This window comes from Mercenaria mercenaria, chromosome 18 (genome assembly GCF_021730395.1).
Source record: "Mercenaria mercenaria strain notata chromosome 18, MADL_Memer_1, whole genome shotgun sequence".
NCBI classification, from domain to species: domain Eukaryota; kingdom Metazoa; phylum Mollusca; class Bivalvia; order Venerida; family Veneridae; genus Mercenaria; species Mercenaria mercenaria.
Genome location: NC_069378.1, coordinates 36,417,486 through 36,522,353, shown reverse-complemented (window position 1 = coordinate 36,522,353; position 104,868 = coordinate 36,417,486). Strand labels below are relative to the sequence as shown.

At 35.7% G+C, this 104,868-nt stretch overlaps 2 protein-coding genes and 1 long non-coding RNA gene across 6 annotated transcripts; 1 reads left to right on the top strand and 2 right to left on the bottom strand.

Moving 5' to 3' along the window:
• Positions 1 to 22,728: 22,728 nt before the first annotated feature.
• On the top strand, positions 22,729 to 97,752 carry LOC123539125 (nuclear receptor subfamily 1 group D member 1-like). 4 transcript variants are annotated; one of them, XM_045323608.2, is made up of 8 exons: positions 22,731 to 22,986; positions 58,224 to 58,292; positions 80,429 to 80,512; positions 84,329 to 84,429; positions 93,606 to 93,750; positions 93,991 to 94,181; positions 94,679 to 95,051; positions 95,661 to 97,752. In XM_045323608.2, the coding sequence occupies exons 3-8, from the start codon at positions 80,452 to 80,454 to the stop codon at positions 95,873 to 95,875; spliced, it is 1,086 nt and encodes a 361-aa protein (XP_045179543.2). In that variant the 5' UTR covers positions 22,731 to 22,986; positions 58,224 to 58,292; positions 80,429 to 80,451; the 3' UTR covers positions 95,876 to 97,752. The 4 variants fall into 4 exon arrangements, with proteins under 4 accessions (XP_045179546.2, XP_045179545.2, XP_045179543.2 ...); XM_045323611.2 differs by lacking the exon at positions 84,329 to 84,429 and having other exon boundaries at positions 22,729 to 22,986; XM_045323607.2 differs by lacking the exon at positions 58,224 to 58,292 and having other exon boundaries at positions 22,732 to 22,986.
• On the bottom strand, positions 25,189 to 59,443 carry LOC128550422 (uncharacterized). The gene is made up of 2 exons (XM_053529386.1): positions 59,411 to 59,443; positions 25,189 to 26,304 (listed from the first exon to the last, which is right to left on the bottom strand). Exon 2 carries the CDS (start codon positions 26,229 to 26,231, stop codon positions 25,797 to 25,799), a length of 435 nt encoding a protein of 144 aa, XP_053385361.1. The 5' UTR covers positions 26,232 to 26,304; positions 59,411 to 59,443; the 3' UTR covers positions 25,189 to 25,796.
• LOC123539126 (uncharacterized) lies at positions 68,127 to 70,194 on the bottom strand. Its single transcript, XR_006683909.2, has 2 exons — positions 70,085 to 70,194; positions 68,127 to 68,303 (listed from the first exon to the last, which is right to left on the bottom strand). It is a non-coding gene; the product is annotated as an uncharacterized LOC123539126 (long non-coding RNA).
• Positions 97,753 to 104,868: the final 7,116 nt, after the last annotated feature.

The window sequence follows — 104,868 nt, the reverse complement described above, 5'->3', positions numbered from 1 at the left end:
TTATTTAGATTAAAGATTTGAACTGTCTGAGGATTGACACTGTTGTACTCTAAACGAAATACAACAAAACTTATTATTTCTTAGTTCGATTCTTTCAAACCAAATCATTCGGAGAAGTAACAACAAACACTGTGATGTATTGAGTAGGTACGGTCTCGTATTGTGTATTATACTTTAACAATATTTCTTTACAATTATACCTGTAGCGGTGTCACTATATCGTTAAAAAACAAAGTTTTGTGTAAAAAGTTTCCAGTCTGTTAAAAACTAGATCTAATCATGTGTCAACATTTTCAATGTTTATTCCAAATGTATTACATAATGATAAGCACAGTTCAAGTATCGAAATTGTAGAATGACAACTCTCCTTATATAGTCCAACATAAACAATTCATCATTTGTTTTCCTAGTTCTTGTAAACGGCCACTTCAATCATTTGTAAAAATGACTATTAATAAACTTTGATAATGTAACAGTTGACCTTTTTACAATCGACACCGTTTACTTTCAAATACAGGTTGCAATATAGACTTACACAGTCTGTTGAGATTAAACATTTCCCATTTAATTCATTTTTTTTTAAATATATATCAAATTTCCTGTAGCTCCCTTTTACTGTGGCTTATCTCAACAGACTTATAAAATGCGATTTCGGCTTACATAACCTCGTTGAGGATTCATCAGTGTCCTAACTGTACAAAGATTTATTGCCCAATGAACAAGTCAGTGTTATGCCATTACCACTGACCACAAGGTAATAAATGAGGCTTAAAACTCCAGCCAGATGTTGAGCTGAGAGAAAATAAACCCTGCTGCTCCATAAACAAGATACAAGTTTTATGTATTAAACTAGATTGTGTTTCCTTAAGAAATGTGCAAAAATGGAGAATAAAATGTGTAGGTAATTCATATATAAGTTTGCAATTTTATTAACAAGATCAACATGAAAGTTTATTTACATAATTCCTATCATTGTTTCTGAAACATTTATTTTGGAATTTGACTGCCTAAGATAGTAAGGTAACTAAAATGGAATTTAAAACACCGACCAAACAGGTATCAAGAATCCAGTTGACACCTACAAATATTTGTTGCAACATATTAAAAGCATACCTCCAGATCGTTCAACAAATTTTTTTTTTTTTAGATATCTTGAAATAAAAGCTAAATTTCTTAAGAAGGCTTTAAAACTTAATTACTGACAAACTTTATGTTACGGAAACGCATGAAAATTTGCTGCTTTTACTACTTCTTGCGATGAAAATCGAAAAGCGTTTGTCACGCTTTTACTCCAGGTAAACTGTCTCCATTATAAATATCTATATTTTGAAGTCATTATTCACTACTTCAGGTATAGCGACGTTGGTTACGTTGACATGAAAATTTATTTATTGCCGCGGCGTTCCGGGGTTCGATTCCCAACGCGGTCATCTTTATTTTTTCTTGATTTGGAACTTTTAAATATTTTAGAAACAAAAATTCATATTCTAGTATTCATAATATGACCAAGCTTCAGTTTGAAAGAAAGATTATTTTTTTAGCCAAATCTGGAGGGCATGTTGCTTTAATGTTTGAAAGTAACAATAGATCTAACTGTATGAAAAACTTATGAAAATTTAAAAGAAGACATGATCAATTGTGTATACAGTTTTATTGTAACAAGAGCTACAAGTCATTTTAGAAAGTTATGTTTATTGGGAAAAACCCACTAGCCATTAAACATAAAATATGTTTTGAAAGATGATGAACGATTTCCGTCAAAGAAATTTGGATATAATATAATAAAATATTTGAAAATATTTATATATAATTGAGCCGTGCCATAGGAAAACCAACATAGTTGGTTTGCGGGCAGCATGGATCCAGATCTAGACCAGCCTGCGCATCCGCACAGTCTGGTCAGGATCCATGCTGTTCGCTAACAGTTTCTTCAATTCCATTAGGCTTTAAAAGCGAACAGCATGGATCCTGACCAGACTGCGCGGATGCTGGTCGTAAACCACTATGTTGGTTTTCTCATGGTACGGCTCAATTATATGATTAATAAAATGTTTGCAGTCGTGGGGGGGGGGGGGGGGGGGGGTGAGAGAGATAATGGAATGAACATTAATAATTGACATGGTGCCTATTTTTAACAGACAATTAATAATCATACCAAGTAGCCTACTTCTTAAATATTTTCATCTGCATCCTATATTTTTACTGTGAGGCAATAGATTCACAGTAGGTTTTGTGTTAACTTAACCGCTGAATGTTGCGAAAATGTTCTTTGTACAAATATTTCTACATTGAAAAATTTACTAATTATACATTATATATAATTCAGTTACATTGTTCTCTTTAAAACATCTAGATTTACATCAGGAAAAATAAGCATTATACAAATTTTTATGCTTTGTGTATTTTTAACACTTTAGATGTTAACAGACCGGAAGTACCATTTTCATCATTATTTAAAAACCGACACCAAGAATACTTTGAGCGTTTGGAAAAAATAGACAGTATAACTATACTAACTTGAAAAAATGTAGCTTATTACAGTTTTTAATCAGTGCAAGAAAAATGAAACTAGAAATATATATTTACGGTTTTCACATTTTTATCTCGTCTTGTAAAGATTGAAAAAAAAGTTTTTTGAATATTAAAGGTGAGGTAAGTGTATGACATTCTGTGGATATTTGCATTTTTCGTACTTTTTTGTATAAAATGGTAGGGGTATGCTACTTCCGTACTTGATATTTGTTTTACATTACATCAGTTGAATAATTATTGTACAAATGGTTATAAAATGTAAGAAGAAATGTTTAGTTTCTTTCAAAATTTGAAAATTAGAGAACTTGTAGTGTATTGACTTGTGTTTTTGTTTTCAATTCAAAAAAGAATTGACCAATTATGTAGCAGTATTATGTCAGTATATCAGCATGTAATATATCATACTTTTCATCTTTACTTTTCTGGTTGGAAACACGCCCTTTATAATATCATTGTTTTACTTCTAAATAAAATATTCAATGATATGAGTTATAATTATATACTTACAATTTCTTGATGCAATGAGCTTCAAATTAATAAAAAGTGAACCAAGTAGATTCTCTTCTTTGTAAGTTCAGATACAATATTTCTATAATGTCCCAATATGCTCTCAGGACTGCTATTGCTTCTTCCATATTACATACAAAATCTTCATGAAAAAGTTAAAATCACATCCTTTAAACCACCTTATCATTAAATAGGCTTAATTTAGCTATGATCGAAAAACAGTTCTGTACATATGACATATAAAATTCAGATTAATATGATTTTCTGAAGTTGCCAACTACATGTACAAGTCTATATATATTAGAATTATTGTTGGTCAGTTTTCAAGCCCTATGTTACATTTTGTTACTTAGCACCCTGGTGCACAGCATGTCTTCATTTTGTATCTAAACAGAATCATAATTGATGTAATACATTGCACCATGCCGTTGACAGAGACCACTAAAGTCTAATTAACAACAATCTGCAATCAGATATGAAATTACAGGGACTATGGATAAGAAAATATTTTTTGTGATTTATAAGCAGATATTAATCTACCTCTAATATAAATTAATAAAAAGTCTTAGAAGGTATATTGAATAAATTGTTTTTAATTCATTCACAAAATGATTTGAAGGTATCTTGAAAAAATATTTCAAAATGTTTTTTTTCTTTCAATTTCAAATCTCTTCCCTCATTTTTTTCTTATCAAGGATTCAAACAACTCATAAACAGAGTTAAATTGATTACTATTTTGATAAATACATTTTCTATATATTTCAAATTTAAATTTTATTTTAAAATACACTTTCTGGGATCTTTTACAATTAGTGAAAATTGATCCCTCTCTGGCTTATTCACCAAGTCATAAAAGCAAAGCACCTGTTTATTGAACCTTGGGGCAGTCGGCCAAAAGGTTACATTACATCATGAACATGTCGCAATGATTTCTAATGAGATAGTGATTATCAGCGGGTATGAAATTTGTCCGGCTCAGGATTCGCATTTGTCCAGTCGTTAGAGACAGAGGCTAAGAGATATTGTAAATTTTATGAGAAAGGGGTATCAGAGAGGATTTTATGGCCAAGTGCTTTACGGGTAATAAACTCTAACGACTGATGCCAGTCTAGTTGCAATATAGCCCCAAGATAATTTTATGACTGATATCTTTCAACGCCCCTGGGCTTATCAAGAATACATACAATACTCCAACACCACTCATTGAGTACACTCAAATAAATTGCCTAACGGTAGGAAAGATACCATTTGTATTCATAAAGGTGAGTGACAGTCGAGCCAACTCGCAAGAGTGAGCGACTGTTGAGGGAGGTCCTGGGGACCCTTGAGTGTTTCTCAAGGTCTCATAATGTTAGTTTAGATGATAAATTTTCAATATCTAATTAATTTGAACGTAAGATAACAGTGTCATGTTAAAGCGGATGTTCATATTTGTGCAAGTCATTTTGGAAAAATATAATATGTTCTTTTTTAGCTCGACTATTCGAAGAATAGTCTAGCTATTCTACTCACCCTGGCGTCGGCGTCGGCGTCACACCTTGGTTAAGTTTTTGCATGCAAGTACATACAGCCATCAATTAAAGGCATATAGCTTTGAAACTTATTTTATCTTTTTCTAGGTCAATTACCAACCTCTCTGGGTCAAGTCCAATAACTCTGACATGTATTTTGAGCAAATTATGCCCCCTTTTGGACTTAGAAAATTTTGGTTAAAGTTTTACATGCAAGTTACTATCTCCAAAACTAATGCAGATATTGAATTGAAACTTCACATGTGTCTTCGGGGTTATAAAACTAGTTGATAGCACAAGTCCCACAACTCTGATTTTATTTTGGCCAAATTTTGCCCCCTTTTGGACTTAGAAAATTCTGGGTTAAAGTTTTGCGTTTCAAGTACAACAGCTATTTCTAAAAGGCATATAGATTTGAAACTTATTTTTTTCTTTTTCTAGATCAATTACCAACCCTCACTGGATCAAGACCCATTACTCTGAATGTATTTTTAGCAAAATTTTGCCCCCTTTTAGACTTAGAAATTTGGTTAAAGTTTTACATGCAAGTTACTATCTCCAAAATAATGCAGAATTGATTTGAAACTTTTCATGTGTCTTCGGGGTTATAAATCTAGTTTGATAGCAGCAAGTCCCATTTAAATCTGACCTTCATTTTGGCCAAATTATGCCCCTTTTGGACTTAGAAAATTCTGGTTAAAGTTTTGCGTGCAAGTACATACAGCTATTTCTAAAAGGGATACAGATTTGAAACTTATTTTTCTTTTTCTAGATCAATTACCAACCTCACTGGGTCAAGTTCCATAACTCTGACATGTTTTTGAGCAAATTATGCCCCCTTTTAGACTTAGAAAAATTTTTGGTAAATTTTACATGCAAATTATTATCCCAAAACTAATGCAGATATTGATTTGAAACTTTACATGTGTCTTCGGGGTTTTAAAATAGTTGATAGCAGCAAGTCCCATAAACTCTGGGCCTTCATTTTGGCCAAATTATGTCCCCTTTTTGGGCTTAGCAAATTCTGGTTAAAGTTTTGCGTGCAAGTACATACAGCTATTAACTAAAAGGCAATAGATTTGAAAATTATTTTTTCTTTTCTAGATCAATTACCAACCTCACTGGTCAAGTTCCCTAAACTCTGGCATGTATTTTGGGCAAATTATGCCCCTTTTGGACTTTGAAAATTTGGTTTTAAAGTTTTACATGCAAGTTTCTATCTCCAAAACTAATGCAGATATTGAATTGAAACTTCACATGTGCCTTCGGGGTTATGAAACTAGTTGATAGCAGCAAGTCCCATAACTGATATGCATTTTGGTCAAATTATTCCCCCTTTTGAACTTAAAACTCTTTTGATATTTAACCTTTTTAGGTAATATTTTCCTGCTTCTGGGACAATATTTCGAATAGTCGAGCTTGGCTGTCTTACGGACAGCTCTTGTTAATACATGTTGTTGAGAACGATGAAAACACAAAAAAGGCCCAGCAAATCAAAAGACTGTTTGAATATACAATTACGAAACCTAGCCTAACGGGGCTCATCAGTCACTCCCAGAAACACACGACGTAGTAATAAATATTTACATTTTACTAGCTTAGATATCCGTTAATTTATATTGAAATATATACAATCCGTCAAATTAAATGTCATGAAGAACCTATCATTATTAAATCTCATTGTTTAAATGACAACGGAAACATTTACTTATACAAAAAAATATGGGGCCGCGACATGAGAAAACCAAATAGTGCGTCTGTAGTCTGGTCAGGATCTAGCTGTTCGCTTTCAACGCCAAATTGAAATTTTAGAGCAACTATTAGCGAACAGTAAGAATCATGAGCAGAGTGCACCGATGCGCAGGTTGATCTGGATTCATACTGGTCGCAAACGCACTATTTTGGTTTTCTCATGGTGCGGCTCAATTATGTTTTTAACTAATACGTATTTCCTTTCCTACATGGTAAAAAGCTACATATGATGAGATGTAATCCGAATGTCGGTAAAATACAATGTGATGAGGTCACTACTAGTATAATTATGCGTCAATCTGGGTCTGGTGTTTAAATACTACATGTATTTCGATTTTTCAAAGTTCGACGCCCAGATTTGTCGAAGTTGGACAAGATATGATAGGAAAACTATAGTTATGATTTTAAACTTTCAAAAGCACATGTGACTCTGATTAACTGCATATTGTCAAATGGTACTGTCGTTAAATTCTAGTATTTGTGACAGGCAATTTAACGGTAAATAAAGTCTATCCAAGATCGCCTTTTACAATTCAAATTCTACTATCACAATTTTAAATGAAATTAAAGATAAAATACTTTTACCGATATTTTCTCTCAAACGAGTCCACTTTTGAGACACTTAAGTTCTGTATATATACGCGTAATGTGTAAAATATTAAAACAAAGGATTGTCATCGATTGAAATTTCGTTGGAAAAGTCTTCCATATCAAAAATTATACATTTTTCATAGAAATCCGTCAAATTATTACTGCAAAACAGAAACCATGTAGTATGTGATGTCATGAACATTTTAGTCAAACGGAAAAAAATAGATGTAAAATAAGCTGTTAGTCTAACTCGTCGCCCTAAGTCAATGCTGACTTCTGCTTTATTGCAATAATGTGCCCGTGTGATTTCTAAACTAGGAATTGTATCCATCCATCATGTGACTATCCCGTAGTCAAGTGGTTAGTCGCTAAATTGAAATCACTGTAATCTCTGATTTGGTCAATTGGGTGGGTGGGGAGGGCATGGGTTCGAGCCTTGCTACCCATCCTATTTTCTTTATCTGAGAAATTTGGACGTTTCTTGCAGAAGTTCTTCCCCTGTACCACGGCTATATTTCAGTTAATTCAAGCCAATATTTGGTAGAATCTCAACTCACAGAACTGTTTATTGCCGTTATAGCTTGAGTAACGTATTTAAACAGGGAGTTTATGTTAAATTAAATATTTTACATTTTTGACATGAAAGTGATGCCAATCGGGCTATGATTTGCTATTGTAAACTTAGATCTCTGACCAAGTGGTAAAAACACTGTGTAATTTTACATGTATAAACTTATGCGCTGACTTAATTTGCATTTTGTAGTGAGGCTATAATGGATTAATGATTGTTATCATCGGTGACAGAAAAATTAAGTACTTTTAGATAATGCGACACTAATCGGGACAGTTTTACGTAATTGTAATCGGTCACAGATTGTAAAAAATGTTTGATTTGAAACTGATTCTGAGATACGGCTTAAACTGTAATATCATCAAGTTTTAAAAACCACAAATACATTGTATGACTGACAATTTATGTGTTGTTAAGACAAGTTAATGGGAAAACCCACATAACTTGACTCGCGACTTAAAATGACGGTTACAAAATTAGCCACTCACGATAAGAAAATCGATATCAGTCAGTGACTACAAGTGTATGATGCAAACACTGAAACGGCGAGCTATTCTGAAATTGGCAGTATATCTATCTCCATTGATCAAGTGTATATTTATTTCAAAATGCATCATGTTAAATATATCAACCCTTGTGTTTTCAGGTGGAAAAACGATGAACAAGGCAACCTTTTCGATGAAAACTTTTACAAAAAATATTTAAAAATACTTCTATGCTTTTAATGCCTCGAGTATTTTGTTGTTTGAAAGCAAAGATATACTGCTTTATAGGCCCGTTTACACTATGTTGTTAACCCACTACATGTTGACACAATACATGTTCAAATGCAGGGTTTTCCCTCGGGTTTTTTATTTGGGAGTCCATGGACTCCCATGGCTGCTTATTTAAGGGTACCTAATGATTTTTGTGGGTCCACAAATTATTGATCTTGAAAATGGACATTATTACTAAAAAAAATTTATCCTAAAACCGAATGAACTTGTATCTTTTTAATTTAGATAGCAGCTGATTCAGTATTTCGGAATGGTATCTTTCAAAATGGCATGAGCTTCTCAATTCAGACTGATAACAAAAGGTGTGACAGTCTTTTTGTTATGATCAAATAGCCAGTAATTACCGGCAATTAAGTGTCAACTCGTGTCAATTATGTTGTTCACAGTTTGATCTTAGTTAAAGATAATACTCGATCCTTAATTAGTATCATATATTTGTGATTTAGTAAGATTTTTTCATCAAAATACTTTAAATTTATATGAAATTAATTTTGTTTAATAGAAAAATAAACCATTCGATCTTTTACGGAACGTAACGGCAATCTTAGATTTTAGCGGTGTCAGTTAGCGCGGAGAGTAGTTTCCCTTTACCAAAATGGCGAACATCGGTAACAAAACTTGTTTTGAAGTTGGAAAATCGTCTATACCTGTGTATAATGAGCACCCACGATTCGGGGATGGTCCCGGTGGTAAAAAACTGCGCATTTTACATGGGTATCTGCGCAAAGGAAGCTTCAGTGCAAAGGAGTTTCGTGACCCAATTTTGCGGGTCCAGTGGACGCAGAGGCACTACAAAATGCGAGTCCAAAGCAGTCAAAGCGCGTCAGGGATGCAGAAAACCTGCGTACGGGAAAAGGATAAAAACCTAACTTTGAGTTGATAAAAACCGAACTCAGTTTACATGAGGAATGGATAAAAACCTAACTTACACGAAATTGCGTGACGGACAAACACCTAACTGACTAGTATTCTATAGAAATGAATGAGTTGACATGTACATGGTGTGGTTATTGTAAACATTACTTTATAAGCGGTATTGTCGGTTTAAGTTCCGTGGACAAGTGAAAAATGTTAGGATAAAAATGTTCATTAATTAATTTGTCATTAATTTTACAAGATATTATATGTATGCCCACTACAGTCAAATATTTTTTCATAATTTTAATATTATGCAAATAGCAATGTTTGGAAAAATCTGGATAAACCCTCGAAAATAACTCAGTATAAAAGTCAAAATTATTATATTTATATAAGAAATTATTTAATACCACCGATGTTCGAAGTTCTGTAGTCCCCAACCCTCTCTCCCCCCTCTCTTTCTCTCTCTCTCCCCCTCCCTTTCTCTCTCTCTCTCTCACACACACACACACACACACACACACGCACACGCACACGCACACACACACACACACACACACACACACACACACTGTTTCAAAGAATTGTGTTTGTTTCAAATCTTGTATATCGTATAGTGTAAGAGATTTTTATAGAGGTGCTAATGGAATATTTTTGAAATCGTTTAAATGGGATTAGATTTATGATTAATTATTAAATATGATATTTTTCAGACGGTAAATAGGGAAGAAAAGTGTGTGTGTGGTGTGGTGTGGTGTGGTGTGGTGGGGTGGGGGAGTGATGCATGGACTGACGGGACAGGGGTGTGGGTATCCTTACATTTTTCACTTGTCCACGGAACTTCAAAATCCACTTGTCCATAGTCAAGTTTCACTTGCTCTAATTTGTAATATCAAACCTTCATGAAAGCGCAAATAGACTGGAGATCGAGTTCTTTATTTAGGACAATGAAAAGAAAAGCATATCACAGTAACTGTGGTAAAAAATAAGCTGTTGAAATATTTGCCTTTTAACGTTTATAAAAGTCTGAAATTGCGTAAGCAGTGTTCGGGATATCTTTTGAGGTCATGCCTGAAACACTGTCCACGCAATGGTGCAAAGCCAGATGAATTCAAAGAAAGACTCTTAAAACGTTCCGACTTGGTTTAGTCATACTTGCGATCTCTGTGTGCTTTTGATTTTAATTTGGCTGACTACTGGCTCAAATATTTCCTTTGACAGTGACTTATTGTCTCAGCAGTTGGAATTCTACTTACAAACTTGTCATAATACTTTTTTTAAGTTGTTTACGTTTCTGATGTCTTTAAATGTCCTTTTAGTTCTCTGTGTTTTCCTTTTTTAGTTTTAGTTACAGAATGCTATATGCTGATGATGCAAATATTTTTCTTCAGCTACTTTAAGTAGTTCTTATGTTCCCTTTGGCATGTATATGATTTCTTCTTTTATGTTTTTTTTTAAATGCATGTTGTAAAATGTGACTCTTCTTATTTTTGTGTAGTGTCAGCTAATCTTTTTCTATGTTGCTTTAATCCGTATGTGGTAAATTACTTTTTCCTTTTATCTGCTAGTACCCATGTGCTATTTTGTTTTAATGCGCTGTAACATGTATGTGATAATTTGTGATTTGTTTCTTATCTACTTAGAGCCAGATGCTTTATTTGCTTTAATGTGCTTTAACATATTTGCATTTTATTACAGCTGATTTACTTATGTCGGGCTTATTTACATGTGTTTGGCGGAAAATAGCTTTAAGCTAGTGTTATATGTTTATACTTATCCGACGTTAAATAAATCTTCTTGTATCTAAATCTTCTCTGATATTTTATCATAGTCACCTAGTTACAGTGTGCGCGAGACCTAGTCAAAGAACCCATTATCTTTATCACCTCCATACACTTGAAGCAACACACAATCTAAATGATATTTTATGTTTTCTCATTTTATAACTGAAAAAGTATGCTTGTCCACGGACACACAGAATGAAAAATGCACTTGTCCGCCGGCAAAAAATAATAATCACGAGTCGGATAAGTTGGACATAGGAATCCCACATCCCTGCAGGGGCGGGTAGATCAAAGAACTTCGAGCATCAACAGTCCATAAAAAAGCACAGACGAACAGCCGTTTTCGTTTGGTTAGGTGTTTATCCATTCTAAGTTCGTATTTATCCAGCACTGTTTCCTATACCAGTTAGGAATTATTCGCAAATTTAAACCCACCTCATAATCAATACAATTTTTAAGCTATAAAAATCAATTTCAAACTTTGATACTGTTAAACATTGTCAAAGAGATATTTATGGAACTAATACATTTAATAAGTAAGGTCTTACTGCAGTTTCTGGTACTTTAAAACAGTTAGAAACATAAAACATGTTCATTTTGAAGACTTTTTGAGTACATTTTAATGAATTCCAGCCACATAAAGTGACATTTCGATTGAAATATTTAGTACACAAAACATGTTATCAATACAGGATATTATGACTATCAAAAGTTTTAAGCTAACATTGCATACTCACATAAAAACATGAAAAAAGACAAGGAAATTAACTACATACAGCGTCTTTCTGTCAGCCATGTTTGCACTGAGTTAGGGTCGCTGAACAGAGTTAGGATTATCCGGGTACATGGCGTGAAATCTCAATATATACATACCCTTGAACATCAAAAACTATAAATTTTGCATCATAAGGTCATCCAAATTGATTTATGGTCCTTCGGAATGACCTTCTCAAAAAACAGAATTCACTCAATGTATACCCTTGAAGCTGGAACACCAAAAACTATAAATTTTGCGTCATAAGGTCATGCCAAATTGATTTAAGCCTAGACAGTCTATGGTTCTTCGGAATGACCTTATCAAAATATAGGGCCTAGTACGGTGTTCCGTTTGGACAATCGTCACTTTTTATTTAATACTAAACCGCGATGCACGATGGTACAATGACGAAAACGCGATGGCACGATGATGAAACAACGATGGTACGATGGTCAAAACGCGATGGCCGAATAAAAAAACGCAAATGGTACGAGGGTTTAAATGTCGATAAAAATATCGCGTTTTCTTTCGCGAACTATCGCTTTTTAAAAACATCGAACCATCGTGCCATCGCTTTTTCCCCAAATCGTACCATGGGCGTTTTCACCATCTTGCCATTGCGTTTTTACCACGTGCCATCGCGTTTTTCCCCGCGTACCATCGGTTTTCCCATCGAACCATCGCTTTTTAAAACCACGAACCACCGCTTTTTCCCACCACCCTTTTCCATGGGCCTTTCCCCCGGGGGCCCAAGCGCAAGGGTACAGAAATATGTGTCAGTGAAAACAGCTTTAATACAATCTCATTTTCACATTGCACTATGTCCCTTTTAAAACCCTAACAAGAATAAGCTGAGTTTAAATTTAATACCGTGACCTTTTAACCCCCAGCTTTTTTTTTATTTTAGGGCATACTTTAAAAAAAACCAAAGGACGTGGCCTTAAAGTTTTTTACATTTTTAAATTTGAACTGGGGCACTGAAAATTTTGTAAAACATTTTGAAAAACACGGGAAACAAAAGGGGAAAATTTTTTTCTAAACAAAAATTTCTAAATGGAAAAAATTTTTCTCCCCAAAAAATTACATTGAGATACATTCACCCATTTTGCCCAAAATACAAGTGCAGGGGGCTAGCATTTCAAACCCGGAAGGGGGATAGTACGATTTTTGAAAAGCAAGGGTTTCGATGGTGAAAAACCGCGATGGTACATGGGGGGAAACCCACGATGGTCGAGGGATGATGACGCGATGGCACGATGGTGAAAACGCGATGGTACGAGGGTAAAAAACGCAAATGGTAGGGAAAAAAAAACCCCCCGGAGGTCCCGATGGGAAAACCGAGGGTACGATGATGAAAACGCGATATTACATCAATTTCCCCCATCGAAACCATTGCACCATCGCGATTTCATAAACGTCCCAATCGCTTTTTTCCCCAAAATCGTACCATCTTTGTTTCATCATCGTGCAAAAGCGCCATCGCGTTTTCGTCATCGTACCATCGTCCCATCGCGGTTTAGTTTTAAATAAAATGTCACGTTTGTTCAAACGGAACACCGTGGGCCTGGGCCTAGGGAGAAAAAAAATAGAATTCACTAAAATGAAATACACTTGAAGCTGGAACCCCAAAAAACTAAAAATTTTTTGCTTCAAAGGTCATGCCAAATTGTTTTTCGGAATGACTTTTTTAAAAAATTTTCAATTTTGGGAAAAAAAAATTAAAATTCACCACTCGCATGTAAAGCTACAGGGAATGTAAAAGCAAATTTTGGGGAAAAAAGGCCCACCCTTTTTTTTAAATTTTTCGGGTTTAGGGGAGCGCCGACCCTATTTTTGCCCAAAAAAAAACAAAATAAAAAAAAAAGTAAATTTTTCAGTATTTTTTTTTCATTTTCCCCGCCGACCGCCAAAAATTGCTGCTCCCCAAAAAAAAAAAGTTTAACTGTAAGGTAGTTTTTTTTAAAATCAAGCCCGGGCAGACCCCAGGGAAAAAATTGGGGCCTGAAATGAATGAAAAAATGTGTAAAATTAAAAATGGGAAAAATAACAATTTAAAACAGAAAATTTAAATTTTTGGGAATAAGTTTCCCAGAAAATAACAAGAAATTGAAAAAAAATTTTGGAAACCCTGATAAAAAAATTACAGCACTAAAGCCAAAAATTAGGAAATAATCACTACAAAAAATCCCTTTTTACAATTAACGCGTCCAGTTTTTAAAATCTGGGTATCACATGTACGAGATTTTTTGTCTGTTATTAAAATTTGGAAAACCCTAAATTTCATGGGGGACGGTAAAAAAAAACCACAATTGAAAAAAAGGAAAAAACCAAAAAAATGGCAAAAGGGAAGAAAAAAAGGGGAGTATAAATTTGCTAAACCCCCAATTTTTTTTACTTTAAAAAGTTTTGGGGGGTTAAAAAGAAAAAATAACAATCCCAAAATTTTTCTGTATTTCTTTTCAAAACAAAGGGCAATTTCAATTAAAATGACCCCTGCCCCGGGCAAATGCTTGAAAAAAGATCCCATGGGGAAAAAAAAATTCAAACTACTTATAGTCAAAATAATTGGACAGCCCCAGTTTAAATGGTTTTTTTAATATTTTTTTGACGGGAAATTTCTAATCCTAGTGGAGATTTCCCCAATATGAAAAAAAAAAACCAAAATTTCATAGGATCGCATAAAATTAGTTTGAAAAAAATTCTGGGCCAGGTACTGTAGGCCCCAAACCCTCAAAAGATAATTGTAAAACAATAAAAACCCTCTAAATGAGTCCTGTTAACTTAAAAAGTATTAGGGAAAAAAAATCTGTAAAAGACCTTTAAAATTATTTTTGGGACAAAACATTCAGACACAAAAGGCCCACATTTTCCCTTTTGACGTGAGGAACACATAATGTTTTAAACCAGAAAATAAATTTTTTCGGCCCTCTAACTTCTAGTCCAAGCCCATGGGGTGAAAAAAGAACATACAAAAACACAAAAAATACATATCCTTGGTGATTTTAAAAAATGACATTAACCCATACAAGTAAAACATAAAAAAAAACAATATAGGGAGACGATAGAAAAAACCATTTCAGAATATTTAAATTTGTGAGTGTGAATGAAAATTTAAAGCTTCCCAAATTTTTTTCGTTTTCTTTTGGAAAATTAACCCTTTGTATTTCACATTAAAAATATTTTTGTATGATACATATTTGGAAAAAAAATATTTTTTAAACCAAACAAAATACTATTTTAAGTTTGGAGGTTTGACCCGGATATAACCCTTTTCCCAAATTTGTCGTGAATTTAATTGCCCCACGAAAAATGGGGTATCTGGAAATTTCTAGTTATTTTTTTTTTGAAGGTCTTTAGAAGATGATGGGTGGGTGTTAAAACCCTTAGAACCCCGTTTTTGGAAAGGGTTTTCCCCAGTTCTTTTAAATACAAACCGGCTCCCCGGGTCAGGGTTTTTTTCTTTATAAAAACTGAAAATATTTTTTAAGTAAAGTTTAAGCCTCTAAAATACCCCAAAATTTTTATCTGATGGCAAAACCCATACCTTTGTTTTTGGGGTCAGGGGAAAAAAAAATTTCATTTTTAGAAAAAACCTTCGGGAGTTCCTCCACGCTAAAACTGTTTAATGATAAAAAATATGACAGAACAAACTTTGGGGAAAGGGAACCCAGCCCTATTTTTAAATCTTTTTAGTAAAACGTTCCCGTTTTTTTAAAATTGCGTTAGTTTTCAAAAAAAACCGATGGGGGATTCCTCTTAAAATGATGTTGTTTAACGCATCTTCATTTGCTTTAAAAAATTTATCCCACTATCAAATAATTTTGTAAATTTAGTCATTATCACTGATTTGTGATCAAAAAAATGAGGGGCATATCTGATAGATTTTTTGCTGGAAGTATGTGTTTCATATACCTATGATGAATTTAAATTAATGACAATCATTGCAAAACAAAGTTATAAAATAATACTCAAAGGAGAGTAAAAATTTCTTGGAAAGTTACATTGAAATTTTAATCTTTTCTTCGCTAAAAATTAAATTTAAAAAATGCAAAAAACTCAACATTTAACCCGAAATTATTCCCCCAAAAAACTTTCTAAAATTTTGAAAGTTATTAAAACCAAAAGATGTTGATTGGGGTTCTACCCTAAAACTGTTTTCAGCGTTTTTGCAAGGTCCTAAAGAACGATCGTAAAAAAGGGCAGAAAAAGGCGTAGTCCCAATCGGCATGTTTTAAATCTCTGGGCCTTTTGGGCCCCCGGGCCCGGGCCCCAGAGCCCCAAATTTTCCCATAGGGCCCGGGGCCCGGGCAGGGCCCTAAGGGTTTCAATTTTTTTAAGGGAAAGTGATTTCTACAGCATCAAAAAACTGACTTTTGAATTGTTAAAATTTAAAATCTGTTTTATGAGTTTCAAAACATTAATTTAAAACTTTTACATTTTTATTCCCACTCAGCAAAATTTTAAAACCTGGGGGGGGGGGGGTAAGCATTTTAGTTAACAAAACTATTAAAATCTAAATTTTAAAGGGGATGCCTGGGTAAAATGTTATGTCTGTTTCAGGGGATCCCACCTCAAATTTACTCTTGAATGGGGGCCTTGGGTTTTATCCCAAAATTTAATAAACCCATCAAATGTAATTTTTTTTCTATTAGGATTATTTTTGTATTGTCCGAAACTATTTAACGTCACCTTTAAAAATTTTTTCCGTATGCCCTTTCCCTATTAAAAAAAATTTTCTGTGGCCCAAACTGGGAAATTTAAAAAAGTAAATATTGAAAACCCAAAAAAATTTTAACATTTCTTTATCACCAGGTCGTATATGCAGATTATAGTTGTGCTGACAAAACGTTCAGCTACCAATCTCGGGGATGTGAGTTGGAGACGCCTGTTTGACCATTTTCATCTGTAAACTTAGAATGCAGGAAAACTCACACTTACCGTGATTTATTGAAAGAAATACACAAGTTTTTGACATTCTTCTACGTACAATTTATTACCAAGCGTGTTAGATATATTTGATAAAATGTTGTAAGAATAAAAACAGTATCGATAAAATGACATTATATCGAATTAATGAAAACAGTCTGAATTGAAATCGAACCCATGGTAACGTGCGTGAAAGCCGGAGAACTTATCACTACGCCACTGTGCAGTTGGTAAACTATGCAGGTTATTTTGGTAAATTTAGATATTTATAGGTTACAGATATGGTATAAAATAAAAAAAACGCCCGAAAATATTGGTGAAGATTAATGAGTGCCACCTGTCAATACTTACGGAAAACAACTGTTATCCCCGTTCTGGGATCTGGGATGATATGATATGGGGAAGTGATAAATAAATTTTGTAGTTTGGGTTATATACTAGACTAGCTCCTAGACTATGATATATCTTTTTACAATTTTATGATTGAATGTAGTGAACTGAGCCAGTCTATATCCTATGTCCAATATCATAATTTCAACATCAGTCCTGTGTGAAAATCTCTAAAATAGACTGGCTTTTGTCTCTATGAAATTGAATTTGTCACAAAGGGAGAAATATAGAAATACAGTTATTATCAGTCTAGTGGCTAGTCTAGGTTATATACATACTGAATATTTTTTGTAAGACTGCATATTATTCTAAGTATGTGAAAAAAATCCTACAAAGTTTTATAAAACAGGCTCAAGAGCATATTTTAGCATTTAAATATATCAATTAGAAATAACATAAACACAGTGATAAATATTTTTGTAATATATAACATAACAACATATTACATACTAAAATTATTTACATGCATATACTAAACAAAAATAAAGATTAGGTTGCTTCACATATCAACCACTACTTCCCTTTTCATAATTTGCAATAACAAATAAGTTCGTCATTGGCAATGAAGATGGACCACAAAGATGAAAAGAATCTGAATGGCAGTTATTGGGGATGTGTTGTGGACGAAGTCTTGATGAGTAAGAAATAATACCGAGAAACACAGTCAAGTAAAACTAAAAACTGTCAAAGTAAAAATATAGTACAGGACTCATCTCAAAAAAGCTTAATAACTGCAACAAAGATGGGAGGGAGTTGTGAAGGGACACTTAGAGACTGAAAACCATTACTTTCTTCTGGATAGACAGGTGAACAGACAAATGCCGGTGTAATGAAGTATTTCGACCCCCATAGAATAACGACCCCCCGGTCATTATTCTATAGAAAATGTGACTCCTTTCCTGTAAAATATTGACTCCCCTTATAAAAAACTGACTCCCTTTGAAAACTCTATAGAATAACGACCCCCCGGTCATTATTCTATAGAAAAATGACCCCTCCAAGTAAAATACTGACTCCCTAAAGATGACTCCCTTCGAATCTCATAGAATAACGACCCCGGTTATTATTCTATAGAAAAAGTGACTCCTTCCATGTAAAATACTCACTGCCGAAATTACTACATTCGAACTCTCATACAATATCGATTCCCGGACATTATTCTATCTAAAAAAGTTACGTACTCTTTCCGTGTAAAACACCGGCTCCTAAAAAGACTCGACGATAATGTCTATTAAAAAGTGATCCCCACCAAACCTAACGGACAATTTTACCAGATCTACAACTCTAATACCCTCCATTGCCAATAGTTAACATTTTGATTGTACTACTACTACTGGTGCCGCTACTTCTATTGCTATTACTACATGTACTTCTTCTTCTTCTTCTACTACTACTACTATACTTCTACTACTACTACACTACTACTACTACAACTGCTACACTGATACTACTAACGCTTCACTAATACGTCTTGTACATCTACCTCTTCTTCTCCTGCTGCTGTTGTTGCTGTCACTTATTCCTCTGCTGCTGCTGCTGCTGCTGCTACTGCAACTGCCACTACTTCTACTACTACTACTACTACTTTCTATTGTTGCCGCTACCGTACTTTACTGCCACTGCTAAGTATTGCAACTTCTATTAATACTAAGTTCTATGCTAGCAGGGCATGTTCTAATCTCTGGCCTGACCTGGCCTGACCTGGCCCGACCTGGCCTGGCCTGGCCTGGCCCGATGAGCCCATTTTTCGACTGGGCCGGGCCAGGCCAGGCCATAGATTTCAATTTTGTAAAAGGTGAAAGTGATTTCTATAGCATCTTTAAAATCTGACTTTTGGAACTTATTAATTGGGGAATAAGTTTGGATATTTCAGACATTATATAAATACATTTTGAATTCCCACTCTGTAAAATTATACACCTGGGAATAAGCCTGTAGCTAATATAACTATTAAGTCTAATTTAAAGGTGATGCCTGATTAATTGTTATGACTATTATCAGGGGATCTCCACCTCAATGGACTCTTGACTGGCGGCTTGGTTTTCCCCCAATTGAATAACCTAACTAATTTTATTATTTTGTCTATAATAGTATTGAGGATTATTTAGTATTGTCCGAAATTATTGAACTACACATGAAGATATTCCGTATGCGTCCGTAAATAAATTTTCGGTGCCCAAACATAAATAAAAATACAAATATTGAAAACCAAATAAAATACAAACATTTCTTTACCGCCAGGTCGTACATGCAGATATAGTTGTGCTGACAAAACGTTCGGCTACCAATCTCGAGTTCGAGACACCTGTTGGACCATTTTCATTATCTTTTTTTTTTAAATTTCATCTGTAAACTTAGCATGCAGGAAAATTGTCACTTATCGTGATTTATTGTTCATTTATTGAAAGAAATACACAAGTATTTGCCATTCTTCTACATACAAGTTATTACCATAAAATGTTGTAAGAATAAAAACAGTATCAATAAAATGACATTATATTGATTTAATGAAAACAATCTGAATTGAAATCGAACCCACGGTAACATGCGTGAAAGTCGGAGAACTTATCACTATGCCACTGTGCCATTAGTAACTATGCATGTTATTTTGGTCAATTTAGATATTTTCAGGTTACAATATGTGTAAAATAAGAAAACGCCCGAAAATATGCGAAGATTAATGAGTGGCACCTGTCAATACTAACGGACAACAACTTTCAATTTATAAAATAATGCTGTCTCCGTTCTAGGATCTGGGATAGTATGATGCAGGGAAGCGATAAATAAATTTTGGAGTTTAGGTTATACAAATACTGAATATTTTTGTAATACTGTTTTTATATTGGTCTAAGTATGTGAAAAAAATCCTACAGTTTTGTGAAACAGGCTCAAGAGCATCTTTTAGCGTTAAATATATCACTTAGAAATAACATAAACACAATGCACCATTATTTTTTGTGCAAGAATTATATCAACAATCTAAAATGCCAACACCCTGGCAATGAGTTAGAGGTCCCACAATGAATATTATTTTCATTACTCTTCCATAAATTGGACATCAGCTTAATTAAACCAAACACACATTAAAAGTTCAACTGAACAGTTAAGAGGTCAGCTAAGGATAGTAGGGACACAACCTGTAATTACAATTCCCAAAGAGATGCATTCACTGCATGCAAATATTCAGTTATATTGCAGCAGGTAAACTTATCAATGAAATTAGCCATTAGTTTTAAAACCAAGTGTTAAAGTTGACTTTAAATAATTTAATCACAGCAAAAAAATGGGTAGTTATCATTTAGTTACACCATTTTCTTCAGTGCAAATCTGTATTTCAAATAAGATGAATGATGGCTAATTAATGATTCTCCAGAGGATTGGTTTCTCATTTTGTTTGACCTGCAGCAAGTAAACAATACAGGTTAATACTGCCTGCTACTGTAATTGTATATTTAGATTTTATGGCATTCATTTCTCTATGTACAATAAAATCTGGCCTGGCCTGGCCTGGCCCGGCCCAGTCGAAAATTGGGCTCATCGGGCCAGGCAAGGCCAGGCCAGGCCAGGCCGGACCAGGCCAGGCCAGAGATTAGAACATGCCTGCCAGCAGTTTCTTGTGCAGTTTTCTTCTGAAGAATTACTTCATACACCAAGATACAGCGTCTAGAAATAGAATCCCTTTTCCCGTTGCGGAATGCTCTGATTTCTGTGTCAAGTGATGGTATCTGGGGCTAATGGTCAAACGGACGGACGGACGGACGGACAGGGCAAATCTATATGCCACCCTCCCCCGAGTGGGGGCATAAAATGCAGCAATTAGGCCTTAGATACATGAGTTATCACTAAATTTGACCAAATGACCGGGGGTCGTTTTTTTATGGGAGTCAATATTCTTCGTGAGGTTCAGTTTACTTCACTTGGGGGAGTCATAGTACTATGATCTGGAGGTCATAATACTATGACCAGGGGTCACTTTTTCTATAGAATAATGACCGGGGGATCATTATTCTATGGGGTCGAAATACTTCATTACACCGGCGCCGGTTGTAGGGTGGGGTAGGGTTTCAGCTCTGTAATAGCTCTCATGACTTTATCACAGGAAGTGGAAAGAAAACTTAGATGCTAATTAATTTTTTGTGTAAGAAAACTATCAAATAATCTAAAATGCCAAAACAATGACCACATATAAGAGGTCTCATAGTGAATATCATTTTTATTACTCATCCATAATTGAACATCAGCTTGAATAAACCAAACACACATTAAAAGTTCAACTGAACCGTTTAGGGGTTAGCTAAGGATAGTAGGGACACAACCCGTAATTACAATTCCTAAGGAGATGCATTCACTGCATGCAAATATTCAGCTATATTGCAGCAGGTAAACTTATTAATGAAATTATCCATTAGTTTTAAAATCAAGTGTTATAGTTGACTTTAAATAATTTAGTTTAAGAAAAAAAACCTGTAGTTATCATTTAGTTACACCATTTTCTTCAGTGCAAATTCCTATTTCAAATAAGATGAATGATGGCTAATTAATGATTCTCCAGAGGACTAGTTTCTCATTCTGTTTGACCTGCAGCAAGTAAACAATACAGGTTAATACTGCCTGCTACTGTAATTGTATATTTAGATTTTATGCCATTCATTTCTATATGTACAATAAAATCTAGCCTGGCCTGGCCCGGCCCAGTCGAAAATTTGGCTCATCGGGCCAAGCCAGGCCGGGCCAGGCCAGGCCAGGCCAGGCCAGAGATTAGAACATGCCGTCCGAATCCTGTTTATATTATTATCATAACAGTACACATGTACATTTAATATTTGTTGTAAAGTCTATGCTCCCAGTATTTTAAAACTTGTTTTTGAATAGCATTGATTTTGTAACTCGAAATTTCAAGTTAATAAGTCGTGATTTCGACTTAGTACCGCAAATTTGACTGTTCGCCCGTCTATCGAAGATCGAAAATGTTAACGAAGGCAACTTCTCTCTGCACGTCATTTAATTGACTATAGTAAACATGTAGCAAGGGATGGTGGCCTCTGGTGCATTTTTGGGTCTGAATTTGCAGAAAATATTATTCCTTCGCCCAAAATAGTTTGGTGCAACTTTGATGTGTATAGGTCACTCCTCAGCCAACTGGGGGTGGGGTGGGTTAGGGTAGGGACCCTCTGCGCGCCGGTCCTGGATCCGGGCCTGTTAATTAGATAAACTCTGAAGAGTGGTTCTTTTTTGCACCTTTGCATTACCCGTGGAATTAAACCTGTCAGTTATGCAATTACCAACAAACCCTGCTGCCTATACTAACATTTGTAAAACTGAATAAATCAATGATTATGAATATGTATTTACACGCGGCCATTCTGGTGTAAAATGTCTTCTCGTACTAGAATAAAAAGCGTCACATCCAAGTTTAGCTTATCGTTATTCTTTAGTTGAAATTTTATTTCGTTATCTATTGTGAGAAATATCTGAATATATATATATATATATAGATCTACATTTTCCATATTGCAAGGTATAAGATACAAGATTTTGGAACAAGTAGTCCTAAAGTACATCACAGGTAAAAACAATGCTGCATAGTCGCTCAATATAGAAAATTAAAGAACATAGCGGACGTATTTTTAACAAAAAATACTTTTGTCAATAAGACTACAGAATAATAAGAGTCTGGAAGTCAATAACCTCCGCAAAATGAACTGTATGTTAGCAGACGATATTTTTACAAGCTGTTTCAGCACGCATGCGCGATCGCCTCGCCGCAGAAAGGCGGTGAATGACCGCGTTTAAGGTCGCTTTGACACAGGCGACCCAGTTCAAATCGACCTGTCTTTTTACGCTAGGTTCTCTGCGCTATGTAAAAGATATATTGAGTTTTGTACGGGAACCAGGCAGTACGTTCCGTCTGTCCGTTAATAGTACATATTGTCATAATAATAGTGTATATACATAAGTGAACAAAAGTAAAAGTTAAAGAGCAGCAGTTTTATTGATATTAAAGGATATATATCACTCTCAGACATGTAAGGTAAGAAAATTTTCTTTACTTATTGAAAGCGGGTACTGTTAGTGATACTGCAACTAATAAGCATTTCTACCGTACCGTACAGTTTCAGCTTATAAAGTTTTTTTTTTCTTCAAAGATATAATTGTTTAACGTGCTGCTTTAGTGGCATGGCGGGATGGACAAGGTTAGGCTATTTGAAATTATACATTATTTACCCTTATTTATTTATTTTTTGCTATTCATTTACAGTTTGAATTCGTGTTTGTTTTGATCGTACTTAAGAATAAAAACTTATAAGTCATTCTAGATATTTTTACCTATAGTATGGTTTTGGATCACTTATGTACTTTCATTACCAAGATTTTTTGTGTTAATTTCATTTGTATTCATTATCATTATTTTCAGTTTTATTATCATTATTTTCCTTATTATTATCATTATTATTATTATCATCATTATTATTCTTGTTGTTCTGTTTCTGTTCTGTTCTTATTATTGTTTTATTACTATTAGGCCTATTTATTCATTTATTTATTTATTTATTCATTTATTTATATTATATTATATTACTTATTTATTTAGGAATTATAATGATTAAATATTTTCTTCTAATTATTTTTATTATCATCATGATATCATTATTATAAATTATAAATGCTTCTGTCTTTATTAGCCTATTTTTATAAATTACATTTTATGTTTTTTACCGATCCTATTCTGTCGTTCATTTCGCATGAATTCTCATTCCTTTTATTTACATTATATCTTCTTTCCATTTGTAAAAAAACAACTTATATTTTAAATTTAACACATTTTGTTGCATTTAACAATAAAATCAGCTTCCAGGCCATTCTGTTTACCAGACAGAACAGCCGCGACGTTATCTTAGGAACGTTCTCCCTGACTATACGCGGACGTCGTCAAAACAGCAGCCCGTTATCACTAAGCAGCGTTGTCGTTATTTTAGCGCCTTTTCTTTTGCTGTTCATACAAAATGAAGTCATAGTTTTCAGTTGAAAACAATAATGCGAATGTAAATATATCTTGATGATAGAAATATCCTTCCTTTTGTTTTTCTTGTTCTTATACATTACCGTTAATGATAGGCCTAATAATATTGTTTTAATCATTTTAATTAATCTTTTATGAACATTATTTTTAATGATTATAAATATGATTATTCTTATTGCTATTATTTTATCATTATTCTTATTGTTATTATTGTCATCAGCAACTTATTATTCACATTTTTACAGTATTACTTTAATTATTCTGTAATAATTATCATTGTCATCCTTATCATCACGATCATCATCATCATCAATTTAGTAGAGTTATTTTTCTTCTTTTTTATATACTTTGCAAATGCAGTTGTATTTCATTACTGAATATTTACTCATTTCCCTTCAATAATGTAGGTTATGTTATAATAGCAACATATTCTGATAATGTCTCCTGTCAGATGAACAGGTACAGATATTCCTACATAGAATTTTCCTCTCCAGATTTTAAAGCTAAAATTCCCAGTTAAAAGCTTGAAAATTGTCACACCTTGAAATGAAAATAGGGCAGTACTGAAAATGCATTATATTGATATGTAGTTAGTTTCTGCACATTCTGATGTATTTTTTTCTATAATGCAGAATTTGATTAAATCCAATTTTTTCAAAACTTTGGAATATAATTTAGGAAATAAAAAAAACTAATATGGAAAAATTTGGACCTCTTACACATTTTCGTAATGATCGTCTATGGGAAAATCACAATTTTGATTTCTACAATGTGGATTTTAATGAAACACGTTACAGTCGTGAATGAACATATGGAAAGTTATTTATCCGAATATGATATGGTGAAATAAAACGTATAATTATGTTCATCTGCATGGATAATATATTTGCACGTAATTAAAGATATCCGCACATTACACGCTGATTTGAAGACAGTGTTTGGAATTATTTAACGTGTCAAATGTTTTAATATCATTTTTTATCTTCAGAAAGATAGTAACGTAGCCGTTTTAATAAATCAACCCACGGGTTGCCATTAATTCATCAAACGATTTCCTTTTTTTTCGTATGCCGAGTCCAGGCTTTATTAAATGGTTTTAAAAAATCAACTCACGGGTTGCCATTAATTCATCAAACGTTGCCGAGTCCAGCTTTATTGAATCGTTTTAATAAATCAATTCACGGGTTGCCACTAATTCATAAAATGGTTTTCCTTTTCGTATGTCGAGTCCATGCTTTATTAAATGGTTTTAATAAATCAACTCACGGGTTGCCATTAATTCATCAAACGATTTCCTTTTTTTTTCGTATGCCGAGTCCAGGCTTTATTAAATGGTTTTAATAAATCAACTGACGGGTTGCCATTAATTCATAAAACGATTTTCTTTTTCGTATGCCGAGTCCAGTCTTTATTCTGAGTTCTAATGTGAATAGCAATGCTTAAATCATCAATGATTATTGTAAAGGACCCGGTTGAGATATATAGAAAAAAGATGAACGGGATCACGCGCATGTTGTCACGGAAAACAGTACTTAATAGTATATCTGAAAGCTATAAGGTCTTCTTTAAATTAAATTAATTCATAATTTATTAAGCAAATGCTGTAGAAGTATAGAATTTACGATAAAAATGGAGAAAAATCACATTTATAATAGCAAACAGACAACAGCTGTCCTGTCTCTCTTATTAAAAGTCTTTGCTATTAATGTTCATTGTGGTCAGCTTTCATCAAGAAAAACACTTTCTCTGAGAAGTGGATCTTTTCAACTTTTTTTTTTATTCCAACTGCATGATGTGCAGTGCAGTCTCTCTTTCTTACATCAGCAGGTAATAGTTACTGCACAGAATATTTCCAGTTTCAGACAAAAGATATAGTATAATTTACGCCATGTATTGAACTGCTGGTCAGCATGTAAGTTCCACAACTTGTAATCTTTATAACCCAGCTTCCTTTCAGTAATCTGTCCATTGATACCATGGTCTTGAAATATGACACAGCTTCCTTTCAGTAATCTGCCCATTGATACCATGGTCTTGAACCAGCTTCCTTTCAGTAATCTGCCCATTGATACCGTGGTTTTGAACCAGCTTCCTTTCAGTAATCTGTCCATTGATACCGTGGTCTTGAACCAGCTTCCTTTCAGTAATCTGTCCATTGATACCTTGGTCTTGAACCAGCTTCCTTTCAGTAATCTGTCCATTGATACCGTGGTCTTGAACCAGCTTCCTTTCAGTAATCTGTTCATTGATACCATGGTCTTGAAGGAATAATACAAAGCTAATCTGTAACCAGGGTAATCTGACTTGAATAACCTTCATATTTTCCATCTGAAATGAAACTTTATTTTAAGGGAGATAATTTACCAGCTTTAGATGAAATATTTTATCAGTTTTTTATTTAGTGATGCCGTAGCCAATATCTCATCATTTACACAATTTCAGTTATTTGACCAGACATCACAAAGGTTTACACAGATTAGTAATACTTTCAATCACACTTTTAGAATGAATTAAATTTTGTATTATATTTACACTTGCATAAAAGTACTGACTTTTCCTTTTGAATATTATACACCACGAGATATATGAATATCGACCGAGGCGCCAGCTGAGGTCTATATTCATATTTCGAGGGCTGAACATTTTTCATATCACCCTCTCAGGAATGCAATATTTATTTTATTATACCGAAATGACATAAAGGTAAAAACATTTATTGGAAGATCAACATAATGATTTAAATGATTTATCTAACGTTGAAAGGTAATTACTAATATAACTAATAATGAAGACAGAATTAAGGAGTCTTTACTTATTAGCACTCGTAATACTTTTTTGACAGATTAAGTCGGGACGTTTGCATATCGCTGACCCCTATATTTATGCGCATATTTCAACATTGCGACAATCCTGAAATCGCTAGCGGTAACATTCGAAAAAAGGCGATAACTTTATTATTTCTAAACGAAACATACAAGTGTGAACACTTATTTTCTTAGTTAGATCATTTCCAACCTGATGGTGATAGTTTCGATTCAATATTTGATAAAAAAGTTGTTTTGGAAATTTTTGGCCCGTAGAACAAATCATTCATTTAAAAAAGAAAACTCGGCCGGGTTCACACATGAAAGAAATTTAATGCTAAAGTATATAAGCGCCGCGTCTGAAAACTAAGTATCAGTCTCTCTGCGGGAGATATGAAAAAATAATATCACATGCGCAGAAAAAACAAAATAGTGCTGTTGCGCATGTGATATGAAATTTATGGATTATATCACCTGCGCAGAAACTAAAAATAACGATTTTGCGCATGAGATATAAAATTACTGGGAATATGATATATTATTCAAGTTAAACTAGTGGGAAATTTGCATTGGATATTTATGTGAGGTATAATAAACATTTTTGTTATAGTTGTAATATTTCTGTTACACGGACTGTACTGCTGTTATACATATTATAATTTCTGTTGTTGTTTTTTTCATTCTTTTACAATGTTTATATTTCAGTTGCAATGCCAGTATTTTTGTTACACTGGCAACATTTTTGTTACATATTTTACATTTCTGTGACGCAAACTACATTTCTTTTACAATGACCTTGTTTCACTTGTAATGGCTGTATTTCTGTTACACTGGCTACGGTAGGATGACTTCGGCCAAGAAAGTCCACTATTTCTATGGGTAACCCGGACAAGGCATGTTATACCGAAATGTTCGTAAAAGTTTGTAGATTCTGAAAGTGCCGGTGTAACATTAAATACTGACCCCGTTGAAAATGGACCCCATGGATCAAAATTTAATGTTGAAATGTTGGCGGGGTCAATTCTCAACGTTGAAAAATGACCTTTTGATCAGACTTTAATGTTGATATGTTGGCGGATTCAATTCTCAACGTTGAAAAAGGACCTTTTGATCAAAATTTAATGTTGAAATGTTGCCGGTGTCAATTCTCAACGCCGGCATGAATTGGCATAAATGGTGGCGAGGTGAGAAATCCAAGATGGCGTCCATGATGGCCGCCATAAAATGAAAAAGGTGTTTTTTTGTAAAAAAAATAAGGTTTTCTTCATTCACTTTTGATGAAATAAACTGCTGGTATGCATTGTGTTGTAGAATTGTTGAAACACACATTTCATGAATTGTAAAACATTTAAATTTTTACATTCAAAGGTAAAAAAATATGTCAAAAGGTCAAATTCCTGCTAAATATACAAATTTTACCCATTCATTATCACTAATTTGTAGTTTTGAAAATTAGGACATATAAGTCCTTCTGAAAGAATTCAAAGAACGGCACAAAAGGATTATCTGATACAAAGACTGACAATTATTGATGTTTTACAGTAAGACTGTTCTAAAAGGTACTCATACTAATTTGACTTTATATGTGCATTACAAGCAGGTAAACAGAAAAGTACTTGAAGAAGTTGATACATATAGATACATGTGTCTAATTTTATCCCTCAAGTTATGCAGGTATGAAAAACAAATGTTATGATCAGTTTCTAGTTCTATTTTATGTTTTGTATTTCCCCAAGGATAGGATTTTTTTTATCCATTATGAGGTCAGAACATCAGAATAGCTGCATATTTGGTTCATTGACGGTAATTGTTTTAAATTCTGTATATTACTTACATTTGTTATAATGGACACGGATAATGTTGTAATATCCATAGACAGGTTATCAATGCTATTCAATGATTTGCATACAAAAATAGAGTATATTTTTGCATAACTTGAAATATATGCACCTTGATAGAACATTATAAAACGTTTTTGAAACGTTTCCACAATGTCTATGAAATAATTAAAAGTCTAATAAATCTGTTTTACAGAGCTGAAAAAAATAAACATCGTCATAGTTTAAAAAAAACAAACAAAAAAAAACGTAAGAAAGATGCCATTTCAAACCTCTTGTTGAATAGTTGACAACCTATCCCAAAAGGTCGTATGGTCACATTTTATACAACGGTGTCCCTTTTTAGTGTGGTGAGAAATGTTTAGTGGGAAGACTCTAAGTTTGCTGGGGTTACAATTTCTCAGTGATCATTTCTAACGATCAATGTGGAAGGATCACATCTCTGAGTACTTTTCACAGAACATTGATCATCAAGTAGTGTTCACGGCACTGTGAGTACTACTTACTGGGTAGTGCTCACGGTACTGTACTGTGTGTATTGCTCATCGGGTAGTGTTCACGCCACCGTGAGTACTGCTCACTGAGTAGTGTTTACGGCACTGTGAATACTGCTCACTGAGAAGTGTTCACGGCACCTTGAGTACTGCTCACTGAGTAGTGTTCACACTGCCGTAAGTACTGCTCACTGAGTAGTGTTCACGCCACCGTGGGTAATACTCAATGAGTAGTGTTCACGGTACCGTGAGTACTGCTCACTGAGTAGTGTTCACTGCTCACTGAGAAGTGTTCACGGCACCGTGAGTACTGCTCACTGAGTAGTGTTCACACTGCCGTGAGTACTGCTCACTGAGTAGTGTTCACGCCACCGTGGGTAATACTCATTCTAACACGATTCGCAGCAATTGCTATATAAACATATAGCAAAATCGCCTATACATGAATCTACGATAAAATATGGTTGGCTGTTACATTTTACACCCCCTTCTCCCTTATGATTGTGGCATAAGAGATTCTACTTCAGTTCCATTACATACAAATTATTTCAGGGCCAAACGAATGAAAACAGCATTTCAAAATCATAACTATGAAAAATGTCATACTTACTTAAGTGTAGGACCATAAAACACGTTTTGTTCTCTACAAGCGAATTCAATTAGCTTAATTACGATTCAGCAGTGACGTCATAAATGTATGACATAAAGTATGACGTCTTACTGATGTGACGTCATAAAGTTTAGCTCGTAATTCGTAACACTGGGTCAAACTCGCCTGATTTAATGATTCTCTTCATAATCAATTTGTGGGCTGTTAGATTACTTATTCATAAATACTTCTCAAAATTCTGATAACAAAGAAACAAATATCTATACGTTCCATTGGCTATGTAACGCCTTCTAACCGTGGGGTGGGGGGGTAAATTGTAACAGCATATGACCCGAATGACGTATTATGCTGTAAATGTAGTACTGTAAAATGCAAATTATTTGCGTTGTTAGAATCGAAATAATAAATATGTTCTAATAATTTTATCAATTAATAAAACATGGGCAGTCGTTTGGATGCGAATAATTAAATCACTCGTGCTACGCACTCGTGATTTAATTATTACGCATCCAAACTCCTGCCTATATTTTATTAACTGATAAAATATAGGAACAGATTTATTATTTCTTAAATGAGTAGTGTTCACGGTACCGTGAGTACTGCTCACTGAGTAGTGTTCACGGCACGGTGAGTACTGCTCACTGAATATGGGTTCACGGCGCCGTGAGTACTGCTCACTGAGTCGTGTTCACGGCACCGTGAGTACTGCTCACTGCGTATTCACTCGTTTTATAGAATCCGATCCGATTCAATTTCCTATTAAACAAAGAAGGCAGAAAACGGTGAATTATTATGCAACAAATCACTGTTCTGACGTCACAATTATTACGTCATGGCGTCAAACGGCATAGCGGCGCGCTGGAAAAGAAACCGATTGAAAACGGGCAAATATTTAATGCATGTCATCAAGGATGTACTTAAAAATCCTTGATAACGTGTTAGAATCGAAATAATATATCTCATTTAGATCTAGTGATTAGCTCTTGAATAAATCATTGTTTGTCGTTCAGATGCGCCCTCGTGATATAATTCCTTCGCATCTGAACTCCAAGCAATGATTTATTCAACAACAAATCACTGGATGAGATATATTATTTCTTAAGTACATCCTTGATGACATGCATTAAATATTTGCCCGTTTTCAATCGGTTTCTTTTCCAGCGCGCCGCTATACCGTTTGATGCCATGACGTAATAATTGTGACGTCAGAACAGTGATATGTTGTATAATAATTCACTGTTTTCTGCCTTCTTTGTTTAATAGGAAATTGAATCGGATCGTGTTAGAATTCTTAATTAATAACGTTGTGCTGTAAAAGTTGAAGATTTTTGTAAGATAACAAAAAAAAATGATGAATTAGTTGTTTTGATCTGTGCTCGTCCACTGAGTAGTGTTCACGGCGCCGTGAGTACTGCTCACTGAGTCGTGTTCACGGCACCGTGAGTACTGCTCACTGAGTAGTGTTCACACTGCAGTGAGTACTGCTCACTGAGAAGTGTTCAACCGTAAGTACTGCTCACTGAGTGGTATTCACACTGCCGTGAGTACTGCTCACTGAGAAGTGTTCACGGCACCGTGAGTACTGCTCACTGAGTAGTGTTCACGCCACCGTGGGTAATACTCAATGAGTAGTGTTCACGGTACCGTGAGTACTGCTCACTGAGTAGTGTTCACGGCACGGTGAGTACTGCTCACTGAATAGTGTTCACGGCACCGTGAGTACTGCTCACTGAGTAGTGTTCACGGCACGGTGAGTACTCCTCACTGAATAGTGTTCACGGCACCGTGAGTACTGCTCACTGAGTCGTGTTCACGGCAATGTGAGTACTGCTCACTGAGTCGTGTTCACGGCACCGTGAGTACTGCTCACTGAGTATTCACTCGTTTTATAGAAAATGAGTTGAAGTAGTTAAATAAATAAAATGATAGCGCTCCGTATTCTACTATGTTATTAATAACGTTGTGCTGTAAAAGTTGAAAGAATATTCAGATATTGGTAAGATAACAACAAAAAAATGATGAATTAGTTGTTTTGATCAGTATATATTAAATGATTGTAAAACTTTCATATAACAGTCATCGGTTATTCTTCCTACTTCAATCAAAATTACTCTTCATTATTTTTTTACTGTCACTGTTACAGGGTGGTTTTCAGTAAACTGGAGGTCTTTATTAAACTCAATCTAGTACATTTTTCCAGCGTTTTTTTAGTTTTGGGGAAGTTGGAAGAGCACATTAGGAGGAGGAAACTCGCATAACTGGCCCCTGACCCTCAAAATAGCCCCCAAAACATTGCACGTTTTCTGAAACAGCCTAACGGTTTAGTGAAATGTGCAAATTAAAACAAGTATCTCGCGTGAGACAGTAATATTGACCATATTCCGATATATACAGTCTCAGATCCACCTCCGTTGATAGTTTTCTCCTGAAGATAAGTAAATCAGTCAGTCAGTCAGTCAGTCAGTCACTATATCCAACAATTGTACACGTGTACAATCCAATAGTGGGTGCACATTAGTTATCAAATAATTTAGTTAAAATCATAAACGTCAACTCGGTTATCAGTACTTTGGTGAAGTTCAGATTTTACGAAAGGTTATGGGTTTGAGCTGTTGGTGTTTTATAGACATACAGAATGGCTCGAAATAATGGCGGATTCAAATAATCCTCAGTTTTTTTTTTGTTTTTGTTTTTCTCTGTAGGGCTACCCTTATTTTCTTTGCATTTTTTCCCGGTTGTCTATGCTTGACATGTAGGTAGCATTTTCATAATGAAATAATAACATGACAGAATTTGTCATGGATACTTAGATCATATGCCACCACTACAATTTGGGGTCTCATTTTTAGCTAATTTGCAGTTTGTGTTTGACTGAAAGTATTTTTCTTGCATCAAACATGACCCCCATTTTTCTTTTGATTTTTATTCAGCACTGACGATATTCTTTAAGAAAATGTAAGTTGCAGACATTTAAAATGGGTCCTGATGTGTGCTGAAGCTAGTAAGTCAATTTTATATAGAATAAAAAGGAACAGCTATTTAGTGTGTTGAAGCCTCATACTAGCTATTGTGATATGTCCATCGTCCGTCATTAACATTTCTAGAGGTTAGCAATTTTATCCAATCCTAATTAAACTTTGACAGAATCTTATCCTCAATAAATCTCAAACGGAATTCATAACTGGGTCATCTGGGAGCAATAACCGTTCAATAGGTCAACTAATAGGATTCTCGAGGCCACATTTTTACATAATTTTTATTTTATGTGTTACTGTACATTATTCGTATGCTTAAAAGCATGGCAATGTTAAATGCCATACATGTATTCAAAAGATAATCTGGTGAAAAAAAAAAAGAACTTTTCACACGCGCTCCTTACCTTCAACCATAGAGTCTACTTCAACCATGATTAAGTTATTTTGTATAGCCTCCAGTTTGACATCAAAGTTCAAACAGTTTAAAACATTTAATTACTATAACAAAATAATATAGCACCCCTTTCATGCGCATGTACATGTTCTAAAGATATCATTTTATACATACCTTGAGTATGATATAAAACTTATTTTTTACACTACATTTAGTTTCGCCACAGAGTGTTTTAAGTTCACCGAGTCATTTCAAAGTTTTACTTTTTCTTATTAACAATTACTAAGGAATGAAAGAAATTATAAATTTAAAATACATATACAGATCTGAAGACATGCCTTTCTACATAAAAGAATAATTTAACGGTTTTATATTTGACCTTCAGTGTAAATATAATACAGTTATAAACCCTTGAGCTGTCAGTACTATGTAACACAACAAATTGACCGCGGTCATGACATCCATATCAGTCACATGTCATTGACCGTCGCGCTATTGGAAAGTGGTCAGAATATACATCTTAGTTATTTACTTACAGAGCGACTGTATCATTATTTTTAAAAAATCAAGGGACTAAAGAAAGGTATGTAAATATTAGAAGAATAAAACTTTACATGTCAGTTTTTATGTAAATTAGTTTGAACTAACATAATTTTAGAAAATATAATTTGAACACTTGATCAAATGTCGAACCTTGACTGGCCGAAACAAGCGAACCTGCATAGTATTGCAACTTCTAATACCAATTTGGTATACTCTTATCTGTGTGGCCTTGTAAAAAAAATAGACTCAAACTAGGCCAGACCAGATATTAGAACATGCCATTTTCTACGTGAAGAGTTATACTACTCTTCAACCTTGATTAAATGCACGTTTACTTTATTCTGTTATTACTTGATAGCTATTCTTCATCATTATACAAGGGCGACAACTCATACACCAATATTTCTTGAATTAAGATAGTTAAGTATAAAAATCCAAAGGGATTGATGATATCAATTAATAAGAAGCAACGTTTCGACTTTGTATCGCCTTTATCATGTATAAATGTTCTAAGGTTAAAGTTTTGGTGCACTTTCACTCTCTCTCAGTTATTACTGTATGGATTTGATTTACCAAATGTCACATTCTTTTACATTAGGGACCATGTTCATTGACCAATCTTCATGAAACATAAAGAGAATGTATATAAGATCACATACAATGCGATAATCCGCACGATTCCTATTAACAACAGAGTTTCGTGGCTTTAATTAGTCAAAATCACTATTTTTACATTGTTTACAATTTAGAGACTTTATTTTTTAGCAATATTGATTGCATTTGTACAAAATGTACATTTCCTCAAAGTGATATATCGATACTGGGAAACACTTAATTTATTCAATAAATTCTGCTGTTTTTCACTATTTATTCACTATTAAGGATACATAATATTGAAACTTGCAATGGAATTCATGTCAGCGAAAAAGGGTCATTCTGGCTTTCGTGTTGAAGAAAACATATTGAGATTCTACATAATACAGTAGAAAATTATCTAAGGGGAACACTTAACGAAACCTTTATCTCGGGACTAAACAATAGAAGTGAGGTTAGATTAGCTACTAGACTGATAATAATATATTTCTACATTTTTCCTTTTTTTTTTTTTTGATGAATTTAATTTCATACAGACAAAAGCCAGTCTATTTTAGAGATTTTCACAGAGGAATGATGTTGAAATTATCAGTCTAGTACGATCCGAAATGCTCTCAGAGGGATGATTGGCACCTACGGCTATTAGATTACCCGTGGATAATTTTGTACATGGCAGCCTGGAAAACCTGGGATGGGCTCGTGGGATGGGCTCATGGGATGGGATGGGATGGGCTGAAGGTCATGGGATCGTGGGCCCAAGGTCAGAGAAATATATAGTGAGAAACATGAATTAAAAGTTCAACTGGGCAATTAAGAGGTCAGCTAAGGATAACAGGGACACAGTCTGTAATTACAATTCCCAGAGTGAGACTCACACTGTATTGGCTGCCAAGAAGGGAAACAAAGAAAGAAAATACCAACACTTAGTCTTCTAACTTGTTAGAATGTACCTCTACGGTTCCAATATAAGTGATGAAAAATTTATGGACTGTTTTTTTATCATAAGTAAAGCAAAAGAGCAATTATTTTGAACAAAATATGACCATTTATTGTCCATTTGGTGTTAATATAAACATCATTTTTTATTATATTTAAAGCAAAAAAAAAAAAAAAAAAAGCAATTAACTTGGATAAAATATAATCATTTATTGTCCACTTGGTGTTAATGTAAACATCAAAATCTATTACCAATAAATTGAAAAGTGTCATATGTTTGAGAATCCCCCTTTTCATATGTTATAATATGTCTAATATATTAAATTCATTTCTGTCATCTTTTTATTCTGAAATTTGTCAATTATTGTTTTCTTTTCAGTAACTTTTTTTCAGAACTGATTTATCATAAGTTCCATTTCATATTTTCTCTCAAAATGAATTTTCTTCAAACATTAATGTTGTAGGTTCATTCTCTTACTTGGGTTAGGGGTCAACTGCTGAATTCATCATTTTTCTCCCTGTGACATATATACATGTAATTCTACCCTTTATCTTCATAATTCTTCATTATACCAAATTGTTTTGTTTTGATATTCAACTTCTTCTGCTATAATAATAAGTCTACTTTTATTTCATAAAGGTATCAGTTATAAATACACATGCAAGAAGTATATATTTTTAAATTTTCATAATATTACTTTAAAATTATTACTGTTCTACGTGTTTTTTTTTTTTCATAATATTACTTTAAAATTATTACTGTTTTATTAAGTGTACTATTGACTGAATCAAGAGAATTAACAATAATAATGATAACAATATACTGTTATTAGCCTACAGAATAAGACATTAACCCATTTTGTTACTCTCGGCCAGATCTTATTGACAGTATGGCATGAATTCCCAGGAGTATCATTTATTTTATAGAGAACTGTTCACCTTAAGAAACCTTCGAGAATCTGAGGAAATTTCAGGGCCAAATAAGTTCAGCCCATGTCCTCGAGCCCATCCCATCCCATCCCACGAGCCCATCCCATGAGCCCATCCCAGGTTTTCCAGGATCCCTTTGTACATCATGCTAGTGGTCAAGTGTTATGCTGCTGGTCATAAATCTGTTTACCTAACTGATTTTAATGGTGATGACTGAAGAACCATTCTCATCTAAAATAAACCATTTTGCTTCTTTGAAATCTTGATGGGTCTCTTGCAAATATTTTTATTAACAATAATATGTTTATTTTACTTAAAGGATTATTATAAACTGAGGCAATCTGTAGAGAAGAGTTTTTCCACTAGATTTTGTAAAAAACAAGAACCAACAAACTGTTGTACCATGCTTTTGTACATAACTTGTGCATATCTTGAAATGAAATATGTTTCAAAATATACTCTCGTCATTCACAAAATAACTTATTTGACTGGGGATATAAATTGACTGAATTTGCTAGTTCTTTCTACTTGCTAAGAAAAATAAGAACGAATTAAAGTTAAAGTTATTTTAACATTGTTCAGTACAATATGTAAATATATAGAACATTAAAAAGGATTTAGTTACTAGCACCTGTGATCTCGGCAGGCATACGTATGTTTTTGACAACACAGAAAATGACGTTGAACGACCTACAGCTTTTTTCCGGAAGTAAAGAAAATGAAAGTAAACAGCGAAAGTCGTATTTGCATTGGTCTATAGAACAGAACAGAACAGAACTTTATTGAAGAAGCACAGATTACAAATTAACATTTTGCAATAACATGTGCGCAAAACATATATACAAGAAATTCACAAGCGGGTATTGGTATTGGTGATATATACATTTTATGTTTGTGGGGAAAGTGGTTAATCTTTTTCTTTTGTTTTGTCTAAATTTAATATATTGCAGAAATACATAAAACGGACGACAAGAGTGCTTGTAGTTTGTATATACGGGCAGGTGCAGTAATCGCCGATTGTCACAGCCATTTATGTTTGTTTGTTTTTCTTAATAAAAACAACATTAACAACTACAAAAACATATAACAATGGATTATACATAGATAGATACTGTAACTATAAATTTAAACTTATGAACGGACATAGACGAGTATATACTGTTACAGTACCTTTAAAATGGACTGAGGTGAATACTGTAGCTTTAAATTTTAAAATTGTGAACGGACATTGATGAATACTGTAACTATAAAACGGCCATAGATGAATACTAAAACTAAAATATTAAAGTTGTGAAAAGGCGTAGATGAATAGTCTGTAAATATAGAATTAAACTTGTAAACGGGCATACTTGAATACTGGAGCTATAAATTAAAACACGTGAACGGACATAGATGAGTACTGTATCTATAAACCGAACAAAGATGAATTCTGAAATTAAAAACATTAAAGCTGTACTGTAACTCTAAATTTAAAATTGTGAACGGGCATAGATTAATACTATAACTGTAAATTTATACTTGTGAACGGACCTAGATGAATACTGTAAGTATAAAACGAACATAGATGAATACTGAAACAAAGAAAAGAAAAGAAAGTTGTGAACGGACATAGATCAATACTGTAACTATATATTTAAACTTATGAACAGGCCTAGATAAATACTGTAATAAGAAGGACATAGATAAATACTGAAACAAAGAAAAAAGCTGTGAACGGACATAGTTGAATACTGTAATTATAAATTCAACCGTATGAACAGACATAGATAAATGCTGTAACTATAAAACGGGCATAGATTAATACTTCAGCTTGAAAAAAAAAATATATATATATAAAGTAAATTAGTGAACGGGCATATTAAATGAATACTGTCATGATAAATTCAAACTTGTGGACGGCTAAAGGCATTCATGATAAACCGAACGTATTTAGCAAGATTCGTCAGCTGTTTCGGATTTCTAGTGGCAAGTAGTTCCTTGAATTTCGGGATATTAGGTCTTGTATAGAATTTTCTAGGGATAAGTTTAGTTCGCTTTTCTTTAAAGAATGGGCATACAAGTAAGTAATGAAATTCGTCTCCCAAGTCATTTAAAGGGCACAGAACACATTTACGCTCCTCGTGTGGAATAAATAACTGGCTCCACCGGCCTGTTTCAGGCTATTGGAAATCTATGGTTGCCTGTACGGAAATGCATAATTGGACGTCTAAGGGAATTCGGAAGTAAAGTAAAATATTCCTCAAAGGATATGCTATCTTTAAAACAACTATACATTTTTCCCTTATTTGAAGTTTCAAGTTTCGAAGACCAGGCCTGTATGTATTGATCAATCAAAGTACGTTTAACCTGTTTATGTATAGTTTTACAACTTAGTGAGTGCTGGTTCAACCATAAGTGAGAATTTCCAGTTGAGTCAAGGATTTGTTTAATGAAAGCAGCCCATTTAAAGGTATGAGTTGACTGTATCATATGTAGATAACAATTATAGGAGTATTTAGTGTTTTGGGACAGAATTAACTTGTTCCAGAAGTTGACCGTTCGGGATTTAATGATTATTTCGATGGGGTAGCGTCCAAGTTCAGCATACAACATATATCTAGGGGTACTTTTTCTGGTCTTAGTAATTTTGCGTAAAAAATTGGTGTGGACTTGCTCTACCATATCCAAATTTTCAAAACCCCATATATCACTCCCGTACGTTAGAATAGGGAGGACTGTGTGGTCGAATAACTTCAAGTGTAAATCGATAGGAAGGTCAAGGTTATTGATCCTCATATATAACAAGTTCATGGCTTTATTTGCCTGTGAAACTACGTGTTTTCTACAAGAAGTGAAGGGCGTTATTCCCGTGAAAATCAATTATGATGCCGTTGTCATCTCGAATGAGGACAGATTCTAGGTCATTAAGGTATAGAGAAAAGAGAACAGGCGAGAGATTCTCACCCTGTCTCACCCCGGTGAAGCTAGAGAAGAAGGCAGATGTTTGACCATTAACATTGACGCATGATTTAATGTCAGAATACATATTACGGATAACGTTAAGGATTTTGCCTGATATGCCAGTTTCATACAATTTATTCCAAAGTCCAACACGCCACAATGAATCGAAGGCAACTGAAAAATCTATAAAGGAGCACATCAACTTTTTCTTCTCTGACCTTAATTTTTCAATAAGGAAATAAAGGGTGAATATATGGTCACTAGTAGAGTACCCGGATCTAAATCCGGCCTGATTATCATTTAAAAGATGGTTATCATTCAGAAATTCATTTATACGGTTGTTAAGGACCGCTGTAAAAACTTTTCCGAGACAACTAAGTATTGTGATAGGCCTATTATTCGTGGGGTTTAGCGGGGACCCTTTATTTTTAAAAATGGGCTAAATACATCCAATTAACCAAGAGTCTGGTAGGACACCCGAATCCAGAATAGTATTAAAAAGAGAAACATAAAAAGGGACCATGACCGTTCGTGTACTTTTCAAGTACTCATTATTTATATTATCAATTTGGGATGCAGCTTTACCATTATTTAGCTTAGAAATAACTTTTAAAATTTCCGTCTCTGAAATTTTCCTATTTAAGGCATTATCGTTTTCAATAAACGATGGTGGCTCATTCAAATTACAACCGTCATCAGGTTGGAAGGAATTAACATGTTTAAAATAATCATAAAATTCAGAAACGCTCGGCATTTTTTTCCGCTTCCCTATGAGACAGGCTACTTAAATATCTCCAATAATCCTTAGGTTTATGCGAACTCATTGCACGCAATTTTCGTTCATTATTATACCTGTGTTTATTTATAAAAAACATTCATGGTCTGTTTATAGTGCTTACTGGCGGATTTTAACCTGGATTTATTGAGGTCGTTTTTATGAAGTTGGTAAGTTTTCCATGCTTTATTGTAATTATTTCTTGCCCGCCGACATTGAGGCCCAAACCAGGGTTTAGAGGAAAGGTTGTTTATCTCATTGTTTTGTGTTGGGGTAAAGTATTTACCACGTGTAAATGTCAATTCGGCAGATTGGGCAAAGATTTGTGACATTTTTTCGGTAACCTTGTTAACATGCTGTTTAATATTGGAATTTTCTACGGGTGAGTTAAGTAAACAACTTAACTCTTGTAGACACGCGGGGTTTAGGTTTTGAACAAAGTCGCTTTGCTTACTGTCAATCCATTTTGGGTGTCTCTTAGGGGTATGGGACTGTGATGATGGGTCCTGAGACACTTGCGGTTTTCTGGGCGGGGTGGTAATGGTCAGGTCCATGGTTAAAATTCGGTGGCCGTCAGAGAATAAAGTATCAAGCTCAACTACATCAAAATCTCTGATGTACTGTAAACGATTTGCTGAAGAGATAGAATAATCTATTACAGAATGATCTCGAAATGTTAACATGCCACGAGATTTATCTTTACCTACCCTTCCATTCAAAATAAAAAGGTTATTATTTTTACATATTTCAAGTAACTTGCGTCCAGTATTGTTAACTTTACTACACTGTGATATCCTGTCGCGAGAAATATTTAAATCCATTAGCTTATGAATTTGGTTAAAAGAGTATATCGTTTCCTCATCAAAATCAAGGAAATTTGATAAAAAATCATCTAATTCAATATAATCTGGGAGATTAGATGTATGACCATTTGCATCTCCCGTCAACATAAGAAAATCATAGTTACTACATTTCGATGCAATATCGTCAGGGGTCACGCGCAGGGTTCACCCCGTCTAAATGAGAGTGGACTTCTTTTTTTTTTTTCTTTTTTTTTTTTTGGCTAATGGTGGAGTCAATTTTCAGCACTTTCTAACGATTTCTAGGCTTTAGCACAACATGTCAGCTTTTCATCTACGAAAAAAATATTTGAACTCATTTAAACTCTGAATAAACACAAATCCCATGGGGGTCCGTAACGGAACAATGGTATATGGAGATTTTTGGAACTTTGTCAAATCGTTCAAAAGGTCTTTTTTGATGTTGTCTGAAAGTGTCAGTATATTTCCGTATTTGAGAGCTGCAGACCTAGACATTTCATAAATAGTTTCAAAATGAATTACGTTTAATAAATGTTGATTCTACGGAAGCGTGAAAGGGCCATCAGACGCTAATACGTTTTATTACGTTACAAGCGCGGCAAGGATATGAGCAAAGACAAAGTTTTGCTGAGCTTACCGTGAGGTAATTTTCTGCTAAAAGTAATCAGGTACTTTTGACAATTATACTTACATTACCAGGGGCCAACTCACGTGTTTTTTTTTTTGTTTTTTTTTTTTTTTTTTTTTTGGTAACACACGCTGGAAAAATATCTCGATTAAGGAGACATTAAATTTTGTTTGCTTATATCTTTTTTCATTACTTGACGGGTTTGATAAGATAAAAAATGAGATTTATATTATCAGATGTTGTCAAATACGTATTTCGATAGTTTGATAATCATTCCGCGTAAGTGTAATGAATTAAATCTTTTGAATATGGATATATTTATACTAAATGTCAAATTATTCAATCTGATGTTTAGTTCAAAACTGACCTTTTCCACAAAGGTCATTTACCTGTTAGTAAGGATTTTCTATTAACAAAACGTATCAATAAAACGGCTAATCCTGTAATCACATGCAGTCTGCCTATAGTTAAATATAAAAATATTCTGATTATAGTTTGAGCGGAAATAACTGGAGATCGACCATGTTTTTAGTTTAAATTGACATATGTATATAATAAAATAAGTACCTGATTTTCTAACAATTACCTTTACACACTTCAGTGGACGGATCGAAAACTGTCAATCATTACAGACTGTCCAGTCGGGACTGTCAAATACGATTGACCTAGATTTTTATCCAATTCTTCAGTATGCACAATAGACCACGTGCGTTTTGTTTGTGATACCGCTTATGAGCACTTGGCCTTGGTATGAATAGAATAACAACAGAGGGAGGAGTTAGATGAAATTTATCGACAAAAACTGGAACTGTCCATTGTTGTTTTAAGTCGCGGTTCCATACAAACTGACAGACTGTACAATGAAAACTTCAATGACAAACCATATCTGCCAAAATGCCAGCGAATGTGACCAAACCTTTATACTTAGTATCTAATCACAATATGAACACAAAACGGAAAAATGATTTTAACGTTAAAACGTGCAATCACGGTTAATGGAATATAACATAGCCTGATGAATCAAATTTTTGTTTAATCTGTACCAGCATTCATGTACTTGTAATGTTTATAAAGTCGTGTCATTCTGACCCGGTCATGAAGAATGATAAATATAGGTTTATTGTGTAAATTCACCGGTCGTTCACCCTTGCCATGTACTACATAATGTGATCTCGATCGCTGTCTTCAGTAATTACGTACCAGTGTACTCGGTGATAATGAATAAAAAACGTAAAGGTCATTTGATCAGTTGATTGTTGACTGAAGTATATTAGGACCCGGGTTTCTTTTTAGGTTAACGAGTTTTGAGCTCATCTGAACTTGGTTCACGGTGAGCTACTGATATAGGTGGATGGTCCGGTGTCCGGCGTGCATCGTCCTGCGTCAGCATATTTACTAAAACAAATTCTTTGAAACTAGTCGTTAGATTTATACCAAACTTGGTCGGTAGCATCCTGGCTTGAACCTCTATCAAGTTTTTTTTTTTCAAATGGTTCATCTTGGCACCTTTTAGGTGCCGCTAGAGCTAAAAATACGCCCCACCCCTCCAACATTTAAAGACCCACCACGACCTAGTGACCTACTTTCTTCATCCACAAAAACTTCATGAAAATCATTTTATAATACAAGTAATATACAGCTATTCTACCTGTTTTCAGGCGGACAATATAGGCCCTTCGGCCTTCCTGAATAAATGTGTTTTGACAACTTCATCTGTAAACTTATTCAGTCGATCTCTTTTTAGCACAGTTTCAAAAATATAGATGAATAACTGTCTTACACAGTAGAAACAAAATGTGAATGTAATTTAACTAAATACACTGATTTCTGTACATATTGCTACAGTAATTCAATAAAATGTCAAGACATTATACACATTGCCTTGGCCTAATATATGTCACTGTCAGTTTGAAACTAAATACTTGTATATCTCATATTTTTCATGCAAATCATGTATAATTACCATCATGGAAATACAAAAGAATACAGTTATTTTGTGATGAGTCTTTAAACGACTTCTTGTGAACCACTTAATGGATCTTTATCAAACTTAGTCATTATCATCGTTATAAAGTATCATTTAAAGTTTGTTCAAATAGGGACATTTGGCCCCTTTTAGGGGTCGTTAGAACTGAATATAGTCTGTAGTATCATTATAAGGTCCCTCTCCAAATTTTGTTCAAATAGGAGCTGTCGGCCACTTTTAGGGGCCGCGAGGACTAAAACTAAATATACATTCAGTCAATTTTTTTTTCTCATGAACTGCTTGTTGGGTCTTTATCAAACTTCGTTTGTAGCATCATTATAAGGTCCTCTCCAAATTTTGTTCAAGCGGGAGCACTTTGATAGAAAGTATGTGCCCCAATTTTTGCGGGTGTACGTCGTTTGTATTGTTTATGTTAACGTCATTTCTGTGATTCCATATAGCGTTATTTATCTTATGTATTTGTTAGCCAGAAGAATTGCAGAATATGTAATCTAAGACTTATGCATGCGACTTGATAAAGGCCTTGGACCGAAACGTTGTCGCAAAGGGTGATAATAATAGCTATGAAAAACAATCCCTATGGATATTTATTAAACACAAATGGGGATGATTGGCACATTTTAGGGGCAACTAGAACGAAACACAGAAATACCTCTAAACGACCTCGACCTTGATAGCGTCTCTCAAACTTGTTCAGATGGGGGCACTTGGCTCCTTTTAGGGGCCTACCTAATAAAGAAAAACCTACCATGAACCGCTTGATGGATTTTTATCAAACTTGGTCTGTAGCGTCATCTTAAGGGCCTTTCCAAACTTTGTTCAAATTGTTTGCTTAGTCTCTTTAAGGGGACACCAGAGCTAAAAATAGAGAAAAAAAAACAACTTCTTCTCTTGAAAAATTTTCTAATGGTAATACATTTTTGGCTGTTACAGGAAAAATATAGAAAAAAAAAACAACATTTAAATATCTGATATTTTAATGAATTTCTTTGAGGATGTTCACCAGACTTGGTGAGAAGCAGTGTCAGATGATCAAGGTCCACTTAGGCACATTAGGTCCTATTGTTCATCACTGCTAGCATTATCTACACAATATCTCCATTCGCGGTGAAAGATGTGCAGATTCTAATTTATTAATAACTGGCACCTGCTGGCAAAGTCAAAAATGGGTGTAATGTTTGTTACAAATCTGACCATATGTCGCGCCTCTTTTCGCTATATAGTTTTATAGTAATTAATTTGCATCATTTATTGTTAACACTGTATAGAGGTCACAAAAACTAGGTCACTAGGTCTAATAATTTAAAATAAAAACGTTGTTTTACATTTTCTTCCTGATCTTCATAAAACTGTATAAGATTGTTTTACTTTATATGGCATCTAGAAAGGTTTGTAAATAAAGTTGCGGAGAGGTCAAAAGGTCAATACATAGAAGAACTTTTTAACACTCCAGAGGCTGATCATCATTAATTTGACTCAGTGAAATTTATGGGAAGTTCAAAACTGAATAACCAGGTCCAATTATAGAAAATCCTTTGAGTTGGTTAATCAGATTCAGGCGTGTTAGATTTTCACTTGAGCTATTTTTAAAATTTGATTTTTACTATTATGGCATCAGATTCAATTTAATAAATATACTTCGCATAAGGAATAATATGAATATATATTTACATCGGCCCTATTCTTTTCCATTGAAAATTATGACGTTCATTTCGTATGAACAGCAAAAGGAAAGGCGCAAAATTTACGTCATCCCTGCTTAGTGATAACCGACCGCTGTTTTGACGACGTCCGCGTATAGTCAGGGAGAACGTTCCTTAAATGACGTCGCAGTTATTCCGTGTGTTGAACAGAATGGCCGGGAGGCTGATTTTAATGTTAAATGCCACAAAATATGTGCAATTTATAATATTATCTTGTTTACAAATGGAAAGGAAATATAATGTAAATATAAGAAATTAAACTATTTTTTAGTTTTTAGAATAGGATCGGCAAATCAAACATGAATCACTAGCGCGATTCATGGATTTGCCGATCCTATTCTGTTGTTCATTTCGCATGAACACCGAAAAAAATCATTTCATTTCTTAAATGAACTATTGCATTACTTGACAATGATATATTTAATTGTGCACTTGGTCCCTTATATGGGCTGCTAGAGCTAAAGTAGAAATACTTTTAAAACACTTCTCATGAACTGTTTCATGAATCTTCACAAAACCTGGTCTGTAGCATCATTTCAATGTTTTTTAAAAGTGGATACGGGGCGATTAGAGCTAAAAGCAGAAAAGTGTTTAAACAATTTCTTCTCATGAACAACTTGATGGATCTCCGTCAATCTTGGTATGTTTGTTTGTTTGTTTGTTTTGGGTTTAACGCCGTTTTTCAACAGTATTTCAGTCATGTAACGGCGGGCAGTTAACCAAACTAGTGTTCCTGGATTCTGTACCAGTACAAACCTGTTCTCCGCAAGTAACTGCCAACTTCTCCACATGAATTATCAGAGGTGGAGGACGAATGATTTCAGACACAATGTCTTTTATCAAATCGTCATGGAGAACATACGCCCCACCCGGGGATCGAACTCGCGACCCCGCGATCCGTAGACCAACGATCTCCCTACTGAGCTAAGCGGGCGGGCTTATCTTGGTATGTAGAATCATTGCAAGTTTGTTTATATGAAGGCACTTGACCTGTTTTTTTTTTTTTTTTTTTTTTTTTTGTATGCTAAACACAGATATTATACGATGATAAAATTCAACAACAGCTCGAGAATATTTATCTTTTATCAACGTTTCGGCGCTTACGCCTTCATCAGGATAAATACATATTCTAACACGATCTGCAGCAATTGGTATATAAACATATAGCAAAATCGCCTATACATGAATCTACGATAAAATATGGTTGGCTGTTACATTTCACCCCCTATGATTGTGAAATAAGAGATTCTTCTTCAGTTACATTACATACAAATTATTTCAAGGCCAAACAGTTGAAAACAACATCTCAAAAACGTAAATATGATAAAATGTCATATTGACTTATGTGTAGGACCGTAAAACACGTTTTGATCTCTACAAGCGAATTCAGTTAGCTTAATTAAGATTCAGCGGTGACGTCATAAATGTATGACATAAAGTATGACGTCATAATGGTGTGACGTCATATAAAGTTAAGCTCGTAACTTGTAACACAGGGTCAACTCGCTTTATTTGACGATTCTCTTCATAATTAGTTTGCGAGCTGTTAGATTACTAAATTATAAATACTTCTCAAAATTCTGATAAAAAGGAAACAAATATCTATACGTTACATTGGCTTTGTAACTTTTTCTAACCATAGGGGGTAAATTGTAACAGCATATGACCCGAATGACGTATTACGCTGAAAATGTAGTACTGTAAAATGCGAATTATTTGCGTTGTTAGAATCGAAATAATAAATATGTTCCAATAATTTTATCAATTAATAAAACATGGGCAGTCGTTTGGATGCGGATAATTAAATCACTCGTGCTGCGCACTCGTGATTTAATTATTACGCATCCAAACTCCTGCCCATATTTTATTAACTGATAAAATATAGGAACAGATTTATTATTTCTTAAATAAAACAACGCACGTGACGTCATGAAGTTTAACGTTACGTTGAATGGCAGAAAAGCGTATATATAGTGTTTTTAAGTACATTTGTATACTTAAATTAATAGTAAGTACACTTAATGCATGTCACATGTGAATAACAGATAACAGATATAAAAAACATAGATAGGAAAAGAACTTTTTTTAAACACATATTACCATTCATGATTCAGTGTGTTTTATGTTAATTCAATGTCACATATTCAAGGTCAGGTGAGCGAATTAGGGCCACTGTGGCACAATTGTTACACTTTTGACTTATGTATTGATTCATTTAACTGTCTTTAGTGACAAGGATGTGGAATAATCGAGCGTTGCTGTCCTTCGACAGCTCTTGTCTTAAAGCCCATTTTCTCATTATATAAGTAAAAGCCAGAGTAACCGACAACCATATTTTCAGCGTTGAAATCCTCTATACTTCAGGGTTTGGCATTCGCGAAATTCGAAAAAAAGCCGGGAGAGGGCTTCAGTACCCCGCTCTTACAGAACATTTTGTAGAAATAAAGTGACCATTTTACTGAAAATAGTTATCAAAAATATTGGCAAAAAATGGAAAATGATAAGCAGGATTTAACGTCAAAATATGAAGATCATTTTAGACGATATTTTCTGCTCACTAGCTTACAAAACGTTGAATGACATAACTATCAGTAGTATTATAATAAGCTGAAGTGTAGCAGAGACCAGACGACAAACCCGCTGTCTCTTACTTTAATAGACAAGATTTTTTGCTTCTTCTCCATTTCTCAACACATCAGACTCATTGTACCTTAAACGTCTAGACAAAGGGGTCCGGCACATGAGCGGAACTCAATCCACTCACGTGCCGGACCCCTTTGGGTCTAGATAGTTATGATGTTTGAGCAATTTTTATTGAAAAATAGGTGAACTTTATCAAACATAAAGTTGAATTTACAAGAGGTAACTCGTACAGTTTTTGTAGGGTAAATATAGCCATTACCTTTTAGGTCTAAAAAGGCAGGTAATGCATATATTTTTCATGGGAATACTTTATTACATATCAATGTCAAAAGAGGGGTAAATATATCGCTAAACTCCCCCAAATCCCCCTTCTGTGTCCCTGATCATCCATTTTTTGGCTGGCTATGCCCCTGTTGGCTTACTTTATCTTTAAGATATCAATCATATAATTTTTAGTATATGTACATTAATAGCAGGTTTGAACTTTTTGCTACACTGGCATCAGTCATTAGAGTCCTTTAAAATAAATTTCTATGCCATAAAATCTTATGAGAAAATAACAGTGTCAGTATGAAGAAAGAAATAAACTTTATTTCAGATTACTTGATGTCAACAGACATTGCAAGTCTACCTTTTTTGCTTACAAAAATGTATAATGTCGGTGGTCAAAATTAAGAACTCAAATTTCTGAAGGTCAGGCTGCTTTTTAGCCCACCATCATCAGATGGTGCGCTATTCAAATCACTCTGCGTCCGTGGTCCGTCCGTCCGTTAACAATTTCTCGTTATCGCATCTCATCAGAAACCACTGGGGGATTTTGACCAAACTTCGTCAGAATGATGTATTGGTACCCTAGTTATGTACCTCTGAAAATCAGACTGGTTCAACAATTTTTGAGTGAGTTATGGCCCTTTGTTTATTTTTATAATTTACATAGATTTATATAGGGAAAAATTTTGAAAATCTTCTTGTCCAAAACCACAGAGTCTAGGGCTTTGATATTTGGTATGAAGCATCATCTAGTGGTCCTCTACCAAGATGATTCAAATTATATCCCTGGGGTCAAATGTGGCCGCGCCCCGGGGTCACATAGTTTATACAGACTTATATAGGAAAAACTTTGAAAAATCTCTTGTCCAAAACCACAGGGCCCAGGGCTTTGATATTTTGCACGTGACATCATCTAGTGGTCTTCTATTAAGATTGTTCAAATTATCCCCCAAGGGTCAAATATGGCCCCGCCCTGGGGGTCACATGGTTTATATAGACTTGTATACCGAAATGAACTTTGACCTTGAAATTGATCTTGTGACCTACTTTCACATTTCTCAAGCTACAGCTTTCAAATTTAGACTACATGCATGGACCACATGCACAGTGATGTGTACTGAAATGAAATTTGACCTTGATTTTGATCTTGGGCTAGTCTTGAAATTTGGAACAATCAAAAATGGCTCAATGGTGGGCGCCAAGATCACTCTGTGATCTCTTGTTATCTAAAACTTTATTCTCAAAAAGACTTGAATTTCATAGCCACGAGAGAAAATGTAGGATGTGGATGTGGTAGGATGTGGTGTTCATAGGTGAAAGATATTTTGTTCTTACATGTATAACAAACAAATTTTCTTCTTTTTTTTTCTCATCTTTTGACGAAATTTACCCATTTTATAGTTTCACTCTAATATTTCGATAATTCACTGTAAAACATGTAATAAAAATCTGTATCATGCTTATTATTTTTTTTTTAATAACAACAATGTTTTGAAAAAGAAATCAAACAGAAAAGGCCTGAAAAATGACTTTCAAACAGAACAAATGAAAATTCTGTCTTCCAAGGAGAGTCCAAGCCCTCCGTTGGTCGTCCCCGGCATGCGACAAAATATGGAGTGGAGTCTTGGTGTGGAGTAATGGAGTGGAGTCTGCAGAGTGGAGTCTGCAGAGAGATTTTGTAGTGGCCTTGGAGTGAAAAATTGGAGTGAGAATTTGGGGTCAAAATCATATTTTTTTTTTCATATCAGATATACTGATTACACAATGAAGGTCATAAAAAAAGAGAAGTGATGGAACGAGATTGTTGTTGGAAATACCGCAACTACTGATAATTATGATGATGATGATGATAGTTTTAGCTGCGTTATTTGAGGATGATGTTTATGAAAAGTATGCTGATATTACATTTGCTTTTATATTATTTAATGCTGATGATGAAAATGCAGCTGATGATGTTAATAGCACTGATGACGATGATATTGATATTTTGTTGAATTGAAAAAGGGAGGGAATTTTAAGAATGACATGTAGTAATGCCTCTTCTTGATAATGACTGGTGATGATGATAGTGATGGTGATGGCGATGATGATGATGATGATTTTGATGACATGATGTTTTTAGATGATGTTGATTTTTTATGATGATGTTGATAGCGATGAAGATGTTGTCAGTGAAATGAGAATGGCATACATATGATAATGATGATGATTTATATTGTTGTCATTGATGAAAATTATTGATGTTTGTGATGATGAAAGTGTAATTAAAACATTTGTTTTGAAGTGATAAATTAACTGTAATAACTGTATATTGTTTTAAATTTTAAATCATCATCATTATCATCACTAACATCAGAAAAATCCTCATAGTCTTTTTAGCAATATTGAACTGGAAACCTCATGATTGAAACTTTTTTATTTTTTGAATTATTTTAATATCAGGTTTGAATTTCTCAACCTCCCAAAAATCTTGCCAATTTGGACGCATGAAAACATTAACCTTGTTTATTCGACGCCGCCAGGAGGCGGTGTCGAGTATATGGGATACACTTTTATGGTATGAAGGTATTAAATGCATCCGCTGCTATTTTCTATATAAAATTAACAACTTATATCATATTTTTATCAAGATTTCTAGCCTTTCACTTCCTGCGAGACTACCCTTGTCTTGAAGGTCTGTCTTTAGGCAATCAAAATATACCAAAAAAATATGGGGTTGACCATAATGCAGTGAAACCATGGTCACGTGACTGAGACACGTGATGAAAACGTTAATATTGCGTAGGTAGACATCAGGAAATACCTACTTTCACTTTCGTTTTACAAGGCAGCTTCCAATCATCTTCTGAAGCATATAACGTAGCTTAAAATCATCTGCGGACATTCCTTTTTACAATCAAGCACAAATAAAGCTTATATCTGGCATGAAAATGGCCTTTACTAGGCGGGAAAATTGCACTATATATTGATATGGACTACATTCGAGTGGACCACGGAGGCATATCCGGCTAATTGCCCCCTTCATGCCTATAAGAAATATCAAAGTTTTCAAAATCGTTCTGTTGCAGTCAATTATTGTACGTAAGTCAATTGTCAACAATTTTGCCAACTTTCAGTTTGAAAGAATGGCTACTGTTGGAATTACGCCCCATTCAGACAGACAGTCCACACCTGCAAAAAACGTGTCAGGGTCATAGATAATACCAATTTTTCATTAAATATAGTATCATACGGCCTTACTTATCTTATTTCTATTATTTGTTTGCAAGAAACAGCTAGAAGTACACGAAAAATAATCGATTTCTGTCCTTCTTACCTAAAATGGTGACGCTGATGCAAAACTGAGATGTGGGGAATCACCTTAAAAATCAGAATTTTGCCTACTTTCCGAAAAAATCTCAAATTTGCCCAAAATATGCAAATAATATGCCATGTTTGTCTTAAATTGGTGCTTATTGCTCAATTCTGATCAGAAAATACCAGTTTTACATCGGTTGAAGCAATTTTCACGAAGTGCGAATTTTTCATTTTAGGTATGAAGGTATTAAATGCATCCGCTGCTATTTTCTATATAAAATTAACAACTTATATCATATTTTTATCAAGATTTCTAGCCTTTCACTTCCTGCGAGACTACCCTTGTCTTGAAGGTCTGTCTTTAGGCAATCAAAATATACCAAAAAAATATGGGGTTGACCATAATGCAGTGAAACCATGTTCACGTGACTGAGACACGTGATGAAAACGTTAATATTGCGTAGGTAGACATCAGGAAATACCTACTTTCACTTTCGTTTTACAAGGCAGCTTCCAATCATCTTCTGAAGCATATAACGTAGCTTAAAATCATCTGCGGACATTCCTTTTTACAATCAAGCACAAATAAAGCTTATATTACAAGGCACTTCCAATCATCTCTGAAGCTATAACGTAGCTTAAATATCTGCGGACATCCTTTTACAATCAAGCACAAATAAGCTTATATCTGGCATGAAAATGGCCTTTATGCGGAAAATTGCATATATATTGATATGGACTACATTCGAGTGGACCACGGAGGCATATCCGGCTAATTGCCCCCTTCATGCCTATTTTGGACCCTGTAAAGATGGTAATGAATAGTTTCGGAATGATAAACTGAACACAGTGAATAGTTTGTAAAAGGACCCTCAATATTGCACGATAGATTTTAGTGTATAAACAAAAAAATGGCAAAAAGAAAACATAAGAAATGTATGTAATGCAACTTATTATGTGATATAAAACAATGTTATCTGTCTTTCCTCTCCTTATTTGTAGAGCAGAAAATATTTTTTTATTTACAATTTCGTCAAAATGTTGATCCGATTTATTGATAAGGGAGGTTACTCTGTAAGTAAAGTTTTCTATTTCTGACCTTAGCATGACCTACTTACCTTACCTATCTAATTTTCTATAAATAGAACGCACCGCAGATATACCATACTGCAACGCGTGAATTGCGGACAAGGGAGCGTTCATGCATTTTACAATAACCTTTCAGTAAACTTCGAAGAGACTTAGTATTAAAAAAATAAAAATACAGAAAATTACACTTTGCCTGCATAAAATTCCTTGAAAAAACGTATTAACAAATTAAATAAAGGAATCAATAAGCATATATATGTTAACTTATTTTTAATCTTTTGTCTTATTTTCTTTATTGATTACAGTGATGTAATGTCAGAATGCGCACATTTTTGCAGATTCATTTTACAGTTGTATATTTATATAATTGTTATGGTTACCTTAACTTTGAAGCATAGAGTTTCCCAATTGTGACCACATGTACAACTGGTCAGAATATTTCTAAATATTTTTTAACTCATCTTGTTTCTAACCTTTGACTTTTTTTTTTTGCTTATGTGTCATATACTTATTGTTTACAGATATTCACTGTCAACTAAGGTGTGCGATAAATGGCCATCATTTGGATGAATTTGTCAGTGACAAGTTAATACTTCTTTAAAATGTGGTTTGATCGAAATATCTAAAGCCATGGGATCATAACTTATCAAAGCATCAGTGACTTTCAAATAGATATCCTTGTTGAATTTATATTTTCATTAATTTTATATGACTAGTCAGTTGCTCTGGTTGTACTATATCTTGTTACTTGTTTCTTTTTTATTTTACTTTTATTGGCAGTGGATTATTATGCTTGCTAAATTTCTTGTTATATTAGATTTGAATCAAGTTTACCGTTGGTAAAAAAAAATGAATTCTATGATATTCCAAAAGTATATTAGAAAGATTCATGACATTTGCTTTGTGAATAGGGGCAATTTAGAGATTATTCATGTTATATCATTCTTTTCTTGGCTCAATGGTGGGCGCCGAGATCACTCTGTGATCTCTTGTTACTCTTGTCCGCGCTCTAAGTCGAACAGTTCTCATCCTGTCTTCACCAAACTTGAACAAATTGTGTTTGATCATAAGTCCTCGGCCAAGTCCGATAACTAGCCAAATCGGCCCAGACACTTCGGAATTGTAGCTCTTGAATTACCGAAAATCGGCCTTTTTACTCTTGTCCGCGCTCTAAATCGAACAGTTCTCATCCGATCTTCACCAAACTTGAACCAAATGTTTTTGACCATAACTCCTCGGCCAAGTTCATTAACTAGCCACATAGCCCGAGGTACTTCAGAATTATGGCCCTTGAATTATCCAAAATCAGCCTTTTTACTCTTCAAAGGAATATTTGTAGTGAGTAAACAGTATATAAAGACTGACTTACTATTTAGATGATTAGGCAGTTGTGGGAGACATGCGCTTTTCTCAAAAGCAGCTCTATGTCATCATCATTATCATCATCATTATCACCACCATCAGTCACCACTATCATCACAACCAGCACAACAATCATTATCATCTACAACGTTATCATCACCACAACTATCATCATCACCACCACTGTTATCACAGTCATAACGACAATCATCATCACCACCACTATTATCACAATCATAACGACAAATATCATCATTACAAACACTATCATCACCAGCAGCACCACCACCATCAAGATCATCATCACCACCACTATCATCATCATCAACATTATCGTCTTCACCACCACCACCATCATCATCATCATCGTCATTATCACCACCAACAACACATAATCATCGTTATTATTATCATCTTTATCATCATCATCGTCGTCGTCGTCGTCGTCATCAGCTGTCATTACATCATGTTATAGTGATGTTTTTGCTGATGAATAAATAAAAAAAACAGTTTTGGTCAGAAGATAACGGTTTGTTGTTGTTATTGTTGTTGATGATGATGACTATGGTGATGTTGGTGTTTCTATTTTCATTAATGATAATGGTGATGATTGAAATTTAGACATTTCTTTTCCATGTTTTTTAGGATATCAATGATGACGATAATGACGACGGTAACATAACAGGTGATATACATTTTCATCTAGTTTGTGTTCAGACCCTGTGTTTTGTTCACAGGAGATAACTCCAGAGGCTATTCACATTTTGTATAATAATGTCCTTTACTTCTCGAAACACTGGTAGATAATCAGAGCCAAGAAAGATCGGTCACAATATATGAAAATTTTTTTTTTTTAAATTAAAAAGATTATCTAGTCGATAGCAAGACTAATTTTCATCCTAAAGACACAAAGAACAATCAATAGTTTTTGTTTTAAACATTAATATATATGATAAATCATCATCATTCCCATTATCAAAAGTATAACTACCAGTCTCACATAATATTAAATTTGATTCTTCATATCAACAATCACCATTCTTATTATTGTTTGCAACAGCAACATATAGATCTAGATCTGTTGATCATTATTGTATTTCGTCTTATAATACCAATAATACCATTGCTTTTAATCTTGATAACTTTTCAAACCATATTTAACTCGACTCCAAAAATCTCACTCCAAAGTTCACTCGATATTTTGTTGTATGCCACCGTCCCCGTAGACTAGCTCCTAGACTATGATATACCTTTTTACATTTTTATGATAGAATGTAGTGAACTGAGCCAGTCTATATCCTATGTCCAACATCATTCCTCTGTGAAAATCTCTAAAATAGACTGGCTTTTGTCTCTTATGAAATTGAATTAGACAAAAAAGGGGAAAATGTAGAAATATCTTTATTATCAGTCTAGTGGCTAGTCTACCTTTCCCGTAATATAATACAAAAGTTACGTTGGGACCAAACTACTGACTCCAAACTCAGCAGATGAAAGCTATGAAAACTATTACTGTTTGCAACAGCAGCAGCAACATATAGATCTAGTTCTATTAATCATTATTGTATTTCGTCTTATAATACCAATAATAAATCTACCATTGCTTTTAATCTTGATAACTTTTCAAACCATATTTAATTTGACTCCAAAAATCTCACTCCAAAGTTGGACTAGATCTCACTCCAGACTCCACTCCAAGACTCCATTCCATATTTTGTTGTATGCCACCGTCCCCGTAATATAATACAAAAGTTAAGTTGTGGCCAAACTACTGAGATGAAAGCTATGAAAACTATTTGACCACAGGTAACGCAAAAATAATAATCCAACGGACGTATAAAATATCTTGACATGCATTTATTTATTGAAATGATAGCAGGCTTAAATCATCTACTAAATGGTTATTCTCAGCTTGGATTGACTTGAAATATCAGGTAATTGAAATAATATTACTCATATAGGGCCTACAGTATGTTTCTATACATTTCATACCTAATATACCGAAGATTACATCGGAGTGCGTCATGTAAACAAAATAGGTCAGGTTAAAGTTATAATTAGTAACAATACTAGGAAAAGAAATCATTCTTCCTGGAATGAAATTTAAACCAAGGTCATTAAGTAATGTACATTTTTATGGGCGGGTAGGCGATTAAATTTCAGATCGGGTAAAACAAAATTAATAGAGGATATCATATGAGTGTAGTCTAGTGTTGAATAAAACCATATAGATCTAATTTAAAGCGTATTTTGCGAGCCATACATTATAAGCTCACCTGAGCACAAAGTGCTCGGGGTGAAATATTGTGGGCGTCAGTCCGTCCGTCCACACTTTCCTTTAAACAACATCTCCTAAACCACCAGACCAATTTTGATGAAACGTCAGAGGGATGTTCCTTTGATGCAACCGAAAGGAAAGAACTTTTAAAAGTCTTGTCAAAAACCACAGGTCATAGAGTTTTGATATTTGGTATGTTATAGATCTATCTACCAAGATTGTTCAAATTATCCCCCAAGGTTCAAATATGGCCACGCCCTCGGGGTCACATGGTTTATATAGTCAAAATAATTCGACGTTCAGATTGTTTTATATTTGTCATGTCAAAACTTCGAAAGACCAAAATAATGGAGGATAAATCACTGTAAACAGTCATGTATCGCTTGCGCTTATTGCGTGTATGCACTATGCAGTAAATGTTACTGTGTACAGTACATGTATACATAGGTTTTGTTTGTTTGTTTGTTTGTTTTGGGTTTAACGCCGTTTTTCAACAGTATTTCAGTCATGTAACGGCGGGCAGTTAACCTAACCAGTGTTCCTGGATTCTGTACCAGTACAAACCTGTTCTCCGCAAGTAACTGCCAACTTCCCCACATGAATCAGAGGTGGAGGACTAATGATATCAGACACAATGTCGTTTATGAAATAGTCACGGAGAACATACGCCCCGCCCGAGGATCGAACTCGCGACCCCGAGATCCGTAGACCAACGCTCTTACCTATTGAGCTAAGCGGGCGGGCTATGCATAGGTTTAAATCACTAGAAAATTTCGTAATTTTGGAAATTATTTGATATTTTTTTACATAAATCAATGAGGTATTGAATCCCCTTTTGATACATGTAAGTTTTATTTGAATTTATGGCCAGTTCGTGACATAATCGGCATTTAAACCTACAGCATGTAAAGCGCTGGCAGCGATGAAAACTTTATCAGGAATTTCCTCCGCTATTTTGGTTTTTCGAGTGAGATAGAGTGAGATAAATAACGATCGCGTCAAATTTGTTGGACTAATGGTTTATAGACTTATATATAGGGAAACAAACTTTGAAAATCTTCTTGTCCAAAACCACAGGGCCTATTGCTTTGATATTTGGTATAACGTAGCATCATCTAGTGGGCCTTTAAGAAGATTTTTTCAAATTATCCCCCTAGGGTCAAATATGGCCCGCCCTTGGGGTCAAATGATTTATATAGGGAAAACTTTGAAAATCATGGCCTAGGGCTTTGATATTTGGTATGTAGCATCGTGTAGTAGTCCTTTACCAAGATTGTTCAAATTATTCCCTTTGGGTTAAAACTGCCCCCGCCCCCGGTGGAGGGGGAGTGGGGGGGGGGGGGGGGGGCACATGTTTTAAATAGACTTGAATAGGGAAAAAAACTTTTAAAAATCTTGTCTTAACACATAAGGCTCGGAGCTTAGATATTTAGTATGTGGCATGATCTAGTGGTTCTCTACCAAGATTGTTCAAATTATGATCTTGGGGTCAATATAATTATGCCACGGCTAGGGGGTCCCCTGTGTTTCACATTGACTTATATAGGAAAAAAATCTGTAAAAGTCTTCTTGTCCAGAACCATAAGGCACAGATCTCAGATATTTTGTATTTGATATTTTCTAGTGGTCAACTATCAAGTTTATTCAAATCATGACCCTGGGGTCAAAATTGACTGCGCCCCGTGGTCAGCAGTTCTTACATTCGGAAAACTTTAAAAATAATCTTTTTTTCTGAATCCATAAGGCCCAGAGCTTAGATATTTGGTAAGTGGCATGCCCAAGTGGTTCTCTACCAAGACTGTTCAAATCATGACCCTTGGGTCAATATAGACCACGCCCGGACGGTCCCTTGTTTCATACAAACTTATTTGTTGTTGAAGCAATGGCAAAAGATTTGGACCATAAGTATAATGTTTGATACAAATTTCAATACTCATCTTGAATGGTCTTAATTATGACCTACTGACCTACCTTTTCGTTTTTGAAGTTACAGCATAGAAATTTGGACCACATGTATAATTTTTGATACAGATTTCAGTACTCGTCTTGAATACACTCATAGACATTTATAATCGGTCACCTACATTATTTTCATAGATTTTGTTAAGATTACGCTGAAAATAAAACAATAGTATACCACGCATGGTTGATTTAAACCATTTTAATGGAAACTTACCCTCATGAATAAATAGCATATGGAACAAAGGTGATTGAGAAAATTTCAGCCGCGTAATTTAAATGGTATCCAAGTTATCGCAAGTACAACAGAGACCGATTATAAAAGTGTGTGTGTAGTCTTAATCATGACCTACTGACCTCCTTTCTTGTTTTTGCAGGTAATGCAAAGAGATTTTTATTTTGAAGCTTCAGCAAAGAATTTGTTCAAGCAAGCAACTTAAACTCAGGTGAGCGATATAGGGCCACTACGGCCCTCTTGTTCAACAAAGGCAGTATAGAGCCACCAGGGGCGTAGATCTAGCTGGAGCTTCTAGAATGTGTATTCAAAATATCTTGAAGGGTCCGGGGTATACCCCCAACCCCAGGAATTATTTTGTTATCTGTATACAATCTAGAGGCATTCCCATAATATTGGACCATTAATAAAAAAATACCAAAAGTAGATTACAGAAAAAAACATTGATGTAGAATTTACGCTACAAACTATAAAGTAGGCCTACCCCGTATGCTTTTGAATTTTTTTAAAATTTTAACGTCTATATTCCAGGGTGCATGTACCACGTGACTTTTTCGCTAATCTGGGGTGCCAAAAACATGGCGGATTCCTCGATAAAAGTGACATTTTCTTAAATAGCTTTTAACCAACTTGTTCAAATAAAGGGAAACATGGATGAGTGCCGTCGTACATAAAAATCCAACACTCGGCTACAAGTTTTTTGTTTCAAAGTCCGTTCGTTTTCTCTTAAAGTGCAACCGTGCAACTGAAGTGAACAAAGTTGATGATGTTAAGACGGGGGACATTTTCGTAAATTCAATAAATTAACCTTTTAAAAGACCGAAAAAGACTACTTTGCGACACATATATTTGTATGAATATTCTCGCGACATATACACCAGTAGTATAGGGTTCGGGTTGGGGTCACGACTGCGCATGCGTGAGAATGACGTCATGCGCGGCGGCCATTTTGAATTTTATTCTTAGAATGACATCATCTTCCTATTTTAAGGATGACTTCACTCTGCTATTTATATCTCCCAGAAGTATATAGAGCTGACTTATATACCTATCTAGGGCGTGTTCGCGCACATTGAGGGTCAGGTGCTCAGCCCTAGACGGGGAGATATCATGAAAACAAAATATTTCAAGAAAATCAAATAAATATTAATTATATTTGAACATATAGATTTATCTACAACCTAAATGAATAAATACATTGTATGGTAAACAAAGAACTAATTAATGATAATTTAAAGCAAAATATTTATTATATTTTTAATTAAAACCATTAATCTTTATTTAAAATAGCTACGTTAGAAGTAACGTTAACTGGAAATAAAGTATTACATTTTTGTCAACGATGTTTCCTCCTTGGCGTCCACTGACGAAATGACTCCAATCATAAGCGTATTTTCCCTAAATGCGCATGCTCGGACCTATTTTTCATAATGACTTCATAAGCCATATTTAGATAAGGTCATGAGTGAATCAAACGTGATCATGGTCAGAATGTCTAGCGTGTGTTGATTTAAGGCCGGATAGGCGGACAATAAAAAGTAAACATGCCAAAGTTAATCCCTTTAAAGTCGCCACAAAGTCTGGCGTGTATTTATTTAAGAGCGGATGCGTGAACAATAGCCTATTCAACTGTCAAATTTAATCCCTTTAAAGTCGCCGTAGTGTCTGGCTTATGTTGACTTATGGACGGATGCATTAACAATAGCCTATTGATCTGTCAAAGTTAATCCGTGTATTGAGTACGGGAAGGGAGGGCGACATCAGGCCTGGGTCACATATGGACCGAAGCGCCTCTTTCATACCATCAATGATATGATGTTAAAGAATATTTTTCTTAAACAATTGCCAACATTTTTTATGACCATCCAGAGTTTTAGAACCAGTAAAGGACTTTTTAAGAAAGTTGCTAAGATCATCAAAATAAGACGTTTTAGGGTCCATTTTTACATTTTGGGTATCTGACATTTTTGAAAAGCCCAAAGAGTGCACTTTACCATAAACTAGGTGCCAACAGGAAATGAGGTCATTAAAATTTCCAAGTCATCGTACAGACTCGGGACCGGTACCGTTAGAAAGATCTTTTCGAGTAGGTTCAGAAAATATGTACAATTACGTGTCTATCTCTATCCGTTTTCCAGATATTGAGGTTTAAACCAGAATCATTCATCCGGAAACACCCGGCTTCATGCCTTTATTATTAAAGATAACCTAGGCATGTTGGGTATCTAACCGAAGGTCTCGACTAGTACTATAAGTTGGTACACTCAAACCGGAAGTGAAATCAATCACGCGTAAAATTCACATTTTCTGCACGTCCCTAGACTCGAACCTACACAAGCACAAGCACACGCGTACACACGAGAACACACATACACATACACGCACACGCACATACACACACAGAAACACACACACACACGCACACGCGCAATCACACACACACAAGCACACCCACACGCGCATACATGCATGCACGCACACACGTACGCGCCATTAAACAATATATGTAACATCATCAAAATATTCAAAATTATCAAAATTTTTCGGGCCTATTACCCTAGTACACAGATTGTGTCTGCAACTTCATTAACAGGTATCAAAATAATATCTTCCTTTGTAACTTTACATTTGTCATCTTTAGTTATTACAACAACATCATAGTCTCCGAAATTGAACATGCCAGTTCCACTACGGTGTAGATACTCCAACACATCACACAATATTTCATATATATATAATTTAGAACATCCAGAATTTTGAATTAACAGAGTATACACTTCAATGTAATCGTACAAGTCTATGCATGAAATTCAACCTTCAGCGGATTTTAAGTATTAATATTTTTTGACTTGAGATCGGCTTAAGATAATGTATGAAAGAGAACTGGCCAATGTTGACACTAATACTTTGACTGTAAAAGCGGATTAAATTCCGGTCAATTTTATGACTTTTAGGAGAAACTTATAAAAACGAGTATTTTGTGTTATAAAACTTTTATAGTCCTTTAGGATACTGTCTTAAGTACAGATAGGTTCTAGAAAGCCTATTTCGACCATTCTAGGAAATCGTCAAGAGTTTCAATGAACAGAACATTGAACAATCAGTTTTCCCCATTTCGTGACACACTTTCTATTCATCAATTCTGAGATGTTAATTTCATGTGATAGAATTCATAAAAATCTTTCATTTACATCCCCCATTCTCGATTCGATTTTCAACCGTTTACGCGTTATGACGTAACAGCGATTTTTAAACCTTCTTTCTTAAACTTTGCAATAAACTCTTGAAACAGATAGCATTGGAAAGATCTCGTCGCATAGGTTCAGAAAATGTATAGTTATTTACCTCTATCTAGATCCGTTCTCAAGATATTGGCGTTTAAAGATTTAAGTGACGTCACGTTTTGAGCGGTAAATTCAAATTTCGCAACCAAAATTTTCAAAATGTAATTTCTCCTCTATTTGTGGACCGATTTTAATGATCTTGGTGTCAAACCAAAACGCTTGACGAGAACTAAGTGTTGGTAGCATACAACCGGAAATGAAATCACTCATGCGTAAAATATCGATTTTCTCCTTTATTACTCAACCGACTATACCCGTGTTTGGTATCCTACGAAAGGTTTTGACTAATACTATTCCATTGTTTGCACTAAAAGAATATGGGGTCACTCACGCGTAAAACGCGTCAAAGTAAGCTTACCTGATCCTTACACTTTGAGATCAAAAGTGACAATGAACGAATTCACAGGGTCATTTAGAACTGCTAGAAACGCTTATTGCGAAACATGATATCAATTTGTGAAGCGATGTTGGAGAAATAAAATACAATAAACGAATATGTTGTTTTATTTGTGTACACTACAACACCTACTGACGCTTCTTCTTTTCTTTCAAATCAAATTCAAACGTATGGGTTATAAATAACAAAAACATATTGTTCTTTTAATCTTTTATTGCCAAAGCTTGTATCACTAATACAGGTTACATGTATCAACTAAAATAAGACAAAATAAAGTCATCATTCAACTTCTTGCAATACACATCAAACGGTTTTACAATGTCCTTCATTTTTCGTCCAGAACATCGGTTCATAATGTAATATACGCAATATAGCCCGCATATGTTTGAATCTGTATCCTGTATTTGACTGAAGTTCATCCAGTAACGCTTCTTTAACACTTGCTCAAAATGAACTTTGTAGTGCTCTGGTCTATTACCTAGTGAATCGAAAAATTCGTCGTGTCCCCTTTTTGGAAAATAAAAGGCCACCCAATGTTTTCCTGATCCCTGGCTCGTGTCTGTATTTGAGATGACGTATTGTCCTCTACGTATCTGAAGTTGATCCGCAGCACATATTGTCACAGGGTACTCTTTTAACATTTCCTCGAGTTCATAGTTATTCATTTTAAAATGTATAGGTGTTCCAATCCATAGTATCTTGGGTCATATTTTGGCGATATTTCTTACGTCGTGGGCTGTCTAAATCACGACTCATAGGTGTGTCCAATGTATTCCTATGTCGCTTTAGATCACTATGCTTTCGTGACCGTCTTATTTCCGACCTAGCAATATCAACCGCTTGGGCTACGGGTGTCACAAGTTTTACTACGGGGAGATCTTCCCCTTTTTGTTCTTGTGCTTCTCTTTCTTGTTTCTCTTTTAGTTCAGCCATTTTTCTAAGATGAGCACCGCTACCCACGATGTAACGGCCCATATGATCAGGATACACATATCCGTCCCTCAAGTCTTTGAAGTGTTGTATCCATTTTTCCGGGTCCGGTTTATCCGGTACCCATTTTTCTTGTTTATAATCGTATACCTCTATGGTACCCATTTTGCATGATGAAAAGTTAAAGCACGCCAATCCTTCTTAAAACGTTCATTCATCACCATCCGATTCTTCATCGTCATCACTTTCTTTATTATCATCCATTAAATATTCTTCTTTGCTTTTATGATCGGGCCACAACTCATCAAATAGGTCTTTTCTAAGGGCAATGGCTTGCCGAACAGATTCTTTGACAGTCATGCCATGCTGACTTCTTAGTTTCTTAGCCGACTGTAGAATCTGCTGCTGAGTAGGGTCGTTTTGTAGCTCATAAAAGTCAATTAGAAATCGGGCATAATTTTGTCTCAGTCTCTTTCTTAATTGAGGCAATTCATCATTAGCAGTGCGACGGTACGCTTCTTTAAAAGAGAGCCCTTGTTCTGTATAGTTGTTAACTTTAACTTTAAATTGTTCTTTAATAGATTGTCTGAGAGGATCCTGAAAACGCTTATCCCATATCTCACGGTGTGATCGCTGTTCTATAATTTCAACTCTTCTACGTTTACCTGGAGGTCCCTTGATCAAAGATCGTTTCTTTACAAAAGTATCATTATTTCTATTTTCTGTTTCATCATCACTATCATCATCATCATGGTCACCAGAATCTTCCTTCTCATCTTCAACCTTGTCATCATTTTTATCAGATAAGTATCCTTCACCATTGAAATAGTCTTCTTGTTTATATTCATCATCTGTTCGTTTTCTCTTTTCTGGAGTGTTTGCCTCGAAAATGTTTTCACGTAAACGGTGTTGTTCTTGGGTGCTGGATTTTAAGTCTATTACCAAATAACCGTGAGGTCTTGATGTCGCTCGTTCAAACCGTTTCATAAAGATGTTACTAGACGAAGGATATATTCTTCTTGCCAATGTAGCCACTTGCTGTCTATCAATAGGATTATTAAATAGCACCAGATACTGCGTATTCAAAGCGATATCTCTGCAGGCTTTACCTTGAGGAAACAAATTTTGGGTGAGATAAACGACAGATATGTTCCTGTGGTGACTGCCCTTCGTAAAGAGATCAGCAATTCTTTGGTCGCATTTAGCTTCAGTCATCAGGTCGTCAAAGACCAGCAGGTTCCTTTGACTAACATTTATATATTGGGAATCATTCAAGTAGTCTGGAATACCGTGTACAAATTCGACACCGGGGATTTCACGCTGAAGTTCATCATACAATGGTTGCCATTGTCCAAAACACCATATGATACGCTGAGGCTGAGGTCTTACAAGATTTGATGATAGCAGTTTTCTTGTCCATTCAGTTTTTCCACTACCACTTGGTCCTGAAACGACCATAGAAAATGGATGTTGAAACGCCGTTTCTCTTGAGATGTCCCATGTTTGTAATGGCGGTGAAAAACTGTCAGTTGCTTCGTCATTTCCGTGGACATAACGTTGATGTCTCCGCATGTTGTCAATCCGAGAGAAAGACTGATGGCAAACAGGACACTGATGCATTTGTGAAACCGATGTAAGTATCTTTTATCAAAAAGACACTGCTTTATTCTGTTTGCCATTCTTACGCTTTCTTGGGGCAGAGGAGAAAGAAGAGGAGGAGGAGGTGGAGGTGGAGGAGGAGGAGGAGGAGTGGAGGAGGAGGAGGAGGAGGAGGAGGAGGAGAGGAGGAGGAGGAGGAGGAGGAGGAGTGGAGGAGGAGTGGAGGAGGAGGAGGAGGAGTGGAGGAGGAGGAGGAGGAGTAGGAGTAGGAGATGTGGAGGAGGAGTTGTTGGTATATACAGTAACTCGTAACACCTTCAATCATGGTTAAATTTACTTTACGACTTATATATGACGTGTGATCCCTGAGTGATCAATCAGAATGCGTCATATCATTAGCCAATCAGAGCATTGCTATAAGTTATACTGACTAATCAGAACGTTGCTTTGGCTCTATTTATTTTACTTTACCCTGTGAATTCGTTCATTGTCAATTTTGATCTCAAAGTGTAAGGATCAGGTAAGCTTACTTTGACGCATTTTACGCGTGAGTGACCCCATATTCTTTTAGTGCAAACAATGGAATTGTACTAGTCAAAACCTTTCGTAGGATACCAAACACGGGTATAGTCGGTTGAGTAATAAAGGAGAAAATCGATATTTTACGCATGAGTGATTTCATTTCCGGTTGTATGCTACCAACACTTAGTTCTCGTCAAGCGTTTTGGTTTGACACCAAGATCATTAAAATCGGTCCACAAATAGAGGAGAAATTACATTTTGAAAATTTTGGTTGCGAAATTTGAATTTACCGCTCAAAACGTGACGTCACTTAAATCTTTAAACGCCAATATCTTGAGAACGGATCGAGATAGAGGTAAATAACTATACATTTTCTGAACCTATGCGACGAGATCTTTCCAATGCTATCTGTTTCAAGAGTTTATTGCAAAGTTTAAGAAAGAAGGTTTAAAAATCGCTGTTACGTCATAACGCGTAAACGGTTGAAAATCGAATCGAGAATGGGGGATGTAAATGAAAGATTTTTATGAATTCTATCACATGAAATTAACATCTCAGAATTGATGAATAGAAAGTGTGTCACGAAATGGGGAAAACTGATTGTTCAATGTTCTGTTCATTGAAACTCTTGACGATTTCCTAGAATGGTCGAAATAGGCTTTCTAGAACCTATCTGTACTTAAGACAGTATCCTAAAGGACTATAAAAGTTTTATAACACAAAATACTCGTTTTTTATAAGTTTCTCCTAAAAGTCATAAAATTGACCGGAATTTAATCCGCTTTTACAGTCAAAGTATTAGTGTCAACATTGGCCAGTTCTCTTTCATACATTATCTTAAGCCGATCTCAAGTCAAAAAATATTAATACTTAAAATCCGCTGAAGGTTGAATTTCATGCATAGACTTGTACGATTATATTGAAGTGTATACTCTGTTAATTCAAAATTCTGGATGTTCTAAATTATATATATATGAAATATTGTGTGATGTGTTGGAGTATCTACACCGTAGTGGAACTGGCATGTTCAATTTCGGAGACTATGATGTTGTTGTAATAACTAAAGATGACAAATGTAAAGTTACAAAGGAAGATATTATTTTGATACCTGTTAATGAAGTTGCAGACACAATCTGTGTACTAGGGTAATAGGCACGAAAAATTTTGATAATTTTGAATATTTTGATGATGTTACATATATTGTTTAATGGCGCGTACGTGTGTGCGTGCATGCATGTATGCGCGTGTGGGTGTGCTTGTGTGTGTGTGATTGCGCGTGTGCGTGTGTGTGTGTGTTTCTGTGTGTGTATGTGCGTGTGCGTGTATGTGTATGTGTGTTCTCGTGTGTACGCGTGTGCTTGTGCTTGTGCTTGTGTAGGTTCGAGTCTAGGGACGTGCAGAAAATGTGAATTTTACGCGTGATTGATTTCACTTCCGGTTTGAGTGTACCAACTTATAGTACTAGTCGAGACCTTCGGTTAGATACCCAACATGCCTATGTTATCTTTAATAATAAAGGCATGAAGCCGGGTGTTTCCGGATGAATGATTCTGGTTTAAACCTCAATATCTGGAAAACGGATAGAGATAGACACGTAATTGTACATATTTTCTGAACCTACTCGAAAAGATCTTTCTAACGGTACCGGTCCCGAGTCTGTACGATGACTTGGAAATTTTAATGACCTCATTTCCTGTTGGCACCTAGTTTATGGTAAAGTGCACTCTTTGGGCTTTTCAAAAATGTCAGATACCCAAAATGTAAAAATGGACCCTAAAACGTCTTATTTTGATGATCTTAGCAACTTTCTTAAAAAGTCCTTTACTGGTTCTAAAACTCTGGATGGTCATAAAAAATGTTGGCAATTGTTTAAGAAAAATATTCTTTAACATCATATCATTGATGGTATGAAAGAGGCGCTTCGGTCCATATGTGACCCAGGCCTGATGTCGCCTCCCTTCCCGTACTCAATACACGGATTAACTTTGACAGATCAATAGGCTATTGTTAATGCATCCGTCCATAAGTCAACATAAGCCAGACACTACGGCGACTTTAAAGGGATTAAATTTGACAGTTGAATAGGCTATTGTTCACGCATCCGCTCTTAAATAAATACACGCCAGACTTTGTGGCGACTTTAAAGGGATTAACTTTGGCATGTTTACTTTTTATTGTCCGCCTATCCGGCCTTAAATCAACACACGCTAGACATTCTGACCATGATCACGTTTGATTCACTCATGACCTTATCTAAATATAGCTTATGAAGTCATTATGAAAAATAGGTCCGAGCATGCGCATTTAGGGAAAATACGCTTATGATTGGAGTCATTTCGTCAGTGGACGCCAAGGAGGAAACATCGTTGACAAAAATGTAATACTTTATTTCCAGTTAACGTTACTTCTAACGTAGCTATTTTAAATAAAGATTAATGGTTTTAATTAAAAATATAATAAATATTTTGCTTTAAATTATCATTAATTAGTTCTTTGTTTACCATACAATGTATTTATTCATTTAGGTTGTAGATAAATCTATATGTTCAAATATAATTAATATTTATTTGATTTTCTTGAAATATTTTGTTTTCATGATATCTCCCCGTCTAGGGCTGAGCACCTGACCCTCAATGTGCGCGAACACGCCCTAGATAGGTATATAAGTCAGCTCTATATACTTCTGGGAGATATAAATAGCAGAGTGAAGTCATCCTTAAAATAGGAAGATGATGTCATTCTAAAAATAAAATTCAAAATGGCCGCCGCGCATGACGTCATTCTCACGCATGTGCAGTCGTGACCCCAAACCGACCCCTATACTACTTACACCTTAAGAAATTACAAAATAAGAGCCTTACATAGCTTCCGGGGCCAGATTTATGAAATTGCTAAGCAGGGGTCCGGTTTTGTTAATGCTAAGACGGGGGCATGATTCAACGATTTGGTAATGGAAGTCTTTGGTATTTTATTTACCCGCTTCGTTAAAGTTTTTCCATGTTGATACTGCTCATTATAGAATAATCCCGTTATATGTATGTTAAAATTAAAATAGTCATGACAAATGAAAGCTTTCTACCGACTTTAAACTGCATATTTTACCTAAAGTGAAATGCTTAATTTGACTGATTTAATGAAAAATGCACCAACTTTCACTCTGTGGTGTTGGCCCGGTACAATTTCTCCTTCTTTGCTGTATAGTAAAACAAACACTTTTGGAAATGGATTCAGCGGCGAATTTCACAACAAAAAGTTTACAGCATTGAGAGCTCTGTATTTCTGATCGTATTCAATAAATAATAAAGGAACACTATCATCAACAATGAACTTCTTTGCTACATATCAAAGTACACAGTCACTCTTTATGATTTCCAACCCACATCTGTCATGGCCGCCAGTCTGGAATAGCTTTCCGCACAGAAATGTAGTCCTGAAAAAAAAAACACGAACAAAACAACTGTTAAAGACATCAGAAATGACACAAAATGTTTAACAAGTCAAAGTAGAGATGGCTTCAAATTGGGAACTTCAAATTTCAAAGAACTGCTTCCTAGGATACAACGACCTGGAAGTACTTCAATACCTGGGTGACACCCTATGTGTCAAGTTGACGCTTCTTAACAATATTACTACATTTCCAAGTCGGCTTTGGAAAAGTCTGTTTTTTATCGCATTCGTTTTGTCTTCATTGTTTAAGTTAATTGGTTTCTTTGGTTTAACTTTCGATAACTCTAGATGAAACAGGTCTCTAATTATTAAGAATGTGAACCGTTCTTGCTTTTGCTTTGCTTCTGAAAATGGTTTAGAATCTGCACAGCAATGTTAATTTCAAAATTTGTCTTTTTAGATCTTGTGTGCTATTTTTACGGCTTTTATTGGAATATATATCTAAACTGCAGTTTGAAATGAAATAAATTATCATACTTTCAAAGTCTTAATAATGTTATTTAGATACATGCATTGAATTATCAGAGTATGTGCCGGTAATTTCTTCACATGTGTTGTGAAATCATAGTAAATGTTCGAAGGTTAAAGTTTAAAGAATTTTTTAAACCATTGAATAACCACAGAAGAAAACATAATTCAGAGCAAATATTTATCATAAAACACATTGCAAATTTAATAGACGCAGTGATCATCTTGATACTTAATCATACTATCAAGAGGTCAAGTTCTAAGATCTCTCTCACATACGACCGTGATTCGAAGCCCGAAACCGACCATGTCTCTTATGAAAGAAAGTGGACATTTTCTTTAAGAAGATTTGAATATGGTGCCGGTTCTTCCCAGGAACGATGGTTCGATAAACTGACCACAATACAATTGGCATTAAATTTCATAAAATGAATAAAGACTAATAAGTTAAAGGTAAAATCATTTATGAATGCGTGCAAAACGTTGACACTATTTAGTTTCTTAGTAAGTTGTTGCAAAGCTAATAGCACTGAAAAAGAATTAAAGCCAATTTCAGTCCCTTTCGATCTACAAAAAAAGATGAGAATCGGTTTCAAGCGTATACATCGCAGACCGATTCTTCGTTCAAACGACTTGAGACATTTACAGGCTCAATAAAATGATATTCTGTGGGCTGTGTAGGCTATTGGATACAAAAACATATATTTTTACCAACAATATCATCGAAACAAAAACGTGCCTAGCAATAAACTAACATTTTTGGTAACAATAATTGCAAACATTTGGTTACCATCAAGGCAGTCGGGTACAATCATTCCAGGTTGTAATGCCTCAATTCACATTCAAGAATAAAAGAACTCTTATCAACAAGAATTTTTCTTAAATGCATTTTTGTCACAGAATTTTCGTTTGAACTCATTTATTAATATACTAAATGCACTTCAGTTGAAATTAATGAAGAACAATAATTAATAAAAAAAATAAAGGGGAAAAGCGCTACCTTTCCGACCAAAAGTAAATCATAAATGACCATATTTTGAAATTCGAAATGATTTTCAAATTTACTTTGATTGAGAAGTTGGGCACCAGATCATACTAAGGGTCATTGAAACATAGGACCAAAATATCCACCCTTTACGGTCTCCTGTAAACCACGGCAGTATCAGCTGTGAAAAATGTAAAGTAATCCAAATTATAGTCAAACCAATTTCTAGAAGTAAGAAGAGATGGACAAAATGTGCAATGCTTAAAATATGCCGATGTGAGATCATAATATAATAATGTTATTAGTCTCACCGGAAAAGACCGCTCGCCGCAGTTATACATGTAAGGTCCAAGATTTCTGTGGCCTTTTTCGTGGCACAGAAGGCTTTTTTTTTGGAATTATAAGCCCTTCCGCATTCGTGGCACACAAATGTCTGAAATGTAAATACGCTTTAGTACTACAATGATAATAATAATTCATATTTTTAAACCAAAAAGGGCATTCTGAACAAAATGTCTTAAAATAAGGTATCAGAAAATAACATATACATTCCGATTTCTTTTGACAACTTACTATTGCTAATGTCAGATGCGCAAATGTATTTTATTCAGCCTAAAAAATTAAAGTTAACGCGGCTGGAACAGAATTCAATATAAACTGATGCTTTTTCAAAAACTTAACAGTATTCTTTACATGGTTACTATAAAATTATCTAGACATGACACTTTAATCGCGTTAGAAATGTAGTACATAAAGTGAAAGTTGATGCATTTTCAATTAAATCAGTCAAATTAAGTACTAAGTAGTTCACTTTAGGTAAAATTTTACAGTTTACAGTCGGCGAAAAGCTTTCATTTGTCATAACAATTTGAAATTTACCAGACATATAGCTAGATTTTTCTTAAAGTATGCAGTATAAACATGGGAAAAAAACTTAAATGAAGCAGGTTAATGAAATACAAGACTTCCAATTACATATCTTTTAATCACGCCCCCGTCTTAGCATCAAGAAAAACGGACCCCTGCTTAGCAATTTGATAAATCTTGACTCGGAAGCTATTGAAGGCTCTTAATTTGTAATTTCTTCAAGTGTATACGTCAAGACAACACTCGTACAAATATCCGTGTCGCAAAGTAGTCTTTTATGGCCTTTTAAAGGGTTTATCTATAGAATTTGCGAAATGTCCCCCGTCTTAACATCCTCAAATTTGTTCACTTCAGATGCGCGGTTGCACTTTTAGAGAAAACGAGCGGACTTTGAAACAAAAAACTTGTAGCCGAGTGTTGGATTTTCATATGAGACGGCACTCATCTATGTTTCTTTTTATTTGAACAAGTTGGTGAAAAGCTATTTAAGAAAATGTTACCTTTATCGAGGAATCCGCCATGTTTTTGGCACCCCAGATTAGCGAAAAAGTCACGTGGTACATGCACCCTGTATTCGTGACTTTGCTAGAGCTATATAATTCTACCAGCATGTTTGTAACACAAATGGCTGTTAACTTACTTTGGACGCCTCGTCGAACACCGCTCCGCCAAACATCGTTATGGCACACCGCCGAACGTCGACCCACAAAATGGGGCTTCGTCGAATTTTGCTCCACAAAACGTTGATCCGTAAAACGTCGTCTTTTTATTCAAATCGCTCTGCGTCCTTGGTCCGTCCGTCATTCCGTCCGTCCGTCCGTTAACAATTTCTCGTTATCGCATCTCCTCAGAAACTACTAGGGGGAATTTGACCAAACTTTGTCAGAATGATGTATTGGTACCCTAGTTGTGTCCCCCTGAAAATCAGACTGGTTCAACAATTTTTGAGTGAGTTATGGCCCTTTGTTTATTTTTAAAATTTACATAGATTTATGTAGGGAAAATGTTTGAAAATCTTCTTGTCCAAAACCACAGAGCCTAGGGCTTTGACATTTGGTATGAAACATCAGCTAGTGGTCCTCTACCAAGATGATTCAAATTATATCCCTGGGGTCAAATATGGCTCCGCCCCAGGGTCACATGATTTATATAGACTTATATATGGAAAAACTTTGAAAACCTCTTGTCCAAAACCACAGGGCCTAGGGCTTTGATATTTTGCATGTGACATCATCTAGTGGTCTTCTACTAAGATTGTTCAAATCATCTCCCTAGTGTCAAATATGGCCCCGCCCTGGGGGTCACATGGTTTATATAGACTTATATAGGGAAAAACTTTGAAAAACCTCTTGTCCAAAACCACAGGACCTAGGGCTTTGATATTTTGTATGTGACATCATCTAGTAGTCTTCTACTAAGGTTGTTCAAATTATCCCCCTAGGATCAAATATGGCCCCGCCCCGGGGGTCACATGGTTCATATAGACTTATATAGGGAAAAGCTTTTAAAATCTTCTTGCAAATAACCTACAAAAATAAAAACATTCAAATTTGGACCACATGTATAGTTTTGAGTGGCAAGATGAACATTGACATGAGTTGACCTTGTTTTTGACCTAGTGACCAACTTTCACATTTCTGTAGCTACAGCCTTCAAATTTGGACCACATGCATAGTTTTGTGCACCCGAAAAAACTTTGACCTTGACATTGACGTAGTGACCTACTTCCACATTTTTGAAGGTACAGGCTTCAAATTTGGACCACATGCATAGTTACGTGTTCCGAAATAAAATTTGACCTTGATTTTGGCCTAGTGACCTTCTTTCACATTTCTCAAGCTACAGCCTTCAAATTTGGACCACATGCATAGTTTTGTGTACCGATAAAAACTTTGACCTTGTCATTGACCTAGTGACCTACTTTCACATTTTTGAAGTAAGCCTTCAAATTTGGACCACATGCATAGTTTTGTGTTACCGAAAAAATTTGATCTTGACATTGACCTAGTGACCTACTTTCACATTTCTCAAGTAAGCCTTCAAATTTGGAACCACATGCATAGTTTTGTGTTCCGAAAAAAATTTACCTTGACATTGACCTAGTGACCTACTTTCACACTTTTTGAAGGTACAGCCTTCAAATTTGGAACACATGTACAGTTTTGTGTATCGAAAAAAAACCTTGACCTTGACATTGACCTTGTGACCTACTTTCACCTTTTTGAAGGTACAGGCTTCAAATTTGGACCACATGCATAGTTTTGTGTACTGAAATGAACTTTAATCTTGAGATTTGACCTAGTGACCTACTTTCACATTTCTCAAGCTACTGGCTTCAAATTTGGACCACATGCATATTTTTGTGTTCTGAATTGAAATTTGACCTTGATTTTTATCTAGTACCTACTTTCACATTTCTCAAGTACATGCATAGTTTTATACCAAAATGAACTTTGACCTTAAAATTGATCTTGTGACCTACTTTCACATTTCTCAAGCTACAGCTTTCAAATTTGGACCACATGCATGGACCACATGCACAGTGATGTGTACTGAAATGAAATTTGACCTTGATATTGACCTTGAGCTAGTCTTGAAATTTCGAACAATAAAAAATGGCTCAATGGGGCTCTTGTTTGACTTCCGAAATGACATGTGTTCAAAAGTTTTATGATGTGAGTGGACTTCTGCCCCCGACCGTCCTTCATTCCGTCAGTCAGACGGCAAGTCAAACTCAGTCCCTTTTAGAGGCCACATGAGCTATAAATAGATCTACAATTATAACGACTTCTTCTCACGAATCGCCTGATGGATCTTCATCAGACTTGGCCCGTAGAATCGTTAGAAAGTTTTCTCCCAATTTTATTCAAATGGTGATGCTGAATGGATCTCCATCAAACATTATCTGTAGCATCTTTATAAGGTCCTTTTTTTTCAAATGAGGGCACTAGGCTATTTTTAGGATCCATTAGAGCTAAAGATAGAAATACCTTCAGCGGCATCTTCTCACGAACCCCTCGGTGGATATTCATCAAACTCGGTGTGTCGCATAATTGTATGATTCTCTCCCAATGTTGTTCAAATAGGGTACTCGGCCACTTACTGGGGCCACTAATGCTAAGAATCAAAATACCTTTAAACAACTTCTTCTCATGAACCGCTTTATTGATCTTCATCAATCTTGGTCTGTATGATAATTATAAGTCCTCGGTCTGTATGATAATTTTAAGTCCTCTCCCAAATTTATTTAAATGCGAGCATTCGGCTCCATTAGGGGCAACTAGAGTTAGAAAAAGAAATGCCCCTAGACAACTTCTTTCCGTGAACTGCTTGGTGGATTTTCATCAAACTCTTTCCGTAGCATTATCATGAGGTCTTCTCCAGTTTTTGTTTAAATGGGGGTTGGGGCACTCAGCCCCTATGGAGGGTCTCTAAAGCTATATTTAAACGAATTCTCCCCACGAATTAGTTGACGAATCTCCATCGCAATTGATTTTGTATTATCATTTAATGACCTTCTCCCAAATTCATTCAAATGGGGACGCTTGGCCTCTTTTAGGGGCCGCTAGAGCTAATAATAGATTTCTTTTCATGAACCGTTTGATGCATCTTCATCAAACTTGGTCTATAGCATTGTAATAAGGTCCTCTCTCAATTTTGTTCAAATTGGGATATTCGGCCCCTTTAAGAGGCCACTAAAGCTAATGATAGAAATACATTTAAACGACTTCCTCTCATGGACCGCATGATTGATCTTTATAGCATCCTTATAAGGTCCTCTCAAACAGTTTATTCAAACTTGGGCGTTTTACAACTGTAGCATCAGTGTAAGATTAATGGGAACGGGTGGCCCATTTTAGGAGCCACTAGAGCTAAAAATAGAAATACTCTTAAACGACTTCATTTTATTACCTGCTTGATTGATTATCATTAAACTTTGTGTCTGTAGCATAACTATAAGGTCCTCTCTCGAATGTGTTTAAAGGGTGGCATTCAGCTCCTTTTTGGGCCACTAGTTTGTACTAAACACAGTTGTTTCCATTCATTATTTTGTGTGTCATGCGTATGTTCAACATAAAACATTTTAGGCCAGGCGAGCGACTAAGGGCTACTATGGTCTTCTCGTTAAAAAGATTTTACATAGATAGAGGGCAATATGGAGAATAAGCACGTCAAGTAATGTGTAGCCTGCTTATGGTGAGGTTCATCTAAGCGGACTAGTGCATGTTCGAATCATAAGTTCCGTCTGACTATGTACGCATGATGGCAAATCTTTTGAGTTTAGTTTAGCATATACACAATGTTTGTTTATTACATAAGTTTGCTTATAGGCCTAGAGCCATGCAAAATCTATGCCACTATCTCATAGTTTGAGTATCTCACTTCATAGTCTGTATCCTGTACCGGTGAACTGATTGGAGAAGTGATGGACAAGAAGACCGTAATTCCAATCAAGTAAAGCAACAGTATGCCAGTATGGAATCAGCGTAAGTCCTACCCAGTAAAGCAACAGTACACTAATATGCAACCAGCATAAGTCCCATCCAGCAGCATAAGTCCCATCGCATAAGTCCCATCCGGTAAAGCAACAGTACGCTAATACGGAACCAGCATAAGTCCCATCCGGTAAAGCAACAGTACGCTAGAGCAACAGTACGCTAGTACGGAACCAGCATAAGTCCCATCCGGTAAAGCAACAGTACGCTAATACGGAACCAGCATAAGTCCCATCCGGTAAAGCAACAGTACGCTAGTACGGAACCAGCATAAGTCCCATCCAGTAAAGCAACAGTACGCTAGTACTAAACCAGCATAAGTCCCATCCAGTAAAGCAACAGTACGCTAGTACGGAGCCAGCATAAGTCCCATCCAGTAAAGCAACAGTACGCTAGTACGGAGCCAGCATAAGTCCCATCCAGTAAAGCAACAGTACGCTAGTACGGAGCCAGCATAAGTCCCATCCAGTAAAGGAACAGTACGCTAGTACGGAGCCAGCATAAGTCCCATCCAGTAAAGGAACAGTACGCTAGTACGGAGCCAGCATAAGTCCCATCCAGTAAAGCAACAGTACGCTAGTACGGAGCCAGCATAAGTCCCATCCAGTAAAGCAACAGTACGCTAATACGGAGCCAGCATAAGTCCCACCCAGTAAAGCAACAGTACGCTAGTACGGAGCCAGCATAAGTCCCACCCAGTAAAGCAACAGTAGACTAATACGGAACCAGCATAAGTCCCACCCAGTAAAGCAACAGTAGACTAATACGGAACCAGCATAAGTCCCACCCAGTAAAGCAACAGTACGCTAGTACGGAACCAGCATAAGTCCCACCCAGTATAGCAACAGTACGCTAGTACTGAACCAGCATAAGTCCCATCCAGTAAAGCAACAGTGCTCTAATACGGAACCAGCGTAAGTCCCATCCAGTAAAGCGACAGTACGCTAATACGGAGCCAGCATAAGTCCCATCCAGTAAAGCAACAGTTCGCTAGTACGGAACCAGCATAGGTCCCATCCAGTAAAGCAACAGTATGCTAATTTTAATACGGAACCAGCATAAGTCCCACCCAGTAAAGCAACAGTAGACTAATACGGAACCAGCATAAGTCCCACCCAGTAAAGCAACAGTACGCTAGTACGGAACCAGCATAAGTCCCACCCAGTATAGCAACAGTACGCTAGTACTGAACCAGCATAAGTCCCATCCAGTAAAGCAACAGTGCTCTAATACGGAACCAGCGTAAGTCCCATCCAGTAAAGCGACAGTACGCTAATACGGAGCCAGCATAAGTCCCATCCAGTAAAGCAACAGTTCGCTAGTACGGAACCAGCATAGGTCCCATCCAGTAAAGCAACAGTATGCTAATTTTAATACGGAACCAGCATAAGTCCCATCCAGTAAAGCAACAGTATGCTAATTTTAATACGGAACCAGCATAGGTCCCATCCAGTAAAGCAACAGTATGCTAATTTTAATACGGAACCAGCATAGGTCCCATCCAGTAAAGCAACAGTATGCTAATTTTAATACGGAACCAGCATAAGTCCCATCCAGTAAAGCAGCAGTACGCTAATACGGAACCAGCATAAGTCCCATCCAGTAAAGCAGCAGTACGCTAATACGGAACCAGCATAAGTCCCATCCAGTAAAGCAGCAGTACGCTAATACGGAACCAGCATAAGTCCCATCCAGTAAAGCAGCAGTACGCTAATACGGAACCAGCAAAAGTCCCATCCAGTAAAGCAACAGTGCTCTAATACGGAACCAGCATAAGTCCCATCCAGTAAAACAGCAGTACGCTAATACGGAACCAGCATAAGTCCCATCCAGTAAAGCAGCAGTACGCTTATACGGAACCAGCAAAAGTCCCATCCAGTAAAGCAGCAGTACGCTTATACAGAACCAGCAAAAGTCCCATCCAGTAAAGCAACAGTATGCTAATTTTAATACGGAACCAGCATAAGTCCCATCCAGTATAGCAACAGTACGCTAGTACGGAACCAGCATAAGTCCCATCCAGTAAAGCAACAGTACGCTTATACGAAACCAGCAAAAGTCCCATCCAGTAAAGCAGCAGTACGCTAATACGGAACCAGCAAAAGTCCCATCCAGTAAAGCAGCAGTACGCTTATACGGAGCCAGCATAAGTCCCATCCAGTAAAGCAACAGTACGCTAATACGGAGCCAGCATAAGTCCCATCCAGTAAAGCAACAGTACGCTAGTACGGAACCAGCATAAGTCCCATCCAGTAAAGCAGCAGTACGCTAATACGGAACCAGCAAAAGTCCCATCCAGTAAAGCAACAGTACTTTAATACGGAGCCAGCATAAGTCCCATCCAGTAAAACAACAGTACGCTAGTACGGAGCCAGCATAAGTCCCATCCAGAAAGCCCATCCAGTAAAGCAACAGTACGCTAGTACGGAGCCAGCATAAGTCCCATCCAGTAAAGCAACAGTACGCTAGTACGGAACCAGCATAAGTCCCGTCCAGTAAAGCAGCAGTACGCTAATACGGAACCAGCATAAGTCCCGTCCAGTAAAGCAACAGTACGCTTATACGGAACCAGCATAAGTCCCGTCCAGTAAAGCAAAAGTACGCTTATACGGAACCAGCATAAGTCCCGTCCAGTAAAGCAACAGTACGCTAGTACGGAACCAGCATAAGTCCCATCCAGTAAAGCAACAGTACTCTAATACGGAACCAGCATAAGTCCCATCCAGTAAAGCAACAGTACTCTAGTACGGAGCCAGCATAAGTCCCATCCAGTAAAGCAACAGTACTCTAGTACGGAACCAGCATAAGTCCCATCCAGTAAAGCAACAGTACGCTTATACGGAACCAGCATAAGTCCCATCCAGTAAAGCAACAGTACTCTAATACGGAGCCAGCATAAGTCCCATCCAGTAAAGCAACAGTACGCTTATATGGAACCAGCATAAGTCCCATCCAGTAAAGCAACAGTATTCTAGTACGGAGCCAGCATAAGTCCCATCCAGTAAAGCAACAGTACGCTAGTACGGAGCCAGCATAAGTCCCATCCAGTAAAGCAACAGTACGCTTATACGGAACCAGCATAAGTCCCATCCAGTAAAGCAACAGTATGCTTATACGGAGCCAGCATAAGTCCCATCCAGTAAAGCAACAGTATGCTTATACGGAGCCAGCATAAGTCCCATCCAGTAAAGCAACAGTACTCTAATACGGAACCAGCATAAGTCCCATCCAGTAAAGCAACAGTACGCTAGTACGGAACCAGCATAAGTCCCATCCAGTAAAGCAACAGTACGCTAGTACGGAACCAGCATAAGTCCCATCTAGTAAAGCAACAGTACGCTTATACGGAACCAGCAAAAGTCCAATCCAGTAAAGCAGCAGTACGCTTATACGGAACCAGCAAAGGTCCCATCCAGTAAAGCAACAGTACGCTAATACGGAGCCAGCATAAGTCCCATCCAGTAAAGATAATTCAAACGAGTTAGGCCGAGATTAGTCAACGGTAACACACTTGAAAGTCAACCATGTGCTTAAGGTTTAAAACAGAAAGAAAAACCCCTTTAAACGACTTCTCATCACCAATTTTTGTCCGTAGTATCATTGCATGGTCCTCTCAAATGAGTCCGCTTGACTGATTGTAGGGGCAACCAGAGTTAAAACTAAGAAATACCATTAAACGACTTCTTCTCATGAACTGCTTGATGGAATGTCAGCGAACTTAGTCCGTACCATCCTTCTTAGGTCCTCTCCTATACTTGAGCAAATTATTCCGCTTGACTGATTTTTTGGAGTCCCGGCAGAACTAAAAAAAAAAAGAAACCTTTTTAAGCAGCTTCTTCTCATTAACCGCTTGATGGATCATGACCATAGTCCTAGTAAGGTCCTCTCTCAAATTTAATTCAAATGGTTTTGCTTGATTGATTTTAGGGTTAACCAGAGCTAAAATAGAGAGAGAAAAAAACACCTTTAAACGACTCCTTATCATGAGCCGCTTCACGGACCATCACCAAACTTGCTCTGTAGTAGCTTTTCTAGGTCATCTCATTTTTTATCAAACTGTTTCGCTTGAGTGATTTTAGGGGCTGCGAGAGCTTGGATTTGCATCAGATTTGGTATGTAGCGTTTGACTGATTTAAGGGGTCGCCAGAGTAAAATAAAGAAAAAATAAATATCTTTCAGTCATGAACTACTTGATGGAACGCCACCAAACTTGGACGTTAGCACCCTTATAAAGTACCTTCTCAAACTTGTTCAAATGGCACTGCTTGTTTGATTTTAGGGGCTGCCAGAACTAAATATAATAATTATTTTTTAATTTTTCTTTTAATAAAAACCTTCAAACAACTCTTCTTATGAACCGCTTGATTATTTTTTTTTCACTTGATCTGAAGCATGCATGCTTTCTCAATTTGGTTTCGCTTGACTGATTTTAGAGTCCTTAAACTGCTCAATGGATCATCACCAACCTTTGTCTTTAGCATTTTTGTAAGGTTCCCTCTCAAATTCATTCAAATGGGTCCACTTAACTGATTCCAGGGGTTACAAGAGCTTTGAATAGAAAAGCTTTTTCTTACTAAAAGCAGTTTTTACCTTTCATGATTCAGTGAGTCATACATATATTAAAGCTCAAATTGTCAGTTTCTCAGTTGACCGACTTAGGACCACGTTTTGGCCCTCTTTTTTAAACAAAGTGAATTTTTGTCCTTCGATTAATTAAAGCAGCATTTTTTTTACTTCCGCAGCCAAAACTTGACAATGGTAAGTTGCACTGAGTTGATATGTGATTTGATTGTATCTACATCTGTGCAAATCTCTAAGTCGAACAGTTTTCATCGGATCTTCACCAAACTTGCTGACAATGTTTGTGGGCATAATGTCTCTGCCAAGTATGATAACCACCCAAATCGCCCCAGGCACTCTTGGATTATGCCCTTTAAATTAGGCCAAGTTCGATGACGGGCGTATTTTGTGACAGTCTGGCACTCTTGTTTAATTAGTTTTTTTCTACTTGCTAAATGAAACAACAGGGCAAAGATGGCCCTAGATCGTTCACCGAAGCTTCAGCAGGTTGGTTTTTGTTTAACTGTAAATTATGTTTTTCGAAGAACATAGACTAAGGTCAGCTTTTCTACAGTCATGAAGGTACCACTATTTATATTGTTGTGCTAGACAATAACAGAATTTTAATTTTTGTTACAATCGCGTCCGCCATATCATTTGCATGCATACATAACCTCCTTTACAAGTATGAAAGATATTTGATATGTTTTAAAGTAATGTTTATCTTTGCAGGACTTTGTAAATGTTTGTTAGTCATGGTTGCTGGAACACTTTTTAACATTCAAACTGCGATGTCTGACAAGCCGAAGAAAAAAGGTAAGGACGTTATATTCTTAAAATTCAAAGACCCACATTCTTTTGTGTTTCCATGATGGTAATTATACCTGGCTTGCATTAAAAAGAAAAAGAGAGAAATACATGCTTTTAGTGGCATATATTAAGTTAAAATGTCTAAACATTTTATTGAATTAATTCAGCAGTATGGTGTTTGTACTTGATAGGAATTTTTAATGCCTTCAGTCAATACCTAACACTTTATGTATGTTTTTAAATACATCAAACGCATGAAAGGTCCAACATTGGTCAAATGATAATGTAGTCAGAAATGTAGTGAATAAAATGTATCGTCATAACCTTGGTACAATGTTATAATAACGCGAAGAATGATGAATTTATAATTCAGCTAATAATTAATATATTGCTTTTTTAGTACATTTACGCACTGTTCAGGCCTCTCAAATCTCAAATATTTCAAGAAATACTGTAATTAAGAATATGAAAATTCATTACCATTACAGTTTTAAAGCATGAAAAAGTTGTATAAAAGGGCTTGCATTGGTGATGGGAGCAAAACATGTAAGGCAAGATATCGATTTGACTTATTAAAACCAATGGGAAAAAAGATATCGGACAAATAATGGCTAGATACGGATTGGTTGGCTGGGAATATTCATTGTTATTTCAGTAATTTTGCATGGATCAGATAAAAGGATAATGCACTAGATATTAATTTCTGTTACTAAAATTGTATAAAGTCATATCGCTTCGGTATAAATATACATATATAAGTGCAACTTGAACTAAGCATACGCTTAGACGTCTGTGATACGTTGTATGAAGGCTTTTGATAATTGTATCCACGTACATCTGTGGAATAGCCTTGTGCGGAAAGGTATAAATAACAATAGTAAATTTCTTTCATTCTCTTGAGTCAAGTCTATGTATATACAGTTAAAATCTTGTATAAAACTTAAGGACGGTCTAACAGGTTTCTTCCAGTGTGAAATTGGAACGAAACAAGGTTGTTTCAGTTCTACTGTTATTTTTTCTTTGTTCATAAACGATTTGATTGAGTATATGCAATTAAAATGTGAAAGTGGTATTTTTATTACAAGTGATATTGCAGAATTGTATGCGTTGATGTTTGCGGATGACATGTCGACAGTAGCAGAGACCGTTATTAAATTACAGAATCAATTAAATATCGTTAGTGACTTCTGTGATGAGGCCGGAATGAAACTGAACCTAGATACCATATAACCCCGTTTAAACGCCCCCGGGGGCGATGCATTTTACGAAAAATTTGATCGGAACAAGGTCAGTAACTCGTATAAACGCCCCCCTGTTTATCCCAATTCATGCACTGACATAACCCGATACGTAATCGTACTGGGAATCTGTGTAAAGTCGCGCGCTGAGTGACAACATCCGAGTTTAATTCGATCAATACTGTAGCGTTTATAGCGTGGCATATTCAGTACTTTAATACACACAGTAGATTTATTTGTTCCATGCCTGTTGACGTGTTTAAAAGTTTGTGTTAATAAAGTGTGTGTTTTTTTTGAAATTCACTTGTATTGTTATGGAATTGTTAAGTGAGTGTGGTAGACTTCCTTTACATGTCACCTACATATCACGATGTCTTAAATACTGGACGAAATTAACTAGAATGCAAGAAGGAAGATACCCGAGACAATGTTATATTATGTTATGACGCCTAGATGACGCTGGTCGTACAACATGGGCGACGCACGTTAAAAATCTTCTGTTTCAGTATGGATTTGGTTTTGCCTGGATCGCGAATGAAATTGGTGACATTAACTTGTCCATGAGTCTATTCACACTCCGTCTAAAGGACTGTGCAAGACAGTCTATATGGGAGGACATTAACACGTCACCGAAATCATTAGAGTACAAATTATATAAAAGTGCTCTAAATCCAGAAACGTATTTATCGCTCCTACTAACTTATATACAGAAGCGTGTGCTATCAAACTTTCGATGTTTGAGTCATAGCCTAATGATCGAAAAGGGGCGACATATGAAAATAGACAGAGACTATAGATTTTGCCAGTATTGTCTTGAGCAGAATACATATACAATTGAAAATGAGTTACATTTCCTACTTGTTTGTCCGCTGTATAACGAATTGAGAGCTAGATACTTTAGAAATGAATGAATTACAGCAGTTGTATGTGAACAGTTGTTTATAACTATAATGTCTGACAGTAGAATTGATAGTGTTTTCTCTTTGGCAAGATTCTTGGTCAATGCGTTTGAACTTAGAGACAGTAACTTTTAACTTGCACAGTCATCAAATGTTACTATGTTTTGTATCAAAATGTTTTTGCGTGATATTTTGTATTACAAAGGTTAGCAACATTGCGCCTAATGTAATAACATGTATTTACATTTACCTAGAAATATTGTTTTAATGTATGTTTGTTTATAATGTTACCTTAAATCTGAAGCAATGTTTTTTTTGTATTTTGGGCCGAAGGCTTTGTATCGCAATAAAACCATATCGTATCGTATCGTTTGTGATACGTTGACAAGTACAACGTGAACCATGCATATAAATTGACGTCTCTGATATGTTGACAAGTACAACGTGAACCATGCATATAAATTGACGTCTCTGATACGTTGACAAGTACAACGTGAACCATGCATATAAATTGACGTCTATGATACGTTGACAAGTACAACGTGAACCATGCATATAAATTGACGTCTCTGATACGTTGACAAGTATAACTTGAACTAGGCATTCAGCATTCACATAGACGTTTGTGATACGTTGACAAGTACAACGTAAACCAGGCATATAAATAGACGTCTTTGATACGTTGGCAAGTGCAACATGAAGTAGGCATAGATATAGACCTTTATGATACGTTGACAAGTGCAGCTTGAACTATTGAACTAGACATACACATAGACGTTTGTGATATGTTGACAAGTACAACTTGAACTAGGCATACAAATACATGTTTGTGATACGTTGACAAGTAATAAGATAACTAGGATCCAAATGATACATTGACAAGTAAAACGTGAACTAGACATATATAAAGACCTGTGAAAAGCGCAACTTGAACTAGGCATAAACGTAGACGTCTGTAGTACGTTGCATCTTGAACTAGGCATACACATAGACGTCTGTGATACGTTGACATGTGCAACTTGAATCAGTTGAACCAGGCATACACATAAGACGTCTGTGATATGTTTACAAGTGCAGCTTTAGCTAGGCATACACATAGACGTCTGTGATACGTTGACATGTGCAACGTGAACCATGCATACACATAGACGTCTGTGATATGTTTACAAGCGCAGCTTGAACCAGGCATACACATAGACGTCTGTGATACGTTTACAAGTGCAGCTTGAACTAAGCATACACATAGATGTCTGTGATACGTTTACAAGTGCAGCTTGAACTAAGCATACACATAGACGTCTGAGATGCGTGGACACGTGCAACTTGAACCAGGTATACACATAGACGTCTGTGATACGTTGACAAGTACAACGTGAACTAGGTATGCAAACAGACGTCTGTGATACACTGACAAGTACATCGTGAACTAGGTATATAAAAAGACGTCTGTGATACGTTGACAAGTACAACGTGAACTAGGTATGCAAACAGACGTCTGTGATACATTGACAAGTACATCGTGAACTAGGTATATAAAAAGACGTCTGTGAAACGTTGACAAGTACAGCATGAACTAGTCATGCAAATAGACGTCTATGATACGTTGACAAGTTAAATTTAAACTACGCATACACATACACATACATAGTCTTTTGGGAAACAGTAATTGTTTTCTTAAATTTCAGAAAAATACGGCTCAGGCAACAACGAACACATTTTATGTCGCGTTTGTGGGGACAAATCTTCTGGTTTTCATTATGGAGTTTTCTCTTGTGAGGGATGTAAGGTAAAGTTTATTTCTTTAATACTAAATTGTTGATATCATGCAGGGTCCATGTTAGTCTACAACTTTCGAAATAGGGAAAGTGGGTGGTCTTTAAAAATTGTTCAAAGAATTGAATTCCATATATAACTCTGGTTGCCATGGCAACCGAAAGGAAACACTTCAAAAACCTTCTTGTCCAAAACTACAAGGCCTAGGGCTTTGATATTTGATATGTAGCTTCATCTAGTGGGCCTCTACCAAGATTGTTCAAATTATACCCCTAGGGTCAAATATGGCCCTGCCCCAGGTGTCACATGGTTTATATAGACTTATATAGGGAAAAACTTTGAAAATCTTCTTGTCCAAAACCATAAGCTCTACCAAGACTGTTCAAATGATCCCCCCTAGGGTGAAATATGGCCCCGCCCAGGGGGGTCACATAGTTTATATAGACTTGTATAGGAAAATACTTTAAAAATCTTCTTGTCTCTTTTGATATGAGGTATGTTGCATTGCCTTGTGGTTCTCGAGAGATCTACCAAGATTGTTCAAATTATTACCCTGGGGTGAAAAGAGGCCCTGCCACGGGGGTCCCTAGTTTTACATATACGTATACTCAGGAAAAATTTTTAAAAATCTTCTTGTCTGAAATTGCAAGGCATAGGCTTTTGATATTTGGTAAGTTGCATTGCCTAGTGGTCCTCTACCAAGATTATTCAAATTATGCTCCCCCCCCCCGAGTTGAAAAGAGGCCCCACCCATGGGGTCCCAAGTTTTACATAGACTTACATAGGAAAAACTTTAAAAATCTTCTTGCCTGAAACTGCAAAGCCTATGCCTTTGATATTTGGTATGTTGCATTGCCTAGTGGTCTACTACCAAAATTGTTCAAATTATGCCCCTGGGGTACAAGGGGTCCTGCCCTGGGGTACCCAAGTTTTACATAGACATACACTGAAGAGATATGAAAACGCAACAAACATATGCCTGAATATATTTTTACTACAAAAAGCATCACCTTGAAATGTTCAACACATACACATCTAGATACTGATTTTTCTGACCTACTGACCGGAAATGGCACTAAAATCACGTGCAAAAGCACATATAATTAGCAATTGAAATACATATATAGAGAATATTAGGTTACTGTCTGATAAATTTAAATTTATTAGATCTAGGCGAGTCTTATATTTTTTCGTAGACAGGCCTAATAAATTTAAATTTATTCAGACAGTAATCTAATATTCTATTTATCCTACCTGTTCAGAAAATTAAGAAAAAGCAACAGCGTGCAGACTTGACGTCATATAATATGACGTTTGCTAGTGTAATTCAGTTTGTGGAAAATTGAAAAAAATGCAATAACTTTTTTTGTTTCTGGGTAAAAACTTGATTTTACCACTTATTTTCTTAGTTAGAACATTTCCAATACAATGATAACAGTTTCAGTGAAAAATTCGGAAAAAAATTGTTCTCAAAATTTCCGGCTGAAGTGCTGTAAAAGTGAAAAATAGCAATAACTTTTTTGTTTCAGGATAAAAACCTTTGATTTGACCACTCATTTTCCAAGTTTAGACATTTCCAATACAATGGTGATGATTTAAATGCAAAATTTTGATAAAATAAGTGATTTCAAAAGTTCCCGCAAATGTGATATCTTGACACTGACTACATAAAGCAAAGTTTATTAGGCAGGCCGATATTGCGCTATATCTTATATGAGGGTAGGATAAATATGTCCTGTTCTTATGTTTTTTATTTACTATTTATGATTTAAAACAACAGGTAAGCTGTTAGGGCTAAAGAAAAATCGTGACTACTGATAAATCGTAATTTCAATCAACCACAGTTTCCACCACAGTTTTGATTGTTTCTGGTTGAGACCTCTACTGTACTGGTTGGGAACCATTTTCCGGACAGGACCAGTTTCCGGACACATGTAATATCCGCTTCATTTCGTTGTTATTCATGTAATTGTCTCATCTAGATCATTTAGATGTTTGTTCTTCATGTCTACAACAAACCACTATTTTATAAGGCTGTATAATGTTTGGGTTTTTGATGATAACTTGACTGTGTTTACAAAACAACTTTCTGTCTTAACGGGGCATGCAGGTAGCATTGCGCATGCGCTGTAGTTCACACATGCCGAGGTATCAAGTGGGGAAGAAATAATCAAACTACATAATGATTGTCTGCTGATAACATATTCTACTTTTAATTTTACGCTAAAAGTTACGTAAGATGCAGGGCTGTCGATTTTTGCACTAATTTCATTCTATATCTATTGGAATTATCAAGAATTCGTATAAGACGAAAATCGAGTTTTTATAGTCAACCTCGGTTTGCTTTTGTAGCTGCTATTGAATGTCGGGTTATGTTTTATGTGCAATTTTGAAGAGATGAATGATAATGAAATATGTAGAAATAGTTTAATTACTTATTTTGATATCAACTTAACAACAAAACAAAGTCAAAATATTTGTCCGGATACTGGTTTACCTGACAGGAAAAATAACTTATTTTAGTGACCCCATTTGAGGCCCCATGGAACCCATATTTTACGTCACAACACAATGCTGATTACAACATCCGATGTGGAAGGAGCTGAAGTTTGTGCAGTGTGGGCTTCATTTATGTCAAATAATTTTTTAAGGAATAATAGCGCCGAAATATGAAAATGTGTCCGAAAAATGGTAGGTAGACAACGTAAAATATCAAAATGTAAAATCAGTCTACCCGAGGTCTCATTATTTAGACTACCTATGGCCTTGTCTGCTTGGTCCACTTACATACGATTCCTTACAATAAAACATTATTTCGTACCTCATACTTTGCCTTCTGAAGTTCTTTGTATTATAAATCATCGGTGCTAACAGGGCATTCGCGTACAAAACAAGCAGAATGGTTTTGACTGGCATAAAATACAGCCGAAAACCACGCTTGAGATGAATTCAAATGCCCGCAGTCTTAAATTCACTCCAGTTTTGTACAAGACAATGTGAGGTAATGAAATTCCTTCCACCATGAATAGTTTAGATCCAATAATTACAATAAACAACTGCATAAACCCGGTTATTTGTGTAAATTTCTAACTAAAAATGAGTGAACGCCAAGTCAAGGTCGATTCACACAGACTTTAAAACTGTCATCGTACCATTCGGTATGGAGGTTTACTAGGATAGAGGGAACCAATTTAAAAAAAAAAAAAATTACCGTGGCTATCCTCATAAAATGATGGAGTGTTTGAGCTTCGAACTCTTGGCCCAGTTTACATTGCCTATAGCACATATACTTGAAAAAGTAGTCCGTCAGTTGCATTGACGGTATAAACCTGCATTGACTGAATAAACCTCAAGTTTACACGGCAGGCAGATATCGGCCTGATAAATGCATAGTGGATAAATAATTTTGCTTTATCTGGTCAGTGACTAAAATTAAAATTATTCTTTAATGTTCAGCTGAACAAAGAAGTCGGACACAAAGCAAAACAATGTTAGCCTTTGTTTTTCGGCTCTTATTTTATAATATTTTTATTTTAAAGACCTGTTTGTGTAATGGTGGGGCGTATTAATTTCTGTGCAAGACAGACTCAGATCTAGTTGGTGGTAAATTTTGAATTTTAATTAAAGAATGGTTTTAGATCAGAAGGCAGAGCCTCGACTTTTATATTTTCTCTGACTCACTTAATTAATTTAAATTTATAAGACAGTAACCTAATATTCTCTATGAATCTAGCTGCAATTTTCGAGAAGAGCAGAGGGCGTATTGTAATATACGCGGTTGGCATCGGCGGATCAGAAATTAAAGCCGACTTGGACAAAGTGTACCGGGACAGTGCGCTGGAATACCGTTCTATCTCTCTTTAAAGAGGGGAGAACCAGCACCAAAGATGAGGCCTGTCCTGGGCGCCCGCTGACTGCTGTGTCTGATAAAGACTTTGTGAAAGTAATAATCGATGCAGGATGCACTGTCAAAATGTCTGGCCTTAATTCGTCAGCGGTTTTTCTGATTTTAAAAGAAAGGCTAAACCAGCGTAAGGTTTATGCACGCTGGATACCGCATCTATTGACCCCTGAGCAAAAGAGGGAGAGGTAGAAAAAGCTTCCGCCCTGCTCGTCAAATACAAAAACAAGGAATCTAGGTGTATCAAAGAAATTGTTACAGCTTATGAGACGTGACTGTACTAATTTGAGCCTGATGATAAAGAAAATAATAAAATGTGGGTACGTGGAAATAACGAGAGGCCCTTTATTGCTTGGTGGAGCAGAAACGTCAGACGGGTTATGTATGCCCTGTTCATGGAATTGTGGCTCGAGTCCCTGAACACAGTAATGTTACTGGTACATTTTACAAAGAAAATGTCCTCTGCTGTTCTCGACCACTACACAGCAAAGCGCCCAATGAGAGGGGCGCGTGGCATCAAGCTGCTACATGACAACGCCTCGGTCCATCGTTCAGACGTATTCCCCTTAACTCTTGAACCCCTTGAAGGATATCGAAGAAACTTAACAATAATGTTCACCACCTCGAGACGACATGTAGAGCCATGTTTTGGATGGCTCGCTTCAAGGTCAAGGTCACACTTAGTGGTCAAAGGTCATATCAGTTTGTTTCGTGCCCGCTCTGTAACTCTTGAACCCCTTGAAGGATTTCGAAGAAACTTGACACAAATGTTCACCACATCGAGACAACGTGCAGAGCGCATGTTTCAGATGGCTCGCTTCAAGGTCAAGGTCACATTTAGGGGTCAAAGGTTATATCAGTTTGTTTCGTGTCTGCTCTGTAACTCTTGAACTGCTTGAAGGATTTAAGTGAAACTTGGCACAAATGTTCACCACATCCAGACGACTTGCACAGCTCATGTTTCGGATGGGATGGCTCGCTTCAAGGTCGAGGTCACAATTAGGGGTCAAAGGTCATATGACTTTGTTTTGTGTGTATATTGCTCTGCATTGCGGTGCTCTTGTTTTTTATTTTTGTTCATTTACAGTAATGTTTTTTTTTAATTGTTTCCCTTTTATGTTACTATAAATAGCTTATTTTATAACTTTTTTAGTATTGGCCGTTGGGAAAACCCGAGACCACTTTTCTGTGGTACAACATGGATGATACCTCCAATTTTAGGTGTATTTTGACATATCTGTACCTGGTAAGGAATTTTTGTGGACTTTTTTTTCGAATTTCTTCCCTTTCTTTTTCCTGTCCTTTTGGGCTTCAACAGTCAAGTTCTTTAGATTTTGCTCCCATCCTCTGATACAACCCTTCGGGCGTGTATTGCCCCGCTTGACGGAGCTCTTGTCTTATGTTCAAGCAGAAACTAGAAACAAGTATATTGTAATACAGTTATCTAAGGCAAATACAAGTCTACCATGTTTTACAAAGAAATGTTATTTGTGTTGTTTTGGCAACTGAAATTCCAAAGCATCCATGCATTATGGAAATTTAGAGGTGTATAGAAAAAATGTGGCTTTATGCAATAGTGCCTGTTTCATTTGTGCAGTAACAGTAACTTATTGCATGAAACATACTAAGTGTCAGCTTGATAAATCATTTTTCAAGGTTTAATGGTATTTTCAGTAACGCGTGTCACTGCGGCAAAAAAAATTTCCTCAAAAGTACTTGTCGCGACACATCTGTTAACCTATTTAGTACTATTGTACCTAGATAAAAGGTCCTTGATGAAACCAAAAATATACGTTTCAGTTATTTTTCAATAAAATCATTTTCATCTGTTCCTAAATAATCAAATGAATGATGTTTAGTCAGCGATACGCATACTTTGTTGCATTATTGACTTGAAAAATGCACACCATGCACGACGATATAATAGCGCTTCATAACGTTCTTAACGTCGCGTTTCAAAATGCCTCCGGTGACTTACTTAAAAGCATTGTAGCTCTTGAAATAGTCAAGATAATTACTTCAAATTTTAAAATTTTAACAGGAACCGGTTTTTCTGGTTTCTTCTAATTTAGAACTTCTATGTAGCAGGCAACAATAATGGGTATAGATGTTCGGCGTTGAGCGAAACTTAATAACTCTTTGAATATAAAAAAAAAATGATTAAAATATATTTTGCATCTTGAGTTAAATATAGTTTGCATCTATGCATTTCTGTGATAAAATAATACGTTTTATTAGCTCATCTGATTTTTTGAAAAAAAAATGATGAGTTATTGTCATCACTTGAGCGGTTGTCGGCGTCGGCGTCGGCGTTGCCTGGTTAAGTTTTATGTTTAGGTCAGCTTTTCTCCTAAACTATCAAAGCTATTGCTTTGAAACTTGGAATACTTGTTCACCATCATAAGCTGACCCTGTATAGCAAGAAACATAACTCCATCTTGCTTTTTGCAAGATTTATGGCCCCTTTTGTACTTAGAAAATATCAGATTTCTTGGTTAAGTTTTATGTTTAGGTCAACTTTTCTCCTAAACTATCAAAGCTATTGCTTTGAAACTTGGAATACTTGTTCACCATCATAAGCAGACCCTGTACATCAAGAAACATAACTCCATCTTGCTTTTTGCAAGAATTATTGCCCCTTTTGGACTTAGAAAATCAGTTTTCTTGGTTAAGTTTTATGTTTAGGTCAGCTTTTATCCTAAACTATCAAAGCTATTCCTTTAAAACTTGCAACAGTTGTTCACCATCATAAGCTGACCCTGTACAGCAAGAAACATAACTCCATCCTGCTTTTTGCAAGATTTATGGCCCCTTTTGGACTTAGAAAATATCTGATTTCTTGGTTAAGTTTTATGTTTAGGTCAACTTTTTCTCTTAAACTATCAAAGCTATTGCTTTAAAACTTGCAGCTCTTGTTCACCATCATAAGCTGACCCTGTACAGCAAGCAACATAACTCCATCCTGCTTTTTGCAATAATTATTGCCCCTTTTGGACTTAGAAAAATCATTTTCTTGGTTGAATATTATGTTTAAGTCAACTTTTCTCATAAACTATCAAAGGTATTGCTTTAAAACTTGCAACAGTTTTTCACCATCATAAGTGGACACTGTACATCAAGAAACATAACTCTATCCTGCTTTTTGCAAGAGTGATGGCCCTTTTTAGACTTAGAAAATCATGGGTAGGACAATATTTCTATTATACAAAAAAAATCAGAAGAGCGTCAGCACCCGCAAGGCGGTGCTCTTGTTTTTAGCTCACCTGTCACAAAGTGACAAGGTGAGCTTTTGTGATCGCGCGGTGTCCGTCGTCCGGCGTCCGTCCGTGCGTCCGTCCGTGCGTCCGTCCGTAAACTTTTGCTTGTGACCACTCTAGAGGTCACATTTTTCATGGGATCTTTATGAAAGTTGGTCAGAATGTTCATCTTGATGATATCTAGGTCAAGTTCGAAACTGGGTCACGTGCGGTCAAAAACTAGGTCAGTAGGTCTAAAAATAGAAAAACCTTGTGACCTCTCTAGAGGCCATATTTTTCATGAGATCTTCATGAAAATTGGTCAGAATGTTCACCTTGATGATATCTAGGTCAAGTTTGAAACTGGGTCACGTGGGGTCAAAAACTAGGTCAGTAGGTCTAAAAATAGAAAAACCTTGTGACCTCTCTAGAGGCCATATTTTTCAATGGATCTTCATGAAAATTGGTCAGAATGTTCACCTTGATGATATCTAGGTCAGGTTCGAAACTGGGTCATGTGGGGTCAAAAACTAGGTCAGTAGGTCTAAAAATAGAAACACCTTGTGATCTTTTTAGAGGCCATATTTCTCAATGGATCTTCATGAAAATTGGTCAGAATGTTCACCTTGATGATATCTAGGTCAGGTTCGAAACTGGGTCACGTGCGGTCAAAAACTAGGTCAGTAGGTCTAAAAATAGAAAAACCTTGTGACCTCTCTAGAGGCCATATTTCTCAATGGATCTTCATGAAAAATGGTGAGAATGTTCACCTAGATGATATCTAGGTCAGGTTTGAAACTGGGTTACGTGCGGTCAAAAACTAGGTCAGTAGGTCTAAAAATAGAAAAACCTTGTGACGTCTCTAGAGGCCATGTTTCTCAATGGATCTTCATGAAAATTGATCAGAATGTTCCTCTTGATGATATCTAGGTCAGGTTTGAAACTGGGTCACGTGCGGTCAAAAACTAGGTCAGTAGGTTGAAAAATAGAAAAACCTTGTGACCTCTCTAGAGGTCATATTTTTCATGAGATTTTCATGAAAATTGGTGAGAATGTTCACCTTGATGATATCTAGGTCAGGTTTGAAACTGGGTTACGTGCGGTCAAAAACTAGGTCAGTAGGTCTAAAAATAGAAAAACCTTGTTACCTCTCTAGAGGCCATGTTTCTCAATGGATCTTCATGAAAATTGATCAGAATGTTCCTCTTGATGATATCTAGGTCAAGTTCGAGACTGGGTACGTGCGGTCAAAAACTAGGTCAGTAGGTCGAAAAATAGAAAAACCTTGTGACCTCTCTAGAGGCCATATTTTTCATGAGATCTTCATGAAAATTGGTGAGAATGTTCACCTTGATGATATCTAGGTCAGATTCAGAAGTGGGTCACGTGCCTTCAAAAACTAGGTCATTAGGTCAAATAATAGAAAAACCTTGTGACCTCTCTAGAGGTCATATTTTTCAATGGATCTTCATGAAAATTGGTCAGAATTTTTTATCTTGATGATATCTAGGTCACATGTGCTCAAAAACTAGGTCACTGTGTCAAATAATAGAAATAACGACGTCGTACTCAGTTCAACACTAAGTCATGTGGGGATAGGTGAGCGATTCAGGACCATCATGGTCCTCTTGTATATATAATAAGATTGTTCAAACTAGAAATTTGGACATAAAAATTAGAAATCGGGATATAGAATATTGGTAGACATTTATGTCGTATGTTTAGCAGTATATGCCGTCGTATGTTTAGCAGTATATGCCTGAGGCGTGTTTGTGTTTAGATTATTTATGTTGCTGAAATACACAGAGTGCACGATTTGTTTCGTGTTTGCATACCTATAGGGATTTCATGTTTGTATACCTATAGGGATTTCGTGTTTGCATACCTATATGGATTTCATGTTTGTATACATATGATATAGGGATTTCGAGTTTGCATACCTATAGGGATTTCGTGTTTGCATACCTATAGGGATTTAGTGTTTGTATAGATATAGATATAGGGATTACGTGTTTGTTTACCTTTATGGATTTCGTGTTTGTATACCTATAGGGATTCTTCAGACGAACTGTGCGACAGAAGATGGAATACAAGGCATGCGAGAACCCCAAGGGATGTCTCATCATGAGAATAAGTAGGAATAGGTGTCAGTATTGTCGACTTCAGAAATGTATAGCCGTCGGCATGTCTCATGAAGGTAATATGCAAAGATTGTCCATATATAGTTTTCAAGAATGGTAAAAATAAACAGCTTGTTTGTCATTTCTGCTTTAGATTGCTTTGAAAGAAGTAGACGTTTAAAGCCAAAGCAAAGTAGTTCATGAACTTTAGTCTTTACTGCACAAGCATTCTGCTATTACAGATCTGCTGATTGTAGAACTTGGTCAATACGTTTACTCGTTACATGGTTATAAATGAGTTAAAATCTCATTTACAGCTGTTCGACTTGGAAGATGTCCGAAGAAGGACCGACCTTCGAAGACGAGTTTTATGTACATGCCAAGGGACTCGACAACAGAGTTGGACCGACAAGTTCGGACGGAACAGATGGTGCTCACCGTGCATGCAGCATTTAGGAAGGCATGTGAAGACTTTGATGATTTTGCTGCCTTATTCAGTGATAAAAATGTAAGATAACTTTATTCATTCTCAGTAGTTTGACCTCTTGTAATACAAAATGCATTTTTTCAGGCATTGAATTTAATACAAGATGGGCTTTGGGGCTTCGTATTCCAAAATATTTATAACATAATAAAAAATGAAGTGTGAAATGTATAACATTGAACAATAATTTAAAATATGCATAAAGAAAATACACACAATGTACTACAAATGCAAACAAATGAAATATGTAAGTACATTTCATTTATGAATCTGATAACAATATTCTACATCAGCTTGCCAGATTATTCAAGGATTTCTACAAAACAGTTATTTATCCTATTTAAATCCAATTCATTTTGTTGAATTTTAACACACATGGAAACAATATTTTCTAATGAAACATAAAATTTAGGTTATGTTTGATGACTTAAGGTCATCATGTCCCTCCTGTTATTTTTTATACTACAGTATGAACTGAAATAGCCTGAATCGTAAATGTATTTGTTTTAACTTTTTTTCAGATTATCATTCAAGAAAAGACAGACGCAAAGCATTTGTATCTCCGTTACTTACCAGGCACAGTTCGATTTATAACGGCATTCGCAAAAGAGATTCCATTATTCAAATCTTTAACTGAACACGACCAAAGACTACTTATAAAAAGTGGAATATTAGAAATTTCTACTATCAACGATTCCTTATACATGGAGCTAGAGGACAATGCTCTTATAAACAGAAAACTGAACATGACTGTATCAAAGGACAGACTTAAGGAAATTGGACTTTTAGGGAGTATGTTCACTGATATATGTAACGTTATGGGCAAATTAAGAAAATTGAATTTCACTGATGTAGAACTGTCTCTACTTTCAGCGATTGTACTATTTTGTCCAGGTATGTCAAAGTTTTGTCTCTTATTTAACTAACTGAATTGTTTTGTATAGATGCCAGAGCGGTTAGACTAATTATTGATCGTTCTCTTATCATGCTGTATTATTAAATGTTTGTCATGCTCGTCTTATACAAGGCTGTAGTGTTTAAACTTAGTGTTTAGATGAAAACTTTTATACAGTCATCCGCGATCTCTATCACAAATTGATATCAGATGATATGTTTAGAAAATGAGAGCATTTACACGACAGGTTAACTGCTTCCTTACATGCATGAAGTTGCCTTACCTTAAATTTTGGTAAACGTCGTTTCTCTTACGAGCCAATACTAATCCACCCATTATAGAACAGAAAAAAACTGAGAATATTATTATGCTGTTCCTTTAAACCGTTCCTAACTATATACAGTTCTAAGTTACTAACTATATACAGTTCTGTGTTACCTCGTAATAAACTCGTCATTTAATTTAATTTTGGCGCTATGAAATTTGACATTTTTGACGTTGTCGGAGCAGTAGGAAGAGGGCATTACCTGTCTTATACCTGTCATATCACAACTGAACTTTTATCATGTAACATTTTTACAAATAAGTTTTATGTTTTCTACCTACAGATCGAGAGGGCCTTGCTCACAATGTCGGGCTAGAAACCATGGAGACAGATTTAAGTATTGCTTTGAAATGTCAATTGATTTTAAGCCATGGAGACGGCACTATTATATTTGCTAAAGCTGTAGAAATTCTGTGTGAATTACGAATGATCTCTACTGTATACCTAGACGATATTCTCAATTCTCAAGTAGAAATTGACTGTGACTCATCCACTTGATTTGACACACTTTGTGCAATTGTTAAAACAACTATTTGTCGTAACGCACGAAACACAAAAAGGACCAAAAACAAAAGTTATATATAATGACCAGTGAACTGAGTATTGATTACAGTACGGACAGGTACATGGATTTTAAAGTCATATAAAACAGTGGTTCAGAGTGAGCTATTGTGATGGTGCTTTCTCTGTCGTTCATCATCTGTCGTAGCGTTTTACTTAACTCGACTTTCCGTCATGAACCATATGATCGATCTTCATCAAACTTGTTCAGAAAAATCCATGTATTGATCGCTCTCAGATTTGTTTAAACGGTTCCGCTTGGTCCCATTAGGGGTCGCCGGAGATATAAGTATATATATAAAAAAACATTTAAAAAAATTAAAAATGGATCGTCACTGAATCTTTGTAAGAACCTTCATTAAGACCTGTTTAAAGGTGGAACTAAAAACAGAAAACCTTTAAGACGCTTCTTCTTATGAATCACATGATGGATCTTCATAAGCAACCATGCATTGACGTCTATCAAGTCTGTTCAAATGGTCTTGCTTTGTCTCTTTCAGTCAGGGGTCGCTAGAACTAGAAATAGAGAATCATTAAATTGAACCACTTCCCCTCCTGATTCGCTTGATAGATGAACACTAAACTTGGTATGCATCATTCTTACGGTCCTCTCTTAAGCTGAGTTAAATGATTCTACCTTGCACTCTATTAGGGGCTGCCAGAACAACCTTTATACGACCTTTTTACGACTCACTTGATGAATCTTCAGCATTATAGGTGTGTGGTATACTTTCAAGGTTCTCCTTCTCATGTGTGCAAATGCATCTGTTTGGTCCATTTTTTGGGGCCGCATGGGAATCTTTAAACGACTTCTTCACAAGAACTACATGCTGGATGATTATCAAACATGGTCTGCAGAGTCTTTAATCATAAGATCCTCTCTCAAGTTTGTTCAAATAACATGATTTGAGGCCACCAGAGTTAAAAGTAGAATTTTAAATCTTTAAATGGACTTTTCCTTATGAACCACATGATGAATCTTCACCAGTTTTGACTTGCATCATTATTTAAACGTCTTCTGTCAAGTTTGTTCAAATTGCTTTGCTTAAGGAGCTAAAACAGATAGACTTTTTAATTACCACCTCTAAACAACCATTTGATGAATCTTCATAAAACTTGATCTGCAGCATCCATGTATAGTCCTCTTCCTGATATATATTCATATCGTTCTTTGGGATTCCTTGTAGGAGCAACCAGAATTAAAAATAAAAAATGAAACTTTGAGCAACGGCATTATGTATATTGGCCAAAATTAGTGTACGGCATGCGTGTATGACCTTTTACCTTTTTTTTTTATTTAAATGGTCTTGCTTGACCCCATGTAAAGGCCTTAAGAGCGAAAAATAGGGGCACCTTCTAATTTAGGATTCCATCATCTTTCTGTAGACCAAAGGTTATTCAGAACTTTATTTCCTGTTTTGAGTATTTATGCTGTATTGCTATCATATTATTGATAGGGTCACAGTTTATAAGCCTGGTGTCTGGTGTGGGACATATGTTGTATATTATGCTAAAAACAAGTGTTCCCCATTCATGATACAATGTTTCATTGCATATACTAGTATTCGAGGTAAAAGATCAAGTCAGGTGAGCGATTGAAGATCATCATGTTCTTGTTCAGAACTTTTGTATTCCAGGTGATATTAGAATGTCTTGTACATGTATGAGTTATCTTTTTAAAAAGTGATGCAAGTCTTTGAAAACGAACTTGTAACACTGAAATATAGTATCGTACATAGATAATGGAAGTTATAAATTGACAGTTATTACAATGTACTAGTATTCCTAAAATGAAAATAAACGTCAGCGATGAAGCAGAGTTGGTTTTATTTTCTGGTGAAAAAAACAGGCAAATTGACCTCCAGAATTTCATTCCATGTTCGTGCTTTATTTTACGTTCATATTTCTGGATTGTTTTGTTATTCTTCAGTCTTCGATTGGTTGCCAGAAGTCTGTGTTTTGTTCACAGCACAGGAGATAACTCCTGAGGCTATTCAAAGTTTGTATAATTATGTCCCTTTTTAGCCCACCATCATCAGATGGTGGGCTATTAAAATCACTCTGCGTCCGTGGTCCGTCCATCCGTCATTCCGTCCGTCCGTCCGTTAACAATTTCTCATTATCGCATCTCCTCAGAAACTACTGGGGGGATTTTGACCAAACTTTGTCAGAATGATGTATTGGTACCCTAGTTGTGTCCCTCTGAAAATCAGACTGGTTCAACAATTTTTGAGTGAGTTATGGCCCTTTGTTTATTTCTATATTTTATATAGATTTATATAGGGAAAAACTTTGAAAACCTTCTTGTCCAAAATCACAGAGCCTAGGGCTTTGATATTTGGTTGGAAGCATCATCTAGTGGTCCTCTACCAAGTTGATTCAAATTATCCCCAAGGGTCAAAAATGGCCCCGCCCCGGGGGTCACATGGTTCATATAGACTTATATAGGGAAAAGCTTTTAAAATGTTCTTGTCAATAACTACAACATTCAAATTTGGACCACATGTATATTTTTGAGTGGCAAGATGAACCCTGACATGAGTTGACCTTGATTTTAACCTAGTGACCTACTTTCACATTTCTGTAGCTACAGCCTTCAAATTTGGACCACATGTATATTTTTGAGTGGCAAGATGAACCTTGACATGAGTTGACCTTGATTTTGACCTAGTGACCTACTTTCTCATTTCTGTAGCTACAGCCTTCAAATTTGGACCACATGCATAGTTTTGTGCACTGGAAAAAACTTTGACCTTGATTTTGACCTAGTGACCTACTTCCACATTTTTTAAGGTACAGGCGTTAAATTTGGACCATATGCATAGTTCCGTGTTTCCAAATGAAATTTGACATTAGTTTAAACTGTATTTATTTCCACAAATTGTATATACAAACATGAGTACTATATTTAAATTAACAAAGTTTGATTAAAAGACATACATCAATCAAAATAGTACAAACAAACAAACAAAGAAATTTTCCATCGAATGGATTGGAAAACAATCTACTTAAAACTTATATGAATTCCGCTCCATAAATTTGACATTGATTTTGACCTAGTGACCTACTTTCACATTTCTCAAGCTACAGCCTTCAAATTTGGACCTCATGCATAGTTTTGTGTACTGAAAAAAACTTTGACCTTCACATTGACCTAGTGACCTACTTTCACATTTTTGAAGGTACAGGCTTCAAATCTGGACCACATGCATAGTTTTGTATTCCGAAATAAAATCTAATTGACCTTGATTTTGACCTAGTGACCTACTTTTACATTTCTCAAGCTACAGCCTTCAAATTTGGACCACTTGCATAGTTTTGTGTACTGAAATGAACTTTGACCTTTACATTGACCTAGTGACCTACTTTCACATTTCTGTAGCTACAGGCTTCAAATTTGGACCACATGCATAGTTTTGTATTCCGAAATAAAATTTGACCTTGATTTTGACCTAGTGATCTACTTTTACATTTCTCAAGCTACAGCCTTCAAATTTGGACTACATGCATAGTTTTGTGTACTGAAACAAACTTTGACCTTTACATTGACCTAGTGACCTACTTTCACATTTTTGAAGGTACAGGCGTCAGATTTGGACCACATGCATAGTTTTGTATTCCAAAATAAAATTTGACCCTGATTTTGACCTAGTGACCTACTTCTACATTTCTCAAGCTACAGCCTTCAAATTTGGACCACTTGCATAGTTTTGTGTATCGAAATGAACTTTGACCTTAAGATTGACCTAGTGACCTACTTTCACATTTCTGTAGCTACAGGCTTCAAATTTGGACCACATGCGTAGGATTGTGTACCGAAACAAACTTTGACCTTGACATTGACCTAGTGACCTACTTTCACATTTCTCAAGCTACAGCTTTTGAATTTGAACCACATGCACAGTGTTGTGTACGGAAATGAAATTTGACCTTGAGCTAGTCAATAAGTCTTGAAATTTGGAACACTCAAAAATGGCACATTGGTGGGCGCCAAGATCACTCTGTGATCTCTTGTCTTCTCAAAACACTGGTAATCAGACCCAAGAAAGTTTGGTCAGAGTATATGAGAAAGTAGTTAGAAAAAATAAAAAGATTATCTAGTCGGTAGCCAGACTAGGTTGCCAGTTAAACACAGAAGAAGGTCAAACAATATTTCAGAGTTAATATATCTTATTTAGTGATTTGTCGCTGAATGAAATCATTGTTTGGAGTTAAAATACGTATGATTTATATAACGAGGGCGTAACCCGAGTGATATAATAAAAAGCGTCTTAACGACAAAACTATGATTTTATTCAAGACCAAATTGCTGTTTGAGATTTATTTTATCACTGGACCGTATATAACAGGGAATGACAGCAGCCATTAGCAAGACGCAAAATCATCAGCCATTTTAAAAGAAAACAAGAATACAATTATTAATGACTGATAATATCATCACTTCGTTGGCAGATGAGTTAGCGTCCGACCACATACGTCTGTCACACCCACTACAACTTAAATATCAGTATAAATGAAAACTACAACACAGTTTAGTGGGAAAAGGCCGCGACTTTATTTAAAGATTTCTCATGGCAACTGGCAAGATGAGATAATGTTTAAAATGCACATACTATACAAACAGCTAAAGATACTATATTGAAAATAACCTAATTTCATTTGCCCCAGCGACACTGCAAAGGTACAAACAAAATACATTAAATAAATAAGATAAAATTTGAATCAATCGAAAGAACAATCATCCCCAGCGATGGCTGCAAAAGGGGGAAAATACTAACTGTACATAGAAGTTAGTAGAGAACATAAGTATCTTTCTTCTAACAGAAAACAGTTATCAATAATTTTACATTCTGATAATAGAAAAACAAACATACGGCATCAAAATGTAAATGTTATTCAAATATGTACAGATGCTATACAAGATACCGTCATATCAATTGATATGCATGCCACAATTGAATCTGTATATCAATTAATACAGTTAAAGCCGCTATATTTTTTTTTACGGTGAACAAATTCGATTGTATATTTCTCAAACGGAATACGAGCCGCCCACGAAAACCCCCCTCCCCGATTTTAACTAGGACAGGAGGAAACGTGTTTCTGTAGCCAATGTATAACACATTGAAATGCTCAGACTATTCCTCGAAATACTGAAAAACGGAACAAATTCAAGCATGCTAAAATATATATCAATACCCTACGACTATCATTATTCTGTAACAATTTCGTATAATTGCCATGCCTAACTTCACAAACCTGTGGGAGCAGAAGAACACGAAAATACATGTAAGTGCATTATATATAAAAAGTGTTAAGAATTAATTTGAAATAACAGTGTTCATCATAATTAAATGTCCCGTATGAAGAAAAGCGTTACTCATGTCACTGACCATTTATGCACCTAATTAAGGTCCCGAAGATAGGTCTGCACTGTGAAACGAAGGCATGTACAGTCAAATGAAAAATTCACGTATCGTGGGGGGTCGAGCAAAACATGCGACCCAGATGTCGATAGCAGACCAGCCATTGAGCAAAGTAACTGAAAACTGATCACGTCGAGTCTCCAGACTACCTAATCCTACTGCCTTCAACCTATGACGTCATGTAATAACACAACTTGAGATCCACCTTCGATGTCAGGTAATGACACAGTGACTTAGACAGCAGACCTGACTATGCTGGAATGCCTTTTGGGTTTTAATTAGTTATAATGAATTCATATTTAAACAGTATTCTACAATGCCTTGGCCCTCAGTCCTCGGCCGAATTATTTAGTGGCTTCTAGCCAATTTCAGCTGAGAGACTGTACTACGCATTCATTAAAACACAGGTGCAGACCCACAATTGAGACTTATATGCGGACAAACTATGACAACTTCCTGCTAACACTGGTAAGACTCATGACATTTTCCTCGCACAAATATAAACCATGGTCGGTTGTCGACAGCTGCTTTTCAAAGTGGCGTACCATTAACTATTTCCTTCACTACACAGAACACTAACAAAAACATGACTATTCAATTTACTTCATACCATTCTGAAATAAAATATAACTTCCGAGTAGTACGATTACTTTAAAATTAATGCATATGGCTTTGGTACTCTTCTACTCGCACAGTGCATCAATATTCTATGAAAACGTTATAAAGCCGCAACAAATAATAACGTTAACATATATATTTATACATCTATCAGTTTGAGTTTCTGGTGTTCAACAGAACATTTACGAACAACATTTACTAACAGCACTAACACTAAAGTGCCTGACCGTATGGGTATTCCATTTAATTTCTAAAGTAGTTCTCATAGCAATAATCTCACAATCCATGTCATTATTTTGATACATCCTCTTAAAGAATGATCGTAAACTTTATTGATACATCCTCTCAAAGAATGATCGTTAACTTTATTGATACATCCTCTCAAGGAATGATCGTAAACTTTATTACATGACCAAATCAGTCACTTCATAGCTGTGTGTGTTGTTTGTGGGAATACCACTTTCTGCTATTTTCCTATTCCCTTATGGCGTATTCTATGATCTGAAACAGATCTTCTATGCATGAACCTGAAAAACAGATGAACAGAAGCAGCAAAGATTTCTGATTCACAAAAGTTACAAGTCAAATGGTTTATCGCGGCCAGAAATTTGTACAAACCGGACAGAAGTTGCGAAATTGTCATTTGTGCAGGAAAGAAGCGTTTACCATAATGTCCAGTACTGGACAGGTATAGTGACCATGCACGGACACAGCCAATTTTCTCAGAGGGGGTCCGATCCCCCCCCCCCCCCCCCCACCCTGGAAATTTTGCAATTTAGCACTTCATTTTTTGCATTCTGGGACAGTTTTATGGACTAACCTGTTAAATTTGGGAAAATGATAAAATCAAGCTTTCTTGAAGGTAAAATTCTTAGTTTCTTTTAGATAAATAATATGAATTATGTTGGGGTCGTATGTAGCAGCAGCCGCATATACTTTACATGCAGTTCTAATGTTGCCTTTTTTGAAAAACATTTTCTTTCCTTCTTGTCTTCTTTTCTTTTTTAAACTTAAACGGATTTTCCAGAGGGGGTCCGGACCCCCGGTCCCCCCCCCCCCCTCTGGATCCGCGCATGGTTACATATCATGCTTTCTGTTTATGCTGGTAAACTTGTGTTTGGTTAAATTTCAACAGAGCACAATTGTCTGAACAGTACCCGCCCGCTTAGCTCAGTAGGTAGAGCGTCGGTCTACGGAGCGCGGGGTCGTGAGTTCGATCCTCGGGTGGGGCGTATGTTCTCCGTGACTGTTTGATAAACGACATTGTGTCTGAAATCATTAGTCCTCGACCTCTGATTCATGTGGGGAAGTTGGCAGTTACTTGCGGAGAATAGGTTTGTACTGGTACAGAATCCAGGAACACTTGTTAGGTTAACTGCCTGCCGTTACATGATTGAAATACTGTTGAAAAAATGGCGTTAAACCCAAAACATACAAAAACAAACAAGTGTACAAACTCATTACTGTTTTTTCAGGCAAGGGTGGTAGACAATGAAAGCAGTAACATTTTTATTAAAAAAAAATAAATAATGAGACAAACATTTCCAACATCTTTGGACGGTTCAAAAATCCCACGTTAAACATACGATAAAGCCTGAAACGCGTGAAAATGTTCCGAATGTAAATCGGGTGAAGTAGGCGCTCTATGTATAGAGTTAGATTATGCGTCTAGATACTGTACCAGAGGGGTCGGTCAATTGTGGGTTATTGATTAACTGGGCGAGTCTACTTACTTATTATTTGAGGATGAAAAAAAACGTGTTTTTTAAATGTTGCTCTTAAACAAATCGTACGGTATGTTTTATAATCAGTAGAAGCTAGTCGTATTTATGCTTATGAGACCTGTTTCACCCATAAGTAAAGAATTCACAGGTCCATCATGAAATATTTTCCCCAGCGCGCATATACTTTACCTATTTAATATCAATAAATAAATATGGGCATGGGCGGGTGGGATAAATTCAGTGAAAGTCTGTGTTGTTCCATTGCTGACGTAGATTGAAATTGCAATGCAAACGTAGCAAATCCAAAAACGAAATTCACGCTTTTGTCATTACAAATTATATCCAAAATACAAAGGGAAACAACTAGTGCACGACTGAATACTAAAATACTGTTCTCGTCGCGACCTCCTTACTGGAACATGGGTCCATGAAAAATAAACAGGTTTATTATGCAAAAAGGGCAACATAAAACCTAATAATATTTCGATTCTCACACGTTATCACAATTATTATCTACATCTTTAAAGATGTTTACGAAATATTTGCCTGTTTTGTGATCTATTGTGATCGCGATGTGTCCGTCGTGCGTCCGTTCGTCCGTGCGTCCGAATGGATTTTTATGAAACTTGGCCTGAATGTTCCTTGGATGGTCCTCTACCAAAATTGTTCAAACGGTTCCGCTTGGTTGTACATAGAGGCCGCCAGAGCTAAAAATAGAAAAGTCTTCAAACGACATCTCCTCCTAAACCGATGGTCCGATTTTTAAATAATTTCACACAAATGGTCCTTATGTCACCCTCTGCCAAGATTGTTCAAGTTATACGATTTGTCAAAAAACATGGCCGCCAGGGGGCGTGGTCACTTCTCCCTATATGTATATATATGGAAATTAAAGTAATCTTCATGATTCAGTGTGTCTGCCAAATAGTCCATGTTAAAAATCTTTTTGTGTGAAACTGCTGGCCTGATTTTAGAGTAGTTTAACACAAATGGTCCTTGTGTGACCCCTTACCAAGATTATTCAAATTATACCGATTCGTCAAAAACATGTCCGCCACTGCCCAGAGGGCATGTCACTTTTCCCTTTCTGTATATAGTGGAAAGTTTTAAAATCTTCATGTGTGAAACTTCTAGCCTGATTTTAAAATAATTTTACACAAAT

Excerpts from the sequence above, each read along its gene's own strand:
- LOC128550422 (XM_053529386.1), bottom strand. The coding sequence starts at position 26,231 with ATGGTATCAATGAACAGATTACTGAAAGGAAGCTGGTTCAAGACCACG.
- LOC123539125 (XM_045323608.2), top strand. The coding sequence starts at position 80,452 with ATGGTTGCTGGAACACTTTTTAACATTCAAACTGCGATGTCTGACAAG. Across the intron at positions 80,513-84,328 it reads TGACAAGCCGAAGAAAAAAG|AAAAATACGGCTCAGGCAAC; the intron begins GTAAGGACGTTA and ends CTTAAATTTCAG. Across the intron at positions 95,052-95,660 it reads GATTGTACTATTTTGTCCAG|ATCGAGAGGGCCTTGCTCAC; the intron begins GTATGTCAAAGT and ends TTCTACCTACAG.